Below are 144,179 nucleotides of genomic sequence, written 5' to 3'. Positions count from 1 at the left end.
GAACGGCCATGGAGAAATAATTGCTGGTTATCTATGGGGAGTGGGATTAGGGAGGTAGGAAATTTCCCCGAGAAATCTTCCCATGGAGCTCAATATTCATTCTAATGGCTTGGTTTTTCTTCTTCCTTAGCATGTGTTAGTTACATTTATAATATGACGATTAAGACAAAATTTGGCTACGAGAGTTGAAGGGGGTGATGGCTGAAGAAGTTGAAGGCCAAATGCGTGGGAGGCAGGAGAGACAAGAAGGGAGAGAAACCATCTGTGTGCCTTCTGTGCCCGGGGAGGCAGGAGGCATGGGTCCAAGTTCTGACGACACCCCGCACTGACCAGGGGGCCTCCACCTGCTACATACTGGGGACTGAGATTTGCAGGGGAGATGCACACAGTGCTAACACTGGAGGACACTGCTGTACTGCTTCCTTATGAGCAGGGGGCTAGAAACCATGCCCAGGAGTGCACTCTGCACCGTCCCACCAAGGCACAGTCCTGCGTCTGCCTTCTCCTGGGGTTCCTTCCCTACCCTGTCTCGTGGGCCTCAGGAAAGCACCTCTTCTTGAGCACACTCTCTTAGGGACTTCTGCTCTGTTGACTTGATGTAGGCAATGTCTACCCTGGGGCCTGCTGGTCCAGGTCGAGGCCAGACTGTTTCATGAGCTTCTGACTTGTAAACAGTCTCTCTGCTGTCAAGGGAGAAAGAAACACAGCTGAATATGGGAAGCTCAGGGGAGCAGAAGGGAACCTGTGGAGCTCCTCGGAGCTTCGGTGAACGTGGAGTCCAGCAAAGGCTCCGAGCTGGGCTCTGGCACCACCGAGTGACGAGGAGTGGAATCTGCCCCGAGATTCTTGACCTGTGGCCCGAGGATTAGAGTGGAAAATGAAGAGATGTCACAGGAAATCTTTCAGGGGGTTCACTTCATTAATTTGATCATGTATTCATTAGAAGTTTCTATTAGCATTTGTCATATTTAGGCCTTGGGTTACCTGAATAAGCTCACAACTGCTGTTTGATTTAGAAAGTCTGGTGAACTGAAACATTATTGGTTGATTTTAAATCAAACATTTTTTGTAAAGCTTTTAAAAACTAAGAACACTGAGGATCTTAGGTCTGAAAGCATATACCTTTAGCTTTAGTGGCTAAATTTTCATTACAAGTTGAAAAATTATTCAGGGCTCCCTTATTTAAGAGCTTGGGTCATTTCAGACATCCATAAGGAAAAATCAAGATGAAGGAAAACACAGGAGTATCCATTTGAGAAATGAGAAGAAAATGCTAAGGAGATTCCTTTCAGCTCTATTAGTTTAAGATCTCACATTCTGTATTACTAATGAAAGGATAACGTCAAACGGAGCAAGAAGAAATGACATGTTATGAAATAAACATATAAAATTTAATCCCTTTGGTTTAAAATACATCTTCAATGATACAATTAAAAACAATAAAGACAAAAACTTATTTCATAAACAAAATATAAAATAGTTATGACCCGTGTCCCATATCTTATCTTAGAAAACCAGCAATTTAGTTCACATACTTCATTAGAATATTTTAATGTAAAAATGTCACCATCAATCCTACTTATACAAATGACCTATTCTAGCTCCCTGAACCTAGATACCCGTGATTTTATGTTATAAAATTACACTTTAGTACTTTCATATATTTAAAAATGTGTACAAAATGTTCCCCTGCCATAGTAATACAGTATCATAAACTCATGAATGCTTTCTAGAATTGTTAGCATACAAGTCAATCAAAGCATGAAGGCTCTGAAACATGATAAAATAGAAATCATTTCCTAGAAGAGGAAGATGAGAAAGGACTCCACTTTGGGTCGTATCACCTAGTACACAACAATCGCGTGTGTGTTGTCATAAGGACTGTGTGTTCACTCTCTTAGGTACGTAGGATTGACATTCGCCTACATAACAGCTAGTAGTCGCAGTAGTGTTTTTTCCTATACTTCATTTGTTAAACAGTGCAGAAATCCGAGTAACACTCTCAAGAGCAAACAATCTATGCCATTTGAGAAGGTTTTGCTATGCTCTGGGATGACTGCTGTTTAGGAAAACACATCTTAGTGAATTCCACTAGGCACAGTACTCAATCTGCTTGGTATACATTATCAAAAATAACTTAACCTTTCTTTTAGGGGAAGTCTTCAAGGTAGACCTTATTGCATCTCTTCACTATATGTACAGACACCACCTTTATATATTATCTATTTGTATTAGACATGTATATACACATTTACAGACACAGGCCTTCAAAAATGTATTGCACTTATATACAATGCAGCGTTAGCTTAACTGATTCATACTGTAACCCATTTTTCAGTTCTTCATAAGAAAGGTGGTTGATATGTTCAAGAAAGTTGCAAAGGAAGATTCAGTAACATGCCCTATTTGAGTAAACATTTTCTGGAGGATGAGAGGCTGAGGGAGAAAGGGCGCATCCTCTCCTCTTTGGACGCTACTCCCGCTAACCTGAGGCAGGCAGAGTTACACTGAGTTCAGGCAAGGGCACGAAATCCTTAAACCCAAGCCCACTGCCTTTTCTGACTTGCGCTAGTGAGCAGGCCCACCGACACTGAAGAGGCAAGGTACATATCCCAATATTTTTATAAATAATGTAGCAGATCTTCCAAAGGTTCCCAGAGAGTCTATTAAATCTTAGAACAAAGTTTTCACTTTTAATCCTAAGTATTTATATCAGAAAATTCAAACATAATAGTGTATGGATTTCTGTCATCTGAAAACGCCAATGTAGTATGTGGAACGCTATCTATAAGCCACATGCAGCACCGTCTCCAACTCGAGAGGAGTCCCTTCCGTTGACATCCACCCATACCTGCGATGTACCTGCAGCTTGCCAAACAGTAGGAGCTACGTCACACCTTCCCTAAGCTCGCTGGGAGTGGCAGGCCAGTGTGTCCTTAGATCTCAGTGAGAGTGAGTCTGTAAGACCCCCCCGCTTCTTCAATCTGCAGCTGGAAGGTGTCTTCATTGGAGTAATGCTTCACGATGTTGTCGTCCATGTTCACCAGAATACTGGAAGAGGAGAAGCAAGACAGGTCTACTCACTCCTGCCAGCTTGGAAGTCAGGCAGACCCCAAGGCAGCGCGGCTGCTAACCAGCTGCAACATGAGAGGTGCCTTCTTCATACAGCCTCCTGTAGCCCCGATTCCCTTGTCTATGAAATAGAGGTAGTCTCGGGGCCTGTCCTGTGAGACTGAGGACTACGTGAGGGACTCAAGTAGAGTTCTTATAAGAGTGTCGGGCCAGCGATAAAACAAAGCACACTAGCTTCTTTACTGTTATTACTGCAGCATGTAGGAATCACTCATAAACAGGAGCTATTACGATGCACAAAATAAGTCTACAGAAGCACTTCATTGATCCAGCTTTAGAAAGTATATCAGTAAAATTAACCGATGGGATCTGAAGCCACAGCTCCCTGACCAATGATCTTCCCTGGTAAGTTATCCTCAAAGTTTAACTGAACTACTACTAAGTCCAACCCTTCCCATTGGGTTCACCAATTAGGATTTGCTTTAGAATGAAGTCAAATGATTCTTAAGTCATACTCTGCTTATCCATATCAAACAGCATAGTCACTTAAATGAAACAGGAACTAAAATATTAATTTCTGGACAAAGAAGCAATGTTCTACGATTAAAAATGAGAACAAGGGCAGGAGAATACAGTAGAAGGAACATAAGTTGAACCTGAACTATAGCCTTGGCACTAACCTGCTACTTGATCCGGGACATACCTCAGATGTTCCTCAGCTGCCTTGTCTATAAACTAATGAATATCACACCCAGCTCAGAGGATAATGTGAAAATTAAATAATATGTGAAGTATCTGATCCAGTGCCTGACACATGACAGGGGCTCAACAAATGGGGTAGTGCTTGTTGTTATCCTTACTAAATTTCATAATGTGCTCTGGAATTTGGAGCCACTCACTGCTGCTAAGCAAAAGAAGAGCAAATAAAATTTGTATTTGAAAAACAAAGTCCACAAAGATGTCTTAGAAAGGTAGATCAATGTTGTGTGGATAATTTAAGAAAAAAATACATCCTTGCATTCATGTTTCTATAACTTTTTCTAGACTGAGCATAAATGCATGTGAATCGCATTAATGTCACATAATATTAACATTATTCAGGGTTACTAGGAATGCCAATTAACACTTACCCTTTTTTACATTTCTTGAATATTTTCCCAATCTTATCATGGGGCACATCATATTTGTCTGAGATCTAAAAGAACAAAGAAAAATAATTACAAAATGCTGATCTCAAGGCTTTAAAACACAAACTGTAACTATAAATACTGCGGTACTATCACTTAGATTTCTTTCAAGAATGCATGTGCAAAAACATGCATATCCCAGGGAGGGAGTGTCACCTGCCTCTGGAGGGAGCTGCGGTCAGGTGCTTGACATCTTTCCCTAGCTTACTGATGTCTCTCAGTGTATTGTATGGTCATCTTTTTAAAAAATGACTACTTTATAAGCAGTTTTAGGCTTACAGGAAGATTGTGTAGAAGGTACACAGCTACTCACTGCCCCACAGCCCCCCCAGTACTAACACCTCGTATCAGGGTGGTGCTTTTGTGATCATGACAAGCCCACATCACTACAATATTAGGAACACCCATAGTTTACAGTCAGGCTCATACCTTACGGGCTGTGAGAAATGAATAATGACATGTACCCACAACCATCACAAGTACTTTGATTAAGTGCATAAAGACCCTGCTTTAGGGTCAGACACATCTAGCTTGAATCGTGACTTTCAACACGAATAACTGTTGGGACCCTCAGCCTCCCATCATCAGGAAAGTGAGACTCTCTGTGTGCCACAGGACTGCTGCAAGGATTAATGCGAGTTCAGCACAAAGCAGGAGTTAACTTCAGATACAGAATTACGAGAAGGAAAACATTTTAATGTCCCACAGCACAGAAGAAACATCAAAGTCCCTGATCACAAACCAAGACCTGTGCTACTGTCAGTTCTAACTAGAGCTTCTCTGAGAGCAGTGAAGACTTTGCAAAACCCCAAAGGCCTGGCTGACGTGGCTGCGGTTGCTGGGGTATGGCCCTCAGGCCCTCCTGAGCCTCAACTCTCCCACCCTCCTTTTTATGATCTGTGAGGATCCACACAGCAGTGAAATTAGTGCGGTATCAAGTGTTTAGGTTTCCTTTTAGAAGACAGAGGCTATCGTTAAGGAGACAGAAGGAATTAATCCAAGAATAAGCTAATTCAGTCTACACCAAATGCTTTATCTGGAGTTGTGCAAACTACCCCCAAACAGGGGTTACTGCCAAGCCTCCATCTTACAAGACCAAAATCAGAATAGCACTGAGAAAGGGGTCTTCGGAAGCCCAGCCTGCAGACTGCCTTCCAGCTAACAAAAACACCCATTTCAAACCAAATCTAAGCTCCCAATATCCAAACAAATCCATTTCTTTTCTATCACTGAAAATAATTCCTTGTGGATCTGTGAAGCACCGATTAGGAAACCCCAGTCCTGAGAGACACGACACTGACAAATTTTTTATGGGTTGTGAGCACATTTTATTTGCACAGTAAGTCTCAATGTTTTTCATTTCTTTTCTCTCCATAATTAAGAATTTGCGCACTTCTGAAAACATGAGGCAAGGTTATCAGAAGACAGGGTAGACAGAGTAATCTAGGAGAAACTGCACAATGCTGAGAAACAACAGAAAAGCAGAGGCTAATAGTGGTATTGGCTTTGGCGGGGAAGGGAATGTGTTCAGAGATGCCTGGGAGCTCAGGGACCCCGAGAGACCATGGCTCCCCCAGTCTACTGTCCCCTCACCCTGCTTTTTCTTCATTGCATTTATCAGTGCCTGGAAAATTACTTCCTAGCTTCTTTGCCTATTTTATTGTCCCTATGTTTCTAACTGGACCCTAAACTCTATTGGGCAACGTGTCACTTACTCCTGTAACTCTAGTAGCTAGAACAGAACCTGATACAAAGCAGGTGCTTAACAAACATTTGCTAACTGAGTTCAGCATGCTACAGTTGTCCAGGAAACCAAGGGAAACACATTTCTAGCCCAGCAATGTACATGCTTTGAGCTCAAAGATGCCTATGATTTAGGGGGTTATTCCTAGGATACAGTGCTGATTGCTTGCCCTGTATCCCAGAGCAAAGCCAAAATGGCCTTCTTCTCATGATATCTCTTGCTGAAATTCCAGAAGGGCAGGCTGGGGACAGCTCAATGCTGAGGTCTTAGTGGGAAGGATTATGGTTATCACTGGCTATACATCTACACTTTCTCAAATAGGCTTTGGGTAAGGACTGGTCACTCCCCAGGATCAGGAGTTTCAAAAGCAGACCAAGGAACCACTGTTTTTATGCAGGAAGTTTTTAAAGATTTCTATTTGATTAATAATAAGTTTTGTTAGCTTCTAATGATTTGTTAAAGTGCAATTTCCCTTTAACCAAGTATATTAAAGCTATTTCAAGGGTGCCTGGGTGGCACAGTCGGTTAAGCATCCGACTCTTGATTTTGGCTCAGGTCATGATCTCAGGGTCCTGGAATCAAGCCCTGAGTCACACCCTGTGCTCAGCAGGGAGTCTGCCTGAGATTCTCTCTCCCCCTCCCTCTATCCCTCCTGCTTGTGCTGCCTCTCTCTAAAATAAATAAAATCTTAAAAACAAAAAACAAAAAACACCAAGAACCAAATTAACAAAAAACCTTATTTCAAAGATCATCACAAAAGCACTCAATTCAGTTGATAAGACATTACTCAGAAGTCACTATATGCCAGCTAGCGTGCTGGGTGCGGTGGTGTGAGGCCCTGCGGTGATGGCCTTGCAGATGACTGAGGTCTACACAAGACTGGATGAAACACGGGCTGTATCACAGGCACAGGCCTCAGAGATTTCAGTATAACTAGGAATCTGGGTCTTCTGATAAAATTTGTTTCAATGGAATTCTACTTAAGTTTAACTTTCTAAAAAGGGTTTCCAAGTTTATACTACTTACAGCCTCCATCAAGCCTTTCAAAGATGGAGTCTTGAGCATCAGGGCATCAAAGACTTCCTCTGACTCCTTTCGCACGTAGAGCAGCACTAATTCCCAGGCAGGAGTAAGGAGGGGGGAAGAAAAAGGACAGAGTTATTCATATAGGCAAAATGAGAGAAAAATCTGGATACTGGTTAAAATAAAGAGAGACATCCGCATCAAGAACAGTAAACAGGGGATCCCTGGGTGGCACAGCGGTTTGGCGCCTGCCTTTGGCCCAGGGCGCGATCCTGGGTCCCGGGATCGAGTCCCACATCGGGCTCCCGGCATGGAGCCTGCTTCTCCCTCCTCCTGTGTCTCTGCCTCTCTCTGTCTATCATGAATAAATAAATAAATCTTTAAAAAAAAAAAAAAGAACAGTAAACAGGAACCAGTTTCAGATGCAACTTGAAGAATACAGCTTCTTTTAAGTCTACTGTAAGTCCAAGCTTCAAGCCAAGAACTGGTCTAATGGAAGAATATTCAAGAAAATCAAGCTAGACAAGATTTGTTTGAGCGATTCAGGCCTTTGATAGATTCAGAATTCACCTCTATTTGACAACTCCCACAAGAAATGTAAACCAACACACCTCTCTTTGGTTCTTCTATCCGAGTCAGCTTAGCAGGAGGTGGAATTGCAAAATCTTCCTCCGATCCATATGGACCCCTTTTTAAGTTGGATCTGCAGGCAATCCAAATGATGTGATTAGTGACTTCAACTTAAATCACTTGCAGAAACAAAACAGAACTTTACTGTCTATCACTCAAGTTTAGATTTAAAATGACCGTTCTTTTATCTGGTCCAGCTTCCTTAGTTGTGGATGAAAATCTGAGGCCAAAGGAAAGATACAGATTAACCAGCTCATACTATTTAATGGCAGAGCTGGGACTATACTCAAGTCATCTGCCAGAGGCCCTGCCCCAACTGCTGTTACACTAGCTCAAACTGGCTTCTTAGGAACGGAGGGCTTCTTTTCAGGAAGCATTTTATGGAGGTAGGATTTGAGAGAGAGATATACAAACAAAGGTGGTAACAAAGGAGAGAACATGTCAACAGCATGGGAAAGTGTGGCCAGCAGAGCTAGGCTAGATAAAACAGAATGCCCCATAGGAAGATAAATCCAGAAGGGCAGCCAGGACAGTAGAGTGAATATCTTAATATCTTGATCATCCGGCTGTAAGGAATTTTAGACTTGTGCTGCAGGCTTTAGGAAATCTTTCAAAGTTTTGTGAAATGGGAATACTGTAATCAAAGTGTGCGGTAAAGACTGGAGGAGACTCCAGGACCCACAAGCAGAAGAATCTTTGAGAGGGGACTCTGGGGACGATCACAGCATAAAACTCAAAAGGATCTGAACACAGCAGCGTCAGTACAAATAAAAAGAGGAAACAGACACCAGTGTGTCTGAAGAAAGAAGTTATGGGGCGCAAGCTCCATGTTGTGAGGGGGTTCAGTGTGGGTGAGCAAGAGACTAGTATAGTAACTGAAAATGAAGAAAGTGAGTGCTTGGTTGTGAGCAGAACAATCACTTCAAGAATAGAGGCTGGGCCTTAAAATACTGTCTGTCTGAGTTTCCAGCACATACCAGGCCTCCCATGAAAGCACCTGCAGGCAATGTCTGAGCGCACAGAGGAGCATGGCCTTCAGAGAAAAGGCTCCCTATGTAACACAGGTCTGAAAGGAGAGTCCCAAAGATGGGATCGGCCCCTCAACATGGTGGAGCACTGATAAGGGTGGCTGCCAGTGTGGGCAGTCAGGGCCCACATGGGCCGGGGAGAGGGGTACCCACATGTCAGGGGCAGCAGCACCTCCACAGCAAGGAGCACACCCAGGGCCGGGTTCCTATTCCAAAAGGAACCAAGATTTCTTGGAGAAGAAGCTGATCCTCAGGTTGGGGAAGGGAAAGCACAAGTCCCTGGAAGACACTGTGCCTGAATGCGATGGAGTGCTCAAGGGGGAGGGGAGCACCCCAAAGGGACTCAGGAGCAACTTGAAGGACTCTGCTGACCCTCGGGGACAATTTGAGCAAAGTAAATGATAGCAATGATTTGCAACATGAGTAAAGCTGGACACTATGAGTCCATACGAATAATAAAGAAAAAAAATGAGTAACTTGAAAGCCTGATGAAGAATGAGATTTTTACAAAGCTTACAAAGCACCTCCCCACAGACCACTTCTTACAAGAGGAGGACAAGTGCCCTCACAGTGGAGAGGCCTGGGAGACACCACCTTGATCGAGTGATCAAAGTGAACAGCATTAGCAGGAGGTAAGTCAAAATTATGCCACCTGACAGGACACACTGAGAATGCAGCATTATGTCCACGACATTCCTGCCAAGATGCTTAATTACCTGAATCTAATCACGAGAAAACAACAAATAGACCCAAACTGAAGGACATTCACAAAGCAAGTGACTTGTAATCTTCAAAAGTATTAGGTCAGGAAAGTCAAGGAGACATTGAGACTGTTCCAGACTGAAGGAGATTAAAGAGACAACTATCTACACGGCGTGAGTCTGAACTGGATCCGTTTCTGCCATAAAGGACGTTATTGGAACAACTGTCAAAACTTGAATGGGATGTGAGGACTGACAGATACCAACATCTTTTTAACATCCTGGCTTTGTTATGTAGGAGACTGTCATCCTTTTTAGGAAATACACACTAAACTGTTTAGGAATGATGGTCACTGAGTCTGCAGCTTACTTTCAAATGGCTCGAAAAAAATGTATTGTACTTTTGTATTGTACTTTGTATTGTACTTGGATTTTTTTCTGTAAGTTTGAGACTGTTTAAAAGAATTTATTAAAATAAAATAAAACATAAACCTTACCCTTCACCCTCCAATTCTTCTGAGGCAATAGGAAGGACCTAAGACCAAAAAAAGAGAAAAAAAAAAAAAACAAGAACAGATTGCTTTTCTAGCATATGCTCAAAATATTTCAAACTATAAGTAACTTATTTCTAAAATGAAAACAATTTTAGGGTTCCATGGGTGGCTCAGTGGTTTAGCGCCTGCCTTCAACTCAAGGTGTGATCCTGGAGTCCCAGGATCAAGTCCCACATCGGGCTCCCTGCATGGAGCCTGCTTCTCCCTCTGCCTGTGTAGCGTCTCTGCCTCTCCCTCCCTCCCTCCCTCTCTCTCTCTTTCTGTCTCTCATGAATAAATAAAATCTTAAAAAAAATTTTGAATTTGTCTACAAAATCCCTTAGTCTTGTTTTTCAGTAACCAGATTCTTATAGGTATCTTGAACTCTAAAGCAGGAGTTGGCAAACTAGGGCCCATGAGCCAAGTATGGCCCAACGCCTGTTTATATAAATATTTATTGGAACATAAACACACTCATTCACTGGCAGGTTGTTTATGGGTGTTTAGGCACTACAATGGCAGAGTGAAGAGTCACAACAGATACTATGTAACTCCAAAAGCCTAAAATATTTACTATCGGAGCCTTTACAGGAAAAGTTCACTGATCCCTGCATACCCCAAAGCTTCTCATTAGAAACTGGATACATGGTTGGGGTGCCTCAGTCAATTAAGTGTACGACTCCTGACTTCAGCTCAGACCATGATCTCAGGGTTGTGAGACAGAGCCCTATGTAGGGCTCTGCATTCAGTGACAAGTCTGCTTGAGAGTCTCTCTCCCTCTGCCCTTCCCCTGACTCACATGTGTGCTGTCTCTCTCAAATAAATAAATAAATCTTAAAAAAAAAAAAAAGGAAAAGAAACTGGATACATTGGCAATACCCTCCCAACCCCAAGAACTGTAAAAAAAAAATCATTAACCCGTATAAATCTGTGTATGGCAGACTATCTTCATATATTTTTGAGCTCTGCATAGAAAGCTCTGCATAAATATGCTCCACTCTATCCAAGCTGCTATCTGTACTAAGCTTCTGCTCAAAGCAGGCATGGCTAGTTGTGAACTTTTACATTAATTGCCAAGATAGGGGATCCCTGGGTGGCGCAGCGGTTTGGCGCCTGCCTTTGGCCCAGGGCGCGATCCTGGAGACCCAGGATCAAATCCCACGTCGGGCTCCCGGTGCATGGAGCCTGCTTCTCCCTCTGCCTGTGTCTCTGCCTCTCTCTCTGTGTGTGTGTGACTATCATAAATTAAAAAAAAAAAAATTAAAAAAAAAATTGCCAAGATAGGGCCATCTATGTGCCAACTATGATTCAGTAACTAGAACCATGAAAAGAGCCTTTGGATGTTCTTTCTGATATTAAAGTGACCTACCCTAGGTATTCCTCTGGCTTTTCCCTCCTGCTCAGAACCATGTGAGGTAAATCCACAAGATCACAGATTCAGACTCTAAACTATATCACTATTCTAGCATTTTGAAAATGAACTAAGACATAAATACATACATACATAGTAAGGTTGAAAGGTTCGGTACTTCATTTTCAGCAATAATGCTTATACCTAGTTTACTGCAAGGACAGCATGTCACCCCAACTGAGTATTCCAAAGTGACCCATAACACTGGTCAAACCTCACTAAATTTTGGTTTCTGTTTACCATGAATGTCAAAGACTTTCTCTTGCAGCCACCCTGGGATCCTGGTTACCTACGTGAGTACCCCGCTGAAGGTTGGCAAAGTGCACATCCGGAATGAAGAGGACAGGCTGAGTATCAAGATCAATAAAGGGCTTGAAAACTGTGATATCCATTCGTTTGTGAGATGGAAGCAGTGGCACTTTAACATCAGAAACTGGAAAAAAAAAAAAAAAGAAGACGACACCATAGTCAACCACTTACATATACATAATGGATGCAGGCCATAGAGCATTCTCTTCAAATTTAAGAAACTTAAATTGTAGCACTATATAAGGTACAGGTCATGTTGCCTAAACTAAGAGGAACATCACAGTTCATGTGAAGAAATATGCTGCTTGTATTTATACTAAAATCAACCAAACATCTTAGCAAAATGAAAAAAGGCTATTTTTAAACATACACAGAAAATGTGGAACAGAGGCAAAGCATATTTCATTTTTGTCTGAAAGGCTAAGACTTATAACTGTATAAATTTCATTCAGAACTAATTTCACCTTAGCTACCCCCTGATTAAATAATTCATATTCTAACAGCAATGTACTCTTCACCTTGAGAACATACACCTTTATACTTCCAACTTAACCTCACAACTTAACCTCAGAGAGGATCATAGTAAGCGTGACTGTCTAGGCTTTTTATTAAATTATAGACTCCTCTTTCTCCTGTCATTTGCCCTGAAGTCCTCAGTGATGAACTCTCCTGGCTAGCTCTCTCTGAAGTGATTTTGGGAGTCTGTACTTTGATGCTAGTTGGAGAACCTAATGTGCTGTGCTGCAGAGCAAATATCTGCTGAGCCAGATACTAGCAGCCCACATACCACAGATGAAATACTACCTGCCACACTGAACAGCATGGGATTCTTCCCCCTTAAAGCTGGGAGATACAGGATTTTGTGAATATGAGTACTGGTCACATAAAAAAAATAAAAAATAAAGAAACAAAGCTTTCCTGATGAAATGTCCAAACAGGAGCCCTACAGATTCTGAAACATTAGAATACTATACATAAAAAAACTGCACTCATTTAGAAGTAAGATATCCTGAAGTCTCAAGAGCATTATTATTATTATTCTTAAAAATCTAGACAAGTCCCAATTTTATCATCAGTTATTCAGACTAGAGGATATGTTATTTTTCAGGACTGGAATCAGTATCCCAAACTAAAGCTAAGAGCCAAAAATAGTCTGTACTCTGGAAAAACTCAAGAATCCTTTTCTGTAGTTCCCCAAGAAAATTTCTTAGATCAGCCATTCATCTGATTTTGCCACTGGTAAAGGAAGGAATGCTAGCACCTCACAGCATTAAGTATCTACTACTGTATCTTTTACATGAAAACTCTAGTCACCATTCTGAATGGAAAGGTCTGAAACACTTGGTGGAAACATTTCTACTTACAGGCATTCAACTGGGAGCTGGGGTCAGTACACTTGCCTTTTCTTTTGCTTTGTTTTCGTTCTTCATCCCTGATTTTCCTTTCAGCTCCCTATATGTCAAGAGAAGACAAGGCACAACTCTATTTAACTCATTCTCTTTAAAATAGTTCATTCTTATCTAATGGGGGAAAAAGATCTCCCCTTTGGAGATGAATTCCCTTAATTATGATATTTATGGAATTTATCATAGTAGTTGCCTCTAAAAGTCCATGTTTTTTTTTTTCCATCCCCCCCCCCCTTTCTTTAAAGAGCGGAAGGGGAAAGGGGCAAAGGGAGGAAGAGAGAGAGATTCTTAAGCAGGCTCTATGCCGAGAGCAGAGCTGAACTTGGGGATCAATCTCACAACCCTGAGGATCATGACCTGAGCCAAATTCAAGAGTCAGATGCTTAACCAACTGAGCCACCCAGGTGCCCCTAAAAAGCCCGTTCTTAAAACTACACTTAACTATGTGAAATCATAGGGAAATAACATTTACTTAAAAAACGAAAGCAAAACTCCCCTCAACAATGGATGTGATTAGGTTAAATGAAAAGCTGAGAAAATCTGCTAATGTACTACACTGCCTTCAAAACCATGAGTGGCTGTTCCCTTTGTCTAGTAGAGAAGTTGAACCTGCTTTGAGTGTACTTTCCTATATGGGCAATGTTATCGCTGAAAACTATGATTCTGTCCAAGGACTTGGCATCAATCAACTGACAAAAATGACCAACTATAACTCCCAAAAGCTAATATTTAAGCAGAAATCTGAATAATCATTTAAAAGAGAAAAAAGTATACTCCCAACCCTATTAAGAGAACATATATACACAATATATATCAACTATATAAAGAATGGCAGTGCCTTGCAATTGAACCCATAAAAATAAAAAACCATACTATATGAGCTATAATTAAGTATAATAAAAATATAACTATTAATCATTTTGTTTCACCTGTTGGCATTTTTTTTCTGGGTAGTACAGGTTTCTTCACAAAGTTACCCAGTTAAGTATGAACAAGTAACTTATTTTTCTGCAAATAAACTCCCTGATATCAAAGTGAAGCAATAAAAATCATCCCACATATCTTAGCACTATTATATAATAAATATAATAAAACCACATTTTGAAAAACAGAATACAAACCACCTTCTGCCTCTTCTAGAAGGTGTAAATATACTAACATATTGGTAAACATACAACCTGCTTTTTTTTTTTTAAGATGTTTTAATTTTATTTTATTCATGATAGAGAGAGAGAGAGGCAGAGACACAGGCAGAGGGAGAAGCAGGCTCCATGCTGGGAACCCGATGCGGGACTCGATCCTGGGACTCCAGGATCATGCCCTGGGCCAAAGGCAGGCACCAAATCGCTGAGCCACCCAGGGATCCCCTACAACCTGCTTTTATACAGATTGCTCTGTTATGCTGATGCAAACATCATATTCTTGACACAGAAAAACAGGTTGATATCCCCAATCTCCCACCCATTACCATATAGTTGGTCTGTATCTCTCTCAATTCTTTCCAACAATCTAACAATAACTTCATTTGGAAGGTAGTTTTAAAAACTAAGACATTCCCCTCCATATTTATCAGCTACATCCATAAAGAATAAAGAACTTGTGCTTCTGTAAAGATGGGACTGGACTGTCAAGGACCAGACTCAGCCTCCACCCTGAAACAACTTCAATATAAAACAGACAGACGCATGAGGATTTTTAAGGTCAAGGCCACCAGGCAACAAAGAACAGGGATCCCTGAGAGAGAGGAAAAAAGCAAGATGTGAGCTCTTCAGGGGCTGACTGCCTTCACAATTCCCAGGCTGTAGCACAGGGAGGGACGTCCAGAGGTCTGCTCCATCCAGGTTCCCTGGATAGAGAAACGAGTTGAAAATCCAGACAGATCATGGAAGCAGGACGAAGTAGCAATGCGGAAAGAGTTACATGAGACACAACCCCAGAAATCTTTGGATGGTCCCCTTGAGTAGTCAGTATAGTACTGAGAAAGAAACAGGTTGGTCCCCCTGAGGTTGAGGGAAAGCCCTCAGAAAAGACTAGAGGATAGTGACTGAAACTCACACAGGGAAAATAGTGCCTCTTCCACTGGAAAAACTTCAAATCCCCAGAGTAATTGGTAGAACAGTCAGGAAAACCTCAACTCAGTAGTGGAGAATAATGAGTTGATACTGAGCACTATACCAGACTCACCTATCAGACTGTAGAAGTAAGACTTGAAAGGATCAAAATGTTTCCAAGTAACTTCACAACTTCACTAGCTCTCTCAGGACAAAGCTCAAGAAGATTCATAAGATTATAAAACCACCTAGAACTAGACAACATAAAACTCACAATGTCTATCCCATTAGGTTACTGGGCAAGTAAAGAAAGAAGCAGGAAAACATGAATGTATGAGGATACCAAACCACTGAAACCAACCCAGAAATGACACAGAATTCAGGCAAAGACATTAACATGGTTATTATAACTGTATTCCATATGTTCAAAAAGTTGGTGGAAAAAAACACATATTAAGAAACAAAAGATGTAAAATAGACCCAAATTGATCTTCCAGAGACAAAAATTACAATGTCTGAGATGAAAAATACACTGGATGGGATTAACGGCAGTTTAGACAGGGTGAACAGAAACACTGATGAACTTTAGGACATTACAACAGGAACTATCCAAAATGAAACACACAGAGAAAAAGTAATCCTAGAAAGTGAAGAGAAAAAAAAAAAAAGAAAGAAAAAAAGAAAAAAGAAAAGAAAGTAAAGAGCATCAGTGAGCTTGTGGGGACTTTAAGCAGCCATACAAGTACATGTATAACTGGCATTCCCAAAAGAGAATGAGATAACAGCCATGTTTCAGGAAACAATGCCTGAAAAATGTTCAAATAGGATGAATACTAAACTCAGAACATGCAGCTCAATAAACTCTAAGTACATGACACTTAAAGAGACACATCAAATTGTTGAAAACCAGCAAAAAGAGAAAATCTAAAAAGAGTCATAGAAAAATAGACACATGAGATACAGAAGAACAAAGATGATGATGGCAGATATATCACTAGAAATGGAAGCTTGGGGCGCCTGCATGGCTCCGTCAGTTAAGCATCTGACTCTCAATTTTGGCTCAGGTCATGGTCTCAGGGTCATGAGATCGAGCCCCACATCAGGCTTTGCACTCAGTGGGGAGTCTGCCTGAGATTCTCTCTCCCACTGTCTCTGCTCCTCCCCTAGTCATGCTCTTTTTCAATAAATTAATACATAAATAAAATCTTACCCTCCCCCCAAAAGTAAGCCTGACAACAGCAGAGTTATGTCTTTCAAACATTGAAGGAAAAAGTAGTCAGCCAGAATTTTATACCCAGCAAAAAGATCTTTCAAAATCAGAGGTGAAATAGTTCTCAGACATACAAAAGCTAAAAGAATTCATCAGCAGTAGACCCTGCAAGAAATGTGAAAGGACGTCCTGTGAGATTAGAGAGAGCCATTTATTCACACTTTTCTGCTCTCTCTCTCTCTCTCTCTCTCTCAACAACTAAAAGAGGCTGATCTTGCTCCATCACCTCACCTTTTTAGGCAGTGACCTAAAAAGTTAATCTATGACATCCGTTCCTGATTATAGCCACAGTGAATATTACTCAGATGGAGAAAGCTATCTGCAGGAAATAAAGGTCAATGACTTTTTTCTGTATAAGAATGAACCCTAGATATACAGATATATATAAGCCCACAGAAAGAAAAGTCACCAAATTTCCATTGGTTAGAGATCCAATTCTTGTTCCTGTTTTCTCTGAAAAAGTGTTAAACTGCTGCTGCTTCTGCATTAAGACCAAGTTCCATTTATTAAACCAGTCGACCGATTCATAATAAAGTACTGGTACAACCTTCTTCTTAAAAAAAAAAAAAAAAAAAAAAAAACAAAAAAAAAAAACTTCTTCTTAGGAGAGAAAAACAACGAAGGATACCAAAAGAAGGATACCAAAGATGTCTTATTCCTAGTTTCTTATTGTGGATGTGGACCAGATTCATAAGATATGAGAGTTTTAAGAGCAAACACAGAAAAATGAATTGACAGGCACCAAATAACAGGTAAGTCAAATCTCAGAAAGGAGAGCATCAAGGAGGCAGGTGGGATATTCCACAGAGAAGAGGCAGCACCAGACAACCCAGAACACCAAAAGCAATCACAGTCATAAGGGACGACAGAAGTTAAAACAAGATGTACGAGGGCAGCCCGGGTGGCTCAGTGGTTTGGCGCTCCCTTCAGCCCAGGGTGTGATCCTGGAAACCCAGGATCAAGTCCCACATCAGGTTCCCTGCATGGAGCCTGCTTCTCCCTCTGCCTGTGTCTCTGCCTGCCTCTCTCTCTCTCTCTCTGTCTCTCATGAATAAATAAAATCTTAAAAACAAAAACAAGATATACAAGAATCAAGAGTGGGTGAGGTCATAGAGGAGTTTCATGTGGTTCAAAGAGTCAAGGACTTTGAAAATTAATTATACACAGCAATATATAATATTTTCCTCCCATGCAGAGTTTTATATCAACCCATAACAGCTCTGAGATTAAAACCCAAGGATGAAAACAGGATGTAAGTTTACCTCCCATGTCTCCTAACCACCTGTGATTATATGACACACCACTGCTGTGTGCCATAAGGGCTGCAAAAGGGGAAAAGAGACCAAAAATCATCATCCCTGAGATGATCTCTGCTCCAGCAAAAAAAGAAATAAAAATGGGTCAGCAATATTTTTAGGGGCCTTAAAAAGAAAGCCATACCTTTGGAGGCTGAGGGTATGTGGGCATCTAGATAGGCCACACAAAGCACTCTTAGGTAAAGATGCCTGGTTTCTAACCACAGTGTTGTATGATTTCCTTTTTACAACAGTACAGAGCTTACACACATCGTGAGAAAATAGTGACTGGCCTGCACAGTGGACATCATATGTGCGACCTTGGATAACACGTTCCTACGACATGGGATCTAAATGAACAGGTGAGGAGACAAGCAGCAACTCCAGAAGATGGAAGTCAGGTGTCACCCCAAACCACACTCAGTTTTGCAACTCTGAAGAAAAGGCTTTCTGCTTCACCAGTATACATTAGCACACATTCACACAACAAAAAACTGGTTTGTAAATTTTGTACAACCACTGATTAATAACTTTGTAAAATTCATGAAACTTTGCTTCATTTTCTAAATCAGCTACCAATACAGGAGCTTCCCTCAAAAATTCTCTCATTAAAACCAAATTTTATTTAAGATCGTGTATTGATACTGTTCCTGCTCTGCAAAACTGCTTATACAGCTTTTGCCATCGGATATAGAAAACTCCAGTTTGTGCTGATTCATGCTGACATCATTTAATACAGCCAATATTCTAAGTGTTTGATCCATGGACTGGAATCAGTCCACAAACTGTTACAGTCCGGAAAGATATATTAGAAAGAGAGTAGGTACTTGGGAAATAAATAGAATAACTTTATGTCTGTTGAATCAAAAAATTAAAAATTGGGGGTTACAGTTTGTATCTCTTCTTCTGGCTCAAAAAAGGAATGTGGTGTGAAGGAAAGAAATCTGAGAGTGAGGAATCCCTGCTCCCCATTTGATGTGACTCGTCATTTGTCAAATGCAGTGTATGTGGAGAGTGCTGTGCTGGGTAGATGAACAGTCCCTGAAACTATCCACACCCAAATCCTCAAAACCTGTGAATATGTGAGCTCACACAGCAAAGGAGACATAAGGGGGCTAATCAGCTGGCATTCCAAGAGGGCAAGTGTCCGAGATCATCTGTGTCAGTCAAGGATAATGGCAGGGGTCCTTAAAAGCAAAAGAGCCAGATAAGGAGATGTGGCAATGGGAGCAGTGCCAGAGGGATGTAATGTAAGGCTCCTGGCTCTGAAGGTGGAAGGGGCCACAAGCCAAGGAATGTGAGTGCCTCTAGAAAGTACAAAAGTAGAGAAACTGATTCTCCTCCAGAGACTCCAAAAAGAGATGTGGCCCTCTAACAGCTGGATTTTAGTCCAGCAAGATCGCAGACTTCTGACCTCTAGAACTACTCAATAATAAAAGTGTGTTGTTTGAGCCACTAAGTTTGTGGTAATCTGGAAACTGCAACAACAGAAAACGAATACAGCCTAGCACATTACCAGGCACACGGTACTCAATAAATGTTACTGAATCTGGGTGTATCGGAAGGCTTTCTGAACTCAGAAGGTCTCAGGCTGCTCCACTGAGGCCACATACTATGTTCTGGTCGCCAGTGTGAAAATTAGGTCAGCAGACCTCTGATGGCACGAACACTTCCAGTTTTCTAGTACCTTCTAGAAATCTTAATAACAGAGAGGGCTGTTTTTTTAAACACGATAAAAAGAGGGGACTGGCCAAAAATATGGTCTAGTATTTCCTAAGTAGGAAAAGTTAAAGTCGCCTCAGTCTTATTTCATTGGAGCACTTGTTTCTCTGAGGCTGCTGCTGAGTTCTTGAGGAGAATACAGTCTCCAATCTTTGAGACACAGTGGGCCTACTAGCTGCTGTCTGCAGTTCATTCCAGCTGGGCCCCTGGCTCTGTGCCTGGCAAAGTAACCAATTCTTCTCCAGATAAAAGAGATGACATTGAATTCGTTTAGGCTTATACTTTCTCTTCTTGCCTACCTGCTACTCTAGAGACGAATCTGAATCTCATCTGATTCAGTGAGCTGGCTGACAATTTACCAAAAGCCCAGAGGGAGGTAAGCTAGTTAAAGGACAGCCCTTTACAGTCATCATTCACATGGAGCCCTCAGACACAAAGCTCCAGAGCTACTGCAGCCCCTGCCTACAAGTCTCAGTAAGCAGAGGGGCCACCCAGGACTGAGCATAGCCCCACACATATTCCATGTGCGCCACCCGGATTCTATCAGACGTGCCCAACAGAATGGATTCATTGGCCCTTCAAATTTTTCAGTTAAAACAAGATTTTTTTTTTCCTCCCCTGTATAACGTGTCTATGCGTGGCTAAAACAATAATTTCTAACTTTAAATAAGCTATTTCATATTTTATCAGCAATACATTTATATCAAACTTAAATATGAAAAAGACTCTTGGTCATTCTCCATGAGGAAGAGTATATCTCACATGCTTTATTCTTACTGCCCCTACCCAATCTGACAAGCTTACCTTATCACAGAAGACTTTTATCTGGCAGTATGCCCGATGCACAGGCTTATTGCTACGGTTGTTATAACTATAGGTGTCAATTTGAATATTAAGAGGCAACCCCTTCACGCCTTTCTGAGAAGAGAAATCTGTGCTTAAGCAGTTCACAGAGATGAAAACCTGAAAAGGAAAAAAAAGGTATTATAAACAATAGGCAGCAACAGTCAACCTTAGCACAGCTTGTAAAAATACCAACATCCCCAAAATTACTCAAATATGTTCTAAATAAGAGCTCAGCTGCTCACTCAAAAAAAAAAAAAAAAAAAAACAAAAAAAAAAACAAAAAACAACAACAACAACAACAACTTTTTTTTTTAAATGAAGGGCTTATTTTAAAACTACTTCTGGTCATAGGAATGGCAGGCTTTATTTAAAGGTAAAAAAAAAATAGCAGCTTTGAACCTGTTGATTTTCCCTTCTAGAATATTTACTTAGCATCAGACTATGGAAGAGTCCAGTTGTCTTTCTTGATGTCATTTTTACCAATGTTACCAATAGCACAGAGATACAGAGATGTTTTATAGCTTAGTACAAACTCTGGGAACCTGCATCTATTTATGTCTACACTACCTCTAAGGATAACTGTAGCAACTGAAGCATGCCCCAGTATTCTGGAATTTATGAACTCAGTGAGTCACATTATTAAAAGTGGCATGTTATTAAAGAGGCATTACTTACATTATTAAAGTAAGTTGTTAGAAACCCGTGAATCTTTGTACAGTGAAAAACAAAAAAACATGCTCCATTTCCCTCTTTCTTTTTAATTGAATTTCGATTTGCCAACATGTAACACCCAGTGCTCATCCCATCAAGTGCTCCCCTCAGTGCCTGTCGCCCAGTTACCCCATCCCCCCGCCAGCCTCCCCTTCCACAACCTTTTGTTTGTTTCCCAGAGTTAGAAGTCTCTCATGTTTTGTCACCCCATTTCCCTCTTTTTTTTGTGATTATGGATTTTAACCTCGCCACACAAGGTCACAATCAATGTACAAGAGCTCCCTTTCAACCATTGAGCTTTGTAATTTATTTCTGATGTGTGAGCACCACACAGTGGGGACTATTGGAATTACAGTTGTAAAAATCAGTGCCTTTCATAGACCAGTCAAGACCCCTCCCGCTGGATTCCTTCCAGTCCAATGGCCAACAACCCCTAAGCCCCAACAACCGAGAACAGATCTACCACAAGTAGTGTGGGGTGCCACTGGCTGAACCAAGACCCAGACACAGGGAGAAGTTTAAGCCAGAAAAGCTGGGGTAGGGGAGCTTCTAAGAATGTAGGTAAAGAGAAGGGGGTGGACAGGTAAGAAAACTGTAACCATAACGACAAAAAAACGCTCTCTAGAAGATTTGCAAATGCTGAAACACAGGGGTTTTATTCTTGCTCTAGTCTATATGCTATTTCCAAGAAGGAAAAGACCCAAACACCCTACAATGACTGAGAATTCGTCCACATGAACAGACTGAAAAGTCATCCCTTACCCTGTCCCTGCATTAGCTCTCCACTCAGGCCAGTCTACTCATGGCCCCTAAGAACACATTTTACTGCTCACTCCTGCCTCTCGTCTTTATCCTTGTCCTTCTCCCTCCTCCTGTGTCCCTCCTGTCCCAGTCCAAGTCACCCCGCATGTCCTCTCTGTGTCCCCACATCTGCAGAAGTCCAGCTCTGGAGCCATCTCCACAGAGAGTTTCCATTCACCCCAACCTGTGTTGTAGATGCCACAGCAGTGCATACTTAGGGTTCCATACCGGCACTGGGCACCTGCTTTATACACATGATCTCATTTCACAACCTTGAGAGACAGTGTTAATCCTTTATATGGGTGAAGCCCAGAGAGATTTTTTTTAAAATTTATTTATTTATGATAGTCACAGAGAGAGAGAGAGAGAAGCAGACACAGGCAGAGGGAGAAGCAGGCTCCATGCACCAGGAGCCCGACGTGGGATTCGATCCCGGGTCTCCAGGATCGCGCCCTGGGCTAAAGGCAGGCGCTAAACTGCTGCGCCACCCAGGGATCCCCCAGAGAGATTTTTTTTAAAAAAACTGTTGCCAAGGTAGAAGGCAAAGGGCTGGAATTCATATCCACAACTTCCCCCCCTTTATGCCCTGCAATCTGTCTTTCCCAAATCAATTTTTTACCCTAATCACTTTTTTTTCACTACGGGGAATGGTTTGCCATTTTTACATGTTTTATGTTTTATTTACCTGACTAGACTGCAAATATTGTAAGGCTAGGTCCATATTCTTCACGTGGCAGCTATCTCAACACTTTTAGCACAGTGCTGGGTCTAGGGCTACCTTTTCTAGCCCACTATGATTTTTCTTTCCAGTTAACCCATTTTCAGGAAATAAACAAAATGCTTTCATTTTTAAAAATACCTAAACCTAATATACAGGCAAAAAGTGGCACATATACATTTCAAATCCATTACAGAAACTTTGGGCTTTGACTTTAAATCTTTTCCTATACTGTTGACCCTAGAACAATGCAAGGGTTAGGAGTACCAACTGCTTGCCCCCCACCAAGAGCCAAAAATCCACATATAACTTTTGACTCCTCTGAAACTTAACTAGTGGCCTACTGTTGACCAGAAGCCTTCCCAATAACATTGCCAATTAACACATGTTCTGTAAGTTATACATATTCTAAACTCTATTTTTACAATACTTTTTTCTTAACTTTTTCAGTTATCTCTAGGCTACGCAGTTCATCTACAACTTTTTTCAAAGTGTTACAAATCTCAAAAAAAATTTTCCATTTATTGGAAAAGACCAACATATAAGTGGGCCTCTGCAGTACTGTTCAATGGTCAACAGTATGCTGTTAAGAAACACTTCATATACAACTTACAAATCTGGGTTAAGGAGATAGGTTATGAAACAGACAAAAGATAAACAGGCACAAGACAAAAAGAAAGGCCAACACATAGTAGTCCATGCAAACTAAGCATATCAAGTAACCAAATCATCATATTTTTCATTTTACAACCAAATGAGAAAGCTAAATTTTTCTCTATCATTCAAGGCCACATGGCTCAATTTATGACTCAAAAACAGCAGCCTGGGAAAGTTACACTTAACCCTCAACAATTCCAGGAAGTCTCTGACCCAAAGTGATATTCCATTTACAAGAGGATTTCATGGTAATCCAACCTAAAACCTAACCTCCCCTTGCTTCCCAGTGTCGAGTTTCTATTCAAAGCAAAAATAAGCAGGAACCAAATCCTAGGATCAGTATAAACATGGAGTCTTCGGAGAGATGTTACTCTATTACCCAGGATTATTTACAATCGGTTTCTTAAACATGTTCTTCTCCTATTTTTAAAATCAATTCTTTCCAATCTTGGCACTGTTTCTAAATGCAACAAAGAAAGTTTACAGCATTTCTAACTCAACATTAAAAAACACCACCTTGTCTAGATAAATACATAAACACACCAATAAAGTGAACAAGATGTGCGATATAAACATGCCAGCCCAGGAACATGAAGTACACAGAGGACAGTGGCTGAAGACCTGCAGGGGAGAAATGAAAGCAGTGCTCATGAAGCCTCTTGTAGCAAGCTCCACAGCAAGAACACACAGGACCGTCATGGGTACGTGCTGCTACCAGTGAAGGGGACATATTTGCTAGTTTAAGCTTCAACCAAAAACCAGCAAGGGTCCAAGATGGCTTATGTATCATGCATCAGTGGTCAACAGGAAAGGCTTTGGTCTGAAAATGGAAGCATCAGAGTTTTAGCTCCATCACTAATGAGCTGTGACCATGGAAAAGGTCCTTACCTGTTAAATGCAGGTTGAATTAGATGGGGTCTAGATCACTTCTAACTCCTGAGTCCTATTATTACATTTATATTAAAAGATTATGAATCCTTTATCCCTAACTGTATTTATTAGTGACAATAATTTTGTATAATACATTTATCAATTTTTTTTACAAATCATATTATTTTAAAAGAACCACATAAAGTTTCCATTTCCAGTAACAATATGAACTACTCATATAGAATTAAGAATCTTATAAAGCAGAGATTCATAAAGCATGGCGCCAGGAGCACCAGCACTGCCTGGGAACCTGGTTGCTTCATACCCCTGACTCAATGAGAATTACCCAAAGAACATCAGCCCTTACTAGAGACAGTAAAGCCACATCTAGAGGTTCTGCTCTCATTGGCCTGGGTGGGTTCCAGACACAAGGCCTTCTTGGGTGCTACCTAGGCAATTCCAGTGACCAGTCAGGATAAAAGCCACTGCTGTCAGGTGATTAATCTTATTAATCTTCTATATACTTGTACTTTGATCCACCAAACATCTCCTTTAGCTGCCAAACTTTGAAGTGATTAAAATGAGCTCTCACAGTTTCCTTTCTTTAAAGAATTCAGATATTCTTACATGTATTTATAGGTATCCTATCAAGTTTTTTCATTTAAAGAATGTTAAGAGGTACAGCCCTATCAAATAATAATATTCATTTAACCAAAGGAAAGATAAAGATTAAAGGGTCTGCTCAACCTTACTATTCAGTAACACGATGCAAATTTTCCTCAAGAATTCATACTTCATAAGATAGTGACCAGAAAATAAAAAAACCACCTAATAAAAATCTACCAATCTATGCTTCTGTTTATTCCTCACAGACATTTAATTTTCGCAGGGGGTGAACCGTGTGTTTGGGTGACCTACGGTGTCATCCCACCAAGCTGCAAACCCCTGGAGACAGAATGCTCCTTCAATCCTGTTTGTTCTGGTGCCTGGCGCACAGCACATGCTTAACATGTATGTTTTTGACCAAAGATGGAAAATGCAGAGGCAGTAATGAATAAATATGGCTGAGAGGAAGTATAATGCAAACATATATACGATGCAGCTGTCATTTATTTACCTAAACCAGGAGACGGCTGACTTTTTCTATAAAAGGACCCAATGGCATTTCAGCCTTCATGGATGATGATGTGCAACACAATAAACCCCACGGTAACAGTGCAAAAGTAGCCATAGACAATAAGTAGACAAGTGATGCGGTGGTATTTCAATAAAACCTGACTTACATAAACAGCAGCTGGCTGGCCAAGAGTTTGCAGAGAGCTGCAGTTTGCTGAGCCCTGATCTAAACAAACCCTTCCCTAAGGTGCTCAAACAATAATTTACCCTTACATCATCGCACTGTAAGTTAACAGCAAGGAAGTATCATTTCCCTTTCTGTCATTCAATATTTCCACTTAGCACACAAGTGACTTCCTAAGAAGGACCTCTCGCTGTCACTCACACATGGAGCCGTATTCTTTATCCATACCCACACTCACAGAGGGGACCGGCGTAGTTTTAAGGGAGAAGCTGTTTCCGGGAATCTTATTGAGGAAGGTGACAGATCTTTCATCCGTAGCACCCAAATGCGTGAGAGGACAAGTGTAGAAACATGAGGCAGAGCTCCTCTCTAGGTCCTGGCGCAGCCACAAGACAGGCAAGGTCTGTTCCTCACAGTGTGAACACTTGGGGTCGGTTCTACCCAATGGGCAACCCCCCAAAAAAGCAGAACAGGCTGAGTCACCCAAATCTGGATAAAACAAAAGTTCAGGTCACAGTCACTCTGCAGAGAAAAATACTTTCTGTGACACAGTTACAGAAAAACTGCCTCTCTCCTCTGAGGGTAGGAAAGAGGTAAAAACTAAGATAATTATTATAGACCTTCAACTCCTCTATAAAAACACATGCAGTGATGACCTTTTCTCTGCTTTCATGCTTCCTTGCCACTGATTTTGAGGAAACATTTGCTTTTATTCAAACAAATGAAATATAAATCTTACAAGATGAGCATCTAATGTTCCAACCAAAATTATTAGAAGAGAAAAAAACTAACCACAAAAAAAAAAAAACAAAAACAAACAAACAAACAAAAAAAAAAACTGCTCAACAGGTCAAAGATGCTCTGCAAGATTCCTTTTCAAATGTCCAGCCCAGTTTTCTAACGTAGTTCCTCATTCTTGGCTGAGAATTCACACACTTAAAACTTTTCAAAAGATTTAATTTTGTTTTCAAACCTCAGTTTAAAAAGTGAGGAAAACAACAAAAATAAAGATTTATATTATCAAAGGATTAACTTGTATAGATTTTTTTTTTATTCCAAATGCTTACAAGCACAGAACCAACAAGAAATTGGATCTTGAACTAATTTATGACGATTCTTCCAGGAAGCATACGGCAGCCATGCACTATTGTTCACACAGCTGGCTGGTCTCTCTACTGCTACTACTCAAAGGGGAAAAAGGGAGTGGGCAAAAGACACCAGGAAACAGTAAACTCAAAACACAGGCTGCCACCAGAAGTTCATTTTCCCAGCCAGTGAAGGGAATACAACTGAGAACACATTTTACAGATCCAACTCACTCTTTTTGCGCAAACCAAGGCACAATTCTGGTAAAATATGCTAAAATATGAAAGAGAGTAGTCAGATATATGAGCTTTAACAGGTGAATTTCATTTGTGGGGAGAAATTATAGAAATATTTTTCACCCACCTAATTCACAGAAGGTGTTAACAAAGCATTTAAAATTTATCAGTCAAAAGTTACAAAAATTTTAAGTAGTTGAGTCAGAAGCTACAGAGTGAAATTGGCGGACTTAAGTAGGCTAATTAGGATATTTTTCATCAACAAAAAGGCTGTTCCTTTCAAAAAAATCTACTATAACCATAATACTCGTTCTATGTTATTATTCACATATAAGAATCTGACATCCAAATAATATAGTCTTAATTTTTTTCCCCACTGAGAGATTTGAGTAGAATTTTGCATGTTTTTATAACACTGCTGCTATAATGGTGAAGATAATTTTCTTTTACTTTCATAATTTGGTTTATTCAGTGAGTGGAATAAAAAATTTCAAAATGTGAACCTTCAGATTTGCTAAGAATATGAGCCACCCTCATAACAGCTTGGACAAAGTTTTCTTCTTAAGAGATCTGATTTTTAAACTAAAACAGTAACAAAGTGTGAGGCTCATCAGAGTATGTGAGAGGTCACCAGAACTCATCTGCATAACATCACCCTGACAGCCAGGAAAATGAAAGAGGCCAGAAAAATCATGAACACTTTCGGTGGTCCTCCTCCCTCTGAAGGAATTCAAATTATCCAGAATCTAGCTCCAAACTCCCATTCCAGTTTCACCCATCCTTGACAGGAATTTCTACACTTTGGAGATCTGGATTTTCTCTATCCCTCAACTTTAAAATAACTTTTATTCCATTCTCTACTGATGTGGCTCATTGAAAAAGACCCAGCATCAGTTGATAGAACTGCTGTGAGAAGCATCCCCTAATGACCCAAATAGAGTTATAGACTCATTTTACTACTACTTAGCAAGTAGTAAGTAGCCCCCACTCCTCCCCTGCACCCAAGACTCTGCACTTCAATTAGAGTAAAGAGCCCATCTCTCTATACCCCCATCAATCACCTAGGTCAGGAAAAGGAATCAACAAGTGCCCTGAACATGCCACCTCTACTCTTCTGTCACTCTGCACACTCTAAGTGCTCTAAGTCCTTCCATGGCAGAGACTGTTACCCATTTTTAAAGTGCTTTCCAGTGTTTAGTAAGTACATTTTTTTTGTATTTCTCCCAATGTCTATTACAAAATGGTCCTGAATTAAATGTCAGTAATGAGAGAAAAATCATGGGAATGCAAAAAGTCACATATTACCTCCAAATCTTAACCTTCAAATCCTCACAAAATTTTAAATATACACAATAGTGCCCCCTACAAAACAAACAAAAACACTTGACAAAAAAAGAGCTAATATCAATTTGCACAAATTAACCCTTCTTTCTCCCAACCTCTAGTAAAGAGCCCTCTGAACAATAAAATGGCTACAAATCAGATAATGAAAAGAGACTGCTTCGACATTAGGCAATTGTCAACTATAGTATCACTGTGAATCTTTTATTCATACTAAAAAACTTCCTATAACTCACCACTGTCTACATAATAGGGACTAAATTCCTCAGCATTCAAGATGCCATATATGTGACACCAATCTACCTTTCTAGCCATGTTTCCTACTACCTACTACACTACTTCTCAAATGTGAACATATATATTATTTATTTAAAGATTTTATTTATTTGAGAGAGAGAGTGTGTGTGTGTGTGCAAGAGATTACACGAGAAGGGGGAGGAGTAGAGGGAGAGGGAGAAGCAGGGTCCTCCTGAGCAGGGAGCCAGACACACAGGGCTTAATCCCAGGACAACGGGATTCTTTTTTTTTTGACAACGGGATTCTGACCTGAGCCAAAGGCAGATGCTTAACAGACTGAACTACCCAGGTGCCCCAATGTATCCTTTTTAAAAGAGAAAAAATGGGGGCGCCTGGGTGGCTCAGTCAGTTAACATCCAACTCTTGATTTCTGCCTCTGTACTCAGCATTGAGTCTGCTTGAGACTCTCCCTCTCCCCCTGCCCCTCATCCATACTCTCTCTAAAGAAAGAAAGAGATAACACCCCGCCACCCCCTCACCACTGCTCACCTCTGACCTCGGTCAAGGTCCAGCAGTCTCAGTTCTGCACACCTACCTGGCAAGACTACTGGCCCATTCTGGGCTCTGAACGCTTGGCTATCTTTTTATCAACAGTGTCATCTCACTTCTCTGATCCTTTTTTAAAAAAAATGTTTTACTTTCTCTCTATTGAGACAGAGCACAAGCACAGGGGAGAGACAGAGAGAGAAGCAGACACCCTACTGAAGTTCTATTCCTATATGTTTCCTTCTATCAATATACTTACTATGGTGGCAATCTCTTCCACTAAATTCTGAGTTTTCTGAGACCTGGGCCATGTCTTCCTTATCTTTACATTCCCAAAGCACCCTGGCAGTGCCTGGTCAATATGAACCATGTGTTCACTAAATGAATGACCCCAAATTCCTAAACTGAAGTCAAATAAAACAATATGTTGCCATGATATTTGAACTATATTTACTGCATTCTTACAGTGCACCTGACTCTGGCCCTCAAAACAACCTATGAAATCAGTACTATTGTGACCTCATTTTCACAGATGAGGAAACTGAGGCATAGCGCTTACATAACTTATTGCCCAAGTTCACAGATTTTTTTATGTTCACAACTTTCCTCCAAGTGGACCTCAACACCTACATCATCTTGGTAGAGAGCAGAATGTCAAGCAACTTTTTACACATATTAGACATAAAATAAATTATCTGTTGAATGGATAATTAAACATCTCAAGGCTCACTGACCATATACATATCTATAGATAAATAGAGAAAGAGAGAAGGTAAAAGATAAAGCCACATCATAAGCTATGAGGTGATTTCCCATTGCATTTATCCACTTTTACACTTGAAAATGTTATCTACAGTGACCATATATTACGGAAATTGCAGGTAGCTGACAATTTTGCATTTGATAAATATGTTATCCCTCAGTTGCAGCTTCATGCCATACTAATGGGCGTGGTACTTTCTACAACTTTCTTAGATTCGAGTGTTGTAGAAGACCAGTCCCAGCTCTTGTTTTTACTCGACACAATGTCTAGGCCTCTATATGTCAAAGCACCTCTGTAGACTAAGCTATTCCAGTTGCCTCTTTTCCACTTAAATTCACAACAGGTAATCTGTGAGGAGGGGGAAATAAGGAAAAAAGGAAAAAAAAGATCCAATCAAATGGACTTTGCAAAAATATTCAGGTCCAATCTTTCAAAAAATCACATCAAGAGCATTCTCTGCCATAAGCCTTCTCTGATTCCTTCAGTTGAAAGTACTTTTTTTCCTTAGACATCGTCAACAATTTTTTTTTAATCTCACTTATGACCTGTATCATTACAGAGAGAGTATGATCTCTTCTGAGGGCAGGCTTTATGCTTGAATCATTTATTGATGCCCTCACAGTTCTTGCACAGAGAAGTACAATAAATGCTGAATGAAAGAATGAATGAATGTATAGTTAATAACCCTTTACTTGACTTCTTAAGCTAGTTCTTCTACATAGTAGCAACAGATTAATTACTTTGTTAGAATTTCCTGGAAGGATGTTAGAAATAAATTAAATTGGTCAATAATGATTGAAATAAAACAATCCTTCAAGAAAGGTGTTTTGCTCCTGCCAACCAGATTATACTCAGTAGACTTTTGGAAAAGCATAAGCATATGGAGCTGAGAGCATGCCTAATTACCTACGTCAATGTTATATACTGCCATTTGTGTATTACCATGCACAGATAGTTCAAGTGAGTTTCAACTGTCTGGTAAACATAAGCAAGAAAAGATCTGTTAGAAGGAAGAAAAGAAACAAGAAAAGTAGGTTCATTTATCTATGGAAGATGCTTCAAAAAACTGATAACTGAAAAATATTTTATATTCCAAAAATGTACTTCTTTATTTGTTGTACACCCTAAAAACATTTACCTTTAGCATAAGCACCATATGGTTCAGACTCTGGCTACTCCACACCTTCTAACTCAACAGAGATAATGTTCAGTTGTAGCGCTCTGAAGATACAGTGAAAGATATACGGGAAATAGGCAAAGACAAAAAAAAAAAAAAAAAAGGCAAAGACAAAGCCAGGACCCAGGTCTCCTACTCCAAACTCAGGGCTCTTGAAACCACACTGCCACCATAAAGCACAGAGAGCTGAAGAAGCACCTCATGGAAAAATTATGCAGGAAGCAGAAAAGCAGGGAAAAAGTGACCCCCAAATGGCTGTGAGCAGAGGTTGTTTTTTGATCATAAGGTATGAAATTAAAGGTCCCTTTCCTTCAAATCAAAGGGCAATCTACGCCCAATTCCGATTTGGCTTCATATAAGTCAGAAGGTTTAGCTGATGACGTGGGTCCTCAGAGAAAGCTGCAGCCACCTTGGATATAGTCCCAGTTGCCTCTGGGAATCTTTATTATTTTAATCCAATCTGGTATTAAAATTCAGGTTAGTCAAATACAGATATGAAGTTTATAATTCTATTCCTAGGATGTAACTGATCTACTAAATTGTACGTAGACACCCTGGAACAGATTTTAATTTAACTGCTTCCCAGATCAGTCAGAAGATCACTCCAAAACATATCTAAAAGAGCTCTTCTTAGTTAGAAAACTCCTGACATATGAAATTACAATATGAGGTCAAAAACAAAGTTTATTCGCACCTTAAAATCCAATAGCTCTTAAAAAAAAAATCCATAGCACTAATTAATGAGAATAAATCACTATTTTTCCACTATGCTGATATGAAGTTATAAATGTCGACTGAAGCCAATGATAGCGGGAACCAGTGTAAGCCAAAGAATCAAGATCCAATTCTTGGCTAAAGTCTAAGTCGACAGGAACATTTATTAAGCATTATATAGCAGATGCTTAATCCTAAACAACATTCCTCCTATCCAACCAAAACCACACAACTAAACTAAACAAACTCTGTTTATTGTAGTTCTGTAAGATCCCTATAGCTCCTCTACTTATTCTGTATGTGCAAGCCTAATTAAGCAAGCCCAAGAAGGTATCAAAGACTGAGTCATAAACTCAGAAGTAGAATCCAGTTCGGCTACTGATACATTGGATAGTCCTAGGAAAGTCATACTTCCCCACTACTCTGATGATGTGAGGTGATTAAAAAAAAAAAAAAAAAAAAAACCTTCTTACAGAATGATCACAGCCTGAACTAGAAGCTCCCAAATGTGACACCAGGATTTGTGTTGTTTCTCAGACTATCAAATGACCATCTATAGGTAAGAAAAAGAGTTGAAGGACTGAGGGTAAGGAGGAGAAGGATCTAGGAAGAGCAAGGCACTAACCTAAACTCTTCTCACCTCTACGTGGGATGTTTCCCTGAAGAAAACACAGGCTCTAGTAGTCCTCACCCTTCCTGTGGCCTCAGTTCTGCCTTCCCACGCCGCCCGCCCACATGGCAGCTCCAGTTTCTACACAGACTGCAGAGAGCCAGGGGGAAAAAAATCACAAAGACAAAGAGAAAAGGGGGAGAGAGAGAAACAGAAAAGATGATGGGAAGAGACACACGCAGAGACATTCCAGAGGTTCCCGCATACTAACTTCCCTCTGTCATATCCTTGAAGCAGGACCTGATGAACTTAAGGATACTTGGCAGATACAGTGATTTGGCACCTGCTGTCCCAAATAAGTAGGATGTTTGTTGTGAAATATGCAGAACTGGATGCAGGTGTGACACAAGACAAACACAGATCACATTCCAGCATCTCTAGGTTCAGAACTGACAGGTAAGCATATGGGTCATAAGGGCTGACTTTGGCAGCAGGCAAGCTAACTTCCAATCAAAATTCCTAATTACAAGATATTTTCCATCTTAAAAAAACTAAAGAAAAAAGTCCTGAAATGAGTAATTAGAGAGTTCACTTATATTTATTAAAGGATTTGGAGTCTTGCATGAAGATCATCAACCATCTGAAAGAAACATGAACTCCAAGGCCCCCTACTGCTCAGATAAATGCAGTCACTACTAATAATGTCAGGCCAGAGTCCGAGCTCTCCAATTATCTTACAAGGAGCAAAACTGGTTGAAATGACAGATTTATAAAACCACTTTAGATGGAATTTCTAGGAAAGACCTGGAAAGGAGGGTTGAGGTGACAAGTTGTCAAAGGACAAAGTTCTGTAGAGGAGCTCAGTGTTTCTTGACAGTGGCATGGTGGTAAAAGGAGCAAAATTTGACAGAAAAAAAAAAAAAGAAAGAAAGAAAGAAAAAGAAACAAAGAGAAAGACAGACAAATATAGGTGACAGCACAAATGGTGGCTAAGCAGACATGATGCCTCAAACCTGTTTCTCAAGATACAGGTTTCACTACCAAACCAAAGCTTTCTTCAGCTGCCAAGTGTCTCCCTTATCCAATCAAAAACATCATGCGCTAGGCTCTTACCCTCAGGCATGTGCTACAATAAATGTGTGCTATTGTTACCTGCGGATTCTGAATTTCCACCAGCATTCAGTGCATTTTATTTTCCATCTGGTTGAACCTCTTGCTTAGATGCTAGAGTATACTAGTGAAATACTTTCAAGCCAGAGTCCAACAAAAAGAAATGTAAGAAGTTTCAAAGAGAAACCTTCCTTACAATCAGACCCAGAACAGTTTCTTCAAAGTAAACTTTCTATTTACTCTGTACCAGCTAATTAAAGGCATTCTCCACAATTTCCAATTAAGAAAAACTTCTTGCTATTTCCAAAACTGATCAAACTAAAACTCTAAAGACTACTCATTTCCTTTAAAGGAATGTGACTATGTTTCTGGCACCAAAAAAGTTTATTTTTTACTTTGATAAATATGTACTTTCAAACTGCATGAACGGAAACCCCTGGAGTCAAAGGTAGGGCAATTCAGAAGCCTGCTCAGCTACCACCCTGTGTTCCCCCTCCTCACCACCTGGGTTCCTTAAGCCAACACAGGGATAATTCCACTCAGTGGAGTCAGCCTTGTATCTGCCTAGACATTAAAAGTCTCTTATCCGGGATCCCTGGGTGGCACAGTGGTTTAGCGCCTGCCTTTGGCCCAGGGCGCGATCCTGGAGACCCGGGATCGAATCCCATGTAGGGCTCCCCGGTGCATGGAGCCTGCTTCTCCCTCTGCCTATGTCTCTGCCTCTCTCTCTCTCTCTCTCTCTCTCTCTCTCTCTCTGTGACTATCATAAATAAATAAATAATTTTTTAAAAAAGTCTCTTATCCTTTGTTTTAAAAGCAGCAATGCTTCCCGACTTCTATTTAGGCCAGGGAGTATAAGCTTTTGTTTTAAATCACCTGCGTGCATTTAACCGCAATTGCAAGTAAAATACTTGACTCACTTCTCTCCCTCCTCCCTCCCATTCACACTGGAAATTTAAAGTTGTGAAACAAACCGAACCTGTCCCTACTTAATGCAACCAAACATGGCAACACCTTACTTTAATAGAGCACTTAATTGATGCTTCACTAGAATGGAATCCCTATAAATGCATGCAATATGCTCAGTCCAAACAAATTAAAAATTACTCTCACAATGAATTCCAGATATTATGCTTAGACAAAACAACAAACTGTTATTAAACTCATAAACCCGCATCCCACAAGCACCTACAAAAAGTCTTAAGTTCAAGTTACCAGAATGGTTACACCCCTCTGACAGAATGAACTCTGCAAGCCTCAATAATCCCTCAGCAGGAACTCCACCACTTTCTGCTGAGATGAGAAGACAAAAAGGAAAGATACCAATGCTGCATCCACACACAGACCCCTCATGGTAAAACTGTTCAGAACCCCAGTCAGGCTGTGCATTCTATTTTAATCCTCTTCCTTTTGTAACATGAGCCTCTCCATGACACATAAAACATTTGGCTCAGAACACCTTGGCGTTCCTTCTTAAGAGTTGATCGATCTAATTAAAAGTAAAAGCACAAAGTGCTCTCATTGATAGGTCTTATTCCTCTAGAGAATGGGAATGCTCTGGTTTTATCTTATTTCTGACTGCCCCTACCTTCCCTTCTCACTGACTAAGAAGAGACAAAACGTGTAGAAATTGGTTCTGTAACCCCCACAGGTTAAGATCAGGCCACCAAGAAAAAGATGTCGTTCTGTCCATCTGCAAAAAATCCAATCACAGACTGAAAAGGAGCGCTGCCTTTGAAGGTCTAACGAAGACTCTTTACAGCCCTGCAGGTAAAAGGCCAGGTTGTCTTAAGCCACGGATGCCCTAGCAATGAAACTCCACATCTAACTTCTTGATGTTGCAGGAGCTTGATGCACATCTGACAGTAATCTCTCTGCTGGGGAGTTTAAATATCAAACTTGTCAAGGGCAGCTGCACCACAAAACACCTTCTGGTGTAAAAATTGAGAAGTCATTTTGGGAAAAAAATCTGTTAGATATTTTGTATCCCTGGGGTCCATTACATCTTTAAAAGGTTTGCTTTATATTTGGGGTGCCTGGGTGACTCAGTCAGTTAAGTGTCTGACTCTTGATTTCAGCTCAGGTCATGATCATGGGCTCTCTGCTGAGCAGAGAGCCTGCTTGAGGGATTCTCTCCCCCTCACCTTGCCCCCTCACACACATGTGCACATGCACGTGGCTCTAAATAAAAATCTCTAACAATAAATAAAAGATTTGCTTGATATTCATGGAGATCATAGCTACATATAGATGATCAAAGAAAGCTTGAGCTCTGCTCTGAACTACAGCTGTTTTCCTATTGCCACACTGTCTAGGTAACTATAACTCAGTATGTTCCTATTCCATCAACAGAGATCCCTTCCTATTAGTGTTCCCCTGGGTGGAACTGGCTGGCTGGCCGAGTTTTCACTCAATTCCAGTACAACTATAATTTCTATTTCTCCGTAGTCAAACATCAATTATCCAATAATCAACATAAATTATTTCCTGTTAGCAAAGCACTCTTCTACTACAGAAATTTGTAACAGTGAAGCCATAATGCTATTCTATTAATAAGAATTGTTATACTTTTAAAGATTTTGTTATTTTTTTTTATTAATAATTTTTATTTTTTTTTATGATAGTCACACACACAGAGAGAGAGAGACACACACAGGCAGAGGGAGAAGCAGGCTCCATGCACCGGGAGCCTGACGTGGGATTCGATCCCGGGTCTCCAGGATCGCGTCCTGGGCCAAAGGCAGGCACTAAACCGCTGCGCCACCCAGGGATCCCGATTTTGTTATTTTTTTAATGTAATCTCTACCCTTCAACATTGGGGCTTGAACTCACAACCCCGAGATGAGGCGAGATGAGTCGTATGCTTCACTGATAAGCAACCAGGTGCCGGTTTGTCAAAAGCACTTTCTGTCCATTTCAAGGTCTAGATTCTTGCCTCACTGTGATGACCAAGTAGCAAACATGTATTCATCCAAGGGACTAAGTGCTTTTTTTTTCTGGGTACTGAAAAGGTAAGCACTGCCTCATTAAGTACAAACATAGGTAAGACAACTCAGCACAGTGCCTAGCATAAAACAAGCATTCAAGGAAGTTAATGAAGTTAATTCTCTCTCCCTAACTTCTGTTTTCTCTATTTATTTTAGATCTTCAGGCTTTGAGAGGCCCTTACCTCCTATCACTAACCAAATCTCAATGCTGTTGTAAACTCTTACGTTTACAACCCAAGCAAGAAATAAAACTCAAGGCCAAGATGTGCAGGCTATCCAGAATTAACCACTGAGTTCTGGAAATACTGTAACTGGATAGGATAGATGGTCCCAATTTAAAAATTATTAGTGTCTCCGAAGTTCATCTGTGAAGTGGCATAAACACCCTTTCCCTTAGAAATCATGATGTTCTATCTAGGATCTCAGGCTTTCCCACAAAAACCTATTTAAGCCTACAATACACCTGAATTATAACACTGGTGTCATTAACCTGGATTTAGCACAGTGCCTTGCTCATGGCAGGCACTAGCTATTTGCTGACGTCATGAATCCCTGCGATGCAGGAGGTGTACAGTGAACTCTGGACAGAATCTTTATTTAGCCCAAGAAGGTGTGTACCTTCTCTTATCTTCCTCATGCACCCTTCTCACTTCCTAGTCCTCTTTCCCATGTGACCAATGCCCTCAGAACTCACAAATTCTAAACTTCAGCACCTTACCAGAGTTCGACCTTTTACTGTTTCAAAGGTAGATGCTTCTCCCTGCCAAAATTACCTCAAGCAGCTGATCTCACATGTACATCAGAAGGAAAGAAATCGGATTATAAAGGTATTCCACAAGGGATTTTGAGTGTCTGATGGACTTTAATTTGTCCAGAGATTTCTGCCTCTTTAAAAGAAACCTGGCTACCTAGACAAATCTAACTTCATGTGGAAGACAGGAAAATGAATTCAAATAGGTCTGCACAGTAGAGAGGTTAGGGCTACCTAGGGGACTGTTCCTAAGCTATCTCTGCTTTCAAAGCAGCTTCATCCTCCTTGCCACTTTGAAAACTCATGATTTTTCACAAGTTGCATAACTCCTTCAAGTTCCTATGGTAATAACAGGTATATGATAACACTGATGGATGGGAGCGTATACAGGGACAGCGTGAGGTAAGTGTAGTTTGGGCAGTGTTCTTCCCAAACTGAAACATAGGCATTCAAGATTCAACCTCTTATGTCCTCAAAACATAGTCACCTCCAAAGAGAGATACAGAAGCTAAAGGAAGATTCAGATGTCAACACTGGGCCAGAATTCTGGTTTTACTCATCCTGGCATGGCCAAAAGAGGATATGAGATTTTTTTTAAAGCATACTGGGGGAAAAGGGAATACCACATATATACAAAAAACCCTTATGTTTATGGGGGAGAATGAACAGGAATTAAGAATCAACAAATATATTCTAAATGAGAAGAAAGTAGGTACTTTTGAAAAAGAACTAAAAATAAAAAAAATCTACACAAGATTCTGCATGTACACTTGTTCACTCTAGCTGCCCTGGGGCACCAATTACTTTAAGTGTAAAAACAGAAAACATCAACTTGGCCAGGACAAGCAGAGAATCTAGGTACTGAATTCCACCACACGCTTGAAGCTATGCCTGATAGCAGCATCAAAAGGTTAACAGCCTCATTAAGAAACGGCACCAACTCCTTCTGGTAGCAGGCGAAGGTTTAAAAAAACAAGTCCGTGCTGGGGGTCTGGAAGGCGAAATGAAAACTGAATTTACCTACATCAAGGAACAAGTAGCTATTAAGGCTACTTAAGACACACCTCCAGCAATATCTCTCCTTAATACCAATATGCCGAAGGTCCTCAGAATAAAAGCAGCCATTATCCTGGCCCATCATCTGGGCTTTCATTACTCCCACCCTGAAGAGTGACACATCAGACAAACAAAGCACCCTGCCCACATGCAGGGCCTTTCCGCCCAGATCTCCAGGCACTCTGACAAGTGCTTATTAATCTTGATGACATGCCAGTGAGAAAGAGAGTTGGCCACCACAGCCTTCTTATTTTCCTAGGGGGATAAAGGGGAGAAAATTGAGCTAGTGAACTAAGGGACTAAAGCTCAAGTCACAGATAGGACAGAAAAGTAGACTCAGGACTTACATGTTCCCAATCACTTCCTCCACAATTTCTCAATTAGTCCCTAATGGCAAACAGGAAGTCCATCTCTATTTTGCTTTAAGAACAGAAGCACCCGGAGGTCACAGGGCCAAGGGTTCTGAGTCTTCCTATGATATTTAATTTCAAAATAACTGTAACAATTATGTAAAAGAAAAGTTTCCTTTTCCTCCTAACAGCTCTTCTGTAGTGAATTCAGGGTTTAATCAAGCACCAGCCTCTGGATACAACCTGAGGATACTCATATAGGATTGGGGTGATGGTTGGCAAGAAGACCTCAGCGCAACTGCAATTGCCTGTACTTCCTTACAGACTGGCAGACCTGACTCGCCACATCCTCCACTGAAGACACACTTTTGCCTTAGACAGGATGCCCCCAGTAAGAAAGGAAAACAATTCTAAATTATAACACCAAGTTAACATGGTTCTCAAGAATCCAGTCATATGATTTTTTAAAAAGCAACCCTAGGGACGCCTGAGTGACTCAGTGGTTTAGAGCCTGCCTTTGGCCCGGGGCGTGATCCTGGGGTCCTGGGATAGAGTCCTGCATCGGGCTCCCTGCATGGAGCCTGCTTCTCCCTCTGCTTGTGTCTCTGCCTCTCTCTCTGTATCTCTCATGAATAAATAAATAAAATCTTAAAAAAAGAAAAAGAAAAAGGCAACCCTAGGCAGTAAAAAGTCAAATTATGCAATAATACCTAATGCTGTCTTATTTAATCATTGCTAAAATTCCTGTTGAGTAAGTAAAAGAAAAAATAAAAAGGCTGAGGAGGACAGGAAGGTAATCCTCCCTTTGCATCTGGTCCCTGACATAGAGCAGTGCAATGCACAGTGCATGTCTGCAACATGTACTAACCATCTGCGCCACCCGGACTGCCCACAAATTAATATGTTTCTATGGTGATCCCTGAGCTCCCAGTTTTTAAACTAACCTAAAGAAAACACTAAACACCAAAGCTCTAATAATTCAGTGAAAGAGGAATTATCCTGAAAGAATGCTGTAGGAAGGGCAGAGATGACTTAGTATGCTTAATTTTTCTTACAAGGACCAAAAGCTCTGAATAGAATGACCCAAATGACCATGTGAATTGGAGGCAATTCTTCATGAGGAAAAGCCTCAGAGAGGAAAACCGTACTCCAGCTGTATGTGAAAGTAACAGTAGGAGAGTAGAGCTATCAATAACTTGTATATAAGGGCCTTTCTGAAGAACTCCAACAGCTTCACAACCCACAGAGTGTGCCCTCAGGAGACAGGAGGCAGGTATTAACGTCATTCTGCAATGAGGATAAGGAACACAGGGAATGAGGTGTCAGGCACCCCAACAAGCAGTGCAAAGTGGCAGGCTCCCCCCCCCCCAATCTGTGGGCTCACACACTGCAACACATGTGCTGATGCAGGTCGACAAAAACTGTCCCTTTTGTAGGAAGGAGAGGGAACAAGGACAGCTTCATAACATCTGGGAGAAACTGTACTTTCAAAAAATGTAAAATAATGAAAAGAGAGAAAGTTGAGAACCCAGCTGGGTCTGTTGACTCAGAAGGACAAAGCTAATGAGACAACAGCTACTACTTCTCCCAAAGTCTTGTCTCATTTTCTTTTTTTTTTTAATTTTTTTTTTAAATTTATTTATGATAGTCACACAGAGAGAGAGAGAGGCAGAGACATAGGCAGAGGGAGAAGCAGGCTCCATGCACTGGGAGCCCGATGTGGGATTCGATCCCGGGTCTCCAGGATCATGCCCTGGGCCAAAGGCAGGCGCCAAACTGCTGCGCCACCCAGGGATCCCTTTGTCTCATTTTCATGCACTTCATGACTTAATGGCTCTAGTCTTATCTTCTTATCCAGTTTATTTTCCCTATTCCTTAGCAAAAGAACAAAAACATGTAAAACCATAAAAAAAAAAAAAAAACAGTTGTCAAATCATTAAGCTTCTCCCACTTTCCCTCAAAAAGCTGGAAGCAGAGGAGGAGCCCCTGGACTCCGTTACCTACCTTTGCTTCATCATTAATGTCCCAAGTGAAGGAAATGGCATTATACGCAATCTCCTCAATGTTACTGATGGTATTGAAGCTCTCTTTATAGTCAGCTACATGGGCGATGAAAAAGAAAGAGAAATCATGATTTCTGGTTCCAATATGAGATTCTAGTGGTTCAAAGTAAGATTCCACTCCCCATATTACCGCCTCTGAAAAACTTAAATTAACATTTTGTTGATATTTTTAACCCATTTTAGGGTTCACAAAATGAAGAAAAAGAATCACAAGATATTTAAAATAGAGGTAAGCTTAGACAGATTTAATTTTTTCTCATTATGTCAAAATTGCGATACTTGGAACTAAAAAGTTTAAGTAATTGTCCCAAGGTCACAAAACTAGCCTGGAGAACCAAGATTAGAACTCAGCTCTTTTATGTTTTCTGAAAATAGAATATCATGTTACAAAAGATGAAAGAGTAATGCTAAGATTAAGGGCCATCTTGTGATATAGACAATGGTTTTATACAAAAATTATACACATGGCAAAAACAGACATTCTCATCAAGCCACTTCATTAAATATGGATTTGCACAGGTCTGTTGCTATAACCCAAGAGATCCATCTCTGGGTCTCTTTAAAGACAGAAGAGTTAGCAGTGCAGTTCAACATGTAAATGAGAGATTGTTAGGTAAGTGCATGCCAGCAGTATTTGCTTTTACTTGTTTATTTAGGTTGTTTTCTCCACTCTACCATCATCTACGGATAATCTGGTATCTCTTAAAGAAGACTCTTCACCTCAAAAACTCTGCAGACCAAAGAGCAGGACACTCTTATGTGAGCAAGCTATAAAGCTTCTGGTCCCAGTGTCATTTGGAGAGCCACAGCCCGCTGCGCCATATGTCCTTATGAAGGAAGTAATGTTAAAAGCACTGATTCCAGGAGGCCGAGAACAGGGTTTGGAACAGATCAGTAGCTGGCATAAAAATTCAAATGCTTTTGGCAGGAAGCTGATCACTGCCAAAAATAATTGGAATGAGAAAACTGGATGCGTGCACCTCTGGGAATAAAAGCAGGCCCCACAGCTCCTTACCTATATCAATGCATCTTTGTTTAGCTGTGTGCTGCCGGGAGTGCCAGTACTTCCAATGCCTTAACTGATCTTCTCTGCTTTTGTCTTCTGCAAAAACCACCATGATCACACTCTATGAAAGAAAATGCATTATCACATAAAGACACTAAACGGTGAGTCTCTTTTGGCAATCTTACTCAGTGTTATATTTTACAGTTAGGGCTAAAAACTGCAATTTTGGATCTTCATTTAGATCTTCTTCAGACCTGGGACTATTAAGCTCTGATCAGCTTTCCGAGAGAAGAGAACTAAGAACAGAACTTACTCGGACTTTGCTGATGGGCCGGTGGATCCCCTCACTGCTGTTCACCTCTTTCAGAGTGACAGGGTAAAACTGGCCTTTGTTCAGGTATGTCATGGTGCTATCTCCTGGTTTCTGTCGAAGTGATTTTGAGGCTTCTAGGGTATATTCAAAGTTGTTCCTAAAGAACAAAAAAGAGTCACAGCTCTCTAATCCACTCTTTTGGAAGCTTTCTTTATGCTTTAGCTCAATCTTGAAATGCTTCTATGTGGATGTATGCAAATAGCCAACTATCAGGAAACATACAACTGACTGTCGTATTATAAATAGCATTCGCTACTTCTTACACCATAAATATAACCTTAAGCAATGCAGATATTCTCAACTCTCTCATTTGCGAGGCTACAAAATGCCAACTAGAAATTCTATGAAGTAATAAAGTAAAAAATTCAAAGTTTGGAAGCTAAGGATATTAAAGATAGCAAAGTAGCCAAAAAGGACTTTGGAAGGCAATCTCACAAGATACTACTGCCAATTTGGTATTTACCCAGCAAAGGTTGCAAACAGGTGGCTGGTAGTCCTCTGATTAAATTCGATTTGGTTTGCACAGCACTTTTTTGTTGTTTTTGCTTGTAATTTAAATGTCTTTGGATGAGCATTGCACAGTTCTCTACAGTTAGTATCACCTTAAAGTGACATGCATGTATCTCCCTCAAGTTGTTTAATAACCTTCCTAGACCAGGGATCGAAAATTACACCTATTCTTATAAATAAAGTTTTATTGGAATACAAACATACCCTTTATTTATGTACTATCTATAGCTACTTTTGTAATGCAGTGGCAGAGCTGTGCAGTTGCAACAGAGGCTCTAAGGCCCACAAAGCTTAAATATGTATTAGCTGATCCTTTACAGAAAAAGTTTACTGACCCCTATCTTAGATCCTACAGGCATCTGAGTTTGTGACTCCTGCACCTTGATATAGATCTTTAAGGGAAGTCTAAATTTCCATAAAATCCTAGACTTTTAGAAATCAACTGTTTTTACTTCAAGATATAACATACAAAAAATGCATAAAACAAAATTATAAAATGAAATCGTAAATGCTTTTAAAAAACAATTGAAGGTGTTTGTACATTTTCATAATTAACTTGGAAGATATTCATATTCCCAGTGAGAGGTACAATTTTGTGAGGTTTTAAAAGAAGAGGCTTTCAGGTCAGAAAAAAGCTGACTTCGTTTATTTTACCATGAGTGAGGCTAATAAATAAAAGCCTTTATCCACTTGATGTTATTCCTAAATTTTCACAGAATTATATGCTTTAGGAAACAGAAGGGAGCTCAGAGGTCTAATTTAATCGCCTCATCTCTTCTTTTAGACTCCATTCTACTAGCATCACATAAAGAAACTGAAGGAAAGAAAAAGCACCAACACCAGGAATTAAAGAAACATGAAACACAGTACAGAGTTCAAAATTAAATGCACTAAAGCAAATGTCCTCTAGCAAAGCTAATACCACCAAAGCCACCTCTGATTTTCCAGTATCAAATTAACAAAAAAGTCATAAAAGCTGAAAGTTAAAAATCAAATTAAAAGACAACTATTACCCAGAAACACTGTCAAAAACATAGTCCTCTGAATTCATGCCAGGCATCCGGAGACTGAGATCCGAAGGGAAGAAAACCTGAAATATCAACGTAATAAGCCACAACTATTTAACTGGTTATCAGGCTTACTAAAGACCAATATGTGGTACAGCACAGAAGTATGTGGCTTACAGCAACCCACTACTCATTCAATATTCATTTTAATAAGAATTTTAACTCTACAAAAAAATTCTGAAAGAAAAATATCCGTTTTTATATGCCACTCGATTAGATGAGGACAATCTATGCAGGCACTCCCCCAGAGTGCTGTCTTACTCCCCTTTTCCCAACTTCCCCACACATCTCAATTCTGTTCAAACTCTAGAATCTGCAACCGAAATCTTGCGATTACAGGGATCATCACACCAAGTGAAGGTACAGTATCAGGTCTGCATCACCGATGATGGACTGGTGCATTCTTTCAGAAAAGGCTATTCTATTCCTAACTCCATAAGCCAGAGGGATGTTCCTTTCCCCCATGAGACATTAAATATAGCTTCTTCACTCCCTAACTTTTTTCATCACCACAAAACCCCCAAAGCATTTAGAGTTAATCTGTAAATTTTACACAACACATTTATCATCAAGACCTACTGCCTCCCTGACTATACTACCAACCAAGAGAGACCAAACAAATACATAAGAAGTCATTTTATATTGAGACCAATTACAGGGATCTTGTTTTGGTCTAGGACAAAAGCTGAAAACAGACTTATGTGGAGATATCTGTTGTTGATGGAAGATTATGTATGGGGTTCTCTTTTTCCAACAAATCACTTAGCTGAAATCATAATTGTTAACTCAAATGCTGGTAAGATTAGCCATGTGCCCTTGATAATAATTTCTGGTTTTGTAGGTTTAGTTTACAAATTATACCCATGGGCCTTTTCTCGTTTAAAAAAAAAAAAAAGGAAAGAAAAAAATCTTTTGTTCCTAATCCATTCATTTCAGGCTGAGTTTCAAGCTTACATAACAAGGAAGAGGTGGAACCCAATACTTATACAAACACACAAAAGTCTTAGGAAGATGCTTGCATTTCCTGTACCTCCTGAACGCCTTCCTTGAAGGTCTCTGAGAAGGTAGAGTCTGGAGTTCGTCTTTGAGCATTTGGGGGTTGAGCACCAGAGCTGAACTGGTCAGCATTAAGATTCCGGTCGAAAACCACCACCCGCTCAGTGGGCTCAGGATGATACACTGCTGGAGAGATTCCCACAGCAAAACCATGGGGCTGGGTTTCTGTCTTGATGGAGTGAGTAGGCATTGTTGCTATGGAGACAGTGACTGTAGTATCAGGAGCTGTTAGATGGCCTCTCTTATCAATGCCCAGTTGGTTGCCATGGGGAAGGACAATGTTAAATGGCACATTTTTCAGTACTTGCACTCTGTTTTCTCCAGCAGAAATGAGGGACTGCTCAGTCACATTAGGTATGCTGTTTCTTTAAGAAAAGAAAAGAAAACTGTGTTTTCAAACTCAATGAAACTCACTACTTCCCCACACATACAGTTCTTTAACAATTTTTATTTTCCTAACGGCAATGGGCCATTGGGTCCTGTGCAACAGTAATAATAATAATAATAATAATACACTTGGAAGAAACCAAATAAATAGAAAATGGCAATGACAACCCATTACGAGAGCAAGAAAAAGAAAGACTTTGTGGTTATCAGTCATAAAGTCCAAAAGTGTCAGGCAAAATTTCATTGAAGTATAGAGAACTCAGAGCTCTCCTCTACTACACTTTATTTTCAATAATCCTAATACAATGGTCATATTTCACTAGAAGCCTGAAGCTACAAATGTAACTGGCTGGAGCTTCAAGCTTCCACCTTGGTTCAAATTCTGTGACACTTGGTGAGCTATTTTATCTCTTCGTTAAGTACACATATTCATCTATAAAATGGGGGTAATAAACATATCTATCCTCACAAGGTGATGATGAGGATGAAATGAGATGATACACTCAAATATGTATAATAATGCCTGGCACACAAGAGTTCAGGAAGTATGAACTATTATCACTTGGCCACCACTTTTCCTAGTACCTATGCCTATTGGGCTTTCTCTACCACTAAAGAAAAAAAAAACCAATGCTTACACTGTACAGGTAGATATATTTGCATACAATTACTTTTGATTTAAATATCCTGGACAACAGAAGATGATTTCTAGTCCACAATACAATTAATGAATTTTCAAAGCCCCCTCAAACAATATAAGCTGATACCTTTAAGGAAGAAAGCAACTTGGCAGTTTTGTACATTTCAATCAATGAAATGTTCAAACCTGAGAATTTATGAAAGAAATAAAGGAAAAAGCTTTCTAGAAAGTTGTTTGTTGAGGCTCTGTAGTAGTAAAAAAAATCACAGCCTTAATGTTAGGATAACTAAGTTTTGCTTCAAACTATAGCAAAATAAACTAATTGTTAATTTAAAAGTTGGAGAAGAGGGAAGAGTAGATCAAACAGGAGGAATTATGTTAGTAACTGTTGAAGCTAATAATGATACACATAGGCTTATATTTCTTTACTTCTGTTGTTTGAAAATGCCCATAATCACTGAGGGGTACACTTGACGGGATGAGCACTGGGTGTTATTCTGTATGTTGGTAAATCGAACACCAATAAAAATTAATTTATAAAAAAAAAACAAAAAAAAAAAAAAATGCCCATAATAAAAAGTAACATAATAAAAGCCTAAGCCCTTCTCTAAAAGGTAATTATGAAGATTAAAATAGCAACATGTAAAACACTTATGGAAGGGATTAAGTAGAAGAACACAAACTAACAAATGTTATCTGTGAATACAACCACAACCACATAAAATGTGCACCAATACCCAAATAGTAAATAAATAAATGGTTCAGATAGTGGGATTATGAGTGATCACTCTTTCTTTAAAAATATTTTACTCCTGGGGTGCCTAGAAAGCTTAGTGAGTGACCCGTTTGACTCTTGATTTCATCTCAGGTCATGATATCAGGGTCGGGAGATGGAGCCCCATGCTGGGCTCTGAGCTAGGCATGGAGTCTGCTTAAGATTCTCTCTCTCAAGCAGCCCTGGTGGCCCAGCGGTTTAACGCTGCCTTTAGCCCAGAGCCTGATCCTAGAAACCCAGGATCGAGTCCCGTGTTGGGCTCTCTGCATGGAGCCTGCTTCTCCCTCTGCCTCTGTCTCTGCCTCTCTCTCTCTGTGTCTCTCATGAATAAATAAATAAAATCTAAAAAAGATTCTCTCTCTCCCTCTGTCCCTCCATTCTTGAACTCTCTAAATAAATAGATAAATTCTACTCTTCTATTACTAATAGAACACGGGGAAATTTAAAAAGTATGTTTAATTTTCTTTTTTCATGGCTATAAAGTCAAGCCTTAATGTTCTGAAAGTTTTAACCCAAAATAACTTCAACAGAAGTATGGAATACTGCTGTCTCGTCAAGTTTTACTTAGACCATTATTCAACATCATTGGTACTTAATTTGTTTTAAAGGACCCCCACCTTTGCCTTAAGCCACACCCTTCTTAAGAGAAACTCAAAGACAAGTAAGGGAACAGTTCACTTACATTATTACTAAAAACATTCCTCCACAGAAAAAGAAAGTTAATGCTTTGTTTTGCAGAAAGGATCTAAAGACACTGGCAACTTCTCAGAGCAACAGAATCATAATTATCACCTAACTCTTCCACTAGAGCTTTTTCATTTAAACTCCTGCTTTATTTTCATAGGAACCTGTGAAAATACAACAGTACTATTCTATGCTCTCTATCAGACATTACCTTTTGCTGTGGTCTGGTTCTGGGTGCTCAACATCTGGCTTTGCTGTTGAAGACCTCCTCTCTCTTGGCACCTTAGATATTAACAAACATGACAACAATTTAGTTCTCACTTAGTGGAGTATAAATACAGCCTCTTAATTTTCAGTTAGTTCAACCATTCATATGTCTACTTGATCGCCTACCAAATGCCAGGCTGCAGGGATACACAATAAATAAGACAGTGTCTGTCCTCAAGAGCTTACAAATCTGGTCACCAGATTAATATGTAAAAACTGACAATTCTTTAGTTGCCAGATAAACTCAGGGCATCACAAATTTACTTTGTCATTGAGTTTGGGTTTCATCTCGTAAAAGACATACCTCTGGCTTGGTTTTACCCATTTATCCACACAATAGAATAAAGAAGTTACTGAAAATACAACTGGACTCTCAGTGTTCTCACTCCTTCCTTTCATATCAAATGCACAATCAAAAGGATCAGCTATACCAACAGTTCATTTCCAAGATACAAGTGCTGGCTTCAAATGACAAATTTCTTCAGATACTCTGGGATTCACACTGCCTGGTATCCAAAGGACAAATCGAACTCAGTTTGTTCTGTTTTTGATTCTGCTCTTCTCTACACAGGAAGTGAAAGGCTAACCTTACAGGCGTAATGTAGACATCAACCCACCTGAGACTAACTCCAAACATGTACCCCAAAACTGCTAAGTGTTTGAAACTGTTTTCATTGTGAATGTATGAATATAATTACCTTTAAACACAAAATAAATTGTTTTGTGTGTTAATGTGCTTTTAAAGCTTTATCAAAGCTATTATGTAGGGGTGACTGGGTGGCTCAAGTAGCTGTCTGACTCTTCATCTCAGCTTAGGTCTTGATCTCAGGGTCATGAGTTCAAGCCCCAGGTCAAGCTCCACACTGGGCATGGAGGCTACTCAATTATTATACAAAAACAACAGAAATGCTTATATCCAAAGAACTGAAACAAATCAGTTCATTTAAAAAAGAAAATATCACTACACCTATCACAGGAAGCCTGACATATTAGTACTAAGATTGTTTACCTTAATGGACAGACATGATGTATAAAATATTTTTTAAAAGATTTTATTTATTTATTCATGATAGACACAGAGAAAGAGAGAGAGGCAGAGACACAGGAAGAGGGAGAAGCAGGCTCCATGCATGGAGCCTAACGCAGAACTCGATCCCGGGACTCCAGGATTGCGCCCTGGACCAAAGGCAGGCACCAAACCGCTGAGCCACCCAGGGATCCCCTATAAAATACTTTTAGGATCCTTTATTTAAAGCACATACACCTACAACCCCAGCAATCATTACATCAGTCTTTGTCACTAAACTTGTTGGTCTTCTCTCATTTTCAAAAGTTTAGTTAAAAATATGTAACTTCAAATTTCATAATTAATACTTAGAAACTTATGATTTTTACACTGATTGAGTCAATAAAACAAGCCATATGAAGAACAGGTATCTCATAAGTTCTACTTCAAAGGAATTCTTTGGCTCTACTTCCCAGGCAAAGATTTCTTATAGTATCATTAGTTACTACACAAGTTTCCCTTCACATTCAAATTAAAAACCAAGACAAAACTTACCTCAGTCTCTCAAACAACAAGCTGGATACATGGCCTCATATCAGAAAATAATTAAATCTTTTGTTTAGGTCCCACCCTAACTCGGTAATAATAATCAAGCTATCTTCTTTGCGTTTTTCCCTCTGCAGTTCTTATATTCAGGAAGGAATATAGTACCAGAATGTAACAAAAGGCAAGCAACTGGTGAATCTAGGTGAAAGTATCTGGGAGTTAATCATCCAATTAAATTTAAGTTTTCTCTAAATCTGGAAGTTTTAAAAACAAAAATATGGCAAAAAATAAGCTGTGATATATAGCCATCACCACATAGTATTATTGGGCAGAAAGAAGAATGCCAAAGAATAAATCAAGCAAAGTACGTTCCATAGGAGACAGCATGGCAGCTGAAGAGGATGACTTTGGCACAATCCAGACCAGGCCTGAAATCCTGGATGTAACACATACTAGTTGTGTGACTTGAGAACTTAATTTTTTTTTTCCCATCTGCAAAACAGGGATCATACCACATATTTTGCAGGCTTTCTGGAAATCAGAAATAACATGTATGCTGATAACATGTCTAGTGTGATACAAATAATCAGTAAGTGGTAGCTAGTATTATGAGGACGATGATGAGGATACAGATCTCCAGACAAGAACATCACATAAAACTCCAGGCAGAGAACAGATTACTCAAGACTAATCTATAGAAAAGGCAACAAAACACATCCCACTCTTAGAACTAGAAACTCCAAGACTAGAAAATAGCTTTTTTTACTTCACAAATCCTACAATCAAATCAAAAGGCTCTGTAATATCATGTAAAGAAAAGGAAATCATTCCACATAAAGGTTGGAGCACAGGTAAATGAACCACTCTCTACTCTTCGGGGCACCAAGAAGCACCTTTAGTAAAACGTTCAATCCCAATACGACACATCTACCATCTTCTTTTATGATAGCTTCACCTTTCAGATTGAGCTAGAACAGCTGGCTACTTCACCCATTTTAAAAACAACCCTTTGATTCTATGATCGTAGATTTTCAGCTTTGAACCACAGTAAGTCAAAGCACTCATTAAACTATTTATAGTCACTAGAGAAGCAACTTGCATTACATTCTACCAGCAAATTACTGTTTTACACGCTGTTGAATCAAGTGCATCTTGGACTGTCGTTAGGTTTTTAAAAGAGGAGGCACGTCTACCTTGTAATAGTCATAGAGCAAGCCCAGTGCAGCTGCACTGTCTTCATCTCCATTGATGCTCATCATCGCTTTGGTTGCTGCAGTGAGAGGGTTTTCCAGGAAAGATTTCCAGGCTTCATCCTCACTCGTATAGGAGCGCCGCTGTGGATAAAGTGCTTCATTCTGAAGAACCAACACTGGCCGTTTGCTTCAGAGAAATTAAAAACATATATACACATATATCTCATACTTTTTACCACAAGGCACCATAAGCTAATTTTTAAAGACCAAAACAACCAATTCTTTGATATTTCAATAAAACAGCCCAGTGACCCACCCCAGCAAAGTAAATGAAGACAAGACCAGTAGACAACCCACTTGAATGCATGCCAACAGGTCCCCAGTAAGATATATGGTATTGAGGCAGCCAGGGAGCCTGAAGTCAACCTATATATGTGACCCAGGATATACTATTTGGCAAAAACAAAACAAAACAAAAAACACTCCAAGAAAATGCCAGGCTATTCAAACATTTAAGTAAACAAACACAAGGACAAAGTAAGGCAAAACAGAACATTCATTCTCCTCAGACATCTGCAGACAGGACTGTACCCTCTTAAAGAGAGTATACACGATTCAGTCATCATGCTGCTACATGTTACTTCCCTCTTCCTTCTGTTGATACCATGCCTTAAAAACTTTCCTACCCACAAACCAGGGAGAGAGGAGGAGGGGGCGGAAAGAAAAAGAGCTATTTCGTTCAATCCTCGGGGGTATATGAGAAAGTTAGAATATTCTACTGATTACCAGCAGATTGAGATGGAATGTGGCCAAAGGGGACTGTAAATCAATAAGGAGGCATAATTTTCTGGCATGAGAGTTAACTGTTTATCTCAGAGATAAACACTTAAGAATCTACAACAATAAATAAAGCCTCTGAACAAAAAGAGCTTTTTAAGAAAATAGGTGGGAAATCTGTTTTTAAGAATCTTTACTAGATTTTCACACTGGGCAAGAACGATTTCATTTTAACACTGTAGTCTGGTGGGAAAAATCCAGAAAATCAACGGAGATCTTAGTCAAGTCTTACAGAAGATTTAATTTTAAAGATTAAAACAAACATTACTGATTCCCAAAACTTGAAATGTAAACAGTCTCAACAACTGTTCAGTTGGTATTATTTAATAAGTCAATAAGAAGAAAAAGTGGAACATGAACTCCAGCAAAATGAAAGGTTTTTTTTTTTTTAAGGGAAAAAAATTGTTAATGTCCAAACCTACTCTGAATTATCACTATCCTAACAAGTAAATTTAAGGATCAGCTCTCATTGCAACACACAAATGAAATATGCAAATGGCCTAAAGGTGACCTACCTACTCTAAAAGTGAATGTAGAAAGATTGATTATCTGTTTAAGTAATCAACAAAGGTTAGGGTTTGGCAGTCACTCAGGCCCTTTAAAAAACAGATACAGATTTTCAAAAAGGAGAACATCTTTGAAATGGGGAGGGAACACGGACCAACAACTTGATTTATCCTCAAAATTAGGTTTTATTTCAAAGTCAATGTTTTAAACTCATGTCTCGGCATAAACTCCAAGGCATAAAATCCAAATACTAATTACATTTAGTAGGAAAAGCCAGCACTTTTGAGGGAGTATATCATTCTAACACAAAATAAACAAATGAAAAAAACAATGAAGCAGTTTATTTAAAAATGAAGGCTGCGTGTATTAATCTCAATTTCACAATAAATAAACACACACACACACACACACACACACACAAAGGGGCATTCCCTACACCTTTAGGAGCAGTGTGTAAGTAAGAGCCACTGAATCAGTGGTATCTTGAGGTGATTTACTGGTGTACTGCTAAGCTATTATTAATAGTGTAATAGCTACTTCCAGAAGATTATGACAGCACTTGGCTCATTCGATTCCCGTAATGCTAGTTTTTCAGCTTCCCTCTCTCTCCCACCCCCATCCCAAATTTGTACAGGCAACAGAAAATATTTTCTGCAAATGGTTTTTGTTTGTGATCACCCTGGAGGTGTCTTACATTTTCAAAGCATGCCTAAGGCCAAAATTTTAGCTTTGGAAATTTGCCTTATCTAAACCATAAGTCAAGAAATAAACAGTAACCAGGAGCCTTAGTCTACTTCCTCATATGACAGTCAGGCAGTTGCTAGTCCCTAAAGGCCCATCACTACCTCTCCTAAGTCTTAAACTCCCTCCACCAACGATCTCTCAAAAAACTTCTGAAATGTATTTCAAGTCATGATTTAACTGCACATTCTACAACACGAGATCTAATCCACTTACGGTGTCCCATACGGTGCCTAACCTCCCAAATCAGAAAAAAAGAGCACGAAAAAAAAAAAAAAGAAAAAGAAAAAAGAGCGCGCTTAAATAATAATTCTAAAACTAGAAAGAATACCTCTGGTCTGGATTTACTGAAGTATACGGATTGGTTTGGTGCCCAAGTTACTTTTTCCTTTCCTTAATTCATGCTTTAAACTCGGAACAATTTTACACTTGCAGAAAAGTGGTAAGGAAAGACAGAAATAATGCCTCCCCCAGGGTCCCTTTGATGTGAACATCTTTACTTGACCACCTCGCATCTGTCAAAAATATTTCTTTAACCACAAACTCCGAAAGGCGTATTAGTACAGTACGTTCTGTTTATCACGGTGATTTCGAAGATTTCACCCTCTTGATATTTTCTGAGGATTTTTAATTACAGTAATCTGTAATTACCATCAATGATGCAAGTGGCAAAGTAACTCCTACAACAATTTTCTCACTCACACAGCCAGCGGGGGGAGGAGGGAGGGGGATGATGCCAGGACATCAGAGCACTTCAACTTTTCCCTCAATTTCTCCTTTTGGAAGTTCTAGCAGGCGGACCGAAGGACACGGACAAGGAGGGATCGATCACCCGAGACGTCGTCTACCTCCCGAGCCGGGGAGCCGGTCCCAAAGAGCTGGCCGCGACCCCCTGAGCAAAGGGGACCCTGACCCGGGCGGGGGGCGGGGGGCAGCGGGACGCCCACACGTCGCGGCCGCAGCCCGCGGGGCGCCCCGTGTCTCCCTCCCCGCACCCCGGCCAGCAGCAGGGCGCAGACAGGGGGCGCGCCCGCGGGGAGGCCCCCCCACAAGGCCGCTGAGGCGGAGGGGGCTGAGGTGAGAGGTCTCCCCTCCGGAATCCAGTCTCCAACACAAGGGTCCCCCCAGGGGCTTCGGGGGAACAAAGGCGCGGGGGGGGGGGGTGTTGCCGAGCGCCGAGGCCGCTGCGGGGAAGAAAGTGGACGGCGAGACGCGCGCCCCCACACGCGCGGCCTGCTCCGCGACCCCCCCCACCTGGCCTGCTCCGCGACCCCCCCCCGCCCGGGCTCGCCTCCCACCCCCGCCCCCCGCCCGCCGGGCCTCGCGGCAGGTGCGGCCGGCCCTGCGCGCCGCGGCGGCCTGAAGCCGCCTGGCCGGACCCGCGCGCCGCCGCCTCACTCACTTGTCGTACTCCTGTGTCATCGCGCTTGCTCGCCGCTGCCGGGCCGCAGAACTGGACTTTCGGGTTGGGACAGTACACCCGATCCGGGGGGAGGAGGCGGCGGCGGCGGCGGCGGCGGCGGCGGCGGCGGCGGCGGCAGGTCCGGAGCGGCGGCCCCGACGGGTTGGGTTCGCTTTTCTCGCTCTGAGCCGGCTCGGCGCGGGCTGCGCGCTCTGGGCGCCCGGGCTCGACCGCCCATTGGCTGGCGGCGCGCCGGCCCGGGGCGGGGCCTCGTGGCTGGGCGGCCGGCGGCGCCGCCTGATTGGCCGGCGCGGGGGGCGCGGGGGCGGGGCCCGCCGCTCCGCGTGGCCGCGTCGGTGCGGCGCGCCCCGCGCTCCTGGCCTGCCTCCCGCCGGGCCTGGCGTGGCCGCGCGGCCCCCGGCGCGCTCCTCCCGCCCCGCCGCCCGCCCACTGCCCGGCGCTGCAGCCGCGGCCCTTGGCGGCTCGCCCGAGGGACTGGCCGTGCCTTGGCGCCGCCTTCTCCGGCCTGTGTGTGTGTGTGCGCGGGGGGCGGGGGGCGGGGGTCCTTCCTCCGCCAGCCCACCGGAGCCCTCCCGGCTGCGGCGACGGAGCCCCCGCCCGCCGTCCCCCCGCCGTCCCCCGCCGTCCCCCTCCGTCCGCGCCCACTTATTTACGAGGCTCCTGGCTTTTACCTGCGAAAGCTCAGACGTCTGGGTCGTCGCCGAGCCCCCCGCAGCTGTCGGGCTGGAGAACCGCCCGCGCGCCCATCTTCCATTGTCCGCTAGGTGACGGCCTCCTGACCGCGGTTCCCCCTCGCGCGGCCGGGGTGGGACCTGCCGAGCGGTGGCATCAGCCTCCAGCCGCGGCGCCGGGTCCGGTGCCCGCGCGCCCTTCTTCCGCGCCGCCCCGCGCTGCTGGCCCTGCCCGTCTCCCACCTCTCATCCCTGCGCACCCCTTAAGCCCGTCGGAAACCCCATCGCCCCATCGGGGCTTGCACCTCTCCCCCCTCCCGCAGAGCTCCTTCCTCCGGCTGCATCTGCCGCCCGCCGCTGGGCCTTCCGCAGCCCTGTAGCCGGCCCTCACGTCCACCCTGCCCTGGCCCCAACTGTCCTGAGCTGAAGCTCCCTCCTTCTCCAGGGTCTGCTCGCTGCCTCAACCCGTCTGGGTTGAGAGAAGTCCTGTACGCCAGGCATCGCTGCAGGTGCTGGAGATGGATCGTGAGCACGTCTCCCTGCCTGCCTGCCTTCATCGGGGGGGGGGGGGGGGGGCGCGGACAGACCATAAACACAATGAGTAAATTGTATGGTGTGTTGGACAGTGGCAAGTTCTGCGGGAGAAAAAGCAGAGCAGGCCGCTGGAGAGCACGGGCGGAGCCCGGGTTGGAAGGCTGAGGAGGAAAGTCCTTCGAGGAAGAAGTGGGGGAGGAGGTGGCGGAGAGGCAGAGGCACACTTTTGCATAAAGTTGTGAACAGTGCACGTCAGGGGTCCCCCGTGGCCAGAGGGGGACAAAGTGGAGGATGGGGAGATGTAGGACTTCGTGCCCACTTTGGTTTTTACTGAGCAAGACGGAGGGCTTGGAGTAGAGCAGTGACCTGATCTCACCTTTTCTTTAATCTGGGTGGTGGGGGCACAGAGGTGGGGGCGGTGCGCCCAGACCAAAGATGACAGTAGTGTGGCCTTGGGTGGAAGAGTGGAGTAGTGAGAGCTGGTGGGATATACTCTGAAGGCACAGCTGGCATGGTTTCCTGAAAATTTGATATAAAGTATGAGAAAAAGGGAATCCGGATGCCTGGGTGGCTCAGCGGTTGAGCATCTGCCTTCAGGTCAGGTCAGGTCGTGACCCCCGGGGTCCTGGGATCCAGTCCCTCTGCATCAGGCTCCCCACAGGGAGCCTGCTTCTCCCTCTGCCTATGTCTCTGCCTCTCTCTCTGTGTCTCTCGTGAATAAATAAAATATTAAAGAAAAAATAATTTTTAAAAAAATTTTAAAAAGGGAGAGTCAAAGACAACTATAAGGTTTTCAGGTAAAGGCTGGAAGGAGTGATTTGCCATCACTGAGTTGGGGAAGACTGCCGGCATATGTCTGGGGAAAGTCAGGAGTCCCATTTTGGACATAAATTCAAGACTTTTATTAGAGATCCAAATAGATGTATCGGTAGGTTGGAAGTGAGTGTGGAGTCCAGGGAAGAAGGGGCTGAGTGGCTGTGGGGGAGTCATCAGCACAGAGATGGTCCTGAATGTCAGGATTAGAAGCATCTCCACTTTGGCAAGGGAGGAAACAACGGGACCAGCATGGAATCCTGGAGCTCCCCGGGAAGGCTGGGAACAAGAGGAGCCAGCAGAGGAGCCAGAGGAGGAGAGATGACCGAGGCAGGAAGAGAATGGAAGCACGAGGGCTGAGTAGGGAAAGTGAGGCAGAAAGCATGGTCAGCTGGGACATGTGCTGCCTGGAGGTCCATGAGGTGAGGATTTAGCAGCACGGGAGGCCCCTGGGGTCTTCATTCAGCACCAGCTGCCCCTCAGCCATTCCCACCAGTTTCCTGCTCCCCTGGGGCCCTGAATCAGCATCCACAGACACTTCTCACTGTCCCCTTCCTGCTGTTTCCTGCTTCCATCCCCTAATCCTGGGTACAACACTAGAGCATGGAGTCTGTCCTTTTTTTCCCCTTATTCATTAGTTTCCTGTTTAAATAAATTGTATTTTTTTAAGCGAGAGAATGTAGGGAGAATACTGCTAATAGGATAGGCAGGAGTCATCAGGGTTGCTCTGCTTGAAATGACTCACAGTGGGAAACTGTCTCTGCCTCAACTTTCCTCTTCTTCCTCTGCTGCACCTCCAGATGTGGCCAGGGTCATCTTTATAAAGCACAGAGTTTAGATGGCGTCACTCTAGTACACTCAGATGAAGTTCGAGCCCCTTAGCAGCCTGTGTAGATGAACAGCTCCACCTGCCCTCTTGCCATGCTGCTCCTTCAGGTGTTGCTCAGTACTGAGAACCACCCCTGCCTCCAATTCCCTGCTCCTCTGCTTCCCACTTGGCCCACCCCGCTCAACCTTCCAGACCCAGCCAGGACTCCCCGTTGCTCCAAGGGGAGCTCCCTCAACTCCTAGGCTGGGTCACAGGTCCTGTGCGCACCCACGGTCCCTTCTGCATCACCCCATTACTGCGTTTACCACATTCTGTTTGTAATAGGCGGATTTTCTGATTGTGTCTCTCTCCACCATGTGGGGGCTCTTCATGAGAGGGCAAGGATTGTACCGCTTTCATCTGAAGGTCCCCAGCCTCGTGGTATACACACAGAAAATATCCATTGAATGGGCACATTCCTCTGCAGGCACCTGTTCTGACTCTCTTCCCTTCTCCATCATGTCTTCAATGGATCTAAACGGCCTTCCTGTTACAGAGATTCTTGCCTCAGTCCCACTGCCTGATACAGAGTAGGTAGGCACAAAGTAAATATGGGATGAATTAATAAATATCGAGTCATAAAAGCAAAAAGAACAGTAAGGGCCTGAGGTTGTTAGACCTTAGGTGTACTAATAAAAACATTTGGCCTATTTTGTAAATTTTAATATAGGCTTGTTGAGCTTGTCTCTAAGAGTTCCCTCAAACACAAGTTAAGATCCATCTATCTGTTGGCAATACTTTTATTATTTTTACTATTTTTTAAGTTATAAAACTCATATGTGGTCATAGTTTAACAAAAAAAAGCAAAAAAGAAAGAGAAGGAACAACAAAAAAAATGAAAAAGTAAATTTAAGTAACACAGAAGGTTTAGAGCACAGAGCCTCTCCTTCCTCCATCCTATCCCTCTCCCCGGAGATAATCCCTGTGAACAGTTTTTGTTATCTTCTTAGATAATGCCTCCTTGTATCTACAAGCATACATATGTTTATTTTCTTACACGAATGGGATTCACATGGTGCACGACCCTCATCAGCTTGCTTATTTCCATCTCTTATGGTCTAAACATTTTCCACGTGAGCACATACACATCTGCACTTTAAAAAAAAAGCTACATATTATTTCTTTGTATTGATGTGTGATCATGAGACCCTGTGGGTGAGCAATCAGGGTTTTTCTCCTCAGTTTTTCACAATTATAAACATTCTGCAATAAACATCCTTTTAACTATCCACTTTGCACACTAGGTTGGGTATGGCTACTGGGTAAATCCCTAGAATTGGAGCTTCTGTGTAAAAGGCATGCAAAGCTGCAATTTTTAGAGATCTTACCAAATTGTTTTCCAAGAGGTTGTCCCATTTGGATACCAACCAACAGGATATCGGAGAGCCTAGAGTGCCTTACCCTCACCAACCATGGCCATTATCAAACTTTTCTTTGCCAGTCTGTTAGATGAAAAATAGTATCTCATTGTTTGATTTGCATATTTTAAAATTATGAGTGAGGTTTAGCACCTTTTTATTTGGTAATAATTATTTTACGCTCATGGATGGAGTTGTGTTGTGGGGGTTTTGTTTTGTTTTGTTTTGTTTTTTTGTTTTCAGAGAAGGAGGATCTTTAAGTCACTTTCACAAGTCATGGGTTTCCAAGCAGAGAGTGTGGAGGTAAGAAGGCAGGGCTGATTAGCTTACGTGGGCTCTGGCCCAGGTTCTACTGCTTTCTGGGCCTCAGAAGAAGGAAGACTGGCCATCTGGTCCCTTCCAGCTCCATGTCTCATGACTCGAAGGATGGCTGCTAGGAGTAGTTCTGATCTTAGCTCTCCACGGTTTACGGAATTGAAGTCCAACCTCCTTAGCCTGGCATTTCAGTTCCTTCTCCATCCAGCCCCTACATTCATTTTCAAGTGTATGTCCCAGTTAAAATCCCCCGGTCAATGCTCTGGACCTCCTCACAGTGCTCCCTGAGATGTCCTGTGATTCCAGGCCTCTGGTTGCTTCTGCTTTTCCTTTCCCTCTCTCCACCTCACCATCCCAACCCACCCTGGCCTTCACAGCCACCTCCAAAGCGGTCTCCTCCAGGCACCCCTGCCATCCCATCTGAACTTCTCTCTTGGCACCTCAGTTGTGCCGCTAACAAACCGCTCATCACAAGCTGCTCTGCCCTCCAGTTCATTGGGGTCTGCGTGAGTATGAGAGAATGGCTTTCAGGCCATCAGATCTGGATTCAGATCTCAGATCTGCCTTGTATTTTTACCTTGAGCAGTCTACCTCACTGCCAGTCCTCAGCTTTCTCTTCTGTAAAACAAGGAAAACAGTATCAAGTTTTGTGGCATGAATTAAGACCATGTGGTTAAAGACTCTCCCACAATGCCCGGCACAGAGACACTTGATGGTCGGCCTCCATCTTCTTTAGAGATGAGGGAACTTAGTCTAGTTCCTCCAAGTGTCTCTTCGTTGGCTATGCCACCTCACCTTCATCACCTGACAGGCCATCTGCAGGGCTCATCACGTGCAGGGCCCTCGCTCTGATGAAGCAGCCCATATTGGAGAGACAGTTCAAGCAGTTGCAATGGCAGGGCCTCCAACGCCTGACATTGGAGAGTCAGTCCCGCCCAGTGTACCAGAGCCATCGTGTCTCTCATTGTGACATGAAAGCCTTCCACTCTGGAGACATGGGGTGTGGAAGGGAGAGTGTGGAATCCCCACCCTTGCCTCCCAGCTCTGTGACTTAGGAAAGTTACTTAACCCTCAGCCTCAGTTTCCGCACCTGGGGGATGTGAGGTACTAATTCCTATCACCAAAGGATTTATCTGTTTTGTGAAACGTGCCTCAAACTATGCCAGACCTATTGGAATTCAATAAATATGAAGTGTTCCACCTTCCCATTTCTCCTCACTGTATTTATTGCAAGTTGATTAAAGGACAAAAACTAGATCTCATATAAAAAAAAAAAAAACTAAACGAAACCCAACCCTCCTCATCTAGCATAGCGATAAGCATACTCCAGAGGATCAACAGTCGTTATTCAGGACGGTGATGACATTAGCCTCATCTGGGCAGTACTCATTGATCAGAGATCATACCTCGGGTCCTTTGACTCTTAAAACAAACCTCTGAGGTAAACAAGGTTATGCCCCACCTTGTAGATGAGAAACGAGGTCCAGAGAGATCAAATGACATATTCAGAGTCTCATAGTAAATTCGGAACTTGAATCCGGACCCTTGTTTCCAAAATCTGCACATTCCCTTCTTGGTGGTGGCACTGCCAATATGAGAATATTTCTGTCTGACATTCTGGGTTTAGCCTGTGGCCCCATTATCACACAGCCTGGACACTTCACATGTGGCAGAGCCATGGCTGGGGCTTCTAGTGACAACATCTGGTGCAGGGGATGGCGGTCAATTATTCCCTAAATGGTTTCTCCAATTTTGAGAACATGGCAACTCATAGAACTCTCTCTCCATTTTTGGGTATCCAATGCTCTATCTTCCAATGTCCCTAATGGCCCTGTGCTGAACAAGCTTGTTCACTGAGGCTTCGCCCCTTCCCTCCCACATCAGCCTGTCATGCCAGGATGACTGCAGTCTCAGGTGAGTCTTGTTAAATACCTTGGACTCCATCCAGACTCTCTCCCCGTTTCTGAATGGAGGCAGAAGAAGCTATGTCAGGTTGGGTGTCACCCTCTTGCTGGCAACTGGAACCTAGATATCTCACATTCTTTTCTTATGGCTTCACACAGATCGATCATTCCAGTGAAGGCTCAAGAGTTACAACACAGCTGCCAGAAAGCCCGTGGCTTAGACATGCTGGCCTTCCCCCCTCAGTAAACCTCTCTTGTCTGTGACTAATCCTGAGCAGGGAGGAGCCATCATGCTTTGCAGCCATCTCAAGAAAGCGCTCCAGGCTCAGGAGTGGGAGGCCTTGGCTCGCTTGCTGGCTCACATTTGCATTTTTCACTCTTTGAAGAAAAGGTGGCTGGTGGTAAAAACATCTTCATTATAAAATGTCTATTGAAAATGGTAGCATCTTACCATATTTTAATAAGAGAGAGAGAGAGAGAGAGATTATCCTTCCCTTTATAGGAAGGGAACAAGGGATTAAGTTGCTTCCCCAAAGTTTGACATTTTATTAACTCATTTTTTCTAGTAATTCTTCCCCACCTGAGTTTCTTTTTATTTGAAATTTGAGTATTTTGTGATTCACCTTTGGTTATCTTTGCTAAACACTCCGAAACTGTCAATTCCACTATCTGCAATTTTGAATTACTCTTTTTGGTGATAGGTAGAAAAAGGAAGAACTGGGGGTTGAAAAAAGGAAAAGGAAAAAAAATCAAGAGAATGTCATAAGAATCAAGAGAGGGAAACGACATGGAAGCAGGATTGGGGTTGCAGGATTTTTCTTCGTGGAGGGACAGGGCTGTGTGTGCAGTCTGAAAACACCACGAGCCACCTGTTATCACTTTGGAATTGAGAGGCCACACTGGTTATATCACTTTGGAATTGAGAGGCAGCGGAGCATTACTTCTCAGGTGTTCTATCCTCTAAAAGCTCCTCAGGGCATCACAAAACTCCAAGTGACTCTATCTGGGGCTGTTGTGGGGATTAGCAGATGGAGGCACTAACTGTGAGATAGGAAATCAGAGGGCTTTGAACACATAGATGAGTGGGCAAAGCACAAAAACTGCTTCTTGGAATGCACTCGATCCTTAACAAAGCAAAATGAAAGTGCTAGCATCGCATTGAAAATGCAGAGAAGAGAGACCCTACAAAGTTTCTGGTGGGTGGCAAGTAGAAATTAACTGTATGGACTTCATTATGTGAAATTAGGTGTGTGAAATCTCCTAGATGTGCTTCTTCTTTGGCACGTTACTTATATTTTTTTAATCTCCGTGAACTCTATTTTTCATATAAGACCTCAGGTTTTTTGCCCTTAAAATCTGCTACCCAGGGGCACCTGGGTGGCTCAGAGGTTGAGTGTCTGCCTTTGGCTTAGGGCGTGATCCCAGGACCCTGGGATCAAGTCCTGCATTGGGCTCCCCATGCGGAGCCTGTATCTTTCACCCTCTGCCTATGTCTCTGCTTCTCTGTGTCTCTCATGAATGAATAAATAAAATCTTAAAAAAAAAAATCTCCTACCCAGCTCGAGGGTGCGTGTATACATGACTAACTCATGGTCTGGGGTCCAAGTTGCTCAGTCTGGAGACCTGGGCGCATCAGCACTGATGTTGTAAATGCCCTAATGGAGTGTGTGTCGTAGGCTTAGAGAATGATGGATTCTGACGGGGGGAGCCGAGGTGAGAACATGGCATTTGAGCAGAGTCATAAAGGAAGAATAAAGGGTCCCCTGAGATGAGGGGAAACATTTCTGATAAAGGATACGGCATGAGCAAAGGCCCTGAAGTGTGAGATGTTGGGGTTGTCCAAGAACACCTTCTCTGCGGTGGCGGCAGCTGGGGTGGGGCAGGTGACAGGAGGCACTATGCAGGAGCCACAGGCTGATGGCCCTCCCAGGCTAAGCCATCAGGCTGTCGGCAGTAAGGAGCCATCAAAGAGTGCTGAGGCTCAGAGCGTCATCAGATCTATTTTGGGGACTTAACTAGCAGGGACAGAACAGGGACAAATGAGAGTGGTTGTGTGCACACCAGGCGGGAGAGGATGAGGGCCTGAGCTGGGCAGGGACTATGTTGTCAGAGGATTGGACACTGGCCAGAGAGGTCCTTGGTGGTGGAACTGTCAGGGCTGAGTGACAGAGATGTTGGCTGACAGACTGGGAGGGGTTGGCGATTTATAGCCTAGGCGATTAGGTGAATGGTGCTGTAATTGAGATCCAGGGAGCACGGAGGACAAACAGGTTCGAGGCGGAGGTTTGGAGGAGGGGGTGGTGAGGAAACATGCCAGGCATAATTGCTAATGTTTTTTCCTTCTTCATGGTAGCATGTGGGCTCCTTTGATTCCAAACTGACATCAGTGGGGCTTGGAGCTTTGAGAGGCAGGGCCGTAAGTTGAAGCCCACAGGTTCTAGTCTGCCTGGGATCAGAACTTCTCAATGTCCTTACTTGTCAAATAATGTGCTGCATCGTGGAATCATTCAGGGATGAAAAGAGGTGGTATATGTCGAGTGCTGAGACCGGTGCCTGGCATATTCCAAGCGACATGATAGCTGTGGTGTTGCCATGGGTATACCTCAAGCTGAAGTCATGTCCTTTTTTCCCCCTTCTGTTTTAAAAATACTTCAATTTGGGACACGTGGGTGGCTCAGCAGTTGAGCATCTGCCTTCGGTTCAGGGCGTGACTCCGGGGTCCTGGGATCGAGTCCCACATCAGGAGCCTGCCTCTCCCCTGCCTGTGCCTGTGCCTCTCTCTCTGTCTCTCATGAATAAATAAATAAAATATTTTAAAAAATAATAAAATACTTCAATTTGACTCCAAACCAGCATTTGGAAGGCCGACAACCAGGTTCATTCATCAGGCAGTGATGCTTGCTGTGCACAGCCGACGTAGAAAGTAGGAAGGTGTTCGTGATCTTTCCCTTTCTATCATCATTACTTGCATCAGAGCCACCCACTGAGCATCTGTGGGATGCGGGGTTCCATCCAGAGCATGAGGAACGGCCCTGGTCTCAGAGGCTCACTGCCTGGCCAGGTCAACAGGACACGTGCGGAAGTAGGCTCCACTAAATGCTGAACGTAGGAGGTGTTGTAAGAGCTGAGGAACAGAAAGAGCTCTCCCTGATGCTGCGGAAGGACTCGGTGGCCTTTCAGCCAGAGGGAGGACGACGTCAGCCAGGGGACCTAGTGAGCTGGGGGCCAGAACACGGGGACCAGATGGCAGGACAGACAGCAGAATTATGGTGCGTGGGGGGTGGGTTGCCAGGTGATAAAGCTCGGACATCTGGGGCCACCCCACCCACTCTGACCCCCAGGCTGTGATGAGGAGGAGGCAGGCAGGGGAGGCAGGAAAGGTCTTAACAAGCACCACCTTGGTCAGACGCAGATCCCTGGGCTGCACTTGGAGAAATTCAGCAGAGAGAGACAGTGAGAGGCGGAGAGGGGCTGACACATGCAAACTGTTTCTGGCAGGATGGCCAGCGGGAGTGGGAGGAGAGGGCCCAAGCAGGGTGACAAGGAACCCCAGGCCAAGGAGACCTTCCCAGGGAGACTTTTATTCTGGCGTGGATTTCAAAGGAGAGAAAGGGGAAAAATAAGTCAACATGTTTATAATATGTTCTTATCCTTCAACATGGTAAAGAACACATTTTTTTCTACTTTTAGCCTTTGAGTTAAAATCAGAGACCACCTTTTTCATTTTAGGTAATGTTTAACTTAATCACTTAATCTGAGTTAATGTAGACAACAATGGTGACAAAAGGTAATTACATTTAAGTGGAATTCTAACTTAAAAATTCTTTTGGAAATATCCATGAGTCACCCAGATCAACGCAAATATCCATAAAACCCATACTAATTGTTCCAGAGGAAATAATTGTTGCAGAAGGGCAAAAGGCCAAGTGAGCTGAAATACCAGGTTCTTAATTTGTAAAGTCAATAAAAGCACTCTTTTGTAAGTTCTTCTCAAGTCATAACATATTATCAGGTAAGTCTGGCCCTAAAATCACTTTATGCTTAAATACTTCACCAGGGCATAAAACAAGGGAGCATACATTAAGAGCTTATTGAAAACATTTTGTGAGAGACTTAATTCTGTGGGAACTTAGCTTTCAAGAATATAGAGGCATTTAAAATGAAGGGAAAAAAAAATCACTAGCTTCATACCCAACATGAAAATATACACTTTTAATTATCTGCAATATATAATGATTCACAGAACTTTGGAAATTCTACTCAAAGTTTTAAGACTTGGAAATAATGCTCCTTCTCTCTTAAGCAATAAAGGTTCCTGTATAAATACAGGGTTGAAAAATACTGAGGTAACAAGGAACTAACTACAGACACTCTGGGTAAATGTGCAGACCCTGCTGTCCCAGCCCTGGGCTCTCCTCCTTCCTTCAAGCTCTAGAAGGCTCCACGCCTGTGTGGCAATGACAAAGCTCTTCTGGCCCCAGAGAAATGCTACTGTTCAGTGAGGTAAGGGACATAGCAGCTCTTCACCCTGCTAACCAGCATTAAATCCCCATAACAATGTCAATTTACCTGATGCAGGAAGAGCCTAAGTTGGCAGGTGGAAGACCCTCCTCTTCCTTTCAAGTCAAACCCAGAATCTCAAACTGCCAAAGAAAGTCACATTTTCCTTTGAAGGACTAAAAAAACAAAACAAAAATAAATAAATAAATAAATAAATAAATAAATAAATAAATAAATAAATAAACACCCCAAAAACCCAACACCTATGTTAAAAAGTTATGAGATATCCTTGTAGAGTAATAAAATATTTAGGTCAGTGTTCTGTATTCTTTTTTTTTTTTTTTTTTATGATAGTCACACACACAGAGAGAGAGAGAGAGAGAGAGAGAGAGAGAGAGGCAGAGACACAGGCAGAGGGAGAAGCAGGCTCCATGCACTGGGAGCCCGACGTGGGACTCGATCCGGAGTCTCCAGATCGCGCCCTGGGCCAAAGGCAGGCGCCAAACCGCTGCGCCACCCAGGGATCCCTCTTTTTTTTTTTTTTTTTAAGATTTTATTTATTTATTCATGAGAGACAGAGAGAGAGAGAGAGAGAAGCAGAGACACAGGCAGAGGGAGAAGCAGGCTCCATGCAGGGAGCCCAACGTGGGACTCGATCCTGGGTCTCCAGGATCAGGCCCTGGGCTGAAGGCGCCACTAAACCGCTGAGCCACCTGGGCTGCCAAGTGTTCTGTATTCTTATGGGAAAAAATTATCATTGTACCTCACTGGTTTAATTCTTTAATTTCAAAAATTTAGAAGTTTGTATGTTAATCTACTATGGTCAAACTTTTAATTCTACAGATGAAGAAGGATAGATTTATCTGGAGACAGTGAGAAAACATGCAAAATGTTCAGTAGGTAGATAGATGTGGAGTAAGTGCTTCACACAGTTGTTTTCCATGAGGTTTTGATGATCCCAATTTGATAGACAATGAAGAACATAAAATTCTCTCCACTTCAGCACATATATCCTGTATTTGCATGGCTCTGAGCATAGACTGATGATCACTGACACAATTGAAAGACTGTTTTCCCCGCAGTAACTTGCTTTCTATTCTCACTCCCCTGGAAGTATCTGCTTTCCCACTATTACAATAGTTACTGGAACTGAGATCATGTGAAATATTACTTGGTTTTATTTCCCTTTAGGGTGGTCACCTAATTTGTAAAATTGTATTTCATTGTAGAGGTAAGGAATTTAATTTAAAAAAAAAAACAAGTTTTGTTCATAAAAGAGATGCCACCCAAATCAACAAATATCACAGGTCACTCTAGGGGCAAAATAATTTATTTGCTCCCCCTGAAAGGAGATTAAAAAGTTGCTTCCTGCTCCAGGCAGGGCAGCCTGGGAACAGGGGCACACCTCCCAGGAAGCCCAGCACCTCCATGCCACCCCTGCCAGCTGTGTTCTCTCTTCCTCCTCTGTGGTCCTGCTGGCCTCGATTTGTACACCCATCATGGCACTCAGCCTGCTTCTCCCTTATTTCATCGTTGCGCACCTTTCTAGTTTAGAAATAAACTGAGGCAAGTATTCAGGTAGAGATAGGCTGTGAGGAGACCACTTCAGAGTGCCCTGTGCCAACATGGGGGGGGGGGCTCCAGCAAAGGAGAAACAGCTGCCCCCTCTGCTAAGGCACCCTTGAGCATGGAGGTGATGCAGAAGCACCTTCATTCCCGCAGTCGGAGTATGGGGGGGCGCTGGTGGAGCTGAGCGCCAGTCTTTCTGAGCTAGTGGGGGCTGAGCAGAGGGATCAGCACCCATGACCATCTGCAGAGGTGCCAAGGCCCTAGAGGACACATATAGGGTGGAGCTCTTCTCTCATCTCACCCTTGAGCCCAGAGGCCATCTAGGGAAGATGGATGAGAAACAGCCTTAATAGGGATTTCAACTTTCATTTTGCTATTTATTCCAAGATGGCTGTTTTAACCCTGAAGAGATGAAGATATCTTTCAGTGGTAAGATTAAAGATTCAAAGCAGTATCTTTGCTGCCCTCCACCCTTCCCCTACAGAATGGAGAGTAGGGAAATTTACAGATAATAAAATCAAGTGGCATTAATTTTGCCTATCGAATGTGGTGAAATAAATTTTGACACTGCTGGGTCACCTGGCTGGAGCATGTGACTCTTGATCTCAGGGTTGTGAGTTTGAGTCCCACGTTGTATTTAGAGATTACTTAACAAATCCTTAGGGACACCTAGGTGGCTCAGCGGTTGAGCGTCTGCCTTTGGCTCAGTGTGATCCTGGGGTCCTGGGATGGAGTCTCCACATAAGGCTCCCCATGGGGAGCCTGCTTCTCCCTCTGCCTATGTGTCTGCCTCTCTCTGTGTGTCTCTCATGAATAAATAAAACCTAAAAAAAAAAACTTTAACAAAAAATTTGACTCTTCTAACATTGTAAACTTTGGGAGCAAAGACTGATGATTAAGTCTCAGGAGAGAGTGTAGTGCAGCAGTTTATTTCTAGCCTTGCTGTGCAACTTTGCTCAAATTATTCAACCCCTCTGTGTCTTGGGTTTCCCATCTGTAAAATGGAGTAATAGTGCTTACATCATGTGGTTGTTGTGAGGATAAATAACTAATCTATTAATTTGACTCCATTGTTAATATATATGAAAAAATATATGAAGCGCTGAGAAAAATGTCTGGCACATTAGACATTATGCAAGCATTTATTACTATTAGGTCATTCTGTAAGACTAGAATGGATCTGGATGCTAAGAGAAAGCTCCTAACAGAATGCACTGGCAGTAGACGATCAACAGACATTAGGAATTGTTTTACCCATAACATCGTATTTTGCACATATAAAATGTTAAGACTAGAGAGGAGGGCCACATGTACAGACATTCCTTATTGCCTATCAACAGTCCCTTTGCCTTTCCCTAATTGCACCCAATTTTGCTCAAATATTAGAAAAAGATCCTTCAGCCTAGGGTAGGTAGAAATGCGTCATGATCAGCTAAAGCAGTCATGGTGATCCTACTCCCCTCTGCTAGCGATGGTGCAGTTCTGGCCAATGGAATGTAAAGGAAACTCTGCTGGGGGGCTTCTAGAAATGGTTTTCTCATCAAAGAGACTCTTGAGAAAGTATTGTCATAGTTCCCTCTTTCTACCAGGATTTGTTTGTGTGGAATTGTAGCTTCCATCTTGTTTGTGATTGTGAAGCAGCAAGCTGAAGAACAAAAGGCCAACATGCCGAGAATGGCAGAGCAAAAACAATCTGTGTCCTTGATAACACTGTTGAGCCACTGAACCAAATCTGGAATGCCTTACTTCCAGAACATTTATGTTACAATAAAAAAAAAAAAACACACACTTCTGATTTGATAGTTAGGAATTTTGTTAATTGCAGCCTAAAAGCATTTCTTCCCATTCTATGTCGTTTATTTTTGGACCTTACTGATATGTGATTCAGCAGTGGTTTTCACATTAGTGTGCATCAGAATCACCTGAAGGGTATGTGGAAACATAAACTGAGTGTCCAAATTGGCAGGTCAGTGATAGGGCCTGGAATTTTGCATTTCTAGTAAGTTTTCAGGTGACATCAGTGTTGTTGGTACAAGGATCACACTTTGACAACCACTGTGATAACTACTCAAGACATTTTAATTGAATTAAATTTACCAAAATATCTACAACTCTTCCTTCTGGTAATGGAGAAAAGAAAGCTACAGAACATTTCTTACAAACATGGATGCAAAAATTCTTAATATTTCAGTAAATCAAACTCAACAATATGTAAAAAGGATGAAAGATCATGACCAAATGGGTTTATCCTAGGAATGCAAGGCTGGTTTAACATTTGAAACTCCATTGACTTTTTTAATTTTTTTTATTTATTTATGATAGTCACAGAGAGAGAGAGAGAGGCAGAGACACAGGCAGAGGGAGAAGCAGGCTCCATACACCAGAAGCCCGATGTGGGATTCGATCCTGGGTCTCCAGGATCGCGCCCCGGGCCAAAGGCAGGCGCCAAACCGCTGCGCCACCCAGGCATCCCTCCATTGAATTTCTTATTAACCATATCATGAAAGCCATATTAATTGGCTAAAAAAGAAAAAAACATACTATCATCTCATAGATTCAGGAAAAGCATCTGAAAAACAACAACAAAAAAACACAACATAATTCCTGATTTTTAAAAAAAAAAAACCTCACTGCAATCTAGGAGTAGAAAGCAACCTGGCTGAACAACAATTAGCATTCATAGAGACCTCATACTCTCCAGAAGATCCCATCTGGCCTCACAGTTTTTAAATATGACTTATATTCTGATGCTCCCTACATTTACATTACCCCAAACCTCTGAGCTCTAGACCCCTGCCCCTCCAGCTTTAGACTTGGACATCTCTCTGATGTCTAACAGGCATCTCAAACTCAACATGCCCCGAACACTTCCCAATCCCCACTCACCTGAGTTCCCCTGTGATGCAGGGCCTAAAATTAAGGCCTGGTATCACGTACTGCCTTGACATCTGGTGAAACTGGGAAGGCCCCAAAATGGCCTTTGACTTCCCCTCCCCACTCTGGTCCCACAGATCTGGGGGCCATAATCAAACACACCTTATCAAGAGGACCAGGGGAGTTCCTGCAGGCCCATGGGATTATTCAAATAAGCCAGTCACACCCTCTGGCAGGAACCAGGGGGCACTCCATTCCCCGATACAACAAAGCCTGCCTCCCTATCCCTGGTGGTTCACTGTTCCAAGCATGACCCTCTTTGGGCCTGCATAGTGTGCTGCATCCTCTCCCAGGTGGGAAGTACATGTGATTAATTACCTAGTCAATCTCATCTACTCAATGCTTGGTAGCCTGTTTGGCTATTCCTGCAACCCTATAACACAAACTGGGTGATCAGGGGGAAATTAAAGCAGCCCCATCTTAATAAATGGTACAGGAAAAAAATTGGGGCATTTTGATTTCTCACATAACCAATCTATCACCAAGTCCTTATTTCATAAGTGTAAACTATACCTGGGACTTAATCCCTTAACACTTCCACTACAATCTCTGTAGTTCAAATCACCATCTCTTGCCCAAACCAGAACAGTAGTCTGTATTGTGGCCTCTACAATCTATTTTCCCCTGCAATCTATTCAGCACAGAGCAAAGTAGTCCTTTTATGACATAGATCTCATCACACCATTCGTTTGCTCAGAATTTTCTAACGGCTTCCTGAGACACTCTTGGGATAAAAGCCAAAGCTCTTACCATGGCCTTGAATGCAAACTCTTCCATTTCATGTGCTACTACTTTCCCTGACAACCCTAACACTCCAGCTGCCCTGAACAGCCTATTCCTTGAATCCGTCAAGCATACTACTGCCTCAGAGCCTTTCCATGTTTCCTTTGCCTGAAATAACCTTCCCCCAGAGGGCAATGTGGCTTACTCCCCTGATTGAACTTCGGACCAGTTGATTTCTGCTCAAGGTCACCTTCCAGGCACCTTAACCACTTTTTATTTATTTTTTTAAATATTTTATTTATTTATTCATGATAGTCACAGAGAGAGAGACAGAGAGGCAGAGACACAGGCAGAGGGAGAAGCAGGCTCCATGCAGGGAGCCCGACGTGGGATTCGATCCCAGGTCTCCAGGATCGCGCCCCGGGCAAAGGCAGGCGCCAAACCTCTGCGCCACCCAGGGATCCCTTAACCACTTTTTATAATCACCCCTACCTACCTTGCTTTTTTCTTCATTGCACCTCATTGGCCCAACTATCATATATTTGTGTACTATTTCCCCCCACCCAATTAGAATAGAAGATCCTTAAAGACAGGGACCTCGTTTAACTATTCCATCTCCAATGCCCAGAATATGCCTGGAACACAGCCGCTATTTGTGGCATGAATAATCTGTGAACAAGAATGCCTCATTTTTCGATATCCTCACCAGATCTTATAAACCTTCATAAATCTCTGGTAATCTAACATGTTGGAAATAGTATATATTTTAATTTGTATCATTTTTTTGGATTGGCCTTTGTATCTCTTTTCTTCCCCTTGAAGGCTATCTTTTCATATTCCTTGCTCAGCCTTTTTCCTCTTGCTTTGCAAGAGCTATTGATACTTTAAAGAAGCTATTCCTTTGTCTGTCATATGCTGCAAATATATTTTCCTAGTTTGCCATTTGCCTGTGACTTTGTCGTCACATTATCAATTTTTCCTTTTTGGCTTCTGGTTTGGGGGCATGCTTAGAAAGTTCTCCCCTGTTTCAAGATCATCAAAGCAGCCATACTTGTTTTCTTCTAATACTGTAATATATATGTATATGTAAAACATTATGATATTTAGATCTTTGATCTATCTGGGATTTTCTTTAGGGCATAAAGAGTAAGGAAGTGATCTAGTTTAAAAGCAAAGTTAGCCTAAAAAAAGGGCAAAAAAAAAAAGCAAATTTAAAATACAATGTATAGAAATTTCTGGATACCATTTATAAAACTTACTGTTTTAATCTTCTCAAAAAATATAATTTAAAAAATAAATTCAAACACTGTTTACTTATTTTCCAATACACATTTTATAAGCACATTTGATACATATATATGTGTGTACATACAATAAAATTCTATTTTCCATAATTCTCTAGAATATTATAATTTGACATTATTATTTTTATTTATTTATTTATTTATGATAGTCACAGAGAGAAAGAGAGAGAGGCAGAGACACAGGCAGAGGGAGAAGCAGGCTCCATGCACCGGGAGCCCGATGTGGGATTCGATCCCGGGTCTCCAGGATCGCGCCCTGGGCCAAAGGCAGGCGCCAAACCGCTGCGCCACCCAGGGATCCCCCGACATTATTATCACTATTAAAATATTTTCCCAAGAAAGTTTGTTTCATTTTTCTGTTATTTTCTCCTTTTCCTGGATCTTGATTTCTTTTTCGTTTTACTATATTTTGCTTTAAAAAGTCTCTTTTCAATTAAGCTCACTTCTTCATGGAGAGAAGATGTCTTTATTCTTAGCAGGAAGGAGAAGAGATTTATTATAAACTGATAACTCCGCGAAAAATTTGATTCTTCATAGGTTGTCACATGTTTACAATAGCTAGAAAGGGAAGAAAAAGAAGTTCTCTTAAAATGACCATTTGACATGTATCTATCTATCCCTGAAACATCCCCCAAACTAGCAAATACATATAGTTAGGCTTAAAATAGAACTCAGAGTTGGAACGAAACTCGGAACAATTTGGTAAAACAGAGGAAAAATGTTAGCACCGTCTCTGGGTCTGCTGCCATGCCAGGATAATAGAGCCAGGTCTCACAATTCCTTACCCACAAGTCCTTCCATTCCAGATGGGCTGCTTCTTTTTACCATGCTCAAGGCAAACAATAGCACACAGGAAGAGATTCTGAGCATATTTTTAAAATAATCCCTAATCCCCACCCAAAATAACACACCAGACATGATAATGTAGCCTATAATCTTGCACTATTATAGAAAGAAGAGATTACAAAGAATTACACTTATCTTAAAAGTAGATCAAGTGCCCAACTACCACCAAATCTCTAATTATGAATCTCCAACACCCCATCTCTAACTATACCAAGGTGTAGGCAATCCAGGGGACAGAGGAACATGTTAAATGGTATCATAGGTTGTAATCAGCAAAAGGCAGACTACGAAATTGTATAGGACACAAGACCTGGATTATTCAACAAGTAATTTTTTCCCTGCAGGGAAAAAAAAGACCTAAAAGGGGAATTTACCAACCCCAACAATTAAGGGATATCTCAGCTACTTGCAAAATAAAGCCCAATGTATGGGCCTTAGTTGGATTGACTTATATTAAAAATTTCATAGCAATTGGGAAAGCCTAAACATTGACTGAATGTTTGATAATATTAAGGAATTACTATTCATTTTTTTAATGTTTAAATGATTGATGTTTATTGTGGTTTTGTTTTTAAAAATACTATGACATTTGAAAAAAAAAAAAAACCTATGACATTTGAGATATGCTTCCAAATAATCTGGAGGCAGGGGTGGAGGAGTAGGTTGGCATGTCCAAAGCAAGTCTAGTAATGTTGACAAATGTTAAGGCTGAATGACAGGCACATTATACTATTCTATTTTTTAATATACTTGAAATTTTCCATAATAAAAAGCTTTAAAAAAAACTTAACCCTACAGAAGATATGAACCCTTAGATATTAAGACTTATATAACATATATGGTCCTAAGTTCCTGAAAGTTTATGCATGCCTGAAAGTTTGTATGTACACCACAAAATTCTGCCCCTAACAGTTGTGACTAGGATAACTAGGCTTAGTTCTCTCACCTGTAAAACAGGAAAAAATAACAGTGCCTACCTCACAGAATGAACAAAAGTATCAAATGAGAATACATATCAAGCACTTAACCCAGTGGTCAGCACACAGTAAGGGCTCAAAAATGTTCACCTCCACTAGGTTCTTTTCAAATTAGTTTTTGTTTTCACTTAAAAATCTTAAGATTACTTTAACAATCTACAATAAAGCCAAACCCTACCATATTCACTAATAGGGCATTTAGCCTCAACTACTCATTGAGGTAACAGAAATCAAATATAAGCCATTCACAGGAATTTTCACAAACTGGTGGCCTCTTGCTTTTCTTTTCTTTTAAATTTCAGCAATTGTAAGAGAGATTCTTCCAGACAAACGGTTATAACAAAAAGGGTAAAAAAGTAATGTTTCTTTTACTTAGGGAAACTCTATTTCTACACCAGAAAGATAAGAAAAGGTATACAAATTATTTGCTCCCATAAGACTTTTAAGTTGAATCATGAACAATACCTTGTAAGAATTACATTCTTTATCACAAACTCAGAAAACTATCCTAGAGTTATAAGCCATAAAACTGAATATAACATACAATTCGTTATTGCCAAGTATTTTGCTGTGCATAGAACATGTGCCAACAGATGTTCTTGAGCCCTGACATGGAAAATAAATGTGTGGCAAATGGATGCTGTCAGAATACGTCCATACAAACAATTTTATGCAAAGGGATAAGCACAGGTTTACATTTAAAAGAAGGGTGTAAAGGTACATTTGAACTTCCTTATGAGAACTTCCTTGTGAGAAGTTCGAATCTATGCAAAAGGTATAGTCTCCCAAGTCCGTATACATACAAAAATAAATAAACCTGCTAACACAAGTTAATGTTTTGGTGGTCTGAAAGATACTAGATGTTCAAATTTGACATATGATTATTTGAGTACTTTTTTTTTTTTTTACTCTAAAGTATTAGTTAAAATCTTTTAAATTCAAATCAAACGTTTGTGGGACGTGTGTGTATGGGGGAGTAAGAGGGCATCCAAAGCCTCTCCATTTCCTATGGATGGCAATTTGAAGTACTTCTTCTTATGGAAGGAAAGAGGAACCACCTGCCCTACTCACGGAGGTCTAGGATAGATACTTGATTAGCCAGTGCCTACAATGGGTTGTTAGACCTAGCTAATTGTCAGTAACTGGCCTACTTACAGATCGGTACTTCTACAAATGTGAGGAATATAAAGGGTATTTAAATTCATGAAGACTGTTAGTTCTGCCTCAGATAAGCATAAACAACTTTTTGTATCTGAAGTGCTCTTAAGGCCTTTCTCTGCTTAGTTCTTAAGGCCTGAGTGTGAATGTTCTCATAATTATTTTACTGTACGATGCTTGTCTCTTGAACCCTCAGACATGAGTCCTTCTGTGGAACAATTCTCTATACAGTTGAATATTTGCTTTCTGAAGCATCAAAACACTTCATTTTAACCATATTGTATGGACATCTTTTAAAACTGAGTTACATGCTATTTGGTTATTTTAAACAGAGTACACAGCATTTCTTTTTTTTTTTAGCCTTTACAATTATGGTATTGTAAGTTGTTCACTTTTACTGTAAAACATTAGAAAATACAGCTAAGAGAAACAAACCCAAAGAGAATGCACACAGCATTTTGGGTCATGCTCTGTGTTATAGCTGAGACCCCATTAGGCTTATTTTGTTAGGTGGAGCAATTAAACAGTGGTCATGAATGAACTTTCAGTCTGCTGGAACTTGAGTTCTTTTGTCTGCTTCTGATTCTGATGCTGGCTCCTCTCTCATTTGTCAAGTGGATGTCATTTATGTTTGCAGTCAAGATGACTATCAGTGGAGCACCTCACAGTCTCCGTCCTTTGTTTCTTTTGATGATTAGGAGTTTGGAAATCAGACATCTCAGCCTGACAGAAACACACCTGAAGGCAGAGTAAGCTGGCTCGGAGTGAGGGGCTCAGGGGTTTTCTGAGAAAAGTGCATTAGCTCTAGTCAGGGACTTTGTGACATGTTTATTGGTTAGCAGGAACCTTTTTGGCTTACTCTGTGGTTCTAGGCTATGGTCTAAATAGGCAAGGTTGACAAACTTTTGGTGCATAAAGTCATGATATCCCTAATGCTTCATCTATAGGTTATAATTTTTAGCCTTTATAGTTCATGCAGAGAAAAAAAATCTCAGCTGTTTCATCTCCAACTATACAAGGTCTATTTGTAACTAATTTTCTTATATTACTGTATTAAATCTGTGAAGATTTAGAAAGACCTAGAAATACACTGATTGCACCATAAAGGTAGAAACTTCCCCCTAACTCACTCAGGACTAATTCCGCAGGCATGAGAGACAGAAGGGCGCCAGAACACCACTTCCTAACTTACAGGTCTCATGCCGGTGCTCCTCACCAGCCAGCACACTACAACCTTTTCTCTTCCTTCTGATGAAATCTTAAAATCGGAAAAAGCCATTGCACTGACCATTGCACAGGAATGTAACACCTCAGACGTGGAGTTGACCCTGGGGTTTGGATTCCAGCCTTTCCCTGTTCCTACTGTAAAGACAGCGCCACTCTGTAGTCATTCTAGACTCAGCTAAACTTTTGGTGAGTAGTAAATTTTCATACAAATTGATTCATTTTGTTATCTCCTAATGTGTTTTCTACATTTTACTTATCTTTGATTGATACTCAACTCAGGAAGAGAAACTCTTTAATAGAAAATTATGTTTTATTTAAAGTAATGATCAGTTACCATGTATTAAGAATTACTATATGACAGACACCAAAATCTCATTTAATTCTCATACTCTATTTTCTATACATTCATTCAGCAAAAAACTGGTGAGCACCTACTATATACTAGGCTCTGTTCTAGCCTCTGGGATTTTTCATTAATTAAGACAGAGTCTCTGCACTCAAGGACCTTATATTCTATTCTAGTGTGAGGAGGTAGACAAAAAAGCAAAATAAATATATAATGATCTATTCAATACTGATAAGAGCTTTAAGAAAATAAATACAGGCATGGGGGGTAGAGAATGATGAGGTATGCATGTGAGGGTGAGGGGAGAGTAGGTGCTATTTTAGACAGGATGGGGAAGTGGAATTTGAGCAAAAACCCAACAGGACTGAGTCCATGTGGATTCATAAGGAAAAGCATTTCAGGCTGGAGGCCTAACATGTGCAAAGGTCTGTGTGGGAAGTGTGCTTTAGCAAGTTCAGGGAACAGTGAGGAGGTCGATGTGAACAGGGGCAGTGAGCACAGAACAAAGGAGGTAAGCAAGGAAGGTCAGAGAATTGTAGGGGCCTGTAGGTCCCTTAGGGTCTTTGAACTTTACTCTGAATAAGATGGGAGCCATTGGAGGTTTTAAGAAGAGAAAAAATATCAGTATTACATGCTCTTCGTGCCATGGGAAAAAGATAAAGATATAAGCTCCCTCATAATTCACTCATAGGCTGGTTTTACAATTGGGACGAGAGAGCTACAAGGATGGTCAACAGCTTTCTCACAATAAGCAAGCGGCAGCGTTGGGATATGAACAGCCCAATTCATTCACATGTCCTCTTCACTGCTGGGAAATTGCCTTATAAACAATTTCTATGTATCAAGAGTGAGATTAGTATAAAATGAAATTAGTATAAAAATATGAAGTCACAATGAAAAGTCTTTATAATCTAAAACTTTTTCCAGCTTTACTGACATACTTTCAACATGCAACGTGTATGTTGTGAAATGATTATCACAATAAGGTTAGTTAACACCTTCCTCCCTAAAACTCTTAAACAATACTCAATGTATAATCCCAATTTTCATGCTTATAAGCCCAACATCTTCTAATTCCAAGAAATAACCTATCTGGTTCTTATTATAGTCAACTGTAATTCTACGTGATTTTTTTTTTTATTAAACTAGAAAAGAATACTACTTCATGCCAAACTAGATATTTCACGATGTTTTTTTTATCCTTTGATTTCTAAAAGCATCACATACCTTCTACAGAATTTCTGTGTGCTAAGCCAATATAGTGAATTCTTGGTTGTCAGTGACTGGCCTTTTTTCTTCAGAATCCCCTGGAGGCCATGTCCGTGGAAACAGGTTCTAGTAGAGTCTCCTTCAGTCCAATTGAACTGAAAACTTGAAGGCCTTTTTTTTTCAACAGTTGGTACTGAATCAACAAGTGTGCTAAATTGTTTTTGTAGATTCACCACCATTTCTGGAAATGGAGGACAAAAGGAAAGAAATCAAATAAAAACTAATATTAAATCATAGATGAGTTTAGTTGTTAGTCAAGTACTAATATTACTTTCTTAGTTTTGATAAATTCATCATGACAATGCAAGAGGACAACAACAGGAGGGAGTTGAAACTGGATGAGGGGCATTGGGGAACTATTTAAAAAAGGTTAAAATGGTAAATTTTGTTATATATTTTTAACACAATGAGAAAAAAATGAACAAGACAATCTACAGGCAATTCTCCACTTTCTCTCTGAAAGTCATACAAATATAGGGTGATTTTAGATTTTGGTGGGAACTTAAGTTCTGTTTTAAAGAATGCAATGTTCCTGAAACAGATTCCTCTGGAGATTTACGGAGGATGATATTTCTTTGGATGAGTGTTGGAATATTTGTTGAAGAAGTAAAATAATCCCTTAGTTTAAGTTTATTTATTTATTTAAGTATTCTCTATACCCAATGGGAGCTTGAAACACAACCCTGAGATCAAGAGTCACATGCTCTAAAGACTGAGCCAGGCAGGTGCCCCTAGGCACACTATTCAGATATTTATTTATTTTTAAAGGTTTATTTATTTGAGAAAGAAAAGGAGAGCAAGAGAGAATCACAAGCAGGTGGGAAGGATAGAGGGAGAGGCAGACTCCCTGCTGAGCAGGGAGCCCAATGCAGGACTTGATCCCAGGACCCTGGGATCATGACCTGAGCCAAAGGCAGACAGACACTTAACCGACTGAGCCACCCAAGCACCCCAAGTCAAGATATTTAGCTTTTCTTTCTTTCTTTTTTTTTTTAATTATTTATTTATTTATTTATTAGAGACATAGAAAGAGGTAGAGAGAAGCAGGCTCCTCGAGGGGAGCCTGACATGGGACTCGATACCAGGACCTCATGAGCCAAAGGCAGATGCTCAATCATTGAGCCACCCAGGTGTCCCGATATTTAGCTTTTCTACAACAGTATTGCTACATGGTGTTAAGAGAAAATACAACTCACCTCTTCTTTTATATACTACTGCTTTGTCAATGGATGAGTGGTAGAGGGGCTTTTCTCTTTTCCATAGATACCTGTACAATATAGAAAAACATTTGGAGCAGGTTGGAGAAGAAATATATATAATGGTTTTCTGTTTTCTCATGGTATGAGAATTATTTATAGATTCTGGATACAAATCTTTTACCAGATATGTAATGTACACATATTTTCTCCCACTGTATGGGTTCTCATTCTCTTAACAATGTCTTCTGAAGAGCAGATATTCTTTCTTCTGATGAAGTCCAATTTATAATTTTTTTTATAGATCATACTTCTGGTATCGTATCTACAAAATTCTGCCTAACCCAAAGGCTGCAAAGATTTCCTGTACATGCCTTTAAATTTTCCTCCATGTTCTTCCCAACATCTTCCATGACAATGGGAAGTCATCAAAGCAACCTCTTAAGCTGTTATTAGGTTTTCAACTACTGTTTACCAGTGTTTTTCGTAATCTCATACATAGGGACCCATACTTAGCTACAGAAATTGCTTTAATAACCTTCATCTGACAACATGGAAGATGATGATCAGAATAACAGGCAGAAATTACAAATTTATGTCAACAGTGAGGGTGAGGTAGGGTAAAACAGGCAGGTAACAGACCACATACACAGGGGCTTTGTGCCCAAGCCCTAGTCAGCAGTGACTTACATATGGTATCTCACTTAGCCCAAAGCACCTACTCTATACAGAAGAATCTTGGTAATGTATCCCCTGGACAATCTCTTCCCTGACCCCTGGGCTCTCCCTGGAAGATGCCATTTTGAAAACAGACTCTCTTTGGTCACTAAATTCTCCCCAAAAGAGTCACTAAGTCTAAGATGTGTAACTGAACACTGTTCAATTTGGGCTCTAATAGCTATGTCTGCAGTGTAAGTTGGTGCTCAGCTTGAGCTAATGAATTCCTAGTTACCAATGAGATGCCTGAGTGGCATCATTGTTGAATACCTAGCCTCTCAGTATCAGTCAGGACAATCCCTGTTGACGCCATAAAAAGGAAGACCCAGTGGCTGGTTCTCCAAGATAGCCTAAGACAACAGAATGAACTTCTGTTCTTCCTGCTACTCTTGTAACCACTGAGACCCAATGACTAAAGAGACATTCCTTCTCTGACAAGGAAGAGGAAGGACCCAGTTTCCTGGGTACCCATAGGCTGTCAGAATAAGTTCACACTCCACCTCTTTTTTTTCATCATTGTGTATCAAACCTGAATAGTGAGAAACTACTACACCTCTCCCCTTTTTGACAAGGAGCCTCTTCCCCACAGTGTTTTATTCATCCCCAAAGTCTGTTTCTCTATTTAAAAGCTCTCTTAATATAGAGGATAAATAATCCAGTTCTACCTGTGAAAACTAAATTTAGTTCTCAGAACACAAAGCGGCATTACTATCCCTATTTCATTGATGAGGATCCTGGAGCTGAATGAATTACCATTTTAACTAATTTGAAGAGCCTTGATTTTTCTCAAAGTATATAAGGTTAGTTGATCAAATGAGTATTACCATAAGGTACATGAAATCCAGAGACGTTAACTTTTTCTTTGAGTCTTGTAAAGACTCAAAGTTCTAAGTATAGATATAAAACTGTTCAGAGATTAATAGAAAGATCAATACTCTATGTTAAGATATAGCATCTATGAAAATTTATGAGCAAACTAACTTTCAGTGCACAGAGTCTAAGAAATCAAGCAACTTGCCTGTGGTCACACAACTTGTCTTAGTGCAATCAGGATTCAAACCCAGCACTGTCTCTACAGCCATCCTCCTTCCACCCTATCAATGAACCTACATCAGAATGAGAGTTCAAAGTCAAATGGCAAGACTGACTGAATTAAATATCCTCTCTTTGTGCTTTCCTCCATTTTGATTTTTGTAGGGATCTTTATTTGGGGGGAATATTCCAATTATGTATGTCACAGGCTGATATTTATAATCTTTCTAATATTGGAAAACAGATGGGAAATGATCAACTTTAAGAAAGAAAGGAGGAGGAATATGAGAAATATAAGTGTGACTCATGCAAATTATAAAAAATTAATAACTAAGTATAATGTGGTACTCTGGATTGGATCCTGGATTGGAAAGAGGACATTAATGGAAACACTGGTCTAATCCAAATAAAATCTAGAGTTTAATTAATAATAACATACACACAAGAAAAAGTTAATGAGAACACAGGGGTTAGTATTTGTAGAAAAAATGTAATAATGCTAAGGAGTCTAACTGATGAAACTTCAGCTTTCAAATACAAGGTAACAGATTTGGAAATCAAGCAGGTAAACCTAAAACCAGAAGAGACAACATACTTAGCCCTGGCTTCCTCCCACTTTTGTTTTTTCTCATCAATAGATCTCTTCATAACTTGGTACCATTTCCTGAAATCAAACCATGGCTTATCTGAAAGAAATGAAATCCTTGATTAGTAACCAAATCAGTCACATTTATAGCCATATACATTACTCATTTGAGTCTTCATGCACTGATATAACTAAACATTATGGAGTCACTGTCTCCTTTAACATGACTCCTGAATTCCTATCTATACTGTGGCCCTACCCAGATTATACTAAAAACTTTTTTTTTTTTGAGACAGCATAAGAAGAGACATTAGAAGATACCTTGTTCAACCTTTTACTTTGTGTAGAGGCTGACATGAAGCAATGTCACAAATTGACTTCTAGCATTAAATCCAAGCTCCTAAAACCAATGAACATACATGTGAAATCTTGAAAGAAAAGTCAAACTCTTAGAGAGTAGAAAAGTAGTTTCCAGGACCTGAGGGATGGAAGGCTGATACAAGGGTACAACATTTGGCTTTAAGATAAATAAGGTCTGAGAATCTAATATAAGACGTGGTAACTGTAGTTGATCATACTGTATCACATCAAGGAAGTTTGATAAGGAAACAGGACTTAAATGTTTACAAAAGGGACTCCTGGGTGGCTCAGTGGTTGAGCGTCTGCCTTCAGCTCAGGGCTTAATCTCAGAGTTATGGGATCGAGTCCTGCATTGGGCAGGGAGCCTGCTTCTCCCTCTGCCTGTGTCTCTGTCTCTCACGAATAAATACAATCTTAAAAAAAAAAAAATGTTCACACACAATTACAAAAGATAAAAATGTGAGGTGATAAATGTGTCAATTAACCAGATAGGAGAATCCTTCCCCAGTGTACAAATATATCAAATTATCACAATATGCACTTTAAAGATCATATGTTTTTATAGGTCAATTATACCCAATAAAGCTGAAGTTTAATTAAAAAACAATGAACATAGAGGATCCCTGGGTGGCGCAGCGGTTTGGCGCCTGCCTTTGGCCCAGGGCGCGATCCTGGAGACCCGGGATCGAATCCCATGTCGGGCTCCCGGTGCATGGAGCCTGTTTCTTCCTCTGCCTGTGTCTCTGCCTCTCTCTCTCTCTCTCTGTGCGACTATCATAAATAAATAAAAATTAAAAAAAAAAAAACAAAAAAAACAATGAACATAAATCCTAGTGAGGGAGCTAAGAAACTAGAATTGAATTTAAGAAATCTTATCTACCCAACTTTACCGAATTGCTCTTAGACCAGACACTGTTAGGCACTAAAGATATATTAAATAGGGGATGCCCGGGTGGCTCAGCGGTTTAGCTTCACCCTCAGCCTTTGGCCCAGGGTGTGATCCTGGAGTCCTGGGATCGAGTCCCACATCAGGCTCCCTGCATGGAGCCTGCTTGTGTCTCTCATGAATAAATAAAATCTTAAGAAAAAAAATACATTAAATAAAACATAAAAAAATAAAAAGATGGCCCCTCCCTCTAGAAACTCACAGCCTACCTATCTATCTTTCTATCATTTATGTTGTGCTTTACTCTACATCAGCTATTCCTAGCACTTTACAGGTACCGGCAGTCTAACAGGGATAGACACATTCGGTCCCCCAGTTTTAATTCCATGTGCTAAACCTGTAACAGATGTGTGAGTAGGAGTGGTTGTGGCAGGAGTGATTAGCTCTGATTGGAAGTGGTGAGGTCAGGAGTAGGTGTGAAGAGAAAGTAGAATCTTGAAGAATAAAGGTGGATGTGAGAGGGATTGAGGGAGGTGGGGAAACATTTCAGGTAGAAGGACCAGCATGAGCAAAAGTTGAGGCATTTGAACAGATGGTACAGTCACAAAACTGCCAGTATGTTCACGGTCTAGTACAGCTAGTGAAGGGAAGCTGGGAGTAAAAAAGCAGGCTGCTCTTTACACATGGTAGGAAATCAGTGAAGTTTAGCAGCCTAGGTATATAATTGGATAATTATATGAAGAAATAATTCTGGTAAAAGGTACAATTTGTATACATGTGTATGTATACGTGTACTTGTATATTTTTCAAAGTTTCTTCCTCACATTTATTGCATCTTTTAATCCACCACTTACAATCACTTTGAATTTGAATGATAAAAAATTAAATACCTTCTTTGTTCTTTTCATTATATTTCTCAGCAATATTAGACAAAGTCCTGGAAAAAAGCAAATCAATTTATTTTGAAATCACTTGTTTGAAGATAAATGTTGAATTCTTCTGAAAAAAATGTATGGAATACTTGAAACTGATGCTAATTTTTAATGGAGAAGCAATCACTATACACCCTGCCATTGTTTATTGGCATTTTGGGAGAAGAGACCCTTTTGTTTATTTTCCAAAATAAATAAATAATAATCTTTGAAGTTACATAGCACCAGGAACCTAAAGGCATACAGAAAAACTGCTACGAGATTCCTTAGGATTTGTGTATGAGGATTTAAACTCAGGAATCAGTGAAGCAAGAACATGTGATATACCTAAAAAATAGGAATAAAACATGACACAAAGAACTTACTAAGGTAGAATTAACTCTCTGACAGCTAACTGAGTCAAAATTCATGTTAGAAGTAATTGTCACTACTAGTCGGTGTTCAACAAACAACAGAGGGCCTCAATTTTCTGTTGAGATAATATGTGGATTCCTTTACTCTGAATAATCAGGTGAAAACAGTACAATTTTTTCTTCATAAAACTGACATACACTTACCATTCTAAATTGTCATCCAATAAAAAGAGCAGTTTCAATACTACTACAATGACAGCAACAGCTTGAACATCATATTTAACAGTTTTTGCCATTTTAGCTATGGGATCAAATGTCAGAAAATCCACTTCTCCTATTCCAGTCATTTTTACCACCTGGCAGGTTAAATCATTCATTTCATCTGTTGAAGAATAAAACAGTAAAATATGAATTAAATTCTTTGCCTAACTAGATCATATTAATGTGTACCTCTGTAAGATAAGCTTTATCATCTTAAAACAGGGTACCATGCTAGAACTCAGGATGTGAATAAAATAAACCAAAAAATGATATCTGTATAGAAACACTAATGGTGGAGTCCTGGCAAGGCCTCTCTTTTCCTATTTGGACTTCCTAAAAATATCTACTATGTATAGGATACTTTCTGATACCTAACACACACCACAGGCTAGTTTTCTATCATCTTATACAACTCTCCTGTCTGTGTTTCTATAGCAATTTACATTTACTTGAAACAAAATCCCCTATAAGACCAAAAGCCTGTCTAGGAATGTACACTAACTAGCCGGCTGGCACCTTGGCTAGCACACTAGAAGCCTCAATGTATATTAAACTTGATGTACTGTTTTCCCAAAGAAATTATATGGTACCTTAGCCTCCATCCATTATTCAAGGCTGAATAACATGGCACTTGGAACCAGAAAGCCTACCTAGTGCCTATATATTTAGGCTTTCCAATTTTCAGCTTTGTGACTCTGCATTAGTCACTTAACTTCAGTTTCTTCATTTATAAAATGGGTTATGAGAGAGTAAATTGAGATTAAATAAGATAGTGTAAGTGAATATACTTTGAAAACTCTAAATTACTAAGCACATTTCTTTACTCAGTAATCTAAGTACTTAAGATTTACAACGTTCTATTTTAATTAATTTTAAGTGAACAGCTATTATTTGGAAGAACATAATAAATTGTACTGAATTAAGTTGCATTTCCTACACATATTCAGTCACCATGTCCTGCGGACTCTAGTCCCCCTCTCCATCCAACAGCAAGCATAGGAACCAGACCTTGCCATGAGCCAGTCTGTATCAGTTACATTTTGATAATCCCTTATGTTCTATTACCTAGTACTACATTTGTATATATATATATACACACACACATATATATATATATATAACATATATATGTTACTACATTTTTATTTTTACTGTTGGAATTACACTATATATACATATATAGTTTTGTATATTGCTTTATTAACATATGTATTTTCCTTCCCTATTAACAATATCTTCAATCATTTTTTATATTGCTTAAGCAACAGGATAGCCACACCATGTTTGTATTTTCTCTTAAGAATATAAGTCCTGAATTTCTCACATTTCTAGTTTTGTGAGAAATTCAGGGATGGATTCTATCGGCAGATTCCATCAGGTTACCTGCGTCTTGGTATACTGTGAACAAGGTCTGTGTTTCGTTGCCTTAAAGAGTTCACTGTGATCCTATCAGACTTTGACCTCCATTTGTTTTAGGGACTGGAAATAGCATTATGTTACCAAACAATAAAAATATTACCATAAGTTAGTTAACTTCTGCCATACTGTTTATTAGAATTCATTATATAATAATCATGCTTCATGTAAATGATGACTTGCTGTTTTTTTTTGGGGGGGAGAGGAAGGTGTCCAGCTGATTAATTATTGAAACATTTATTACTTTAATTGTACTCAGCAAACTTACTGTAAAAACCAAGCATATCCCCAATCAATTATTTATGAACAATGTCCTTTTAACATTTTTCAATAGCCTGAAATATCTTAAGAAAGGATTCTGAAATTAAGCCTCATGTTACGATGGACTCTGTCAGGTGGGTCTGTGATTTGAGAGGATTCTATATTTTGCTCATTGTAATTCTACAATTCTATAAAAGCTTCCTCACCACATACACCACACTTACCAGGGAGATTGACTTCCATCAAGTATTTCATACACAAGATGTTTGGATGAAGATAGCAGTCTTCAGTTATGTCTGGAAAACGTGGCAAATCTAAGAATTTGGCAATTTCAATTGTTTTTTTATAGATATCCTCATAAGTAGGCCAAGACTGAAACAAAAAATAATCAAGGTAGCAACTTTTGCAACATAAACTATTTTTAAAAATATTTTCTGATTTTAGAAGTAGTATGTATTTACTGAATGAATTTTAGAATGTGGAGAAAAGTTACATTAAGGGGAAAACACCCATAAATCCCTAATATCCTAACAGCAATTTAAAATAGTAATAACACTAAATTAAAAAACCACTAAAAAATTCCATTTGGCTCATAAAACTCTTACTGGTCTTCCCCATGATAGAGTGAAATCATTACTCCTTGCCAGTCACAGAAGAACCAGGGGAAGGGACAAAGCTGTGACCCAAACTAGAGATCTAAAGCCGTCAGGACTGCTCTACAGAACGACTTCCCTCTCACATTTCCTCGCCACACCCTCTCATTCACCTTCAAGTTCATGGCTAACAAATTTAGCTGTTTCACAATATTCAGAAGCTTCTATGTGGGAGCTAACACCAGGGTTTAAGTCTAATAGTTAAAAATGCATAATCCAGGGACACCTGGGTGGCTCAGCGGTTGGGCGTCTGCCTTTGGTTCAGGGTGTGATCCCAGTCTGGGGATCGAGGTCCACATTGGGCTCCCTGCGGGGAACCTGCTTTCTCCCTCTGCTTATAAATATACACAATTTAGGGATGCCAGGGTGGTTAAGTGTCTGCTTAGGTCATGATCCCAGGGTCCTGGGATTGAACTTCCCTGTGTGTCTCTCTCTCACAAATAAAAATCTTAAAAAAAAAAAAAAAAAAAAAAAAACTCTGCATAATTCAACTTCATATTCTCTCATGTAACTGCATATAAAATTGTCTTATAGAATCCAGGAAAATCTATGAGCTACTATTAATAAATTTGTTCTGTTCACTTTAAGATTACCTCTGTAGCTCATCTAGTATGCTATTTTTATTTTTGCAACTTATAAACATCCTTGAAATTAATACTACATATGATTTTTCCTCATTTCCTCATCCATTTACATAAAAACACTTAATTTGGAATCTATGCAATGTACTTTGGGAAATGTAAAGATGAATAAAACAATGCCTTTAAGGGGTTTATAATCTAGAAAGGGAGATAAGGTATGTGAACATATAGTATAAAATAGAAAGTTATCAAGTATCTCTAGTAAGATGGGTTTTTTTTGTAAGTCTTGTGGAATTTTGGAAAAACTAACATTTCTGATAGGGTAGAAGTCTATTACAATTGCGCCTGAAGACAAACATTTGGGAAACCTGTTTGGCAGTATTAAAGTTGAGCACGTGTGCATTCTGTGGCAAAGCAATTCTACCCCTAGCTACATATCCCCAAAATAAATGTGCATGATGTCCAGGGAAAGAAATGGATTTGAATGTTCTTAGCAACACTATTTGTAAAAGCCCCAAGCTGGAAACTACACAAATGCCATTAACGGTAAGAAAATTTTGATATAGTCTCATAATTGAACATTTTATAGCAAGGAAGTGAATGCTCTGCCTACAACGACATGAATGAGTCTTCAAAACATCATGTTAAAAGAAAGCAGACAGACGCAAAAGAGAATGATTCCAGATATATAAAGTACAAAACTCAAGCAACTCAGCACCAAGTTCTATAGAGTGAGAAGCCAGGGTAGTGACTACTCTGGAGTTGGGGAGGTAACAAAGGGAGTGAGCATCAGGGTGGAGCTTCAGGGGTGCTAGTAATGTTTCTCCATCTAGGGACTGGTTCAGGTTGTGAAAATTAATCAACTATGTACATTTGTGATATGCTTACTTTTCTGTGATCTAGTTTACCTCAAAAAGTGGCAAGGAAGGAAAGATAATACCAGGTAAGTAAAACCATGTTGTGTAATAGAAATACTTCATACATCACTTTGTAGGAGAAATAATCTAACTGGCCTATTCAGAATTGGGAACACCCTTAGAAGTTTATGGTCCAACTTTACAAAATCCCTAGCAGGCAGATGTCTGACCCCTCTTACAAATCTCCAGGGACAGGAACTCAATACCTTCCCCAAAGGTAGTCTATTTCACTGTTAATGGGTTTAATCATTAGAAAGTTCATCTGTATTCTAAGAAAATATTTTCCCAATTTGAGCTAATAGTCAATTAAAATTCCCCAAGTTGCTTGTGAAAGTACCGCTGTTAAATCATGTCTTGCCCATCTTCTAAATGTGTGAGTGTGTTTGGGAGCCAACTAAAGGAATAAATATTTCTCTGCTAAATTTTACTTTGCAAATTCATCTCATATGCAATTGTAAAGCACAAGAAAATGCTTTATAATGGTACTGGGATATGCTTATAGAAAACAATTACACTGTTAATTTCTAGAAAGTATAAGTGTGCTTGATTTTACTTTGCCTGAAGCTACAATCTCATTTGTATTTATTTTGCATTTATTTTGATATCACTATTTCAATATCTAAACTTTCAAGTTTTATTAGAAAAAAAGGCCTTTGGTTTATGCTGTATTAACAAATCATCAACCTGTAGCTGAAGACTACAAAATAAATTTCTGTCAATCCAAAGTAACAATGTTGCCTTTTAAGTTTTTTTTAAATGTTGAGATGGAATAATTCTACTTGTACACTCAAGTACTATAAACTGTATTCTAATCTGTGAATTTAAAAGAGAAAAAAAGGAAAAATTCTCAGTGACCTTTGGGAGGAAGTAGTCTTTTTTCTTTATAAAATGAACTCATTTAGAATGTTGCTTCATTTTGCACAAGATCTGAAGCATCTTCTCAAGATAATTTTAACATTACTGACAAGATTTATGGCAACTAAATCCTTTCAAATAATCCTTTCAAATAATGCAGGTAGGAGACATAGTTAAGCACTTTTATCTGCAAACAAAATAAGCACTAGAGCAGTGAATGTTTCCCTTAGAAAAATAATCATCTCAAAAAATCAATTTAATGTATGAATTCATGGACTAGTAATTGTAAGGAATGAAAAGGAACTGTAGTAAATGAAAAGGAATCTGTTAAGCCACAAAGATTTAATGTATTCTCAAATGTCCACCCAAGGGATCCTGGGTGGTGCAGCGGTTTGGCGCCTGCCTTTGGCCCAGGGCGCAATCCTGGAGACCCGGGATCGAATCCCACATCGGGCTCCCAGTGCATGGAGCCTGCTTCTCCCTCTGCCTGTGTCTCTGCCTCTCTCTCTCTATCTGTGACTATCCTAAGTAAAATAAAAATTAAAAAAAAAAAACAAAAAAACAAATGTCCACCCAAAAAGCTGATATGTCAAACTAAGTATCTGGTGAAAAATAGGCTACCATTCTTTCACATGTGAACTGAAGATAAAATAATTATTAATAATGAAGGTCTATAGATTTATATTATAGTTTACAATAGGTTCTAGATTCTCGTAGTCTCAAGTCAGTATGGTAGACTTCACTTTCAACATTTTCATTTATTCTAAACGGAATTTTCCTTTTTGAATAACGCTGAAAACTTTTTTTTTAAGTGCCTACAGAGTTTTCAATATCATTCTTATTTTTTTACCAATCTTCAATCATTGTTATGCATATAAGTTGTTTCCAATTTATAAATAACTATAAATAACCCCATGAATGTATTCTAGCAACACTTAAATTTGATTATAAAAACAATACATGATTACAGAAAATTTTCAAAATATAAAATACTATAATAAAGACAATAAAAATTGCTTAGAGAAAGCCATTGTTAGCATATTGGAGACTTTTCTCTCAGCTGTTTGGGGCATATCCACATTTATAACACTGGGATTTCAATTCAACAGCCTCTTTGACACCTCCACTAGAATATCTTTCCATTATGTCAAATGTACATGTTCCAAACTGAGTTTTTCATCTTCCATACCCCTGAATCTTATCCCTCCATCAGAGTTCCTTACCCTGTCATAAAACCCAAACATTTAGGAATCATCCTTGGCAGCTCCATTTCCTTGCACACCATATGCACACGCACTGTTTACCTCAAAGCTGAGTCTAGAATGCTGCTATTTCTTATCACATCCACAACTGTTTCCTACACTAAGCCTCCAGAGTGGACTCCCAACCAAACAGTATCCCCATATCTGCTTTTGCCACTTTGAAGCTACCAGCAAGAGTGATATTTCAAAATGCAAATCTGATATGTCACTCCTCTACTAAAATCTAATCATTTATCTTGCTCTTAGGCTAAGCTCCCATCTGTCTGAGAACCTTTGTACAAACCAAGTTAGATGTAAATGGCTTTATCTCCTACATTTTCACCTAAAATTATATTTTGTATATATTTTCTAATGTCATGAGATAGCCTTTGAAAACATAATTTTTAGTGGCTGAAAAATATTTCCCTCTATGAACCCATCACTTCCTTATTATTGAGCACCTATGTTAGATATACATTACATACATACATATTAAACAGCTATTAAAAAGTGTTTTCACAGGCTGTTCCATGACTTAGGAAAATACTCATAGTGCAATACTGAGTTTTAAAAAGCAAGAGAGAAGTTTGTAGATAGTCTTGAAGTCTAATTTTGCAATTATGTACATTAAATAAGACAATCAAATATAACAAATATTAATGGCACCTAGGAGAAATTGGATTGTGGGTGATTTTTATTTCCTTCTTTACACATCTCACTGTTTTCTACATTTTTAAAATCACTCTGAATATATTTCTTTTTAAGAAAAAATAAATATTCAAAAATACAGTGGTCTAAAAAATTACACATAGAATTACCATATGATATAGCAATTGTGTTTCTGTGTAGATGCCCAAAACAACTGAAAGGGACTCTAACAGATATTTGCACACTAATGTTCATAGCAGCATTATTCACTATAGCCAAAGGTGAAAACAACCGAAGTGTCCAAGGATGAATAAACAAAATGTAGTATATATATACAATGGAATATTTAGACTTAAAAAGAAATTTTCATTTCTGACACATGCTATAACACTGATAAACCTTAAAAACATTATCCCATGTGAAATAAGTCAGACATAAAAAAAAATATTGTATTATTTCACTTACATGAAGTACTAAAATATCTACCGAATCTCTTGCTCTGGGTCTCTTTATACAGGAACTATTACTTAATGGTTCTAGTGCAATACCAAAAGGGATGGTCTTTTTACCGCCTCAAATGAGGGAAGAGTCAGAACTGAACATGACCACTGGATGCCATTCCTGACCCAGAGGACATCATCAAAAGAACCAGAATGCTACCCTTAGCTTCCAAAACACTTGAAGTGGTGGCCCAACTGTCCTTAGAGGGCTTGGCTATGAGCCAACCAATGTATACATCTGCTCCAATTCCAAGGAAGACAGGCTAATTTGTGGGGCCTGCATTGCTAGTGCAGCAGAGTACTTAACCTCGGACAGGAGACTGGGAGCACTGTTACATAGTACTGTTTTACAGAATAAGACCACAATGAAGCTTTTTTGTTCCTATCCCGTTGTCCTCAGCCCACAGAGTTGAATCAGGCTCTCATTTTGACAGGATTCTAAAACATGGATAACCATCATATAATATAGTAAACATTTAATGACTAGGTTAGTATAGTCTTATTTGGACTTAGAAAATGCATTCATGTAGAAAACACACCCAAGGAAAGGGTATCACAGAAGTTGTAGGTATTCATACCGTATTCTCATTTGGTGTATATAATCTCCGGGATATTCAAGCAGAGTAAGAGGACTACCAGAATCCTGTTTAAAACTCTGCAGGTATAGTAAGGTATAACAACATTCTGTTTGATACTGGCCCTTTGGTTATCTAAGTAGTCTAATTCTACCTGGAATCTTCTGTGCAACAAGATGGAATAATAACAAAAGAAAGAAAGAGAGAAGACTAGTCTGTACTGTCCAAAGCACCATCTTTATCAGAATCACCTGCAAGATACTTGTTAAAAATGCATATTCCAGACTTAATGAATTTCTGACATCCAGTCAAAGAACCTATGCTTTAAACAAGCTCTCCAAGATATTCTTAAACGCACACCTCAAAAATAATAAAATAAAATGCAGTGGCTTCCCATCCTCATTTTTCTTGCAGCCTAGAAGAGAGCCTCAGATGGCTTTACTTCACAAGCTTGAAAAGAGAAGTGTGCCCACAAATCCCAGTGATGGTTAGGATATGGTGGGAGGTCAGGGACAAAAGAAAACATCAGCTGGTTTCTATTCATGCTGTCTGGCAGTGGTGACTCTGGAAGGAGGAGTGGGAGTGAGGGAAACTGAGAACACCTGTTCTTATTACACTCACCTCAATTTCCCTAGGGTAGATTTAAACCTGCCAGGTAATTACTGTAACAAAGGTTGCACAAACTATCTGAAGAGCTGCATTTGGCCCACAGAGTAAGATGGCAAACAAAGCTAGGGTGAAGTTGGAAGACTCAAAGACCTTCACTTGGAGGTTCTCAGGGAGTAACTGACAGCTCTGGGGCAGTCTTTTTTCTCCTTCAACCGACAGGGACCTAGTTTCACAAAGGTGTAAGACTGCTCCAAGCCAGGATGAATCACCTTGGCAAAGTGCCACTCCGTGGGTTTGGCTAAACCAGCATTACATCTTTTCTTTTTACTCATTCAGAGAGAAGATCAGAATGTTGCTGATCAACATTCAAAATACGGGAGATGTACTTCAGAACGAATTTCCAGTTTCCTCCTTATCCCTTCTTGCTGAGTCTGGTGAGGGATGACGAAATGCCTAACTCTGGAGAGGATTTAGAAACACTGTCAAGGAGCACAGCAGAGTAACATGTATATGACATATTCTCTGTGTAGAAACCAGTCTGTGAGTTTAACATATCTAAAAATAAAATCAATACTGAAAAGATAGAAGTATCTTACTGTAAGTCATCAGCAGAATAAGGAGCACCTGTAATAAAGACACGTGTGTGTCTAGGCTCAGCTTTAGTTTGAGCTGTTTTCTGATTATGTGGGACTGCACAGAGATAGTCCCTGAAAGAGACTACATTTTTACCTTATTCCCCCAGAAAACCTGAAAGATTTTTGATAGAAGTAATTGATGCTCTGAATCAGCACCATGCTCCAGAAACTGAAGTCAAAAATAAAACAGCAAAAGAGGCAGAGGCAGAGGCAGAAAAAAAGAAGGAAGAAGTTATCTTTAAATTAAATAAGTAAATAAGACGAAGAGCCTATCCACCTGGAGTTAGGAATCGGAACTCAGAAAAAGGAGACGGTGTGAAACACTAAAACTTAACTCGCACACCTTAGCCTCTTCTCCTGAGCTTTGCTCTTCAGGGAGAGTAATGGCAGGAAGACTTAAGTGCTCACGGCCTGCTTGGAAAAAGAAAACAAACCACATCAATGCTCTGTATTCTATAGTCCATTCCTCTCGGTTTTAAAGTGAGTTCTGTCGGATTTCTTGTCCCTGGGACAGAGGAGCCCACTTAAATACTAACGAACAACTTAATGGAAAAAAAGAGGTCACCCAGTATAAAGGTTCAAGGGTCTTTAAAACTCTTTTTGGGAGTAGTGGTTTGTTTTTAAGGTGTGCTCAACTTTCTAGAATAACAAAAACAAAACAAAACCAAACACAGAAGAAAAACAGTCCCCAGCAGCCCACACACAAAACTCCACCAGCATTATCTTCACCGCCATCTCTTAGAACAATTGCACCTTTTGTCATTTCTGGTGGAGGTACAGCTGCTGAAGAAGCCAAGACTTACTGGAGAAAGCGAAGACATGGAAGGAGGGAAGAAAATGCTTCCTTTGTTAAAAAAAGCCATTTCCATTGAAAAGTTTCAACATACTATGGAACAGTGAATGCACTTTTGTGAGCAAAGGCAAAACATACAATGAAGAAAAGCTGCCTGTCAATTAAATAAACAGTCGTTTGAAGATATCTCAAATCTTCCCCCTTTTTCTTGAAAAAAGGAGGGGACAGGAGAGGGGGAATGTGAACTATTACTAGACTTGGCCGGAAATATGTCTAAAAGGTACAGTAAATATGATACATAGGACTTCTGTAGTGATACAAATTCATTTAATTCTAACAGTAAGAAATCACAAGGTTAATATGTTTTTTAAAAGACCACAAAGCTATAATAAATTCTTGTAGCATGCATTAAAAACGAAGTGCTTGGGAAAGCATTTTATTGAATTTCACAAATATTCCAGTGAGTTTATTTTCCTTCATGAAGCAATGCCTTGAGACAGGTAAGGACAAGCTAGAGTTTCTGTTACACAACAGCAGGTTCTGGTGATAAACCTGATTACAATACCCTGTCAGAGGTGAACTTCCTGCTTAGCTATTTAAAAAAAAAAAAGTACAGTGCCTCACCCTTACTTATTCTTATGATTGTTTTGAAGCAAAGATTCAGCTAAGAAAAAGCTAGTGAATGGTACATGCACCTGTATGCAACCTCCAAACTTAAAACAAGACTTTCTATTATAACGGAAAATTAGTAAGAAATAAAAGTCAGAAGTAATGACAAAGTATGTAATATTTATGAAGGAAGAATAAAATGATTTCCACATGTATTATGATTCACAAAACAGTTCACTTTGCATTTTTAGTCTGCTAGAATTATCTTAATGATTGTAAATTTACCATGTAGTAACATAAAATACTTTTTTATGTTCATAGTTGAGTCTGGAAGTTTGTGGTGAACACATTATTTTATGTGAGCTATAGTCTTGGTCCTGGGGATGAGACTATTTTAGAAATACATCATCAACTTACACAGACAGACCTTTTAAACAAACACAAATTTACAAACTGATAACCAATTAGGACTTGTCAACTAGATGGGAAATTGCAATTTGTTCTGGGCCCACGATGAGAGCTGGGAAAAACCTATTGGAGTCCAACTTAAGATGTCTGTTGTCTAAATATTCTCCTGACTGTTGCTTAGCTATATTCGATCTGTACTAACGAAGATTAAAAGTTAGTATCCAGAAAAGCACATGATCCCTAAATAATCTCTATTTGATTTTGGAAGGGTTATGCAATTATTTTTGCAGACTGACTTCTGTCATAATCCAGTTTTCTTTAGGCTAGTGTAAAACCTATCACTCCATCTCTCTTCTCCTGGGAAATAGAGATGAGGGGAGACCTGGGCTGAGCATGCTGGGTCCTGCGGATACTGGCCAAGGCTCAAACTAATTAACAGATAATCCACATGAAATCACCAGTTTCACATAGCAGATATGAAGTATAATTTTCCCAAAAGAAGTATCCTCAATGTAGCCTCACATACGTATTTTCTGACCAGAGTAATATATTACTGGTTTCAGTATGTTGGTGAACAGTACAAATTAACTGATGAGATGATTTCTCTCACACACTGGTTTTCATGAGTGATACTGACACACCCATAACTTGCATTTTTCAATGTCCTTGTTTATACATCGAAGTCATGTCCCTTAAATACTTATTGCTAAAATATCAGAATGATTTTTATTTTTTCATCAAATGCCACTATCTAATGGCCTCCTCATATTTTATGTAATAAATACATCTGAAAGTTTCCTAATAGATGAATTTGAAATCTCCTGAAAATAAAGCATTTGAATGTATTCTGTTTTTTAGCTATTTTTTTTAAAGATTTTATTTTATTCATGAGAGACACTTACAGAGAGAGAGAGAGAGAGGAGAGGAGAGAGCAGAGACACAGGCAGAGGGAGAAGCAGGCTCCATGCAAGGAGCCTGATGTGGGACTCAATCCCCGGTCTCCAGGATCACTCCCTGGCCTGCAGGCAGCACTAAACCGCTGCGCCACTGGGGCTGCCCCTGTTTTTTAGCTATTTCAAATCACTTAATCAATAAACACAGACTGAATCCTTACCATATATATTCAGAATTATATTAGGTCTTATGGATAAAAAATAGAAGCATTAAATATAGTTCAAAGAGTAGTCGAGGATGCAGGACATAGACAAACCCATGCACCACATATTGCATGTTACTTCTATTTTAGAAACTCTATTTGGACATCTTCTAGTTGCCTTTATAGTCTTGAAAAATATAAAAGAATACATGTAACATATCTGTAATCTTGAAGCATGGTAATAAAATAAATACCCATGAATCCACTACCTGACTTAAGAACTAGAACACTGGATCCCTGGGTGGCTCAGCTGTTTAGCGCCTGCCTTTGGCCCAGGCGCGATCCTAGAGTCCCGGGATCGAGTCCCACGTCGGGCTCTCGGCATGGAGCCTGCTTCTCCCTCCTCCTGTGTCTCTGCCTCTCTATCATAAACAAATAAATCTTAAAAAAAAAAAAAAAAAAAAGAACACTACCAACACTGCTGCATCTACCGGTAACCTCCTTCCCTACCCTTCCCTCTGCTTCCCCTCCTTTTACATGTATAACTAGTATCCTGAATTTTGCTCATCACAAACTTTCTTTTTAAAAAATACTATCATACACGGGCAGCCCAGGTGGCTCAGCGGTTTAGCGCCGCCTTCAGCCCAGGGCGTGATCCATCTTTAAAAAAAGAAGATCCCCAACTTACTTAAAAAAAAAAAATACTATCATACACTAAACATACCTAAATAAATATACTTAGTTTACCTTCTTTTTGAGCTGAATACAAATGGCAAACATACTGTGTATGTATAGTTTGTGAATATTGCCATTTATACTCAATAGAATGTTTTTTAGATTCATTTTGCTTGTGGCTGTAGCTGTTTAATATACTAACATCTGAATGTCACATTTTATCCATTTTCCTGTTGACAGACATTTAGATGGCTTCTACTTTTGTTTGCTTTGTTTTTTTTCATTACCTAGCTGCCTTCTTTAGCCTTTTATCACCAAATACAAAACTCCATCAATAAAGAACTAGTTAAGTAAACTATGGCATATTGTATAGTGCAGTTCTTACAAAAATGAAGAGTTAACTAAATTGTAGTTATATAAGACAGTATCTCTATTCTTAGAAAATATACACTAAAAAATTTAGGGGTAATGAGCCATGATAAATGTAACTTACCCTCAATGATTCAGAAATAGAATTGTGCAGATAGACCAATAGACAGGCAGTGAGAATTGCACAAATGATAAAACAAAATGGGATAAAATGTTAAGAGCAGTTGAATCTGGGTTAAGGAAATATGGCTGTCCTTTGTACTATTTTCATTTTTTGCAACTTTTCTGTAAATCTAAAATTTTTTCAAAAAAAAAGTTTATTTCAAAAAATGGTAAGATATAAGCAGAAAAGGCAAAGTGCAATGGTTATTGTTACCAAGATATAATCTCATATTATTTTTATGTTTATACTTTCTACCAAAATCTCTATAAGAAATCACTCCCTTATCTTACCCTTGTCCCCTCACTCAAGATTAACTTAAAAATAGTTAAAAGAGGGATCCCTGGGTGGCGCAGCAGTTTGGCGCCTGCCTTTGGCCCAGGGCACGATCCTGGAGACCCGGGATCGAATCCCACGTCGGGCTCCCGGCATGGAGCCTGCTTCTTCCTCTGCCTATGTCTCTGCCTCTCTCTCTCTCTGTGTGTGACTATCATAAATAAATAAAAATTTTTAAAAAATAGTTAAAAGATATTATCACTAGGGCAAGTATTTTGTGTAAACAAAAGCCTATAACCATGACCTTCCACTAATATGGTCCAGCAAGGGGAAAATTTTTAAGCAAAGACCAGACTAGTGATAACATTCATTAGTAGAGATTATAGTTTTTTTTTTTTAAATCCAAGAACGGATGAGTAGTGAGATACTTTAGGCATTCAAGAAAGAATTCTTTTTTAGGTAACACTCCCCTAAAAAACATTTGAATATTGAATCTATTTCTAAATGTCTAAAAATTAGTATTTGGCACTTCCATTTCTGCCCATCAAGGAAACCAACTCCCCACTATAAACAGAGAAGTGGAAAAATTCATGAAATAACAGTTTTAGGCAATGGACAACAGGAAGCATAGGACTATAATCCCTGAAATAAGAGAAGGAAAAGGCCTAGTTTACTGCCTGGAGGCAGCTTCCAAACTGTAGTGCAGGGGCCAGGGAGTGAAACGGAGCCCTGTGGTCTTGCTGAGTCAAGGAGACAGAGATTGGAGCTCCCAAAAGCTGAGGTGGCTACACTTTGCAGGCAGAGTACCAGCAAGGATAAAGCCACACACAGAGAAAACTCTGGAGATCTGCAAAGAGATCCTCTCAAGTCTTTGGCTGAGTACTGATCCATGCATGTGTGAGGAAATACCTGAGGCCAAGAAAAAAACATCATTGGATTCTTTCCGAGTGAATCCAAACAATTCCCAGAGCTCATACAAGGCACCAGCTGCAGTGGAAAGACTGTGTTAATAACACTGGGGGCACTGGATAAAGCCTTCTGAGGGAACATGCCATAGTAGAAGGGGTAAGTCCCAGAATAAAGGCCCTGGGCCAGCAATGAAACAGCTTTAAAACAAGCTTCTACAGGATCAAACTGATTTCTATGTTACATTATACCAGAACTAAAATTCAGTATTCAACAACATAAAATTCACAATGTCTGCATCCAATAAAAAATTACCAGGCATGAAGAGAAGCAGGAAAACATGACACATAATCAAGAGATAGACCAATCAATAGAAACATACCCAGCAATAACAGACACAATAGCATAAGTAGACAAGAACCTTAAAATGTCTGTTAATAAATATTGTCAATGCACTCAAAGAGGTAAAAGAAAACAAACATAATTAGGGAAATGGAAAAAATAAACTAAAATGAAACTTCTAGAAAAGCACAGGATCTGAAATAAGAAATACATTTATTGGGTTTAACAGCAGATTAGACATTCAAAAACTAAAAATCAGTGAAATTGAAAACTTGACTACAGAAAACTGTCTAAAACAACACACTGAGAAATAAGATATAAAAAAAAACAAAAAAAAGAAGTCTTAGTGAGCTGTGGGCACTATCAAATGGTCTAACATGTAATTGGTATTCCAAAAAAAAAAAACAAAAAACAAAGGGAAGATAGAAAAAATTATTTGAAGAAGTAATGAATGAAAAATTTCCAAATTTGATGAAAACTATACACCCACAGACAATGAATTCCAAACAGGAAACATAAAAAAAACCATGCCAAGGTATATCGCAATCCAACTGATGAAAAAGAGTGATAAATAGAAAATTTTAAAAAGCAGCTGGAGGAAAAAAAACACATTACATAGAGAATAGAAAAGATAAGACTGACAGAATAGAAAAGATAAGAATCAGAAATCAGGCAGGCCTATTTCTGACAAGCCCGCAGCTAACAGTATATATATACTCAATGATGAAAAGCTAAAAACGTGTCCTCTAAGATCAGGAAAACAAGGATGCCTACTCTCGCCACTTTTATTCAAGATAGTATTAGAAGTCCTAGCTAGAACAATTAGGCAGGAAAAATAAAATGCATCAAATCAGAAAGGAAGAAGTAAAATTGTCTCTATTTGCAGATGACATGGTATTACATCTAGAAAACACTAAAGACTCCACCAAAAAACTATTAGAACTAGTAAAGAAATACAGTAAATTGCAGGATACAAAATATTTGAAAATCAGTTGTTTCTATACACTAAAAGAAAACTATCAGCAAGAGAAATTAAGAAAACAATCCCATTTATAATGGCATCAAAAAGAATTAACAGGCACCTAGGTGGCTTAATTGGTCAAGTGTCTGCCTTTGGCTTAGGTCGTGATCCCAGGTTCCTGGGACTGAGCCCCACATCAGGTTCCCCGCTCGGTGGGGAGCCTGCTTCACCCTCTCCTCCCTGCTTGTGCTCTCTCTTGCTATTTCTCTCTCAAATAAATAAATAAAATCTTTAAAAAAAAAAAAGAATAAAATACCTAGGAATAAATTTAACCAAGGAGGTAAAAGATCTGTAAACTGAAACCTATAAGGCACTGATGAAAGAACTGAAGACACAAATAAATGGAAAGATATTCTGTGCATGCGGATTAGGATTACTACTGTTAAAATGTCCATACTCCCAAAGCAATCTACAGTTCAATGCAATTCCTATCAAAATTCCAATAGCATTCTTCACAGAAGTAAAAAAACAAAACACAACACAACAAAAAAACAAAAAACAAACACACACACACGCGCGCGCACACACACACACACACACACAAAACATCCCCAAAACCCTAAAATTTGTGTGGAATCACACAAGACCCCAAGTAGGCAAAAACAATATTGAAAAAGACGAACAAAGCTGAAGGTATCATACTTTCTGATTTCAAACTATGTAACAAAGCTTTGGTAATCAAAATAGTATGGTAATGGCATAAAAACAGACACATAGATCAAAGAAACAGAGAGTCCAGAAATAAACCCATGCATATATGGTCAATTGATTTACAACAAAGGAGCTAAGAACATACATAGGGAAAGGATAGTGTCTTCAATAAATGGTGCTGGGGGCAGGGGCACCAGGAAGGCTCAGTCAGTTAAGCATTTTTCTTTGGTTCAGGTCATGATCCTGGAATACTAGGATTGAGCCCTGCACTGGGCTCCCTCCTCAGCAGGGAGTCTGCTTCACCCTTCCCTTCTGCCCTCCTCTGTGCTTGTGCTCTCTCTCTTGCTCACTCTCTCAAATAAAAAAATACATAAAATCTTTTTTAAAAAGATTTTTAAAAATCTGCTGGGAAAACTGGACAGCCTCAAGCAAAAGTATGAAACTGGACCACTATTTAACACCATACACAAAAATCAACTCAAAATTGATTAAAGACTTAAATTTAAGACTTAAAACCATAAAACTCCTAGAAGAAAACACAGGAGGTAAGCTTTGACAATGGTCTTAGAAATCAGTTTTTGGATTTGATACCAAAAACAAAGACAACAAGAGCAAAAATAAATAAGCAGGAGGACTACATCAAACTAAGAAGCTTCTGTACAGCAAAGGTAATCAACAAAATAAAAAGGCAATCTATGGAATGGAAAGAAATATTTACAAATATGGTATTTGATAATGAGTTAATATCCAAATAATATAAAGCACTCACACACCTTCATAGCATTAATACTCCAGTTAGAAAAGAATAGAGGGGGCTGCCTGGGTGAGTTGGGCATCTGCATTCAGCTCAGGTAGTGATCTCAGGGGTCTCAGGGTTAAGCACCCTGTTGGCCTCCCTGATCAACGGGGAGCCTACTTCTCCCTCTCCCTCTGCTCCTCCCAGTCACTTGTGCTTGATCTCTATCTCAAATAAATAAAATCTTTAAAAAACATAAAAATAAAAAATAAAAAATGAACAGAGGAACTGAATGGACATTTTCCAAAGAAGACATAACAATGACCACCAGGTATATGACTCAATATCACTAATCATTGGGGAAATACAAATCAAAACCACAATGAGATGTCACCTCACACCTGTTAGAATGGCTACCATCAAAAAAACAAGGTAACCGGTGTTGGTGAGATTGTGGAGGAGGAGTAGGATAAAGGAACTCTTGTGCACTGTTAGTGGGAATGTAAATTGGTACAACTATTATGAAAAATAGTACAGAGGTTCCTCAAATTAAAAATGTAGTTACCATATGATCCATCAATCCCATTTCTGGGTATACATCCAAAGAAAACGAAAACAAGATCTCAAAAAGATAACTGCACTTTCATGTTCATTGCAGCATTTTTCACAATAGCCAATATACTGGCTAAGTGTCCATCCACAAATGAATGGATAGAGAAGGTATGCGATACACACACACACACACACACACACACACACACACAATATAATTCAGCCACAAGGAAAAAAGAAATCTTGCCATTTGTGATGGCATGGAAGGACCCTGAAAGCATTAAGCTAAGTTGAATAATCTAGAGAAAGACAAATACTTCATGGTATCCTTACATGTCAAATCTTAAACACAACAACACCCCCATCAAACTCATAGAAACAGTGAGTAGAAAAGTGGTTGCCAGGGGGTGGGGGTTGGAGGAACACAGACAGGTTGGTAAAAGAGTACAAACTTTCAGCTATGGATAAGGTCTGAGGATCCAATGTAAAAACATGGTGACTACAGTTGATACATAGTACAGTGATTGAAATCTGCTAGGAAGGTAGAATTTAAATGACTTCACACACACACACACACACACACACACACAGACAACTATGTGAGATGATGGATGTGTTAACTCAATGCGGGAATCCTTTCTCGAGCTATATATAGAGCAAATCGCCATGATGTACACTCAAAATACCTGAACATTTTGTCAATTAAACTTCAATAAAGCTGGGAACGAGAGGAGTGGAGAAAGAAAAAAAAAACAGGCAGGCCTGTAGAAAATGAAACATCTTTAAAGTGCTGAAAAAGGGGATCCCTGGGTGGCTCAGCAGTTTGGAGCCTGCCTTTGGCCCAGGGCGCGATCCTGAGTCCCGGGATTGAGTCCCTGAGTCCCAGGATCGAGTCCCGCGTCGGGCTCCAGGCATGGAGCCTGCTTCTCCCTCCTCCTGTGTCTCTGCCTCTCTATGTCTATCATGAAAAAATAAATAAACAAATCTTTTTTTTAATAAAAAATAAATAAAAATAAAGTGCTGAAAGAAATTAGGTAGAAACCCAGAATTCTGTACTAGTGAAAATATCTTTTCAAAAATGAGGACCAATAAAAGACATTTTTAGACCAAGAAATGCCAAAAGAATTCACTGCCAACAGATCTGTACTGTAAGATATATTAAAGGAGTTTTTTAGACAGGAAGAGTGCCAGAAATAGCAAATATGTAGGTAAATACAAAATCATTTTACTCGTTTTAATTTCTTAAAAAGATAAATGAATTTTTTTTTTAAATTTTTTTATTTATTTATGATAGTCACACAGAGAGAGAGAGAGAGAGAGGCAGAGACACAGGCAGAGGGAGAAGCAGGCTCCATGCACCGGGAGCCCGACGTGGGACCCGATCCCGGGTCTCCAGGATCGCGCCCTGGGCCAAAGGCAGGCGCCAAACCACTGCGCCACCCAGGGATCCCCAGATAAATGAATTTTTAAAGCAAAAATAACCCAATGCATTGTGAAAATTATAACAGATAAAAGTAAAATGTTTAGGGGGACCTGAGTGGCTCAGTTGTTAAGCATCTGACTCTTGATATTGGCTTAGGTTATGATCTTGGGATTGTAAAACAGAACCCCATGCTGGTGCCATACTCAGTGGCAAGGTCTGCTTGGGATTCTTTCCCTCCCCTTCTCCCCGGCCCCCCAGTTCTCTGTCTCCCTCAAATATAAATAAATAAATAATGAAAAAAAAGGTAACATGTCTGACACTAGAGGATGGGAGCAAGGAAGTGAAAGTATACTGCTGAAAGGGTCCTACACTAGTATTTGAAGTAGACTGTGATAAGTTAAAGATGAATGTTATAAACTCTAGAGCAATCTCACACACAAAAAAACCCACAGAGGTATAGTTAATATATGGAGTGGAGATAAAATAGAATCATAAAAAAAGTCAATTCAAAAGAAGGCGGGAAAAGAAAAAAAACAGAAGACTAGATGGAACAAATAATAGCAGGATGGTATATTTAAACCCAATCATATTTATAATTATATTAAATGCCAATGGTTAAACATATAATTCTAAGGTAGACAATATCAGACTGCATAAAGAAACAGCTGTAATCCTAGGATGCTGGAGATTTTAATATACCTCTCTTGGTAACTAATAGGATGAGTAAAAATTAGTATTTGAATGGTTTCAGAGCAACTATAAAACATGTAAGTAAATATAAAAACCTCATTTTGTTTCTTAATTTACAAAATTTAAGTCTCAAATTATAAAAACTTAGGAGGGGCAGAGAACAGTCTAGATTTAATACCATAGTAAGAACATAGTATTCCAGGCTGACACTCCTATCACCAGAAATGAATGTGGATATAACTGCAGGCACTCCTTCCCATACTGCCCATAGGAAGGCAAAGCCAATCTTAGCTTAAGACTTAAGCGAGGCTTCTGGGAAATATAAGCCACACTGGCTACAAGAGTAGCAGTCCCATGGTTCTGTGCATTATGTCACTCCTGCAGTCATTTCAACATTTGGCAATAGTGGACAAGGTATTGTCTGAAAGGACAAGGTATATGTTTTTTGAAATAATTATTTTTATAGGGTGAAATTTGAGTGTCTATGTGAGTATAAAATGAAACCAAATTTCTTAATTCAAAAGAAAATTACTGGTTACCTACCACTCTCAAACATATAAACTCAGCCCAGGAAGCAATATCCTTTGCAAGAAGCTGAATTTATGTAACCAAAATTATAAAACACTGTAATGAAAAGCAAGAGTCATCCATAAACTTCCTGGCACCTCCTTGTAGCAAACTTAGAAATAGGCATATTCAAAGATGTTTTTTTGTTTGTTTATAACAGAGCTCTATTTTTTTATTTTTTAAAGATTTTATTTATTTATTCATGAAAGAGAGAGAGAGAGTCAGAGACACAGGCAGAGGGAGAAGCAGGCTCCATGCAGGGAGCCTGATGTGAGACTTGATCCCAGGACTCCAGGATCATGCCCTGGGCCAAATGCAGGCTCTAAACCGCTGAGCCACCCAAGGATCCCTATAACAGATCTTTAAAATGCAAATCTTAATTTCCAAAAACAATACATTTTTTTCTTCCAAGTAGCTTGAAGATAACTCTTAATCTTCTCCACAGAGAAAAAGCTTTTCTATCCTGGGACCCAGAAGGAATGTCCATTTCAATGTCTATCATATACTTGCATTTTGAAGATATTATCTCAAATAATCCTCATGAAAACCCTAATGAAGTAGAGGTTTACCTATTCCCAAATCACATTTTTTCTTAGGCCTGTTCCCTTACTAAAAAACAAAGAAAATGGACCAAGTAATGTCTAAATTTCCCTTCAGCTTTAATATTTTATGATCCCGGATCCCTGGGTGGCGCAGCGGTTTGGCGCCTGCCTTTGGCCCAGGGCGCGATCCTGGAGACCCCGGATCGAATCCCACGTCAGGCTCCCGGTGCATGGAGCCTGCTTCTCCCTCTGTCTATGTCTCTGCCTCTCACTCTCTCTGTATGACTATCATAAATAAATTAAAAAAAAATTTTATGATCCCATATAAAAGATTCTGGTGTTTATTCCTGAGAAGCTTACAATTTGGTTAGGGAGTTAAATACAAGTAAGTAATTTCAGGCACCAGGAAAAAGTTCAAATAACCTCAACCAAGCAAAAATTATCAATATAACTTGAGTGGTGAATGGTTCCAAGAAATCAGGCTAAAGCTCAGTTACAACATAAGATACAGAATGTACTGGAGGCTAAGGGAGAGGAGAGGGAAAGGGAGAGGCAAGGGAGAGAAGGGTAGGTGGAGAATAAGGGAGGGAAAGATAATTTTTTGTTAGCCAAGACTACACTGGGGAGATTAATACAAAAAATGATAACAAATGTAAAGACACCAAGAATTATTGAACTAAATGTCTTTTCCTTTTATTTTTATTTTTAAAAATATTTTATTTATTTATTCATGAAAGACACACAGAGAGAGAGAGGCAGAGACACAGGCAGAGGGAGAAGCAGGCTCCATGCAGGGAGCCTGATGTGGGACTCGATCCCGGGTCTCCAGGATCATGCCCTGGGCCGAAGGCAGCGCTAAACCACTGAGCCACACAGGGATCCGCATATCTTTTCCTTTTAGCAGAACATTTAAACAAGGCTCAGATGACTAGCTATGACCAATTTTTTAGCAGCTAAATTTGAAATTACTAATTAGTGAATTATACAGGTTCTCAAATCAATCATTCTAAAAAAAAAACCTTCTATGTGGCAGTTTTAGGGTAGATTCAGTTATAGTCCAAGGCATGCCCAGGAAATCCAGACATGTCTCACTGAGCATGGGATGCCATTTAAGAAGATGAAAAACCAATCAATCTTGTGTGCAGGCTGGTTCTGAAACTAAAAACTTGTGTTTTTCTTTTCCTAGAGGCAAACAGAGGTGGCACGGGCACTTTGTACTTTGTAAATACCTCCCTGACTTTCAAGTTCAGCTATCCCACCACATCTCTGACAAATTACTTGGGGTCTGGATGCAGACTAGAAGAACAGGATGTGTCCTCTGTGTCCCCAGTCCTTTAAATAAATTATTGCAACCCTCCACAATTACAGAATGAATAAGTCACCAGGATAAGATGTATAGCATAGGGACTATAGTAGTGATACTGCAGCAGTGTTGTATGGTGACAAATAGCAGCTATGCTTGTGCTGAGCATAGCGAAAATGTATAGACGCTGAATCACTCTGTTACACCTGAAACTAATGTAATGTTGTATGTCAAGTATGTTCAAATTTTAAAAACTAAAATAAAAGATAAATTATCAGAACCCTGTCCAAGCTAAGAAAAAATAGACTAATCTTCCATCTTTCAGGAAGGCTACTCTGGCTCCCTAGCCTGTGCTTCATGACAGAACACACGGTTTGCACATTGTCACTTCTAGCCTGGACTATCTTTCAGTTGGATCCTCTATACCCTGTCTTTTGGTTCTGGTTGCCATCTCTACCACAGGGCCACCTCTTGGTTTTGGTAACCAGTCTAGAGCCTAGTGAGGGCCCTGAACTCAAGACCTGAGATCAAGACCTGAGCTGAGATCAAGAGTTGGACACTTAACCAACTGAGCCACTCAGGCGCCTCCAAGTCCAGAGCTTCTTTACTATCTCAATAACCTACTTCCACTTCCTGCCCCTGTTCTCCCTGTCCCACCCCTCATTGCTTGGTACAGTCCCACTTTTTTTGTCTCCCTCCAAACCAAGGCTGCCTTGGCGATGCTGGATTATGTTCATTGTGAGAGTACCAGGCAAGTTACCTAATTTCTCTGTGTCTCAGTTTCCTCATCTGTAGAATAAGCATAATAATAATATGTATTTCACAGGGTTGATATTAATAATAGGAGTTTATAAAATATGTAAAACAGGGCCTACCTGAAAAAGCACTACCACTATTATTATTTCTTCTTTGTTTTTACCAGGTTAAGAGGTAGATGCAGCCATATCCACCTTCCCTGTGCTGCCCATGGATGTGGGCCACTGCAAGTGCAAGCGCACATGGAGCTCATCCCATCATCAATCCTGGCTGTAAAATAAATGAGGACTACATGGAAGCAGCCCTGGGAACCCACCTCCAAACTTGCTTTCTCTCTCTAAATCCATAGAACTGCTCCTGCACGAGTTGTTCTGACAGTGGAGCCATTTCTAGTTTAAAAATCTAATGTTCCCTACAAATCATTCGTAGTGATCAATACTTTAAATTCAATGCAGATGTAAAATGTTACAGAATGTTGCAAGCTTGTTTATCTGCATTTCCAATCATCCATAACTTCTGGCTCGATGCTTCAAAATTAGTATTTTATATAATTATATTTTCATAGCACCTACTTAAGGGTTTAGAAGAACCAGTGTATAAAGAAGGGGAGAATGGCAGGCAAACAGCCAAAGATGATACAGGAGCAAAAAGCTGCAAGTACTACAGTCCCAAGTCTGGGACCACCAACCATATGGCCTTGGCATTCATTCTGTCTTCCTGAAGTGTTTGCTCATGTGTAAAACTGGGATGACAGTGAACCACACTTATTCAGAGGTTTAGTAAAGATCACAAATGTCTCTTGAATTAAACTACAAACAACATAAGGCTGTGAAGGTTAGGAGAGCCTATAAAAAATAATTCCTTAAGTGGGCAAACAGTAATATTTAATGTTAATATTTAAGATACTGAAAACCTTCTGATGAAGAACAAAGAGAAGATAATCTTTGAGCACTATAAATAGTGATAAAGACTCATAACTAAAGGACAGAAGTCCTTCCACTGGAGACCTCTGAAAACAGATCTAGAAAAAGACCAACAAGTAAAAAACCTATTAAAATAGTGCCTCTTGAAACAAAAGAATAACTTTCTTCTCTTTGCTCAAAAGCAACATAGTATGCAAATAACAAAAAGCTTTTTTTTTTTTTTTTTTTTTAACAAAAAGCTTTTTTAAAAAATTTGAAATTACGGGGCAGCCCCGGTGGCTCAGCGGTTTAGCGCCGCCTTCAGTCCAGGGCATGATCCTGGAGACCCAGGATCGAGTCCCACGTCGGGCTCCTTGCACGGAGCCTGCTTCTCCCTCTACCTATGTCCCTGTCTCTCTCTGTGTGTCTCTCATGAATAAATAAAATCTTTAAAAAAATTTTTTTTGAGGGATTCCCTGGGTGGCGCAGGAGTTTAGCGCCTGCCTTTGGCCCAAGGCGCGATCCTGGAGACCGGGGATCGAGTCCCATGTCGGGCTCCCGGTGCATGGAGCCTGCTTCTCCCTCTGCCTATGTCTCTGCCTCTCTCTCTCTGTGTGACTATCATAAATAAATTTAAAAATAATTTTTTTTTCAAATTACCTAAATGTCTCTATAGAAAACTTCTAGGGATCCCTGGGTGGCTCAGCTGTTTAGTGCCTGCCTTTGGCCCAGGGCTTGATCCTGGAGTCCAGGGATCAAGTCCCACATAGGGCTTCCTGTGTGGGACCTGCTTCTCCCTCTGCCTGTCTCTCTCTCTCTCTTGTGTCTCTCATGAATAAATAAATAAATAAATCTTAAAAAAAGAAAAAGAAAAAGAAAGAAAACTTCTAAAGTTTAATCTCAACCAAACACCTATTGACAGTGCTCGCACCTCACACCATAGCTACATGTTCAGGACAACCGAAAGGATTAGAAGAGACCACATGAGGAAAATAAAAAATAATAATTCCACTCCTCATTAAATAATGATTAATGTTCTACATATACACAGAACAAAAACTAGGTGCCATTTTCTAAAACTTCCAACACCAAATAATAAGTCAGGAAATAGAAATTATACTATATTATTTTTGTGTCTTATTAGTGAGTACAAAGTAAAAAAACATAATAACTTGCCTCTATGGCAAAGATTCCTTTGTCACGCCCATATAATTTCATCTCTTCTGGAAAACGCTGGAAAGCATGTATGTAAGGAATATGGCCCTCTTCAACAAATCTGCATTAAAAAAAAAAAAGCGTTAATAAGAGATATGCACTGACTTAGCAAAGTGGGATAAGAGCTGAAGATGTGTTTCAAAGATCAGGTGAGAACCAGTTAAAAATGTTCCATCTGCCATGTTTTTAAGGATGATAAATCTGAAAAGATCTATTATTCTCTGTACCCATGTGTGGAGAAAACATTTAGCCAATTATCTAATGGTATCTTAAGTTTCTAACTAACTAGATGAAATATCTCTACAAAGTACGTATTCTTTTTTGTGAATTCACCACCAAGCTTGCAACACAGCATCCTTCTATCTCTGGCTCCCCTCACATGACTGGCATCTACTCTTCTAAATCACTTCCTTGGGGAGACCCTCCTTGATCCATTTTCCTTGTTGGAAAACCTCCCTTGTCTACCTGCCTGTCCTCAGTACCTATCATAGTGCACAGTAGATGCTTGCCCTCAGAGATATTTAAGGGAAAGGACCTCCTCCACCACTTGGAGTGCTAGTACTGCTGATACTCACCTGCTGGCTCAACTCCCATTCAAAGTACTTCTCAGTGAGGCCTTCCCTAATGACCAGTCTAAAGTAGCCATCATCTGATTTCAATCTTCTACATTAACACTTCACTGTTTGATCATTTTTTTATTCATTTAAATGCTCGTCTGTTTCCTCTAGTCTTGAACTTCATGAGAGTAAGAATTTGTTCTATATGGTTTGCAACTGTGATTCAAGGATCTAGACTCTAGAATACCTGTACCTAGTAGGTGGTTCAATAAATATTTGTGGAATGAATACATATTGACTATTTTTATTTATTATTGTTTTTACCACTAGGTAAGTATGGTTCTTTTTTTTTTTTTTAAAGACTTATTTATTTGAAAGAGAGAGAAAGAGAATGAACGGGCAGGGTGAGGGGCAGAGAGGGGGAGAGAGAGAATCCCAAGCAGACTCCCCACTGAATGTGGAACCAAACTTGGGGCTTGATCCCACAACTCTGAGCTGAAATCAAGAATCAGATGCTCAACTGACTGAGCCACCTAGGCGCCCCAGGCAGGGTTGATTAAAGTTTAAGAGTTATGAATTAATCCTAAGGACTATGGATGCAGCAAAGGAATTTAAACTGGAGAGAGACACGCTGGATGTATAAGATATATAAGTACTGGGGCCAGGATAATAATGTATTTCCTTCACATCAATGTTTTTTAAATACTTTTTTCCAAGTTTGGCAGTGGCTCTCAAACTTCAGCATCCATAAGAATCCGCTAGCTGAAAAAAAAAAAAAAAAAAAAAAAGAATTGGCTGGCTGGCTTATTAAAACAGAGGTTGCCAGGCCCTACCCCCAGACTTTCTGATTCAGAAGATCAGAATGGGTTAAATTTGGTTAGAATTTGCATCCCTCATAAGTTGACAGGTGATGCTGATGCTGCCAGTCAGGGAACCACAATCAGAACCTGTGCCTTGGAGCTCCTTCTCTGAGAAAAACAGAGAAAGAGGATCAGTGGTTAACAGTCCCCTTTCCTGTTGCTCCAATACTAAGGCTCGGTTCCCAAATTTGTATGTCCAACAGAGCAAAATAAAAGCCCTCCAGCTAACCAGATCCAATCTCCATAAAGGCTCTTCAGAATTCTCCTTTAAGGGACAGCAGGAAAGAGGGAGGAAGGGCAACAGAGAGGGAGACAAATGTGTAGGATCTTACTCCCATCTTTCCAACCACATCTAATATTCTCTTTAAGAATAATTATGGGTGAATATTATTTTCTCCATCTTGTCAGGTCTCTAGGAATCTTGTTACTCCCTTATAGATTGCCCTGGGTAGTTGGACAGCCCCTTTACCCAGCTCTAGCGACATGATTTGATTAGTTTCTCTAAGACCCCTGGGCTATGGAAAGGAAAACGGACAGGAATGGCACAAGACTGCAAGCACAGGGCCCGCTTGGGAGGTTGCTAAGTAATGCAGGAGAAGATATGGAGGGGATGGGGAGAAAAATTGTTTCGAGGGTTGTTTTGGAAGTATAACTGACAGGATATGACTGACTGTAGATGTGGAGAGAGGCAAGAGTCAGGGATGAATCTTAGGTTTCTGGATAGGAAGAAACGGAGTGTGCGATATTTACGAGGAAAGAAAACACTGGAGAAGGAGTTGGGTTGAGGAGAAAAATGATGAAAGATGAACCTCTTTTTGTCATACTGATTTTGTGATACCATAAAGACACCTAAGTAGTGTCCAACAGGCAGTTGTATGTATGAATATATGGGTCTGACCCTCACTAGACAAGTCCAGGCTGCAGATATAAATTTGGGCGTCGTCATCATCATATAGATGGTAATTAAAGCCTCCTTGGGAGAAGATGAGATCACCCAATGAAGGCATATAGAACAAGGTGAGGTTTTTAACTTAACAGTAAAATTCACTGAATCATGTACTATCTGTATGCAGGGCAATCACCTCTGAGAAAAGCCTTGTTATTTGGTTGATGTGGCCAAATTCAAAGGCAATATCATCATTTACTGGAGGCATTTTATTTAATCAAAAGGCCTAGTACTGATGATGATGATGATGAAAACAAAACAATAACTAGCATTGAGTTCTTATTATGTGCTAGGCACTGTCCTGAGTGCTTTTCATGCAATAATTACTGGAAATAGTTACAACTCTGTGAAGTAGATGTTATTATCAGCTCCATTTCACCAAGGATGAAACAGAGGCAAAGAGAAATTAAATAATTTACTCAAGGTCACATATAAATGGCATAGTCAGGATTCAAACCCAGGAGTCTGGTTCTAAATCTGTGCCCTTAAAATCCCTCTAGACATCGATTAAACCCAAATGTTAATATTTAGAATACATATAAAACAAGGGAAACATGAACATACTATGATTTTGGCACATCTTCTATTTAATGGGAAAGTCTTATACACAATGCCCTATTTACTCATTAACTATAAAACACTATAAATTATCCTGAAAAAAATGTAAATATTGACCATTCACTAACGGGTTTTTCTAATAGTTTTGTTTTTAGTTTACCTTACAAACACCGACAACCTATATTCTAGCTCTTACTAATACCAACATAAGCTGCTATGGAGCTACTAACAACCATTTGCTAATATGAAGGTCATCTATTCATCTCTTTCTTAGAAATGCAAAATAATTAATACTACCATTTAGGTACTTAAGTGTCACTTTTCATAGATCATTTTACTCATATTGCATAATTAATTTTCCAACTACTTGTGTAAGGTAAATACCATTATTTCACTATATAAATAAAGAAACCAAGGAGATGAATTACCAGCCAGAGGAGGATTATATTTTAGATCTAGAACTCAGCTACCCAATCTTTCCTGTCTCTTCCTCAATTTAAGCCTCCTTGTAAAATTCAAGATATCCAAAGGTTGTCCCCTGGTTCACACAGATAATCAGCAAAGACATCATCATACGAGAGGTCAAGCTTACCGCAAAAGATCTGAAAGAGTAATTGTCTCTCTTTGCCACAGTAATGACAGATAGCAAAGAGCAAGTGTCCTTGGCACCGTCATCTTCACGATTCCTTTCTCCTTTTGTAGCGAATATGTAACTCCATCAAGAGATCCAGAACAGATGGATGCTGTTTCTTAGGGAATAAATGGAGTTGTTTGTTAGTTTTTTTAACTTAAAAAGTAAAGTAACTGTTTGAACAACAAAATAACAACAACAACAAGAAAAAAATCCAAAGAGGCATTTTCAATATCTTAAAATCAAGTTATAATTGATACAATCTTTACAAAGAACAATTTGGCAATAAAGAACAATGACAGCTTAGAGGAAACTGACCAAAAAGGTAATTGCTGGTTCTTTATGGGAGTGGGATAAGTGGTGGTATGAGCTGAGATTCTAAAGAGGGACGTACCTGCTTGAATTTTTTTACAATGAATAGGAACAATTCTTCAAATAAAAGAATAAACAATTAAAGCAAAACAAAAAGTATGTAACTGCTCTTGATCCAGGCCCCAAGCCACATGTCCCTCTAAAGCTCTGAAATACTCTCCAAAACACTAGCTAGGGCAGCACCTCATCTCACTCTCATCCTCCAGGCACCTTAACCATAGGACCATTATTTTTCCTCCCTCATTCATTCAACACTCATCTCATTCTTTGTACCACCGTTCTAGGTCTGGGGAAATGACAGGGAACAGCATCTCGTGTCCCTTGGAACTTCCATTCTATTTATTTATTTTTTTTTATTTATGATAGTCACAGAGAGGGAGGGGGGCAGAGACACAGACAGAGGGAGAAGCAAGCTCCATGCACCGGGAGCCCGACGTGGGATTCGATCCTGGGTCTCCAGGATTGCGCCCTGGGCCAAAGGCAGGCGCTAAACTGCTGCGCCACCCAGGGATCCCTGGAACTTCCATTCTAGTAATGAGAGATGGTCACTCAACAGGAAAAAATTACAACTGAAAGACAGTGGTAAGTGCTACACGGAATAGTAATATAGGGGCATACGAAGTGATGGGAAGAGGATATAGGTGATACTTTATATGGGTGGTTAGTGAAGCCCTTGGAGAAGATGGAATCTGAGCAAAGACCTAAATGAATTCAGAATAAGTCTTGAGAATCTCAGGAAGAACACCAAGTTCATTAGTAAGAATGAACTTAAAGAAACAGCAAGGGGACATGTGGGTGGCTCAGTTGGTTGAGCGACTGACTCTTGGTTTTGGCGCTGGTCATGGTCTCAGGATTGTGGGGTCCAGCCTACATAGGACTCCAAGCTCAGCACAAAGTCTGCTTATGATTCTCTCTCCTCCTTCCCCTCCCCCACTTGCATTTTCTCTAAATAAAATCTCTTAAAAAAAAGGGGGGGGGGGACAGCAAGAAAGCCAAGGTGGTGAAAGCATCCTGGGTGAAAGGAAAGTAGCAGGAAATGATATAAGAGAGTAAGAGGGCACCTGGGTGGCTCAGTCGGTTAAGATTCTGACTCTTGATTTCAGTTCAGGTCATGATCTCAGGGTTGTGAGACTGAGCCCTGCATAAGGCTCTGTGCTGGGTGTGGAACCTGTTTAAGATTCTCTCTCTCCCTCTCCTTCTCTAAATGAAAGAAAGAGAAAGCAAGAAAGAAAGAACTATATTACACAGGGCTTTGTAGGAGGTCATCTTTTGTACTTTGGATTTTATTCTGGATATTATAAGGAGTTTCTGGAGAGTTTTAAAAAAGGGGAACAACCTGATCTCATTTGTGTTTTTAAAAAGCTCTCTCTAGCTGCTTTAGGAGAATGGAGCCATAGGAGGGCAAGAGTGGATATAGACCACCACCATCCAGGACAGCGATGACAAGCACTTGGACTGGAGTGGTAGCACTGCAGGTGGTGAGAAGTGGTTGGAATCTGGACATATTTTGAAGGCAGGGTCAGAAGAATTTGCTGGTGGGTTGAATGTGAAATAGGAGAGAAAAAGAGGAGTAGAAAATGTGATTCTGAGAGTTTAGGCCTGAGCAACAGGAAGAATGGAAATGCTATTTACGAGACAAGGAAGATAGTAAAAGAGCAGAGTTGATGGAAGAAATCAAGATTCAGAACTGCACGTGTTAAGTGTAATGTCCTATTAACTATACAAATCAAAATGGTAAGTAGGCAGCTGAATATAAAAATCTGTAGTTCAAAAAAAAATCTGTAGTTCAGAAGAGAACCTAGAGATAGAAATTTCTGAGTTGTCAGGATACAGCTGGTATTTAAAGCCAGAAGTAGGGTAAGTAGCAAGCAGGACTAAGAATGACCCCAAGTAAGAGACCCCATGCTTTCTTGGACAACTCTCCAAATTATTTCTCAAAATCCCTTTTTCCAAATCCTACAAATCCTTTCTTCATAGCATTTATCATTAACTGAACCTTTTTTTAAAGATGTATTCATTCATTCATTCATTCATTCATTCATTCATTCGAGACACAGAGAGAGGCAGAGACCTAGGCAGAAGGAGAAGCAGGATCCATGCAGGAAGCCCAATGTGGGACTCGACTCTGAGACCCCAGGATCATCCCCTGAGCCAAAGGCAGACGCTCAACCGCTGAGCCACCCAGGGATCCCAATAATTGAACTTTTGAATAAATACGTGCATTTACTGTCTAGCACCTCCCACTACAATCTAAGCCCCTTGAAGGCAGACAACCTTGCCCACCACTATGTCTCCAGTGCCTAGAGCAGGCTAGCACGAAGGAGGAACCCAATAAATATTTGATGACAAACAGGCTAGCAGTTCAAGATTTTCACCCTAGTGAAATGGTTTTTAAAACATGCAAAGATTCAAAGTCAAGGCATGTTGTAGCAGTACTGTTTATAATATGAAACAAATTTAAAACAACCAAAGTGAATAGAAATTTAATTAAATAACTCTATGCAATGGAATACTAATATCAATTCACTCAATGTTTAAGTCGGTGTTCTCAGAGTATAGTCCCTAGACCAGGTGTATTAGCATGACCTGAGAACTTATCAGAGATGCAAATTATTGAGCCTATCTATCTGTGGTCTAAGAAGGATTCCAGTTGATTCCAAGTGAATTTAAAGTTTGAGGAGGACAGTTTTAAAAGAATTATAAGAATACAAATTTCAATAAAATATTATGTTAAAGTATATACATAGATACATATACAACAACTTGTAGAGGCTTCCAGTTAAGAAGGCAGATTGAAAACACATAGTAGCCTCTGCTCTGTCTCCCTACAATTATATATAAACTCAAGAACAAACAACACAGAAAAGGAGACAATAGTAATAAAAATTTAAAAGCTAGAAAGCTTACGTGGAGGTGATTACTGCCTTAGCAGTGTCAAGAAAGCTGGTTCAAAGCCAGAAGAAGGGAAAACCATAAAACAACATAATTTTTCCCTGAGGACTGCTGAAGAAAGCTCCCAAATTGGTTAAACCCTGGAAATTGGGTGAAAATAGGCCTAACACCAGAAAGATTGCCCGAAAGTCTGATTGAGAAGCAGTCAGACACTCAGACTCCTACCCCAACTCTATGTAGCAAATGCCTGCCCCTTCCTTTTTTAATTTAATTTAATTTAATTTAATTTTATTTTATTTTATTTTATTTTATTTATTTATGATAGTCACACACAGAGAGAGAGAAAGGCAGAGGCATAGAGGGAGAAGCAGGCTCCATGCAGGGAGCCCAACGTGGGATTCGATCCCGAGTCTCCAGGATCGCGCCCTGGGCCAAAGGCAGGCGCTAAACCGCTGCGCCACCCAGGGACCCCTGCCTGCCCCTTCCTAATTGGAAGTTTCTCCTCTGGAGACAGTAAAACAAAGGGTCTCTGGAATAGGGCATGTCAGTCATATACACAATTAAGCATAGGGTATATTATTAAAAACAGGAGGATTAAGTGAAAGTGTACATATTGAGTACAGAGAAAACCCCCACCCTCTACACTCCCCTGAGGCCTTCTACCCACCCAGTTCCTAGAACAGCTAGGATTACACACTCCAAACAGATGACTCAAAGAGATTTCTCTTGAAAATCCTATCAGCTCAGGGGGAAAAGATTTAAAGATGATAATGCTGGAAGCCTGTTAAGAAAATAATCCAGCTAGATCATGCACAGCACAACTGACAAAACTCAGCATGGGTACAAGGCTTTCACTCAATTTTTTAGTATCCATTTTTAATAAGACTAGTCATATTAGGATCCTAAACATTTGAAGAAACCCTCTAATTCAAAAAGCAATGGCCAAAAGAATCAAGTCGGGGGAACATAATCAATAGCTTTATCAATATCCTCAGTAAAAAAAGAAAAGATGCGCCATATAAATGAGAAAGCAAACCAGGAAAGATGAAATACAATCAAGGAAATAAGGAATTTAACAAAAGAGGAGTAAGAGAATCTTCAGGATGTTGGTGAAGAGATACCAAAGATAGCTGGGTCATAGGTTTAGAGATATATCATTGTAGATTAGAGTAAGTCAGAAGTTCCACAAAGACTTCTTCCAGAAGATGAAATTGGTAGAATATCTAAGAAATTGAGAGATTTTCAGAAATGGGAGGGCATGTGGAAATACACTAGTAATAAATTATAGATTAGTAACAAGCAAATAGAAAACTAAACAAGTAATGAGGCAATTACCAAATGTGGGAAAACAAAAAGATGTACAGAAAGTGTAATCATAAGCTATATGGCTCACACTAAATCCTGGACTAGTAAAAAATTATAATTATATTGTGAAGATAAAGAAAGAAAAATGCACAACTGTCTGCTGATGACTACATGGGGACAGGGGCGGTGAGGAATGTGTGAAAGAGCCAAGACTTCATCTTAGATAATGGTAATTTAATAGCTAATTTCCCAAAGCAGAAATCAAGATATAGTATTAGAAGCTATGGAAATTGCAGAAGAGCAGAAAATGCATCCCTCTCAGGAAAAGCACATATAGGGGAATAATGAAACAATGAAACATAATATTAAACATGAAACAATGAAAATAATATTTTCATAACAGACTTTGTAAGTCTTTTTGAATTATACCCATGTAAAATTCTGATTAGAAAATGTAAAGAAAGGGGGGAACCCTGGGTGGCGCAGCGGTTTGGGGCCTGCCTTTGGCCCAGGGCGCGATCCTGGAGACCCGGGATCGAATCCCACGTCGGGCTCCCAGTGCATGGAGCCTGCTTTTCCCTCTGCCTGTGTCTCTGCCTCTCTCTCTCGCTCTCTCTCTCTCTCTGTGACTATCATAAATAAATTTTAAAAAATTATAAAAAAAAAAGAAAATGTAAAGAATGAAGAAATAGTTCACATTTTTTGTAAAAATAAACAATAAAACTCTTTCCCTCTCTCCCTATAAACACATGAATAAAAAATTTTCTGGAATGATCTACCACAGCAAAGTGGTTATTTTCGGATGGTACACTGAAGATTTTTTCTTTGTGAATATTTGTATTTTATAGTTTTAAAATAAGGGTTATATTTGCAGTTACTTTAAACGTAAAAACTAAAACAAAGCTGTAAGGATCATCATTTACTAAAAAAACACACAAACAAAAACTCTTAACATAGGTAAACAACCATGGTGCTCTAAAAGGCCTGAATGATTTGAGAGTCCTAGTCATCTGGGACAGTTTTAGTTCAGGCTTGTCTGAAAGCATGGAGCTAGAAACCAGAGATTCACTGCTGCTCAATTACTCTATGATCCTAACTTCTTTACTTCTTTGGACACAGAAAGTAACTTATCTGATATCTGTGTCACTGTGCAGTCCAGCAAGTAATGCGGATATACTGACAAAAGGAATTTTTACTCTGGAGGGCAAGAGGCTTGCAAAGCAGTAGTCCATACAAGAAATGTTTTGTTGAAAATTTTATATAACCGCACAATCTAGTTACCCACAATCCCTAACACCAGTTTGGAAGCTATTTCCCAAAGAACCCTGTCAGCACACATCAAGATTCTAGTAATCTATAATAAGAACTTGGTCTGTTCTTTGAGGTCTGTTTTCTACCATGTTGCTTACAAAAATAAATAAATAAAAAGTAATCTGGAAACAATAAAAATCACGAATATATCCTTTAAGAAGGTCTCTGTTACCTTAAGCATACTTCTTTTTTATTTAGAATTATGGAATTAAATCAGAAAGTAAAATTCACACACATACCTATGATATAGTAAGTTTTACTGCAGCCTATTAGAAATTGGGCATATCATCTTTGATTCTTACCTATCTGACCATATGGCTAAGATCTATCATCTCTCTATTGCAACTTTTCTTTGAAAATTCTGAGCCCACACATATGTGATCTTTGTTGAGCTAGCTTCTTTCTCTCTGGATCCACATATTGTTTAAGTCTCCTTAAAAATCATACAAAAATACTCGTGTGGAAACAACGTACCTTTTTAAAAATTCCACTAAGGTTGCATTTATTTTACCTTTCTCCTAGCCATATTATTTAGCAAATCATTCTTTCTTGCTAGGCCAGGTTCCTTTCCTTGGAATATGAAAATATTAGATTAAATTATTTTTAGGACATATTACTAGCTTTAAAATTCTAGGTAGTCTGATTCTCATTTTTACCTGATTGTGATGTTCTGCTGATGGGGAAAGGCTTCTGAGTGTGGCCATCAGGCTTAGAGTCTGTTCCACTTTCAACAAAAGAAGGGCAGCTAAAGTCACTCAGTAAGTCAGGCTCACTATCCCAGTCTGAATGACTTGGGTTATCTTCTAATACCTATTTGCAAAATAACATACATAAAATTATTACATAAGAATTTTTTTAAAGATTTTATTTATTTATTCATGAGAGATAGAGAGAGGGGCAGAGACATACGCAGAGAGGGAGAAGCAGGCTCCATGCAGAGAGCCCGATGTGGGACTCGATCCCAGAACTCCGAGATCATGCCCTGAGCCTAGACAGCCGCTCAATCACTGAGCCACCCAGGTGTCCCGCTTATTACATAGGAATTTAAAATGCAGTTAATTTCCATGAGCTTTACCAAGTCCTGCCCATCTGAAACACCACAGAGTAAACTATTCTAGAAAACTGCAACCATTCACCAAGTTCCTAAAACCAAAAGATCTTTTTACCTCTGCAATGTGCTCCCTGGCTGCTCCTGGAGAAAGGCTACAGATAAAGGTGAGTAAGGAAACAGGCTGCCAGCAGACACATCAGGATTCCTTCTCCTCTAACATCTCTCCTATAGCCCTACTAGCTACACCAATAAAAACATCAATAATGACTCCTGCACAATGCTGGCTTCTCTTCACTGAGCCTACCTGGGAATTTTCACTTTGATCTTTGCTAATTCCATTTCTCCTACCTGGGTTATCTTTTCTTCTCTTTCTCTCCAATTTCTTATTTACTGTATCATGCTGTCTTTCTAACCAACTCTTCTTCAATGAGTTCTCGATTCCCTGAACTCCTCTGGTACTTTACTATTTATAACACTTAATTGACAAGGATATACTATCTGATACCACTGTTTAATTTTTCACACATATACTGTTGAAATGGTGGTCAGAGTGTCCCTAAGAAAGGGACAGCCAGCTGGCTGGCTACCCAAAGGCCTCATTAGCTGACATTGCCTTGGGGAAATTGATCACAGTCAAAAAGCCATGTTATAAAAAAAAAAAAAAAAAAAAAGGCCATGTTATCAGCCACATGGACCAAGAGACTCAATCTTATCAACAGGAAGTAAAACTCATGTTAAGGAAACTCACAACAGAATAAGGAAAAAAAATCAGGTACCTCTCTCTACAGGTAAGCATGTAAGACAAGGTATGCCATAAAACTGGCAAATAAGCATGGACTCAATGAGAAAACTGAAGCAATCACAGAAGAAAATGTCTACAAGCTTATGTAAGCAACCATCTGCCAGGAATTTGACCACATACTCTACTCTCTGACTCTTCTGGTTGACTATCCAAGCTTCCATCTAAAAAGCCAGTTTCGGAACACCTGGGTGGCTCAGTGGTTGAGCTTCTGCCTTCGGCTCAAGATATGATTCCGGGGTCTTAGGATCATGAGTCCCGCATCAAGCTCCCTGCAGGCAGCCTTCCCTGCCTATGTCTCTGCCTCTCATAAGTAAATCAATAAAATCTTTTAAAATATATAAAAAAATAGCCAGTTTATCCCTCTGCACCTAATGCCATCCTTTCTACTCAAAGATTATTCCTCATTTCTATTCTCTCTATTGAGAATTTCTTCTCTCCTATATCATTTCTATCAAGTACACAAATATGCTATCATTTATCCCACTTAAAAAAAATGTCCTTGACTCCAGCTACAAAATAATTTCTGTATATTTCTTCGCAGAAAAATGCCTAGGAAGAGTTATCCAGACTCGCCATCTCCAATTTCTCTCTTCCCAGCCTATCTTATACCTCATTCTAATCAAACTTGCAGCCCCACTGCTCCACTCATCCATTTTTAGCCCTTTCCCTTCCTGACTCGGAAGCTGTATTTCTCAGTTGATCACTCCCCTCTTCTTGAAATACTTTGTTCCTTGAATTCCAGAACACCCCCTCCTCACTCTCTAGGCTTCCTCCTAATTTACCAGTTGCTCCTCAGACTTCTTTGCTGGTTCTGCTTTTATCCCAGACATCTTTACCCTAGAGTGGCCCAGAACTCAGCCCTTGGTCCCCTTTTGTCTTCACTCCTTGTTAATGTCACCTGGTCTTGTGGTTTTAAATACTACCTACTACATTGTTTTCGACTTTAAAGTACACTGACTCGGGATCCCTGGGTGGCGCAGCGGTTTGGCGCCTGCCTTTGGCCCAGGGCGTGATCCTGGAGACCCAGGATCGAATCCCACATCGGGCTCCCGGTGCATAGAGCCTACTTCTCCCTCTGCCTATGTCTCTGCGCCTCTCTCTCTCTCTCTCTCTCTGTGACTATCATAAATAAATAAAAATTAAAAAAAAAAGATTAAGGTACACTGACTCTCCCCATATTTTAGTATCCCTGACATCAGGGTGTATCTTACAACCAAAGGTATGTCACAGTTTGATTTGCAGCATTATTTTCTTTCTTGGGGCACATCTTCCGAACAATGGCATTAGATTTGAGGATTATAATGTAGATTGACAACATCCAAATCTGGATCTCCAACAGTCCTCTTTCCTGAATTGAAGAGTTGTAAATCTGAGTACTTACAATTTCCTCTTAGGTGTTTAACAGCTATCTCAAACTAAATGTGTCCAAAACCAAACTATACATCTTCCTGTTCCACCTGTTGCGTCAGGTCCCAAATTTAAGTCATCTTGATAACTCCTCTTTTTCTCTCACATCCTACATCCAATCCATCAGGAAATAATGATGACTCTATCCAAAGTTTATCTAGAACCTTAGCTCTCATCGTTTCCATTGCTACTACATGGCCCCAGCCACCACCATGTCTTATCTGGAAGAGGGCTTCTCAAACTTTAGTGTGCATAAGCACCTAGGAACTGTGTTAAAATGCAGACTCTGATTCAGTAGGTCTGGGTGAGGCCTGAAATTCTGCATTTCTTCCCCTGGATAGCCTCATGGCTTACTCTCACCTAAGATTCCTCATCAGGGAGAGGAGACTTTCCCTGATCACTCCCCATCAAATAGCACTGATATTAGTGATTCATCAGCTGCATGTAACACTCAGTGCTCATTATATCAAGTGCCCTCCTTAATGCCCATTCCCAGTTACCCCATCCTTCCCCTCCTCTCCTCCAGCAACACTCAGTTTGTTTCCTAGAGTTAAGAGTCTCATGGTTTGTCTCCTTCTGATTTATTTCATCTTATTTTTTCCTTCATTCCCCTATGATCCTGTTTCGTTTCTTAAATTCCACATATGAGTGAGATCATATAATAATTGTCTTTCTCTGATTGGCTTATTCCACTTAGCATAATACCCTCTAGTTCCATCCATGTCATTGCAAATGGCAAGACTTCTCCTTTTTGCTGGCTGAGTAATATTCCATCACACACACACACACACACACACCCCCCACAACTTCTTTATCCATTCATCTGTTGATGGACATATAGACTCTTTCCATAGTTTGGCTATTGTGGACACTGTTTCTATAAACATTGGGGTAAAGGTGCTCCTTCAGATTGCTACATTTGTATCTTTGGGGTAAATCCCTAGTAGTGCAACTGTTAGGTCATAGGATAGCTCTATTTTCAACTTTTTGAGGAACCTCCAACTGCTTTCCAGAGTGGCTGTACTAGCTTGCATTCCCACCAACAATATAAGAGAGCTCCCCTTTCTCTGAATCCTTGCCAGCAACTGTTGTTTCCTGGCTTATTAATTTTAGCCATTCTGACTGGGGTGAGGTGGTATCTCATTGTGGTTTTGATTTGTATTTCCCTGATGATGAGTGATGTTGAGCATTTTTTCATGTGCCTGTTGGCCATTCGTATCTCTTCTTTAAAGAAATATCTTGTTCATATCTTCTGCCCATTTCTGGATTGGATTATTTGTTCTCTGGGTGTTGAGTTTAAGTTCTCAAGATTTTGGATACCAGCCCTTAATCTGAAAAGACATTTGCAAATATCTTCTCCCATTTTGTCAGTTGTCCTTTGGTTTTGTCGACTGTTTCCTTTGCTGTGCAAAAGCTTTTTATATTGATAAAGTCTGAATAATTCATTTTTGCCTTTGTTTCCCTTGCCTTTAGAGAGGTGTCTAGCAAGAAGTTGCTGCAGCTGAGATCACAGAGGCTGCTGCCTGTGTTCTCCTCTAGGATTTTGATGGAGTCCTGTCTCACATTTAGCCCTTTAATCCATCTTGAGTCTTTTATGTATGGTGTAAGAAAATGGTCCAGTTTCATTCTTCTGCATGTGACTGTCCAATTTTCCCAATACCATTTGTTGAAGAGACTGTCTTTTTTCCATTGGATATTCTTTCCTGCTTTGTCAAAGATTAGTTGACCATAGAACTGAGAGTCCATTTCTGGGTTCTCTATTCTGTTCCATTGATCTATGTGTCCATTTTAGTGCCGGTACCATACTGAAGACTAAGCTTCTAACTTAAAGTACACGCTCCTTTATCCTTTCAAAAGAGAATATATTAAAAGTAGCTGTACTCTTCAATAAAAATTATATTAACAATTTGTTTATCAGGTTAAAATTTTGCTTAGTGCTTATTTATTCCTCAAGAAGATTTTAGTGTGGGGGTGGCTCAGTTAAGCATCTGCCTTTGACTCAGGTCATGGGATCGAGTTCTGCTTCAGGCTCAGAGCTCAGCGAGGAGTCTGCTTCTCCTCTCCCTCTGCCCTCCTCCCCAGGTCCCTACATCTGCTCATGTTTGCGCTCTCTTGTGTGGTCTCTCTAGCATAGTAAAATCTTAAAAAAAAAAAGAGAGAAGATTTTAGTGATACTAATATTACCTTAGACAGATGTTTATTCGAGTTAACAAAATCTTTTTAAATATCTTAACCTAAAAATGTTAAAATGTCAAAGAGAATTCCAGGTTCTGATTCAAATTTTCTATGTGCTAGGCAAACCACCAGTATACAAATATAACCAACCAATACCTTAACTATGTAATTCTAAAGATCAGAATTTTTTTATAAAGATTTTATTTACTTATTTGAGAGAAAGAGAGTGTGAGTGAGTGCAAGAGGGGGAGGAGGGGCAGAGGGAGAAGGACAAGCAGATTCCCCACTGGGCAGGGAGCCTGACATGGGGCTCAATCCCAGTCCCCCAGGATCATGATGTGAGGCGAAGGCAGATGCTTAACTAACTGAGTCGGCTAGGCACCCCAAGATCATATTAGTTTATCAAACTTGCCTTTTTCACCAGTGGAATCCTCTCCTACCCCCAAATAAAACTTCCTATGATACACTCATAAAGCAGTTAAAAGCAAACTAAAAATATAAATGCTTTGGAGGATGTGGGAGCGGATGATGAACCAGCCAGACTTATTTTTCTTCCCATAAAGACTGCTGAGTAGAGAGAACAAGCTGAATCATGAAATATGAGGTAGTGGATATTCCAAGCAAGAGGAAAAACATGCAAAAACAAAACATTTTAATACTACAATTAATAGAAATTCCTTAAGTTTCTACTTAGAAGTTAACTACAAATTTCTGTTTCAACTAGTCAAATTAGAAGTCAAAATTAGTTCCAATGTCTAGATCAATAACCCTGTCCTTCCAGACTACGAGAGAAACCTCTTCATTGATAATTCTGACAAGCATCATAAATCCAGATGAAGATGAACTTGTCTTCATCTCTATCTCACACTAGGAATATCTTTTCATCCTGCTTCTCAGACTTGTGACTTACCATAGCTTTTCTTTTACTGGTATTAACTGGGTTTTTACAATACGCCTGCTTGCTCTTCTGAAGGTAGCGCTTCCAAAAATTATGTAAAACTTCATTCTAAGGTAGAAGGGACATGAGTGGTGATTCAGGTTATGACAAATACACTGATACATCTATACCACCTGTATTTTATATATTGCCCTCTATCTAAATGTATTCTTAGCTTTCTTACCTACTTTTATTATTACTACTACTACTTTCTTATCTACTTTTAAAAGAATTATCATTACAAAATCAGGTATATGTGAAATAGTGAATAAATTCTTAGTGAATAAAGTCTTCATTCTTCCCTTCCTTTTGCACATTTAGTATATCGAAAATGAGAGAAAGAAAGCAACTTATCCATAACTACACGTCTAGTTAGAGGCAAAGCTGCTACTAGGTCCAAGTGGAAGTAAAATAAGATAACAAAACAACTTTTCTATTTATTCATCACCTACTAGGTAAGAGGCATCCATTAGCTCTAATACAATACTGCAAGAGAGCTACTATCTCCTTTTTACCACCAAAAAAACTGAGTAAATTGGCCAAAATGACCCAGCCAATAAGTAGAAAATCCATGAATAAGATTTGAAGCCAGTTTTGATTCCTGAGCCTGTGTTCTTAGCGTAATGCCATTCCTGTGCTATTGAAATGGTCAGGTCTAAACAGTTATATTCATTGGCTAATCTTAGACAAACCATTTTCAGGATTAACCCTGATGAATGATGAAGTATGTAGAAAACTATACAGGAGTAAATCTACTGTAGTTATTTGGTATAACCATATGAAATAAATTAAAAAGCATTTATAACATAGGATGACTTGAAACAAACCGGGATTCACAAATCCCCAGACTACCACCATGGGTGCCATCTGGTCTCATGTTTTGTATTTTTAATTCCTATAATACTTCTCAGGGTAGGCCCAGAGTCCTTTTAGGCCATGCATTGATCTTGCCCCCAAACACTGATTTTAACAGCAAAGGCTCCTTTACAAATCTTTCCTTGGTCACTTCAGTGCCAATTGATCTTTCTGCCTTCTCTTTCCCCTTAATGTTACTTATGAGCACATCGTTCTTTCATTTCATGTTTACTCATTCCAGGTATACATTAAAAAAACTCCTCTCTCCAACTTGGCTGGATCTCTTAGAGCTTGGTTTCCAATAATGGGCATGAAGCAAGTGTATGATGACCACTTGCTGCTAAATAACTAGCTTTTTAAAGAATTCCTGAAATGGTTTCAACCGGATGAAAAAACATGAAATTCACACAATAGCAGAGATACTGTGGTACTCTGGAGGGGCAGCAAAGTCCAAGTGTGGACCCTGGACCAGCAGCATCAGTGTCAGCTGGGAACTTGTTAGAAATGCAAATTCTTGGGCCCTACTCCAGACCTATTGAATCAGAAACTCTAGAATGAAGTTCAGTAATCTGTGGTTTAACCAGCCTTCCAGGTGATTCTGATACACATTCAAGGTTGAGAACCCGTGGTTTAATGTATCACTCCCCGAAGTACATTCTAGAACTCAAGTCTTAATAGATGCTACATTATATACACACACTACAGGATTTTGTTCTCAAAATGTGAATACTGCACACTATACCCTGAGCAATCAAACAAGCACATTAACACACAAAAGACACCAAAAAGGCTGCAAGGTTATTTGTTTTACTTTACTTAACCCATTGTTTCCTAAATTTCTAAAGAGTAAAACGTTTTTTATTTTCTTTTGGTTGTATTGCTTATTTATATCCTGTAGAACACACTTTGGGAATCAGTGATCTAAAAAAAGAATTAAAGCCAAAACACAAAAAAAGGAAAAGATTTTTCCAGTAGCCCTAGCGTCATTACTGATAACCATACTTTTCTCCTTAGTTTCACTCTAAATCTTACTGTTCTTCAAACAAAACGTAAAGCTAATACCTAGGCACAAATGGACTTACCTTTAATTCTGGGCCTACTCCAAGGGTCTTTAAGGCTTCTGCTTGTTGATAAAGTATCTGCTGAAAACCTTCACACACATACCAATCCCAGCCTTTCTCTAAATAACAAATAACATGTTTCAGACATTTGTACTCCTATTTATTAATATGCTACTACATAGTTACAATCGTGCTTTACACATTACAGCTAGGATTGTTTTGTATTCCTGAAAAGGGTTTCCATCTTTACACTCTCTTGGCTCCAATCCAGCAAATATGTACACAAATGCTGAAGCTAAACTCCATTTTTAGAATTTTTCAGATTTTAAATATTTTAAATTATCTACAATTTTTCTAAAATATTAATGTAATTACAAGGTAGAAAAATGAATAGTCACCATGATAAAAAACTAAATAAGCTTTAAAAGTGTGTACTCAACGATGAAGTATATCGTACTGGACAATACCCAGCAGAATCCTGAAGGAAAGCATGCTCAACACTCAGCCTTTGCTTCTCTCCTCCTCTGTTCCAACTCACAAAGAAAGGAAACAATGAGTATTTGGATAATGAATGAACAAAAACCAAGATGTGATGGTCCAAGAGTACAGGAAAGGGCAATAAGAACATTCAGACAAAATAAACTATTTGATGGCACTCTGCTTTTCTGGAAACAGTTCCAGTATAGAGGGAGATATTGGGAGCAGGAAACTAATACTTACCGGGACCTGCCTAGGCATCAAGTATGTACTAGGTATTTTAAATAAGTTATTTTCTTTAATCTGCAATAAAACCGTATGAGATTGTGAAGAAATATGCCACCACCAGACAGAGCCAAATGTTTAAAGAGAACTACAAGTTAAAGAAAATATTAAAATCTGTTAAGACCCTAATGTAGTACCCCTCCCTGCTGGATAAATGTTACAACTCTTTGAAAAACATGCTATTGACACCTTTAACACGTAGCTTATGAAGTCTATTACTAGGACTCCAAGATCCCCTCTCCACTGCAGTGTCATAGGACTCTTCTTCCCTACCCTGTGACTACCTCAATTTCTTGGGTTGTATATGAGTGAAAGAGGAAGCCTCTAATTTTGATGCATTCTGAATGTGAGGAAGTTTAAACTTCTCAAACTGTATATCTGTGTACTCTTCTTCCAGAACACTACTCTTACAAACTGGTAAAGTTGTATTTTAAATTCTGAGTTTTTGTTTTACATAACAAATTGTATTACCATCCTCATTTTAAAGATAAGAAACTATGAAAAAAAAAAAAAAGATAAGAAACTATGCAGGGTCAAGTAAGTTGAATCTAAGCCACTTGATAGCTAATTTGAAGCATCTAAATTTCCTGCAGCAATTAAAGTTGAAACTATACATTTTAATTAAGTCAAATCCAAATTAATCAAGTTAAATTTAAAAAAAAAAAAAAAAAAAAAAAAAAAAAGGATCCCTGGGTGGCGCAGCGGTTTGGCGCCTGCCTTTGGCTCAGGGCGCGATCCTGGAGACCCGGGATCGAATCCCACGTCGGGCTCCCAGTGCATGGAGCCTGCTCCCTCTGCCTCTCTTTCTCTCTCTCTGACTATCATAAATAAATAAATTTAAAAAAAAAAAACAAAAAAAAAAAACAAATTAATCAAGTTATACTCTAATAAAATTTAATTAAAAATTAACCAGCCTAATAAAAATAGTCACTATTAAAAGGTTAAACAGAAATAATAAGCATTCAGGCATTCTCTCTGCTATTCTATTAAGAATACCAGTGTATTTCACATAGATATTTCACTAACACTTATATATCTAGGTTTCATGTGTGTGCAAGTGTGCAAACTGAAAGCTATCTCCTCTACAAGAATCCACCACCCTCATTAGCCTGGTTCCATACTGGAGAATCTGGCCCTAGATAGTCACAGAAACAAAAAGCATCAGTTAGACTTTACCTCAGATTCTTTTCTATAATGGTTATTCTATGTACTCACTGGATTAATGAAGTCGATTACCTTTAAAAAGCACACCCATGTTGAGATTATTTTAAGGAAAATAATTTTCCTATTTTAATAGAGTGTATTCAAAATTCAATGTGAGAAGTGGATTTCTAAAAGTTGAACATCATGTTGAACTTGTCTAACTTGACAATTCCATACTCAAATCATTTTAGAAAGCATCTCTCTTAGAAGCACAGAAAACCATATTCTTAATAGATGACACAGAACAGAGAAACGTATGTCAACAGATAAGAAGGAATACACTCCATTATCATTTTTTGCATAATAGTTGCTCCACTGGAAAAGCAACTCACAACCATAATCAGGATAAAAACAGGATATGCTTAAAGACATTTACTTCCAATTTTACCATCAACAATTACTTTATTTTAATTCCACTTTGGATGACCTGTTTACAACTTTGGCAACTTCTTGATAATCTGTTTAAAATTCTACGGGACACCTTGGTGGCTCAGCGGTTGAATGTCTGCCTTTGGCTCAGGGCGTGATCCCGGAGTCCCAGGATCGAGTCCCACATTGGGCTTCCTGCATGGAGCCTGCTTCTCCCTCTGCCTATGTCTCTGCCTCTGTGTGTGTGTGTGTGTGTTGTGTTGTCTCATGAATAAATAAATATTTTTAAAAAATAAAATTCCATTTCATATCCCTAAGCATGTATAAAGAAAGGGCTTACCAAATTTTCTTTTTCTTTTAAGTCCCCGGTTGATGGCTTGTATTTTAGTATTAGGAATATCCCCAGTGTTTATAACTTCCTTAGATCGCTGCAGGAAACAAACAAACCATTAAAAAGTAGTTTTACAAAAAAAAAAAAAAAAAGTAGTTTTACATCTCCCTAAATAAATTTCCAAGCACGCTCTTAGAAGCATAATGAAACAAATTGCAAGTGCCAGGACCAAGGACAGTAACATTCTGGTTAACCTTTACTTTGCTTTTTCATTCAAAATTTTTCACTACTCAAAACAGTACCTGGAACACAGTAAACACTAAATAAAAGTCTGGTAAATGAATACTCATTCATTCATTCATTCATTCATTCATTTATTTATTCACTCTTTTATTTTAAATCACTTTAAAATAAAACCTGAAGTTAAAATAAAAATTTTTCCCTTTTCCACCATCCAAACACACTCTGGAATTAAGAGAACTGTATTTTTTGTAACCAGCAATGCCTATGTTACATACAGATTCATTTTATCCTGCTTTTCTATGTATTTGAATAATATAGTTTTCATTTCTGAAATTATAAAAGTACTACTTTTTATTTTTAACCAAACCTATACAATTTTAGAATGACTGAATAGGGACTATAACTCATCCCATAGTCTTCAACTCCAAGTGCTCTCAAGGGCTGCTGCCTAAGATTCTGCCTCTCTCACAACTAAAATATAAAATAATTAAGTCTTGGGCTAGTATCCAAGATCTATAAAGAACTTATTAAACTCAATAGCAAGGAAACAAACAATCTTGGGGTCATGAGATCAAGCCCCACATCGGGCGCTGTGCTCAGCCAGGAGTCTGCTGGAGATTCTCTCCCTCTGCCCCCTCCCCCTGCTTGTACTCTCTCCCTCTCTTTAAAATAAGTAAATCTCACAGAAAAGAAAAGAATGCTTCTTTCTTGACAAGTTACTCTACACAGGTTCTCTTTCAAATGTGGAACTAGGTAGTCCAGTAGTATTAAGATCTTTCAAGTTAAAATGACTGCAGTAGATTTTATCACTCAGGATCAAATAGGAACATTATCAAAGACAGAAATAAAAGAGGCAATTAGTTAACGTAGTTTAATTTCTACAAAAATAGCACGCTGACTTCATCTACTAATGGCAAACAGTCCAATTAGACACAATCTTCCTTCACTACCTTTACATTTGCATTGCTGCTACAAAAACAACCGTGGGTAAAACTGCTAGTGCCTTACATGCATCAAAGCAAAGAGGATCAAACTGCATATATTTAAAGTGTATGCATTGGGGCCCCTAGGTGGTTCAGTCACTTGAGCGTCTGACTCTTGGTTTTGGCTCAAGTCATGACCTCAGCGTCATGGGATAAGGCCCCAATATGCTGAGTAAGGAGTCTGCTCGAGAGTCTCCCTCTGTCCCTCCTCCACTAGTGTTCCCACACACTCTTTCCCTCTCTCTTGAAAATAAATAAATCTAAAAAATAAATAAAGTGCAAGGGCACCTGAGTGGCTCAGTCGGTTAACTGTCTGCCTTCGGCTCAGGTCATGGTGCCAGGGTCCTGGGATTGAGTCCCACATCGGGCTGCCTGACCAGCAGAGTATTTCTCCCTCTGCCTCTCCACACCCCCCCACAAGCCATGTTCTCTCTTAAATAAATAAATAAAATCTTTAAAATAAATGAAGTATATGAGTTAATGTGTATATGTATGCATATTCATGTATCTATACAAATACATACATATATATACATCTTTACGAAACCATCACCATAATCAATGAAATATCCACCATCCACAAAATTTCACTGTGCTGGCATCTTTTTAATATTCTGTGTAACTTAAATGGAAGCAGGCACAAGAACTTCAGCTGCATACTGAAGAACAATGATTGTTTCAAGAAAAGCTCTGTATAAGCAACAAAGTATATTAGGCACTTTCCTCAAAGGAATTTTTTTTTTTTTTTTAGTTTTTTTATATATTATGCCCAAGTTTTCGGTTGTTTAAAGTAGGAAGATAAATCTAGTCCCTGCTACTCCATCTTGGCCAAAAGCAGAAGTCTACACAGTTACTTTTATCTGTCTCAAATTTGCCTTTCTTAAGTCTATGTGGTAAATGTAATATTTGTTCCTTCCTGGCTTTGGAGACTTTGAGCAAATCTTTTTCCAAAGTGGAGCCCTGGCATGTTTACCTGTCCAATAGCTGACTTTCCACACCCTTGATTATTTTGGTTATATTGCCCTGAATGTGTGGTGATTAGAACAGGACCTAACACTCACTCCCAGTGTGAAGGGGGCCTCATTTACCAAGGTTATATCAGACAGTATGACAATCTCTAGTGTAAGAGGCAGGTGTGATGGGGTAAAATGAGCACTGTAGTCACAAGACTCAGGTTCACATCCTGGCTCAACACTTTATACTTGTGTGACTTTGGCAATCTCATTCAACTCCTGAGCCTTACTTGCCCCATCCATGGATTGGCATGGTACTATATCTCACAGGTGTTTATGAGGAGGAAATGAAATAATGAGTAAGGAAAGACTTTGTAATCTCTAAAGTACTGTACAAAGATAAAATGATAATGAAGCATATTTCCAATATTCCCAACAGTCTTCAATCTTTACAACATTCCATCTTCCAAACCTCTAAGCTACCACAACACATAAACTTATATAAGTATGAACAAATAGAGAAATGCATCACCTTATAAGTACAATTTTAATTATTTTCCCTTATATTACACAGTCTGAATCATGAAATTATTTATAAATGCAGCCCAACATCTTTTCAAAAACCCATCCTAAATCTAATTTATTCATTCCTTAACTCACGTGTAAACACTTGAAGACTACTTACGTTCTTGGAATTTGGGCAGTACATGAGTGACAAAGATTATTTGGGAACTAGGCTACATATCATGCTAAAATTGCAATTTTTAAAACATTAGCAGACTCATAAATGATATATACTACTTACTTCTGTAACATTGTGGCAAGAAGTGCAATAATATTTGCCTTCATCAGTAAGACCCCAGGAGACAGCAGCACACTGAGTACATCTTTCCTTGAACTCTTTCTATAGAAGACAGAAAAGCTGTTACTATCAAGCCATATTCAACACACTGCACCTAAACCCTGCAGTTCTACTTAAAGGGTTCCCTGCAATTTTGACCTACAGATTAAAAGAAAAAAAAAAGGAAAGAAGGAAGGAAGGAAGGAAGGAAGGAAGGAAGGAAGGAAGGAAGGAAAATGTATCCAAGAGATTAACTATAAACAAAGAGAAAGAAAGAAAAATGTATCCGAGAGATTAACTATAAACAAAGAGAATAGTTCAGTCTTTTGAATAGTTTGAAGGTATTAAATGATTTAAAAAGTTTCTAAAACACAGTGTGAGGGGGGTTAAAAGAGGAAGAAAAGGTGGTAGGGGTAAAATGGGAAAAAAGGATGAGTCACTAAAACTGCAAAGTGCTGTGAGGGGAAAAAAAGGGGGGGACAAGATTTAAGTAAAGACAAAACTTTACAAATAGAAACTGCAAACCATTTGGAACTTTCTCAATGATACTAGAAACACATATAGCAAAAGAACCAGATTTTTATTGGGGTTGTTCCGAGTTTCGATTTATTCATCCAGCAATATAAGGAGTATCACCTGTGTATGCACGAGGCATTTAACTAGGGGACGGGGATTCAGCGGTGAGCAAAACAGACGTGATCTCTACTCACAGCAAACACGGGCTAGTGGTGAGATACAATCACTAATTTCATTAACCCAGCACGGACAGACGTTAGCCATCCATCATCCAACAAACATTTATTGAGCATCTGTAACAACTAAGGCCTTCTATCACCCTAACGCTTCTGTACCTGCACAGGCAGACCCTAAAAGGAAGGGTCTTTGACCTTATCCTTGATCTAACTGCTGAATACTCCTTCACCGCAGCACAAGAGCGCAGCGGTTAGCGCAGTGTGTCAACAACAACCACAAAAACGAATGCGGAGGGGCACCTGGGTAGGTGGCTCAGGGCGTGACCCCGGGGCGGGGGGGGGTCCTGGGATCCAGTCTCGCATCAGGCCCCTCCCTGCAGGGAGCCTGCTGCTCCCTCTGCCTGTGTCTCCGCCTCTCTCTCTCCGTGAGTCTCTCATGAATGAATGAATGAATGAATGAATGAATGAATGAATGAGTGAATGAATTCTTTATTTTTTTTATTTTTATTTATTTATGATAGTCACAGAGAGAGAGAGAGAGAGAGAGAGAGAGAGAGAGAGAGGCAGAGACACAGGCAGAGGGAGAAGCAGGCTCCATGCACCGGGAGCCCGATGTGGGATTCGATCCCGGGTCTCCAGGATCGCGCCCTGGGCCAAAGGCAGGCGCCAAACCGCTGCGCCACCCAGGGATCCCTGAATGAAATCTTTAAAAAAATGAGCCCGAATTTATTTCAACCACAATCAATAAATAAAATCTTAAAAAAAAAACAAAAACGAACCCGAATTTATTTCAACAGGCCGGTGAAGTCTGCGGTGCCCGCGTCCTGATCACCAGCATGACCCTGGAGGGGCCCACAACCCAGTTTGGAATCACCGGACGGTGGCGGGGGACGGTGGCGGGATGCCGAGGGACAGTTGCGGGGTGGCTGGGGGTGGGGGGACTCAGGAGCCAGCCCGTCGGACCCGGCTCTCCCACGCCCACCCCGCCGTCCAAGGAAACTTGCGGGTGGCCCGGCCCGGAGGGGATGGGCCCGTGGGTGGCCACCCCACAAAACCCACAACTCCGTCGTGCTCCAGAAACACACCCACGTGGACGCCCGCCCCGCCCTCCCTCACCCCCACGCTCACCGGGCCCGACGGGCCGGCCTCTGTCCCCGAAGCGCGCGCCCGCCCGCCCCGCCAGCGCCAGCGCTTCCCCCGCCCCGCAGCCTTCCGCCTGCCCCGCTCCCGCCGGTGCTCACCGCCTCCTCCAGGTCCATAGCGGTGGTACCGCCGCCGCCGCCGCCGCCCCCCGGCCGGGCCCGTTACCCGGGCAGCGAGCGCAGCTTCCGGGAGCGCCGGAAGGGGCCCGCCGGGCGGAAACCCAGACCGCGGCTTGGGGTTCCGGGCGCCTGGGGCCGCGGGTTCGTCTCCGCGCGCTCCGGGGAGCAAACCCCGCGCGCCCCGCAGCCCCCGCCCAGACTGCTCTCCTCCGCCCCGGCGGCCGCCCTGCAGCCCACGTCGGGAGGAGGCCGCGCGCGCCTCCCGCGGAGCCCGCCGGGTCCCGGCGTGGACGCCGCAGCCCCGTCGGGCTTTCACAGGCGCGGGAGCGGCGTGGGCTCCGGGAGGGAGGCGCGCGCTCGTGGAGCTGGGGCGCGTGCAGGCCCCGTGTGGGCGCGCTGGGCCTCGGTTTCCCCCGCCGTGAGACTCGGCTGCTGGCTGCCCCGGGTGGTTGGGAGCTGGGGGAGGAGTCTACACCGTCAGGCTCCTGCTTTCAGCCCGACGCTCCAGGGGAGAAGAGTCCGACGGGGGCAGAGGCAGAGGTGGAGAGAAGGTCAGGTCCGCGGGGACAGCGTGGGAATCGGGGAGAAGAGGAAGCAGGAGGCCCAGGTAGGATGAGAGGACAGCTCGATCAGGGAACCGAGCGCCCCAGGTGACTCTGGACTGGGAATGCTCGCTGCCTCGATGGTATTTAAAGTCCTGAGATTTTCGAGATCGTCAAGAGACTGGCTCTACGCGGCGCCTGGGTGGCTCAGCGGTGGAGCATCTGCCTGCAGCCCAGGGCGTGACCCTGGAGACCCGGGATCGGAGCCTGCTGCTCCCTCTGCCTGTGTCTCTCGTGGATTAAATAAAATCTTAAAAAATAAAAATAAAAAAAGACACTGGCTCTTTATTCACTCACTCCTTATTTACTTGTCTGTTTATTTATTTCACAGTTATTCAACATCCACTCTACGCCAGGCGCTGTGCCAGCTATTGGGAAATGAGAGGACAGAGTCCCTGCCTTCAAGAGCCATCCAGTCCAGTGCAACAGTCGGTCACATTATTTTATCATGGCACTAGACAAGTGTTCTGTCCAGTTGTGTCACCCATGTCATTTGCCAGGCTTGGCTCTATGCGACTTGAGACTCTTTCTGAAAAACCTTACCTATCTTTACAGCATTAAGGATTGTCCTAGAAACAGCTTGACCATAAGCCTTTTCTTTTTTTTAAAAAAAAAAAAAGATTTTATTTTATTTATTCATGAGAGAGAGAGAGAGGCAGAGACACAGGAAGAGGGAGAAGCAGGCTCCCTGCAGGGGGCCCAAGGTGGGACTCTATCCGAGTCTCCAGGATCATGCCCTGGGCCAAAGCCAGGCACTAAATCGCTGAGCCACCCAGGGATCCCCCAGCCTTTTATTTTCTAGATCAGCCCTGATTTCAAATGTTGAAATGTTAGAACAGGAAGTGACAGTACTGAATGCGCTACTAAAGAGTTAAGGCATTGAACTAAAATATGAGACCAGGAATCTTTGTCTTTTTGTTTATCGCTATATATCCAGGGCCTGGAACAGGACTTAGCTCACAGGATGCAATCAATAAATATTTGTTGACTGGGTGAATGACTTTGTAAGATGTTCATGTATATGCAAAATAGTTTAAATAGATGACATACCTTGATTTAAGACTTTGGTCTGGGGGTGCCTGGGTGGCTCAGCGGTTAAGCCTCCAGAACTTTAGGCCCAGGGCCTGATCCTGGAGTCCTGGGATCAAGTGCCACATCGGGCTCCCTGCATGGAGCCTGCTGCTCCCTGTCTCTGCCTCTGTCTCTCTGTGTGTGTGTGTCTCTCATGAAAAAATAAATAAAATCTTTAAAAAAAAAAAAAAGACTTTGGACTGTGGTTGCACAGAAATGAGTCGCAGAGTTTTCCAGCCATTTTTCACAGAAAACTGAGTGTTTTAAAAGAGCAAAGTCAGCCCTTTAGAAGAAAATGTTTTCGTAGCCTATAAGACTTATAGGAGGGTTTTAACAGACGAGCTTTAGTACGCAGTTCTTAAAACTCTGGCTCAGGTGGCCTTTTTTGTCCAATTGGCACAATTTTTTATGTGTAGTAGAAATGATCAGTGGTGGAAGCAAGCGCTCAGTGAGCTGGACTCCACCTTATGCTGCTGGTGAGCATGAATGTGTTTTTTGTTTTTTGTTTTTTTTAGGATTCTTTTTTATCCATTTGACAGACAGAGTGAGAAAGTATTGGGGCTGGGGGCAGAAGGAGACTTCCCACTGAGCAGTGAGCCTACTCAGAGATGGGCTAGATCCCGGGACTCAGAGAGCACAGCCTGAGCCAAATGCAGACACTTAACCAACTGAGTCACCCAGGCACCTCATGGGTAAATTTCTGAAGAACAGTTGAGCTATATACAGGTGATATGATGGAGCAACACTGGGGTAACCCCAAGAAGAGATAACAAAAATAAAATTAGAACAGAGATAATAAACCTTTAAAGGGACCCAGGAGTCTGGGCCAAGATTTGACTGAACATATTAACATATATAAAGGAAGAATGTGTACATTAGAAAAAGATACATTTAGCCCTTCAAGCCTAATAAAAGTGAGCCTAAATCTTAACAAGGACCCAGCTCTGCTATTTTGCACCAGCAGCTACTATACCCACGGTTCCACATAAGTGACAAACACAGAACCCAGCACTAACCATTACTCAATTCTGTAATAGGGCCAATAACTCTAGGCCAATAAATTTGAAATTTTGATAAGATGGATAAATTCCTAGAAAAATACAAGTTACCAAAAAGCCTATGGAAGAACTAGAAAATCTGAGCAATTCTATATGTAAAAAATAGATTCCATGTATAAAAAAAAACTCACTAAGAAAACCCCGGTTTCATAAGGTTAAAGATCCCACATCAGGCTTCCCACATGGAGCCGGCTTTTTCCTCTGCCTGTGTCTCTGCCTCTCTTTCTGTGTCTCTCACAAATAAAGTCTTTAAAAAAAAAAAAAAAGATGATAAATTCTACCGAATGTTTAAGAAAGAAATGGTACCCATCAAAAACAGACTCTTCCAGATAATGGGAAAAGTTAGCACATTTACCAATACATCTTATGAGGCCAGCATGACCTTGACATCAAAACATGCAAGAATATTTGAAGAAAAGTAAAAATTAAAGTCCATTCTGTTTCAGAAACATAGATGTAAAAATTTCAAACAAAATATCAGCAAATTGAATGCAAGTCCTGTGTTATATTGAACAATATATATAAATAGGTTAATAAAACCAAGTTTATTCTAGGAACGTAAAGTTGATTTAACATTAGAATATATATAAGTCAAACAGTAGTACAAGAAAAGGCCCAAAGATAAATGGAACAGAATAGAAAGTCCAGAAACTGAAAGTCCCAAAACATGTTAGATAACCTGATTTACAACAAAGGTGCTACTAAAATTCAGTGGGGAAAGTATAGTTTTTCAATAAATAATTCTGGATCAACTAGACAATCATATGAAAATTATTGACCTCTACATCACATCATATACAAAAACTAATTTGAAATGCATCACAGCCCCACATGTAATAAGGAAAGCCATAAAGCTTCTAGGAAAAAAATCAGAAAATATCTTGAGATAGAACAGATTTTCTGAAAAGCACAATCCTAAAAGCACTGTCCATGAAAAGATTGTTAAGTTGGACTTCATTAAAATTGAGAACTTCAGTTAATCAAAAGACATGAAAAAGTAACCACTTTTTTGGAAGACATATGTGCTATACCACATTTTGAGAATGGATATTTGCAAATGTTTCCATTGGCATGAAAGTCAGTTTGCCTGGTTTTAAGTCGGGATGCCTGGGTGGCTCAGAGATTGAGCATCTGCCTTTGACTCAGGGCGTGATCCTGGAGTACCAGGATGGAGTCCCCTATCAGGCTCCCTGCAGGAAGCCTACTTCTCCCTCTGCCTGTGTCTCTGCCTCTCTCTCTCTCTCTCTCTCTGTTTCTCATGAATAAATAAATAAATCTTTAAAAAAAAAGATGATATTGAGGTTTGGCAAAAACATGGATAATCTTAGTCTCTTCTACATTGCTGATGGGAGTATAAATTGGCAGAAACATTTTGGTAAGTTGTTTGGAAGTAATGCTAACTGTATGCTAATTATGACTTGGCAACTCTACCATTAGATATATATATATATACCCAAGAGAAATTAGTACATATGTTCACTAAAAGATACATACAAATATTTTCACTAAGCTTTATTTATAATAGCCACAAATTACAACCAACCAAATGTCCATCAATAGGAGAATCAATAGCAAATTGTGATAGTCACACCATGGAATCTTATACAGTAATGAGAAAGTAAATACCTGCTACAGGCAACAACATGGATGAGTCTCAGAAAATAATGATGTGCAAAAAAAGCCTGGTAGATTTAAAAATGGACTTGCCACTCTTCCCATTGAAAAATGAGGTCCATCTCCCTGTCCCTTGAATCGGGCATGGTCTTGTGAGCAGCTCTGAGCAACAGAATGCTGAGTCACTGGTATTGTATAACCTCCAAGCAGTGTCTTTGTACGTTTTGTTTTTACTCAAATGCACTATCCCGAAAGACAGTGGTGAGAAGTCCAAATCCCTTGAGACAACCATGCTGTGAGGAAGCCCAAACTTACCACGTATATTAGCAAAACTACACAGAAGACTGAGGTGCCCTTCACATGAGTGAAGCCTTCTTGGATCTCCCAGCCTGGCCCTGTCACTAGCCCCATGCAGCTCCTACCCCTTGCGAGGTGAAACAGAAAACCACCTAGCCAAGCCCTGCCCAAATTCCTGACTGCAGAATTCCAAGTCAACAAAATGGTTATTGTTTTTAAGTCACTAAATTCTGACATACTTTGTTAAACTAGATAGTAGTTTGTTACAAAGGAATAGATAAGCCACAGAAATTGGTTCTGGAAGTAGAATGTTATGTAACAAAACCCTAAAATATGTGCCTGGATCTAATCCTATCCAAGCGTCTCCTCCTCTAAATAGCAACCTCTCAGAAAAGAATTTTGAGCATATATCCCCATTTTAAAGATATGTATTTTGTATAAATTATGCATATGCAGGATTCTTCTATTGATGTATATTATAGGACACTCATAAAATCAAAATAAGCTAACAATATAAATTATTAATGTAAATAATCTCCCTTTCAATGAAAATATTAGTAATACCATAATTAGAGTAATCTTGGCTTAACGCTATGTGATACAGGGGTACCTGGGTGGCTCAGTGTTTGAGCATCTGCCTTTGGCTCAGGTCATGATCCTGGGATCCTGGGATCCTGGGATCAATTCCCACATCAGGCTACCCACAGGGAGCCTGCTTCTCCCTCTGCCTGTGTCTCTGCCTCCCTCTCTGTGTCTCTCATGAATAAATAAATTAAATCTTTAAAAAAACTGTGATACAGAGATTTACAGTTCTTGTCCTAAATTTAGTTTACCTTAGTACTTCTTTTTAATGGGGATCATAATGGAAAAAGATACCTCACAAAGATACAGAAAATCATGTATTTTCATATCAATGTAAACATTTGCAAACATCCATTCTCAAAATGTGGTATAGCACATATGTCTTCCAAAAAAGTGATTACTTTTTCATTCTTTAAACAAAGGAGTAGGGGATCCCTGGGTGGCTCAGCAGTTTGGCACCTGCCTTTGGCCCAGGGCGCGATCCTGGAGCCCTGGGATCGAGTCCCGCGTTGGGCTCCTGGCATGGAGCCTGCTTCTCCCTCCTCCTGTGTCTCTGCCTCTCTCTCTCTCTCTATGTCTATCATAAATAAATAAATAAATACATCTTTTTAAATAAATAAATAAACAAACAAACAAAGGAGTACCTAGCATGTGCTAGACATTGTTTTAGTCATAGAGAATAAAGCAATGATCAAACACAATCTCTACCTCATGAAGCTTACATTCTAGCTGGCAGAGTCACGTAATAATAAGTAAGTAAATCATTATAAAATATGTCAGGTGGTAAAAAAAAACTTCCAGGTGGAAAAAGAAGGTAGAATATGGAAAAAAAAAAAAGTATACAGGCTGAAAGGAGGTGGGAGTTGTTATTTTATTTTCTTTTTAAAGATTTATTTGTTTATTTTAGAGAGAGGGGAGGGGCAGAGGGAGAGGGAGAAACAGACTCCCCGCTGAGTGTGGAGCCCAACATGGGCTGGATCCCAGGACGCTGAGATCACAACCTGAGCTGAAATCAAGAGTCAGCTGCCCAACTGAGCCACTCCGGAGCCCTGGGAGTTGCTAATTTTAGACAGAATGGTCTGGGGAGGCCTCTAAATAAAAGCAACTTTTGAGAGTTTCTTTTCTTTTCTTTTCTTTTCTTTTCTTTTCTTTCTTTTCTTTTCTTTTCTTTTCTTTTTCTTTTCTTTTCTTTCTTTCTTTCTTTCTTTCTTTCTTTCTTTCTTTCTTCTTTCCTTCCTTCCTTCCTTCCTTCCTTTCTCTTTCTTCTTTCTTTCTTTCTTTCTTTCTTTCTTTCTTTCTTCTTTCTTTCTTTCTTTCTTTCTTTCTTCTTTTTGGTGGGCAGCAAATCAAGTTTATTGAATGATAGTACAAGGCTCCCAAAAAGGGAGGGGACCCGAGTGGGTTGCCCTTGAGAGGAGATTTAAAAGAAAGTAGGGGACTGAGCCATGCAAATAGGTGGAGGATCAGAACTTCAGGTGCAAAGACCCGAGACAGTGAGGCGGAAGCAAGGAGGTGGGTGGTAGAGGCCATGAGGTGGGAGAGGGGCCATCACTGAGCTGAGGAGACAGGATGGATCCGCAGCTCAGACAGAGGGATTGGCCTTAGTTTAGACAACTCCACCTGCGACAGGACCAGGAAGGCCCGGTGGGGATGTGGGGGAAGGGCTCCTCTGACCGCTCCTGGTGGAGTGGGAAGGAGGTCAGGAGCTGAGGGTGAGAGTCGGGAGGGTTCCTCGAGGTCAGAGGTGTAATACCTCTGGGGAATGGAGAGTTAAATCAGAAATCTACTGAAGTGTCAGGCACCTTGAGGGCGCCCCCTGGACATCTGAGATCATAAATACGAAGATAAGGCCAGTCAACACACCCAGCCATTCAGCTGCTGCTTTGTGAAACATCCCCTTTACCCTGAAGGGACAGATTAACCGTATTCACAATTCCAAAAAGACCTGCCAGGCAGTAATACTACTGACAGCCACTTGTCCTTGCAGAAATACTTGCCTTTTCTTTTAAGGAGAAAAAAGATAACTCATCTGTAAGTCTGACAGGTCTTTTAAGTGTTTTGCCACAAGATACACAACAGCCTTCAATGTGGAACAACGGACTTTTATGGATCTTCGGCTCATTACAGGTTAGGGTAAGGGTCCATGACACCTGAAAGGTCCCAAGTTTATAAAATCAACTATGTCCATGGCATCCCACAGCCACGCGTGCCCCTCTGCCTGTAGCCTTCGCTGCCATTTGCTGCTGGTGAAGGAGGTGGCGGGCGAATCTCCTGAGGCCTGTCTGCAGCCTCATCCCAGGGCTCTTCCGCCATTCTAGTCAAAGGGGTTCTAGTCAGTGGTTCCATGGACAGGGTATGGCCAAGTATCTCTTGTATAAAAGACACAATTTACTGTGGAGAACACATGTTCTCTGAAGCATCTTCCCCTGGATGGCCCCTCAGAGGCCGTCCTTCCTACGTTCCACGACTGAAATGGAATCCAGTGACCACTCTGAGCAGGGACTTGTTAGAAATATCTATATTTTATCCTGCTGGATAGCAAACCTTCACAATGCGAATCTGTGTCATTCTAATACATGTTTTCTTCTAAATTTTCAGCAGTTTCTGTGTCTTTCAACAGTATTTGGAACAGTGTTTGTCATCTGTTCTTTCAGCCATATCTATCGTGGGAGAATGATAGAAACAAATAAATACAAAATATAAACTTTAGGGAATGATCCATGCTTTAAAGCCATATAGGTGTATATGGTGACTGGGGTGGGGTGAAGTGAACAGAATTTTTAGAGGCTCATGAGGAAGACTTCTCTGAAGAAGGGCCAGTTGAGTCAAGATGGGAATGCAGTGAGAGCCATGCAGGAATGTGGGGAAATGTATCCCAGGGAGAGGGAAAAGGCCCTGGGGCTGGACTAGGCTTGATGCATTTAAGAAACAAAAGGAAGCCAGTGTGGCCAGGATAATGGGTAAGAGGTAGAGCTGTGGGCCTCAGGGTGAGAGCACTAGGCACGGCCCTGACTGTCCCCAGGTCTCCTGGACCCACAGGGCTGTATCAGCCAGCACATCCATAGTTTGTCCCATGCATTATACCAGATGTCCCCAGTAGATCCCACCTCCTGGCCACCATCACTGGCTCCCACCAGGGAAGAGGGAAGGGAGAACTCATGAATCAACCTGGGGCCAGGCAGCACGCCATGGCTGCCTTGTACTTCCCACTTAACCCATGCCAGGTGTAGGGATGATAACCTTCATGGAGTTTTGGCTCAGAGAGAGCTGGGGAGAGCAAGGGAGCAAACAAGTAGGGAGCCCACACAGGTACTAGCCAGGTATTTGGGGCTTTGTTGGAATAGCAGCACTCCTTCCACTGGAGGTAGGCTGCAAGGAAGGAAGGGCCTGAGGATTCCAGAGTGTAGCTCCCGCTTTTCACTATTCTTCCTGAATTTCACTTCCACTTAAGGGTGTATGTTTATTGGGATCCCTGGGTGGCGCAGCGGTTTGGCGCCTGCCTTTGGCCCAGGGCGCGATCCTGGAGACCCGGGATCGAATCCCACGTCGGGCTCCTGGTGCATGGAGCCTGCTTCTCCCTCTGCCTGTGTCTCTGCCTCTGTGTGTGTGTGTGTGTGTGTGTGTATGTGTGTGACTATCATAAATAAATAAAAAAATTAAAAAAAAGATTTAAAAAAAAAGGGTGTATGTTTATTAAAACCCACCACAGGCCTTCTAGTCAAGGGCATTAACAACAGTGTTCTTTGGTAAAGTGAGAACTAATGTATATCTAGCATTTTCTGAGCCAGGCACCATTCTAAACATGTTAATTCACCATTAGCCTCATTTTTTCAAACAAGAAAACTAAAAGAGAGGTTGTCTAGCATTTGTGTAAGTGTCTGAACCTGGAGTTAAAACTGAGTAGCCTAGTGGAGCATAGAGTTTTGGCTGCCATATTCTGAGCGTCTCAGGAAGCATTGGGCTCAACATCATTAGACATGGAACTCCACAAAGGGGTTCTGTGGCTTAGATAAGATACTGAATATGAAAGAATCTCAGAATCTGATACTGTGAGGATCAGAAAATATTTGAATATAATTACTCTTGATTGAATAGCAACTGAGAGACAATTTATTACCACAAACCATTTTGTTATTGACAAATTCTCTATGTTGAGACTACAAGTTAACCTAGTGGTTACCGGGACCACCTGGGTGGCTCAGTGGTTGAGCATCTGCCTTCAGCTCAGGTCATAATCCTGGGGTCCTGGGATTGAGTCCCCTATCAGGTTCCTTGCAGGGAACCTGCTTCTCCTTCTGCCTATGTCTCTGCCTCTCTTGTGTGTCTCATGAATAAATAAATACAATATTTAAAAGAAATATTAAAAGAAACCTAGTGGCTACTGATTTATTGGGGAAGTTACCGGAAAAGTTGGGTGCATTTCTCTCTGTCAAACCATAGCTCCAATAGGGGCATTATTTAATTAGTGAGAACATATCAAAAGATCACAACAATAATTTCTGAAAACCAACAAATGACTTAGAAATTATGAGACTGATTTGGTGAATGCTCTAACTTACATCATTTTGTTGGCAGTTTTGTTATTTTTTTCAAAGATTTATTTATTTATTTCAGAGATGGCAGCAAAAGAGCAGGGTGAGAGGGAGAGACAGAAGCTCAAAAAGACTCCACATCCAGCACAGAGCACCACTTGGAGCTCGATCTTGAGATCATGATCTGAGCTGAAATTTCTTAACCAACTGAGCCATCCCGGTGCACCCACAGTTTTATTCTATTTAGTTTGGTATATTTAGAAAATAAAAGGGAATACATTTTAAAATTTCCATTTATATAAACTCATATAGATGGATATATTATTGAATATGAGTGTTTTGAATATTCCTTCTGAGGCCATGGTTAGATATTTCAATTTAATTCTAAATGTGCTGAGAAGTCATTGAAGGATTTCGAACAGAAGAGTGGCATGGTCTAATTTACACTTTGAAGTGTTGTTCAGGTCTCTGTGGGGAACGGACCACAGAGGAGGAGGAATAAAGATGACTCACTGGGAGGACCAGTCCTTGGTTTTGGGTACTATAGAGGGCAAGGAGAAACTTAGTATAGTTTATCTTAGTATAGTATATCTATACTATACTAAGATATACTTTGAAGGTGATGCCAATGATGGATTGGGTGTAGCTGTGAGAAAAAGAGAGGAATCGAGGATGGCATAGTGAGGTCACAGTGGAGCCCTTCACTGGGATGGTTATGGGCAGGCTGGTGGGGGAAGATCTAAACTTGGGACATGTTAAGTTTAATATAACTGTAAGAAATACAAGAGGAGATACTGAATAGGAAATTGGACAAGTGAGTCTGGAATTCAGGGGAGGTGTTCTGGCTGGAGATGTGAAGTGGGAACCATGGTGTAAACATAAGATTTAAAGCCCAAGACTAAATGCAGACACCTAGGGAGTGAGGGTAGATCGTAGGTGAGGGGAAAAGGACCCTGGCTGAGACAAGGGTATATAACAGGTAGAAGTCAGGCAGACAGGACAATCCAGCAAAGGTGGTAGAAGGAGAACTAGAGGAGGGTAGTGACCAGAGTCACATGAATAGAATTTCAAGAAAGAAGAAACGTCAAATGCTGTTGAGAGTTGAGTGAACTTAGCCTAGGATCCAGCAAGATAGTCGTCACAGACAAGATGATTTGTCCAAGTATGAAGAGTAGAAGCCTGCTTGGCATGGGTTCAAGGCAGGACAGGAGG

The 144,179-nt window shown here is 40.3% G+C and overlaps 2 protein-coding genes across 7 annotated transcripts; both read right to left on the bottom strand.

The window, feature by feature from the left end:
• Window positions 1–1,369: 1,369 nt before the first annotated feature.
• On the bottom strand, window positions 1,370–54,268 carry GRHL1 (grainyhead like transcription factor 1). Of its 5 annotated transcripts, none has more exons than XM_055327248.1 (16): window positions 54,002–54,268; window positions 49,823–50,009; window positions 47,022–47,092; window positions 44,299–44,689; window positions 43,215–43,291; window positions 41,632–41,788; window positions 41,328–41,439; window positions 40,254–40,348; window positions 20,187–20,345; window positions 13,039–13,090; window positions 11,623–11,762; window positions 9,883–9,920; window positions 7,638–7,729; window positions 7,030–7,115; window positions 4,203–4,267; window positions 1,370–3,051 (listed from the first exon to the last, which is right to left on the bottom strand). In XM_055327248.1, exons 1-16 carry the CDS (start codon window positions 54,082–54,084, stop codon window positions 2,937–2,939), a joined length of 1,920 nt encoding a protein of 639 aa, XP_055183223.1. In that variant the 5' UTR covers window positions 54,085–54,268; the 3' UTR covers window positions 1,370–2,936. The 5 variants fall into 5 exon arrangements, with proteins under 5 accessions (XP_055183223.1, XP_055183222.1, XP_055183225.1 ...); XM_055327247.1 differs by having other exon boundaries at window positions 13,003–13,090; window positions 54,002–54,266; XM_055327250.1 differs by lacking the exon at window positions 54,002–54,268 and adding an exon at window positions 53,310–53,498.
• A 16,491-nt stretch (window positions 54,269–70,759) lies between these two features.
• On the bottom strand, window positions 70,760–134,084 carry TAF1B (TATA-box binding protein associated factor, RNA polymerase I subunit B). 2 transcript variants are annotated; one of them, XM_055326996.1, is made up of 15 exons: window positions 133,191–134,084; window positions 131,222–131,320; window positions 128,247–128,334; window positions 125,594–125,691; window positions 123,630–123,725; window positions 117,941–118,094; window positions 111,366–111,516; window positions 107,814–107,913; window positions 84,871–85,018; window positions 82,913–83,090; window positions 82,314–82,360; window positions 80,187–80,277; window positions 77,843–77,913; window positions 76,605–76,827; window positions 70,760–71,381 (listed from the first exon to the last, which is right to left on the bottom strand). In XM_055326996.1, exons 1-15 carry the CDS (start codon window positions 133,206–133,208, stop codon window positions 71,183–71,185), a joined length of 1,761 nt encoding a protein of 586 aa, XP_055182971.1. In that variant the 5' UTR covers window positions 133,209–134,084; the 3' UTR covers window positions 70,760–71,182. The 2 variants fall into 2 exon arrangements, with proteins under 2 accessions (XP_055182971.1, XP_055182970.1); XM_055326995.1 differs by having other exon boundaries at window positions 111,366–111,522; window positions 133,191–134,082.
• Between the last annotated feature and the right edge of the window lie 10,095 nt (window positions 134,085–144,179).

The sequence above is a fragment of the Nyctereutes procyonoides genome, unplaced genomic scaffold (assembly GCF_905146905.1).
Source record: "Nyctereutes procyonoides isolate TBG_1078 unplaced genomic scaffold, NYPRO_anot_genome, whole genome shotgun sequence".
NCBI lineage: Eukaryota > Metazoa > Chordata > Mammalia > Carnivora > Canidae > Nyctereutes > Nyctereutes procyonoides.
The sequence above is the reverse complement of the archived record's forward strand: the minus strand, read 5'-3'. Positions and strand labels throughout refer to the sequence as shown.

Excerpts from the sequence above, each read along its gene's own strand:
- GRHL1 (XM_055327247.1), bottom strand. The coding sequence starts at position 54,084 with ATGGAAGATGGGCGCGCGGGCGGTTCTCCAGCCCGACAGCTGCGGGGG. Across the intron at positions 50,010-54,001 it reads AGACGTCTGAGCTTTCGCAG|CAAACGGCCAGTGTTGGTTC; the intron begins GTAAAAGCCAGG and ends ATTTCTCTGAAG. Across the intron at positions 41,789-43,214 it reads GTTTTTGACAGTGTTTCTGG|GAACAACTTTGAATATACCC; the intron begins GTAATAGTTGTC and ends TTTGTTCTTTAG.
- TAF1B (XM_055326995.1), bottom strand. Across the intron at positions 82,361-82,912 it reads TTGGATGACAATTTAGAATG|GACTTTGTCTAATATTGCTG; the intron begins GTAAGTGTATGT and ends GCTTTTTTCCAG. Across the intron at positions 71,382-76,604 it reads ACACAGAAATTCTGTAGAAG|CTATTGTAAACATGTGACAA; the intron begins GTATGTGATGCT and ends TTCCCTTTCTAG.